The following is a 144179-nucleotide window of genomic DNA, read 5'->3' as shown; positions in this document are numbered from 1 at the left end:
GGTATGTGGTGATGGTGGTGTGAAAGAGTTGCCATAAACCATATGAACGAGGCAACAGCTGGAGATGTTGAAACAGCAGCTATGTTGTGCAATGACTCAGCTGGTTGTAGATGGGTAATGCTGACTGGGTGGAGGGGATACGGGCGAGTGTGATCCATTCAGAGTGTTTCTGTGCTGGCAAGCAGAACCTATTTGTTACGTCTATTGAATGCCTCCAAGAATGAGGCCCTGGTTTCTCTTATAGAAAGAGAGATGATAAATAATTGTTATAACTGCCTCCAAATGATTTTATTTTTTTCCCAGAGATTCTAATTAAGTTTTACATTAATTATAAGTGTGCAGCATCCTTTTACCAGCAGAAGGGCCTTCTGGGAATTTCCATTGAGCTGTGGTTTTGAAGGCCTGGTTTTAGTCTGTTTGCTGAGACCTGTACTCCTTGGGGCTACTATTCTGTTTGCCTCCTTGTTTAAATATTCTGAGAACTCCTTCTCCAGGATTTGAAATCCTTAAAAAGGTTTATATTTTCTAAGGCACATATTGTTTCCCAGGAAAGCTAGGGAGATATTCTCTTTTGGCATTAGGGCAATTCTCCACCAACTGAAATAAATCAGCAATACTGGCAGAAGAGGTTTTATTTATGTGTGGAAAATCTGCCATTATTACGAGAGCAGTGAGAGGCTGAGATTCATGAGCAAGAGAACAGTTTTCTCAAGGGTGGCTCTCCTTCTGTCTGACTCCTGAGTCAAAAACTGCCACAGAAATGCCATCTCAGAGTGTAGGGCTACTTGGTCAGAATGGACAGAGGGAACAAGGAAATAAGTTGAGGATGAAGCACAGCTGGTTCATGGCAGGAACATGGTGGCTGTGACTTGTGGAGGAAGAATTTTCAATTTGTTCTGAAATTACGGGTAAATTGGCAAGTACAAGCTGCTCGAGGCAGTTTTAGTTCTGCACGATGTTTGGTTTGCACAATGTTTTGAACAGTAGGGTTCTTCTTTTTGCCTGCGGTTCCTAGACATCATGATAACGTGATGAACATCTGAAAATGGCATGGGGATGAAGAGTGGGCCCAGAAAATAGCCCTTAGTGGAGAACTCCAGGCTCTTATTGTAGTTTTCCCTCAGAAGACATCATAGCTGTGCTGATGTGCCTGTTCTGCTGCTTTTTTTTCTTTTGCATCATCCTTTTGGAGTGTGTTACCAGGAAGGAGCATCATGAGGCCATGTTGCACTGCACACACATTTTTATTATGGTGTTATAAGATACACATATCTCTCTGCAGCTTAAGCAACGCTGTATTAGGTGAGAAAACTTCTGAAATATGTTGGTGATCAACAGGTGTGTGTGCACAGCAGTACTTTAAAGTTAGGTGTACAGTGCATGTGGGTGGAGATCGGTGGCCTGTTTTATGGAGACTGTTGGGTTATAAACTCTCAGATCTCCCTCTGGCCTTCTAAGTGAGGAATTTCTCCACTCTTCTGATTTGTGGTTGGGTAGGGGGTATATTTATATTTGTTGTTCTTGTCTGTGCATTTGTACATGCATCTATCTTGGGTATTTAAAGAATACAGACAATGAAGCTGATGTGGGGAGGCATTATTTGCCTTTCCAAGCAAGGAGCTGGATGAATAAAAGTCATTGCCTACCTTTGTTAAGTGGTAAGTAATGGCTGGAAATCTGACACGTTTATGTGACAGTTTAATTCATTAATCTTCAGCAGAAGTTTGGCTGCTGCTGACTAACAAGACTGCAGTGCAAAATATGCTTTAGGTATATTATTTCTGAAATAAACCAGCCACCTGAGGGTAATTTTCTTGTATGCAGTGTCTTTTTACATAATGGCATTTTAACCAGGATATGGGCAGTGAAACCAAAGATAGGAGTTAAAGAGAAATAATAGTAAGTGCTAGGTAAACCAGCACCTATGTATTCTTCCTCAAAGTGGTTTACTTGCTTTTCAGTATGTCTGAATAGCCTCCTGGTGGTTGTAGCTCTTCCCTTTGGCAAGTAGTCTAGTCCCAAGGAGTGAAGCAGTCCCCAGGCTTCCTGCCAACTTCTCTCACTGCCAAGAGTTGTGGGATAGACTATGAATGCTGTTGTTTTGGGATCCACAGGAAGGCTAAGAAATTCACTGTAGGTCCAGCAGTTTAACTCTATATTCTTATTTGGATGCATCTCCAGCATATTTAGCATTCAGTAACAAGTATAGGGTCAAGGGATCTTGCTGAAGTGCTCTGCGTGCTTTGCAGTTGACATTGTCATATTCTCAAGGTCAGTGATGGCACTGCCTGTGATAAAGGAGTTCTGTCTGTAAACTGTACTGTAGCGGTGAAGGCATTAGTAAGGGTCTTACTTGTAGTCCTCAGATACCTCCACTAGAGCATGGTGCATGCTCTATATACTCTCCTATACTGGAACACCTGCTTGTTTGGTAGCAGTGTAACACTGTAATTGAGAGTGTTGCCATAATTGAGTGGAAAGGATATTTTTACACAGAGATACAGCAGTGATACCTCTGCTCATTTAATAAATAAACTCACCACAGGTACATAGAAATACAGCAGTGATACCTCTGCTCATTTAAATAAATAAACTCACCACAGGTAATACTCACTGGGTTTCAGATTATTAATTCAACATCTCATCTCATCAGAAAAAAATGATCTCCCACAGCAGGGGTTTATATTAACAAATGAGTTTTGTGGCCATCTTCAAGACAAGCTTGTAAGTAAGTTGGTTTAGTTTGTGGTCATAATGGCTGGTTGATTTGGTAAGCATAGTGTATGCATCTACATTTTTGTCGGCTCTTTTGGCTTTGAGGTAAGCTGTTTTGAAAGTTCTTTGCAGATGTGGAGATGGCACAAGATAAATGAATATTTCAATTATATATCTGCCAAGTGGACAAGCTGTAAATAATACTTATTTCTGACTTAACATATCTGAAATCAACTCTAAACAAAACCAGACCAATCTAGATGTTTGAGAAACTGTTTTGATGAATAGCTCAAGATATAATCATAAAACCATCAGGCTTGATGTACTACTCTTTATTATATAAATCATTTAGTTGCTATAGTGAAAAGGTTATGGTTGATTGCTAGCTCTTGCAGATCATTGAATTAATGACCTGTGTCCAAGTCCACCTGACTGGGTGAGATCTAAGATTATAAAAATGCAGTTCAGTCATATATTCATTGCCACATGTATGAATTTGATGCATTAATGGGAGACTGAGCCCATAAAGTATAAGTCAGTGCTAATGTTGCCCAGGTGAGGACTTTGGACCTCATGGTGTTCTTTGCTGAGTTAAAACATGAACATCTAATTTCTAATTCTTTATTTTATTTTATTTTATTTTTGCTCAAATTGTTTTGATTAAACCATTTGTTTGAACTCTTGCATGGAAATAGTATGTCTGTATGTATAAATGAAACTTATGTCCTAATGCAGATCTCAAAATGATAATTTCTGTAATCCTGTGATTCTGCAAATCTGGGATATGTTGCCAAAGGAAATTCTTGCAGAGGAAGGCACTACTCAGTGCAAGACAGGGTCAAGGATAGATCTGGAGAGCAGGCTGAAATGTTATTCTTCATCTGAGATACAGGGATTTCTGGGGATAACCCTGTTGGGGGAAGAGTAACCTGCTAGTTTAAGCACACATGCACAGCTCCCAGAGAGGAGGGCAGCACTAATAGAAGATCTTGTTAGGGGAAAATCAGGGTAAGTCCTCTCCATACAGCACTGCTCCAAGTTATCATTGTCATATTAATGAACAAGTAGTCTGAATTTGGTTAGAGTCATTATTTTTATGGATTATTTTTTTTTCAAATTTTCCTCACTCTTGTTTGGATTGTATCCTTATTAGGTGGAGAGAGAAGTTAATGGGTAGAGAAAAAGCAGTTTAGATAAATCACAGTTTTGATGTGAAATCCAGTAATTTCTGAAGATTCCTGTGAAAGAACTGGGAGAACTGGGAGAGGGTTGAAATATGGCTGATAAATATTTTTAAAATTTTGTGGGCCTGCATTATTTTAACAGAAACGGTCTCTGTAATGCAGGATTAAAAAAAAAATAAGTGATTGTAATTACCCTGATTGACCTTAGGCTGGAAGAATCTTCCTAAATCTGATTCTCATTCATTAATACCAGGTCACCAAGCAGCATAAATATGATCTGAATCAAGTGTCAAATTAAGCAGAACACACAGTGTGGAAATTTATGCTGGATTTGTGCCAGCTGTAGGAGTACAGGCAATACCTAATCCAGCATAAAGTATGCTAGAAATGAGATACCCCTTCATTTTTTATTTTTATTTTTTCTTTTTGAACATGGTTGTGTAGACAAACTGACTTTGCAACAGCTCAGCACTTTGCTGATGGGTTTGATCCAGCACAGATGGCCTTAAAACCAAGTTTTCTGTTTTACAAAGGAGTGGCCTGACCAAGTCTTGCTAGTCATAGGAATTGAAGCTTGCGGGAAGAGCTGTACTCCCTTCAGTTTTGAAAGGGGTTTTCCACTTCCCTTGCCAGTTGTGCAAGTGTAGGAAGTCAGGGTTTTTTGCAAGCAAGGTGGCACCACCAGTCATCTTTAAACTGGGTTTCTTGCAGTTAGCTATGGTTGGTTCCATTTCCTGTGTAAGGGTGCTAGGAAGGGTGCATCCTGGCTTGTATCAGAAACAGTGTGACCAGCAGGGCTCAGGAGGTGATCGTCCCCCTGTACTCGGCTCTGGTGAGGCCGCACCTCGAGTACTGTGTTCAGTTTTGGGCCCCTCGCTACAAGAAGGACATCGAGGTGCTTGAGCGGGTCCAGAGAAGGGCGACGAAGCTGGTGAGGGGCCTGGAGAACAAGTCCTACGAGGAGCGGCTGAGGGAGCTGGGCTTGTTCAGCCTGGAGAAGAGGAGGCTCAGGGGCGACCTTATTGCTCTTTACAGATACCTTAAAGGAGGCTGTAATGAGGTGGGGGTTGGCCTGTTCTCCCACGTGCCTGGTGACAGGACGAGGGGGAATGGGCTTAAGTTGCACCAGGGGAGTTTTAGGTTAGATGTTAGGAAGAACTTCTTTACCGAAAGGGTTGTTAGGCACTGGAACAGGCTGCCCAGGGAAGTGGTGGAGTCACCATCCCTGGAAGTCTTTAAAAGACGTTTAGATGTAGAGCTTAGGGATATGGTTTAGTGGGGACTGTTAGTGTTAGGTTAGAGGTTGGACTCGATGATCTTGAGGTTTCTTCCAACCTAGAAATTCTGTGATTCTGTGATTCTGTGAAGGCATTGCCATGGCTTCTTTTGTGTATGGTGGTAGTACTAGCCTGTGATCTTGCCAGCAGGCACTTACAGGAACCATGTATGCAGTTCTTTTGTCGTGTCCCCGTCCTCCTCCCCCCCCCCCCCCCCCCCCAAGCATGTTTCTTACAGTGAGAGTATGTCTACATTTAATAAACAAAATCAAATGTCAGCCTTGCAAACTAGAAGTTGGAGATATTAGGGAGTACTGGAAAAGAACTAAATGATGTTACAAGTACTTGGCATCATCATATGCTCCTTGGTTCCTGTGTGAACATAAAACAGAAAGCCACTGATCTATGCTGCTGGCCTTATCCTCAAAAGCTGTAACCCTGGGGTGTAGATACTGGGTTTACTGTTGCTCCTCAAACAGAAAACAAGAGGCTGGGCCTGCCTCTTTCTTAGTTTAGAGACAAAAGTCCTCTCAAATTAATAATCTCTTGAAAATGTGTATTGTGCAACCTTACGAATCTGAACTGTGCTTATCATGCCCTGTTTTCTGAAGCCTTCAATGTCATTACCAAAAAATATTATTTTTGGTAATAATATTTACCAAATGGATCAACTGGAATAGATCAATAATTTTTAAAGTCAAAAGCACCCTGAAAACACACTGCTCTAATTCTACCATGAGATAAGTTTATAAAACAACAGCTTCAGACAGGCTTGAAACATTGAATTTGCTTTATGTTAGAGTAAAAATAAAAACGCTTTTTTCCCCTAAGTTTTTATCTGAGGGATAGCTTCTTCATCCTAGTTTCCGCGAGGTTAAAATTACTACTCGTCTATGCAGTGAAGACAAACTCTAAATCTAATGATAGAAGGGCATTTTGTGTTGCTTTTGTTTCTCACAAGCTTGTTGTTTTCCAAGTTTCAGGAATACACACATTGCTGAAGTTCAGCTTCCAAAATAGGCTCTTGTCTTACATTTGGAGAGATGAAGTTTGGCTGGGAGCAAGGAGAGAACTATATGCTGTTTCTATGGGAAGTATTTATAGCTGTTTATGAATGCAACTGCATTCCAATAGCTTAAAAAAGGCATGCTGAACAGGATATACAATGTATCTCCTTATTTGAACTAGCTTTGAAAAAACTACCACCATATTCCTTTTTTTAGACTGTTTTCCTGAGGAAACTTGGCTTAAAAGATCATGCTCTCTGTATATGTACACACATGTCTCTTTTAGCTCCCAACCTCTCAGTGCTTTGACCAGTTTTAACCAAATTTGACAGAACTTCTAAGGATAATTATTTCCTACACAGCTTACAAAATTGTGTGACACTTGAAAGTAAGTAGAGGAGATATCTTGTTGATGCCCATGCTGACATAAAAGCAGCAACATAAGTGGATTACTGGACAGTGGAGAATCAGCAGAGAAGAATGATGTTTTGAATGTCCCAAATGTGCAGGAAAAACTGTGCCTGGAGCATGAATGTTATTAGACATAAAGAGTCCAGTTGTGGAATCCCGATTGATAGGAAACCAACTAGTTTTCATAAGTTCAGCTTCTCAAGAAACTTCTGTACTGTTGACAGGTAGTGATAGAAATATGTCAACAGATCCCATAACCACCTATTCAGCATGTTAATGATTTTGTCTGCATAGCTCTGGAAAAAAATAATAATTGCATTTTAAAATACATTTTTATTTGTAGGGGGTTTTGTTTGTTTGTTTTTTGTTTTTTTTTTTTTTCTGGAGAAGTTCATTATGTTTGTCCTTAAAAAAGAGCTAAATAGATCCCTAGGAAAAAGTACATCATACATGACTTCCCAGAATAATCACACATTAGATAAAGTCTGTTATCAAACAAACAAACAAAAAGGCAGGAAACTTTTATTAAAAAAAAAAATACCATTTCAAAGTCTCATTTTTTTTTCCTCTGGAAAATAGTATAATGAAAAAAAAAAAAATCTGAATTGGCTATAATTTTCTCAGTACAATTCCATATAGAGCAGACAGATATTATATATATAGCAGACTTTCACTTCGGTAGTAAGTTTCAGTATGTACTTAGTATGTATTTGCTGTGGATTAATTCTTCCCTTCCCAGGGAAGGGAATAACTTCAGATAAAACTAAACATCACATCTACCCTGTAGATCCAAAGATCTAGGCTTTTAAATAAAAATCAGATACCGTGAGACCAAGGATTATATTGTGAGAACTGGATAGGCTGTATGGCAGACAACTCATTTTCTAGTTTCCTCCTGTGATTTGGCAAAGTCAACACAGAGACATAAGAATTTGGGATTATTCGCCCAGTCTGTTCTGTTCAGTACCACAACTGAAATTATACAGTTACTTTACTGCTAATTTGGGCAACATGGAATTTAATTGCTTCTCACTGACCAAGAAACCTGGAATTTTTTACCATGTTTTAAGACTTACTACAACATCAGTGAGGTTCTACCATAGTTTGTCCTTTTAAACTAGAAAGATAAAAACTTGGTACTGAAACACGAATCTGACAGTGCGGAAATCTGCCTCCAACTGAACTCCCCAGCCTTTCCTATTTCCATTTCCTTAGATTCCTTTAATATGAAAGTCTTTCCTTCTTTGCACACACAATGTCATCCCATTTTCATCTCACTGGGTGCTGACACTGCATTCCTGACTGTCTGCTGAGTTATTGTCTGGATTAATGTTCATTAATTATGTTGGTTCAATGAGGCCATGCTTGGTAAACAGCTTCTCGAGGACATTACACATTTTCCTGTAAGTGGTGTTTAGCATCCAGAAGATTAAAGTGTAAAACTGTGGGTATAATCCTAATCCAACAAAGACTGTCCTTTCATAGGGTATTTTAGGGCAGAGGGGCTAGATCAGGGGCAGGGGAGTAGAAGAAGAGAGGAAGAAACTATGAAATTGATTTTACATCAATAGCATGGGCTGCCCTATTGTGTTGAATGGCGAATGCCAACAAGCTCCCAGTATCTGTTATTGCTCATCTACTGATAAAGGAAAGCATACTAAGCCAACCTTTTCCTGCTACAATTCAGAACACTAAGATATGTTTCTTAATGCTATTCATCTTAATTTGCATAATCAGTTTTTCTGAAAATGATTCAGACATTAAGATGCATCTGAACAGGCCTCTTTCCTGCCTGCAAAGGTAAATCCCTCTGGTGAGCTAAGCATTATAAATTTAAATCCAGGATGTGGGCTTGGTTGATGTACGGTACTTAGCAAGACAGGTACAAATGATTAGGAAGAAAAACTTGCTCTAAGTCTCTCTGTGCTCCTATACCCAAAGGGTTTTGCTTTAAAGAAGATTACTAATGTTTTAAGATTATCTTAAGGTAATATGTAAGTAATTAAGGAACGATGAGCAGAGGAAAGTTTTTGGGCACAAACACAGCTCAACAATAATCTTTTCAAAGAATAAAGGGTCATGAGGATGATGAAAGTTCACACAAACTGAATTACTTCCTTCTCAAATAGAAGCTAATCCAGCAGCCAGCATTTGTCGGTGTGAATATGACATAAAAGTTAAGGTGACAGTAAAAGTAAACTTTGGAGCAACTGAAATCCATAGATTTAAATATCTACTAATAGTCTAAAGATTGTTAGAGGTACATTACCTATGCTGCTTTTTGAGAGGGATTTGTGACTATATCTTGCCTGGTTACATTGACTTTGTCCACTCAGCAACAGGGCTTTATTTTCTCTTTTGGTTTTAAAACTAGCTTAGTTAGCTCTGAGTTCAATTACACTTTAAAATTTTTTTCCAAATGCATCTATTTTTAAACACAGTAACTGCTGGGAGGCTGCAGCTCTCACTCTTTTACAAAAATTAATATCTTAGTCTGTTTGAACAAAAATGGTTTATTACTTGATCCTGTGCTAGCTAGCCACTTTCCGCAAACTTATAGTCATAACTCTGTAAAATTCATGGATGGTAAGCAAACATTTTGAGCTACTTTCAGGAATTCTGTATTGCCATTAGTTGTATTTGACTCTTCAAGTGTGGTAAAAGGATGATTATGTCTGGTGCAAACCCTTTGCTTATAGGTGGCCTGAGGAAATGTTACCATATGAAAAAGAATCTTCAAAACAGGCAACATTCTTTAATGCACATTGCTTCTGGGTAAGAATGTTTAGATAGTACTCTGCTTCCTCTGAAGAAGAAAGAGCTAATTCAACTATAAATCTTCACTTTATATAGTATATACTTGCAGTATTATGTGCATACAAAATTTATAAGTAAGCACCGTCACATTTGAGCTTTGTCCTATGGAACGTTGCATGTTTTACTGTGTAAGCTTTCTTTATGTTCTGATTTTAGGAAAAAATACTAATCTCTTTCACCTAAACTATGAAAGAGATGCTCAGCAGAATGCAGGCTAACCTGACTTAACAGCTTGGAGATTCATGTTTTAATTAGGCTTTAAGGAAATGAGATAAGGTAAGTAGGGTCCCAGGTAAAGTTTATGCTGGTCAGTAGGCCTTCTGAAAGAGAGGCAGCTTCTGGAGAATGAGAGTCTTCATAAAAAAAAAAACAAAAAACAAAAAACAAAAAAAACACCTGGCACTGGGGAAAACCCACCTTTGGTCAATTAGCCTGTATATGCAAGAGATGAATTTTTTTGATAGGCACCACTGTACATTTTTCCATAGGTGCTGAAAAAATCTTCACCATTTTTATACCACTGGGATTTTTAAAAGGAAATGCTGTTGCTCCGTAGTCTTATTCATTCATCACACTTCGTAGCAGACAGAGTGGAATATTACACGTTGTTGTATGTGGTTTCCTGGTTTCCCTAAATATTTTTGTTTACTTCATTTTAAAACCCCTTCTCCCATTTCTTTCATATTCCCATATCTCTTGGGAACTTGGTGAATGAAGTAGAGTGTCTAGAAAAATAACCTAAAAGTTTCACTTTTTTTTTTTTTTTAAACCTGGAAGTGAGTCATGCTTTAGATGGAGCTTTGCAGAGGAAAGTTACTGAAGAGGAACTTAATGTGTCCACTTAACAGACTGAAGTCTTTTTGCCTGTGGAACGCTGTCATGGTTATTACTCCTGATTGTTTTATGTTTCATAGATACTAGAAGGCCTGATAGAAATGGCCAATCTAAGATTTAAGTAAAGAAAAGGTATGGTTATTGTTCTTTTTAGGTGAACAGCTAAATCCCTCAGGGAACTCTGAGCTTAATTACTGTTTGTTTGTTTATTTATTGTTAAGTTCTTTTTATTAGTAACAAATGATTGAACTTTTTGTTAAAGATTTATTTTAGTTTATTTCTTTATATATTTCTATTTATTTTGGTTTGATCAATCAAATAAAAATATGCCATTATGAGAAGGCCAGTGACAGTTGGGAAATGGCAGCAGGAACCTAAGCTACAATTTTGCTGAAACTAATGTTCATAGTCTTTTTTTTCCCCCTTTCTTTTTAAAACTGCATTTGTGAGCTCATCATGACAGGAACTTGTTATCCATGTGTTAATCTTCAGAAGAAGTAATGTTTACATAGCTAGGATGTTTCGTGGTTTAGGCAAACAATGCTAGGGATCTTTTTGCTGCCACAATTTGGCATACAGCAACTCTTCACAGTTTTTTGTTTGAAGTGGCTAAAGCTATTTAGCTTTAGTGGGCAGATCCATTAACCCACACACAGTTCTGCTGAAGTAACAACTTCTGTAACTAAAAGTTTCCTTTGACAACATTCTTTTTTTTGTCCTATGCAAGTAAAACAAACCCATTTATAAATAATATGAATGTAACCAAGTAAAAATATTAAATATTCTGTACAGTAGTCCGCACACTTGATCATAAACTATAGAGAAAATTAATGAACACCAGTTGCTAATGATCCTGTTGTATAGTTGCATATATTATTCTGCTTGTAACTTGTTTCGCTGATATTCAGATCTCAGTTCAATTAGCCTATCAAGATAAGAGTCTATCTGGGTAATCTTGTCTTCTCAAAACATTGCAGAGGAAAGGCTTAAGTAATAGTGAGGGTGGAGGCGTGCATCCGTAGGGATTCTTTTGAAAATAAAAATTCATTACTTTTTGCCTTTGAATAGAACTTCCGTAATGAGCATTAATCTTCAGTAACAGTGTGAGTGCCTGCGCAGAGTAAGCATTGGAAGATAACTGAGTCCATGGCTGAAGCAGATGGAACCTTTTACAACATCAGCTGAGACAATGTGGGAGCTGAGGGTAGTGCTGCTTTCTCAGGCCCTGAAAGAAGGAAAGCACTCTTTTGCTTCTGCAGAAGAGAGAGCATTGTACTCCTTACCATGTCCCTCTCAGTCTCCACTCAAACCAGCAAAGGACTGTTCAGCAGTGCAGAAGCTTTGGTTTATTTAATACAGAAGGAGCTTTCTTTTTCTTCACTAATAATGTTTAGATGTTAGCTGGGAATGAGAAGTGCTTCACTTATTAAGACTATTTGGCAGTGACATAAAGGCATCCAGTGTTTAGCAGGTCCTCTGTATGTACACTGCTTGGAAAGAAAGCTGAGCTTCTTCGTGTGTAAACATCTGTCTCTTAGTCCCGTAACATATGGAGTACTGCAAAACATGCACTGTATTGTAAGTGTGCTCAAAATTTCATCCCTTAATATATCTCTTCCCCAAACTAAAATCTTTCCACTTTTTGAGAGTGGAATTGATTTTCTTTAACCCTAACACTTGAAGAGCACTTGTTGTGTGTGTTCGACAGGCCTGGCTCCTGTAATGTTTTGTTCTATTTTTTTCTGTTTGTGATGGTATCAAATATTGCTGATGGCACTGAGAACAATGAGGAATACATCTCACGTGGTTCCTAGCTTTAGTGCAGAGCTCAGTGGAGCAGACTATTTTTGGGAAGGTCCACTAAGCATTTAGTCTATTTATGCCGTGTTCTAAAATGACTTAACTTATGGTCTGAGCAGAAAAATAAAAAGCATGATGGGGGTTGTATATGTGTGTGTTTTGTTTTCACATGTAGCAAGGCAGAGCTATGTAGTAGCACTGTTGGCTTTTGTCAGTCTAGGCAATAGCATATTTGTACATCTATTACTCTCTGCATTATGCTGTGGGTACTTCACAATAACACAGAAGCAGGTATCAAATAGCCCAAATACGACTATCAAGGGGACTGAATTTCTGGAGACCTTTGTGCATCCTTGTTGAGTGCTTGTTGAAGGTTAAAAGTCATCATGGACATAAATTAGCCATGTCATCTCATGGGGAAGCTGCAGTTATTTGTTGTTGCTGAGTTGTGCATCCTCGCAATGTGCACTGTCTCTCACTTCCAGTTCAACTGATACTGGCAGTTCTCAATCGTCCTAAACATCAAGGACTTGTTTGAGCCTAGTCCCGTAATGGGATTACAAAATTGAGTATTGTGATTTTCTTCCCTGCATTTGCAGGAACGTATGTATTGGACCGGCCATGTGTGACTTACAAATGAATGAAAATAATTTATTTCTCATATATCTTCTAAGGTTGCATTTAATGTGAGTGGAATTGTAGGTCTAACCCAGGAGTAAGCATGATACGTTATCTTTTCCAATAGTATGACATGCAATTACTTGGAGGTTGCTTGTGCAAGTACCTGCATGAAGCACTGCTCTCTGCTTCCTGGCAAGGGCATGCACCTTTGGGGTGTGGTGCTCCACCCTGAAAGGTGCCTGATCTTGAGGATACATAGGTGGATTTTCATCACACCTGCAGGTTTGGCCATCTCAAAGGTCTTGGGTGTCCTTGTGTTTAATTTCTAGACCATTCTTGGCAATTGTGAGTTGTAAGATGTAGAATACTGTCAGCCTAGGTAACTAGACAGTGAAGTACTTGATCGGCTTAGACAGCAGCACAACAGTGGTTCTTGGAGCACAGCTTGATTGCGGGTGCTTAAAAAAGGATGTGGGTATCTTGGGTGCCTGAAGTCTGCTGTCCTTGTTTGGAGTTCTAGCTAAATCTTGTCTACTACTTTCCAGCTTCTTAAGCCATACTCAAGAATACTCTAAAGGTTTTTTTCTTCCTCCTTAGCATCCCTAGTGTAGCATTTTATTTTGGAAAAATTAGAGATTAAATGGCATTTCTTTGAATTTGATGGTTCTAAAATAGCAGATATTTCCTTGGAAGGAATGATGCTAGGATGTTTGACAGAAATTGGTAAATCTTATGACCTTTGATTAAAGCCTGCAGCTGCATGATAATGTAGACAGAGACAACTTTGAAGACAGATTCAGAAGCCAGGAATTTAGAAACCGTTTTCAACATTTCAGCCTACACAGATTACTAAATAAAGGATTTCAACAACTGAGGCAATGTTTTTGTTTGTAAAAGTGGGTGCTTAGTACAGTCAAATGATGAATTAAGGACAGACGGAATATATCAGAATATACTTTCCCACAAATCCATTGCTATTGAGCATTAATACATTTTCATCCCTTTGTAATTATTTTCTCTTTGCAGCTATTTCCAGATTGTTACCATCTGTAATTGTGACATTTTTACAAGAAAATTGATTTAGTCAATCCAGTTTTTGTGACTTTTATTATTGTTGTCATTGTTTCAAATCCAGAACCTTCTAACTTGGCTTGAACTCTTCAGACCTCTTTTATATTGTGCAACCAAGAACCAGCTTATTTCTTGTCAGAAACCTGTTTTTCTCTTGTTGTTGTTGTCTGTTTGCTCTTTTAACTTCAGGTAGGGTAGAGACTCCCTGACAGACAATGGTCAAGTGCTCTGTTGACATTTCAGAAAAGAGATGAGCAGTTTTGCAAATTAAAGAGATTGTGAACTACAGAGGCAGCCATTTAATAGCTGTTTTTGAAAGTTGTGCAGGGGACAATGGGAGAAATAGCTTTATTGTAAACATGCATTGTATGAACAAGACAGGTTTCGGGGCTGATTAAATTGAATTCTTTCAGGACAAAAGTAGTTTGAGAAACTGTGTCCTTTGAAAATCTAGTCATGTGGTGCCAGTTACCTCCTGTGAGATGCTGAAGTGTGTTGCTCCCATTGCGGTCAAGGGAATTGAAGTCCATTAGCACATTCAGGAGCTCTTGACTTATTAAATTATCATAGGTTTAATGAAACAATCAGAAAGTATGGGAAAGATTTTTGTGTGTTTTAAACAACTCAAAATGCATCATTTGAAATGGATCCGTCTTCAACCAACTTTTCTGGGCTGTGTTTTATTGAAAGGTAGATTAAAAACAATTTTTGTTTGTTTTGTTAAAAACAATAATTTTCAAAATAACTTTTGAAGATCCCAACTCACTGAAAACAGCAGGGGTTGCATTTTTGTTTAGCAAAGGCTAAGAAAAGAGTGTTTGCTTCTGGTGAAATAAAAATGTCAGTGATTTTGAAAATTGCTTCAAAGTGATGTGAACATTTTAAATAAAATAATGGGGAAAGGTTTCTTCTGAAAGATGAAAAAAGAATTAGTGACAATTCTCCAGTAATTCTGGTTCAGTGACAAAAATGTTGTGGGGACAATTTAAATGATAAATGTATTGCATGTGTGGGGAGAGAAAATGTACTCTGTGACACAGAGTTGAATTGTGTGATTGCTTGGCTTACTGATGTTTGTAGCATAATACCTTTAAAGAAATATGCTTGCATATCTGAGTTGCATGGATGTAGCTGCCGATTATCCGGTTGTTTTCCAAGTCTGTCTAAGCCACTATCCCTGATAACTCATGTACAAACTCTGGATTGTAGTAAACCACAGGCTTTTGTGAATTTCTAGATTTGCTGTGGACCTCATTGTCCTGTGTTAGGACATCTGGCATCTGGATCTTCAATAGATAGAAATGACATCAAAGTCCGATTCTCCAGCAAATGGAGATCTGCAGTGTGGCAGGGAGCTTGTTCTGTTCTGCCTCATGGCTGAGACTGATCCCTCTGCTGTATGCTTTGTCTTGGATTTCTGCACTGTGCTTCTGGCTGCGATAGCCAACAGTTCCTACTTCTTATGCCATCACCACAGTTAGACTTTTGCAGGCCAGGTCTTAGTGTGCATTCCAGCACTGTACACTCTGCATTGATTAATGAGTGTTTCTAGATGCTTGTGGATTTGCAATTTCCCTCCAGAGCTTTTCTGTACAAGCTGGTGCCTGTTGGAGGAGGTAATGGTCGATTGACCCTTATTCCAGCAGCAAGGTATGAGCACCAGAAGCTTTTCAGCCTCTAAAATCAGCAGTCAGACAGCTAAAGCAATGCAAGATGTTCTCTTACATAAAGATATGACATAGCAGATGTCATCTGCTATGATGACAGATAGGTGATGTATTTTATGTATTGCCTATTATGTACTATCCTTCTGCTAAGTAGGCTTCCTGGTGGAAGAACGTGTTATTTTTACTCTGCTACACTAACCGAAGTAGTGATTTTACTGGCAGATGAACATAAAATGCATATGTTTAAATCAGACCTTACATATGTAGTGGCTGCACATGTGAAAGTCAAATGTAAGAGCAAAGAATGAGGTGATTTACACACAAAAACTTTGCAATGTTTTCAGCAGCTTCAGTGATGAAACAATAGCTATATGTTAAAACTCTAAAAATGGGGAGCATTTCATCATGTCATGATGAAAAAGCAAATAGGAAAGAGGTCTAAGAGGTAATTTATTTGGAAATAGACTAAATACAACAGGATAGTTCAGCTGACACAAAGGGGCATATATATGTGGGAAAAAGAGTAGGGTTTGTGTAAAAGTGGAATTCGTTGTCTGGTTGAATTCAGAGGGAAGAAAGATCAGCCCCAATTAACTTTGGTACCAAAAATGGTTTGAATGATGAGTCTTCCTGTAAGTGATGAATGTAGAATAGCTTGCTAATGATTAATGCATATATAATATTAATAAATCATATTAATTGTTTTCTTCCTCTTTCCTCTTGCATTTTATTTCTCCCTGGGCATAAAAAGGGTTTGAAAACAAAAGGATATCGAAGAAGAGATGGCCATTCTTGGGTCCATATAATGCTAAGGAGTATTTAAACCAAAATCTCATATTCCATGTAAAACTACCAATCTAAATTAGATAGATGTTTGAGAATATTGCTGTTTTCCTGAAAGCTGGCTGTTTCCAAGTGCAGTTTTCTAATGCATGGTTTTCATATCTTCCTCTTGTTACATGACATTGCATTATTGAAAGCCTTTAATTGTTATGGGTGTGACTCATATATCCTGAGGGGATATGACATGGAGGTAAATACAGAAAACTGGACTTCAAAAAAAAATCTAAAAATGTGTAGAACATAAGCACATTTTCTTTTTTTTCTTTTTTTTTTTTTTTTTCCCTGAAACTGAGAAAGGATATAGGCTAACAGAAGAAGCTAGGCAAAAGGTAAAATAGGTACTTCTGAGCAGATAATGTAAAGCATAATGTACGTGATATGATTCCAGGCACTGAGTATTTTGAAGTCAGAGCAGAGTAGTAAGATTTGAAAAAAAGTTTGAAGATCTGTCTATCCATCTAAGCCCTAAGTCAGGGAAATGTTTTAACATGTCCTTGTCCTCTAACTTTCTAGGTTTCCATGTGAGCACACCCTTGATCTAAACCTTTTTCTGGGAAGTTCTGCACCTGCTGAGTCCAATTCTGAATACGTTTATATGAGAATGAACTTGTAAAGTCACAAAGGACACTTGAGAAAAAGGAGGTTGAAGTAATTGTAGTGCTAGCCTGCAGTGACCTAAGATTAGTTTTTCAATTTGTCCATAACTTCCTGAATGAGGTTTTTCCTTGTGTATAAGACTGGGTGAATTGCCCTGATGTGGTCCATCAAATATTTTTGGATGATTGTAGAGCACTAGACATTAACCTGCTATTTCTGTCCTTGAAAATGATTCCCCTTTATTAACCAAAATGAAAAAGCCTAGAAGAGTGTTTTGCTGATTAATTTTCCCTACATTTTCAGAATCCTTACAATTTTAGAAGTGAGAAGTGATGTTGATTTTAGTCAGAAAACATTCCATAGTATTGCAAAATATGAACACAGTCTTGCAAGCTGTTTCTCATGTGAAATTTCACAAGAAGTTAAGATACATTCTTATGAACTGTTAACCAGAACAGGATGTCACAGGATTGTCTACAGTCCCCTCCTAACATTCACCTGCTTGTTTTCTCTTCAGTACACCACTCTTTAGTGGCCCTCCCTTAACCGTCATTGAGTTGAAGATGCAAAAATTTGTAAAATTTTGTATTGATATTTTGTTGAAATTGAATTTTGAATTGAGATACTAAGAAAAACAGAGAGAAGCAGATTAGAAATGTCTAATTTGGAACATATTTCGACAATGTTTTTGACTCCTTTTATTAAGAAAATTGTGTGCAATATGAAGTCCAGACCATATTGTAGATTCTGAGTGTTTTGTCATCTCCTAGGCAGAGTCTCCAGCTACTCTGTTAATTCCAACTGGAAAAAATTAAGAAAACATTGTAAAGAGGTAGTCAATGAAAAAGCAGATAAAAATAAGCAAACAATAGCCATTTTCTAGGCCACATTAAGGAGATCATTAAGAACAGACCTAGGTTTGGAAGTTCAAATGGAAAAATTTCAAAGGGTTATCAGAATTCTGCTGAGAAACGTTTGAATCTTCTACCCTGTGTCCTTCAAGTCCTTATTTCTCAGTGGGAGTCCCCAGTTCAAAGACCAATGACACTTAATTTTGATTATTTTTTATCTTTTGAGTGAATTGCAATTGGAGGTGTCAAAAATACATCGTTAGAAGAGTAAAGCCCTGTTTTGTTCACAGTAATGAAGCATTATTGGAATTTTTTAATGCCTTGTTTTACCTAATACCATCTCCTGACATAATATGTACTGAAATGCTTACCAAAGGTAGTACTCAAGATGGTTGTTTCCATGTAACAAAGTGTCAGATGATGTCTGAGGTTAAGGATTGAGATTTATTTTTTTTTGTGGTCAGCAATGACAATTATGTTCTCAACAAATTGATGAGTTTATTGACACTGGTGAAAATGACTTCTCCATCATCCAGAATAAGGGGGAACATAGAATCTATGATTCTATCACACTTTTTTCCATGTTAGCTCTGAAGTAAACCTTCAAATTCTGAATTGTTTTAAAATATATTTGATTTATTATATCTATGTGCTTATTTTTTAGTGTTTTGGCTATTATCAAAATAGTTATTATTTTAAATTTGTTTCAGGAAAGAGCTCAGCACCCTGAAATTTTTGTTGCAAATAAATTATGCAGTAAATAACCTACTTTTTACTATTTCCAGATCAAGTCTATTTTCTGTGACTGTTGGTTTTAAGCATTAAGTGCATCTATTTTGGTCTATGGGTTGTTCATGATAGGTTCATTTTAGCTAGACAATGTTTGAGATATATGATTTTCCAGTTCACAAGTTGTTTTTTGTTTGTATGTTTTTTGTTTTGTTTCTTCATTGGGTGCCTGAAGAAAGGAATAATAGTTAAAATTTGTGAAATCACCAGGAGCTAAAAGTATTTTGCAAATGGCCTGGCTATTCTCTGCATAAAATGAATAATAAAAGTCAGTGAATAACAGCAGAGCTAAGTCATTTAATGACTGAATTTTGAATTACTTAGTTCACTGTTTGGCCAGCTCTCCTTCATTTACCCAGATAGCCCAGGATGCAGGTTTGTTCTCTTCCTTTCTTTGGCTATATGTTGGTCTGACCCTACGAATTCTAATTGCCATGCAGAGTTGTAAATGATGAAAGTTTGACAACTGCATACAAAGAGCATGCCTCTAATACAGCTAGGCTCCATACTGGGTACTGTGTTTATACTACTCTAGAGCAGTAATGATAGTTGAGACTGGCTCAAATCTCGTCCTAATATCACGATGATATTCCAGATCTCAGTTAAGTAGGATGGCTTGTGTGCAAATGTTAGTGTAAAAGAACACAAACAAATATCCCAAATGTTTTTGGTCTATTAGGTACTACTTCGTACTGAGTAGGGTGGTGATGTGGCACAAGGATGACCTGCTAGATTCTGTTTGACCCAACAATTAACACTTGAGATTTGGAAGAATTTGAAGTCTTATACTTTCTTGGCAATTACCCACAAGACTGAGATTTGAGAAAGCTTCTTGACAAGAAAAACGTAAGCAGTGGTTATATGAGAACTGCCTGTCATGAAAAATTTCTAAGATTTTGGCTCGTTGGTCAGAAAACAAACCCATTTCCTGTGAGTTTAGCAACTCTGTCATGAATTATCTCAGTTTGTTTAACACAGTTTTCAAAGGTGTGTTTTTTGTTAAGACTGTGTATGGTAAGTGCTACAATTTTCGTGACAGCTTGGATAACAAGTGATGAACACAGTGAATAAGCTCCACCAAATAGGGCCAGGAATTATATCTGTTCTAGTAATGTCAGTTCATCTTCATACTGCATTACTTGGCACTAAAACTTTGTCACATTTTATAGCTTATATTTTCTCTCTCTCTTCCCTCTCCAATCCCCACCCCGTTCCACCCTCCAAAAAAAGAAAAAGGGTCATGTTGTCTTCTGAAGCTTACATTTGTGTTAGTTTCTGTATTCCTCTTGGTACAATCCAAAGGAACAGCAGAACTCAGGTCTGGGACAGATGATCAAGTTACAGTGTTTCTCAAGTTTGTTCTTTGACAAAGCTTCATCATTTGGCTATTTGCAATGGATTTGCCTTTTTTTTTTTTTTTTTTTAATTTGTCATTTCTTGGCAAGTTATTTGTTTTCCAGTGAAAGCTGTTGCTTTTACTGTAAATGACCATTCAGAACTTTGAACACAGCAATAATAATGTGTCTGTTTGGCTAAAAGACGTGAGCTTAGGGATTATCTACCTCTTCTTGTACAAAGAGATCCGTTAATGAGCCAGCACATTACTCAGATGCTGGCAGCAGACAGCATGCATTTTACAATAAGATCTAACTTTAAAAATATCCATCAATTTGATAATATATCAGGTAACTGCACCTTATTGTAAATAAAAGCCCATTTTTCTAGGTTCTAAAGATTTAGTTTTTTAAACATAAATTGTTCTGAACTTTCAACAACCATTTTTTTTTTTCCTAAAAACAAAAGAAAATTCCTTCTACTATTTGTAGAAGGGAAAAACTCAGTTTTGTTCTAACTTCAGTGAACTAAGATATAACTGTTTTATCCTACAAATGGATGAAGTCTGGAGGTCTGGATATTAGCAGAATCGGGTATGGTTCACTACTAGCTTCACTACTTATTTTCTTGTGCATGTGTGTGTGTGTGTCTGGGGTGGGGAAATGTGACGTAAAACTGAAGTAACTTTCCACAGTCTTTCCCTTTTTTCTTTTTGTTTGTATGTTTGTATGAATAGTAAAACTTCACTGGAAAGTTTCACTTTTATCTGTGAGCTAATTTCACAGTCTAGTTTTCATATGCTCATGCTGAGCTGTTTTAAGGTCCCTGTCAGTGCAGGGAGCTGCTTAAATAAATACAACTATTTGTTTAGGCAAATCACAGCTCACTAGTGGCTTGTACAACTTAGTATATATTTCAGAAGTAGGCTCTTCATTTGATTCATATCCACTGTTGCACATGAAGATAACTCTTCTATGTGGCTGTCCCTGGTGATTGGGAAGGATGATGATAAAGAAGTCTGCAGGAATTGCAGTGGTTGTCTTTGGGAATTTGGGGAAAATTGTACCCATTTAAGTAAACTACCTTCATTTTTGCTGTTTTTAATAATGAGTATCATATTCCATGTACACTGCCTAGTTCAGTTCCAGTTATATCTAGAAAGCAGGATACAAGGAGCATTTTCCTTTTGCCAGAAATCACTTTAGGTATAGCTCTTCTTTACCTAACATGGAGGGATGCTCACCAAAGGGGATGGTTTTCAACCATCATTCATCTCTTTCAGTTCTGAGTGCACAGGGGTGTAGCTGTGCATGTGATGCACAGCTGAAAATGACTCAGGTAAATTTTCATTTTCAGATAAGGTACTGAATGTGATGGTACTCTCATGAAGGTGCTAAGTGAGATGGTAGTCCAGGCAAGGGTGAGAGAAGCAGTCCCAGAAATCAACTTCCTCGTAAGGGGGTGTCGAGAGGCAGGAGACCTTTTCTCCATTAACACCAGCGACAGGACCTGTGGGAACGGGGTTAAGCTGAGGCAGGGGAAGTTTAGGCTTGACATCAGGAGGAAGTTCTTCACAGAGAGAGTGGTTGCACACTGGAACAGGCTCCCCAGGGAAGTGGTCACTGCACCGAGCCTGACTGAATTTAAGAAGAGATTGGACTGTGCGCTTAGTCACATGGTCTGAACTTTTGGGTAGACCTGTGCGGTGTCAAGAGTTGGACTTGATGATCCTTAAGGGTCCCTTCCAACTCAGGATATTCTATGATTCTATGATTCTATGAAATCATGAAGCACTTTAGTTTTGTTGAAAGCACGTTGTGCAGCTTTACCTTCAGTTTTACCCCATTGCTCCTTTTAGGAAGATAAAGATAACAAGTACTTTCGTAACAGATAACAAAAGTTCCTCTTCCTCTGCCCCCGTGCTGTAGGTAGCATGACCATATAGCAGAGGTCCTGTCACCCCAGGAAGATTTGACATTTGTGTCAGCTGCTGGAGAGAGTGCAGACTTCCACAGACAATTCGAATGGCTCTTCTGGTTGGAGAACCTCCACACAGAGCCAAAAAAGTTGTCTTTTGTCTGAGCTGAAGTCCAATTCTCTTTGAATGGGACTGTTCTCTGACTGCTACAAGGTCATTACTGTTTTGGCATTTTTCCTGATGTTTTTATGATACTCATTTTAATGTACTGCATATTTTTCATTTTAGGACAGTGCTCAAAAATTTGCCCATAAATGCCACTTCAGCTGGGTGAATGCTGCTTTCTATTAGTGCATTGCTAAAGGCATTTCTGGTGTTTTCCCAGAACACTGCTTTGGTTCATTGATGTTGAAACCAGTTTCAGCACGGGCACAATGGGTTAACATTTTTCTGCTTGTTTGCGTAGTGATTGCAGCTCTGAGACCAACCTCTAGCAGGCAACAAAATACAAATATTTTACAGCAGCTGCACATAAAGACATGCACATATTTTGAGAGGAAAATTTTGGGGACAGAAGAAAGCAAGATGGGAGGAAGAAAAAACTATAGACAGTATCTGATTAAATACAGTGGCTTTGGGAACATTGAGAAATGTTATTTTTTTCCTTTACAAAACTTTTTTTCCCCTGTGCAGCTTCTTATTATGTGGGAAAGATCTCCTCATTTCAGAATGCACTGGTGAGGATTTGTGCACAACCCCTGTAGGACCCTGTAGGACTGACAGAGTACACAACCAGGCAGCCTTGAAAGGAGGGGGTGGTAGGACAGGGGGCAGCGCACAACCATGTTGTCCCATGAAGGGAGTAGCACTGAGCCATGGCATCTGTTTTTCCAAATGGAATTTAAGTTACCACAGCCTCCTCTTCGGTCCCTCTAATTTCATCTCCTTGCTGTGTTAGCTGTACAAGGGAAAGGAGACAATATTTTCCTCCTCTGACCCACCTCTGACAGAAGTTTATGTGGGTAGCACAGGTAATTTCCTTTCTTCGCTGTGGGAGCCTGTCAGTGAGATTAGGAACAGCAAGACTAGCCCCTGACTATTTTGATCTTTGCTGAGGTTGCTGAGGTTGAACCTGAGGGCTGCTGAGATTTTCTTTACAAGTTTCTGCATAAAAAACCTCACCGCAAAAATCCCTCTTTGTTTTTCAGATGAGCTTGAGTAGATATTTTAATTAAAAACTACCAGTGGCAGTAGGTAGCAGGGCATTGGAAACCCTTTCTCTGTGGCGGTTTCTCAGCACAAATACTTGTGTGTGGCTGCGGTCACATGTTTGATTGACTTGGTTCCCAAGCTGATGTTCACAGTGCTGTATTCATCTTGTTCAGATGACTGTGACATGCAGCCCAAATGCACTGATGCTGACAGTGAATGTGAGGAGAACCAGACAGCTGACAGCATCTCCGTTTTTCAGAGCTGATGTAGGATGATCTGTCACATGATGCTAGGCCACAGCCTGTCATTTATTTAGCTACAGCTGTAATGTGGGTGAAATGAGCAGAAATGAGAGAGAAGTGACAAGAGGCAAAAGAAAGAAAGAAAGAAAAGAAAGAAGAAGATGGAGGGGAGATACTATACCCACCTTCTCTCACAAAATTGCACAAGCATTGTTTATCTTAATGAATGCAATATTGATCACCTCACCTCTACTTGCTGTTTCTACAGTTTGGAACAACACTGGCAATTCAAGCTCATCCATGCTACTGTTGTTCAGGGTAATGTGTCTTCTCAGGGCTGCTTTAAGGCAGTGTCGGAGGTGCTTTGGGGCTGATCCTATCCCACATCTGTTATGGGTGTTGAGGATGCCTATCTCATAATGGCTAGGAGTGCATTAGCAATGTCTGCCAAAGTCTTGGGAGATTAAAAAGAAAAAAAAAAAAAACAAAGTACAACTTGGTCTTGAGGTAAATAGCCAAACTCTCAAGCTGGGTGTAGGAGGTGCAGAGGAAGAAGATTCCACTAAGTGTGTATTCAATGCTGCTAAGCTACAGCACCTAAACCAGAAAGAACCTTTTTCTGGCAGACTAGTAGATGATACAAACCACCTTTCCAGGTCAGCCAGGTTGGTCTCTATACAAGGATCAAACAATTCTTTGTATACTGTACTGTCTCTGGATTATTTCCTGTGAATCAATGCATCCTGTTCCTTGTTTGGCTGGCCTCCCCTGTAATTTGGGAGCCTTGGAACACTACATTGTTCAGAGCTGGGTAAGGGAAATGCAGCTAATCGTAAGAGCAGTATTCAGAAATGTGTCTTCTACTTGCCTTCTGCTTGTTTCCCCAGCTGTTCCCATATTGACCCCAATATCAGAGGCTGGATGCAGTGATGGAGGAGTAGAGGCATGAGCTGTACTATCACAGGTTTTGTGCTAGGAGTTGTGAGACTGAGTGATGTCTTGTGATCCCCAGTTGCCTCCCTAATTATTTTTTTTCTCTAGAACTTTTGAAATAAATTGTTAGAGGCCTAAATGTGCAGAAAACAATGATATGCACTGGCTGCCATGCTGGGGACTTAGAGAAGAAACAGAACAAGACTCTTGCCCGTTTCTCTCATTCTCTGTTCATCATCTCAAAGGGAATAGAAAGTCAATGTCTCTCAGCTCACTTCTCTGGTTGCAAGGGTCAACCTGCTTGTACAGGGATGTGTATGCAAGGGAAGTTGTTCTTAAAGTATCTGTAAAAATCTCACTTGATTGTAAATCAAGCTGCTGTAGGAGGAGATGAATCATTGCCTGGAGTAGATCTCTGTGGAGGACACAGGGAGTGTAAGATGGCCAGCTCAGATGCTTATCTGGGTCTACAGTTTAAATTTAGACATGCAGTTTGGAACAATATTTTTTTCAGAGTAGAGTTAAATTTCCCAAGCCACGTAGAATCACAAAATCATACAACCCCATGCAATGCTACAGGCCTGGGGCAGAGTGGCTTGAAAGCTGTGCAGAGGAACAGGATCTGGGGGTGTTGGTTGATGCTCACCTGAACATGAGCCAGCATTGTGTCCAGGTGGCCCAGAAGGCAAACAATGACATCCTGGCTTGTATCAGGAATAGTGTGGCCAGCAGGGCCAGGGAGGTGATCGTACCCCTGTACTGAGCTCTGGTGAGGCCGCACCTTGAGTACTGTGTTCAGTTTTGGGCCCCTCACTACATGAAGGACATGGAGGCCCTGGAACACAACCAGAGCAGGGCTACGAAGCTGGTGAAGGGCCTGGAGCACAAGACCTGTGAGGAGTGGCTGAGGGAGCTGGGATTGTTTCTTCTGGAGAAGAGAAGGCTCAGGGGAGACCTTATTGCTCTCTACAGCTACATGAAAGGAAAATGTGGGGAGCTGGAGGTTGGCCTCTTCTCACAGGTAACTAGTGATAGTACTAGAGGGAATGGCCTTAAGTTGCAGCAGGGGAGGTTCGGGCTGGAAAATAAGAGAATTTTTTTCTCAGAAAGAGTAGTCAGACATTGGAATGGGTTGTCCAGGAAGGTGCTGGAGACCCTGACCCTGGGGGAGTTCAAGGAAAGTTTGGATGTGATGCTTAGGGAAATGGTTTAGTGGGTGATAGTGGTGGTAGGGTGATGGTTGGACCAGATGATCCTGGAGGTCTTTTCCAACCTTAATGATTCTATGTTTCTAAATTGTGTTCCTGTGCTTAACCTGGGTTAAAAAGAAAACCCCGTGATGTCTGTGGTATTTCTGTGACTAACGTTACATTTTTCTTACTATCATATGCTTCTGTTGAGATGACTGGGGCACCATACTTGACAATGATGAATCATTTACAGTAGATTGACAGACATTTATCCTGTGGTACCATCTGCCATAAAGATCACATTTTGTTTTTTCAGTTTCCTTCCTTTGTTATTCTCTGACACAATATTTGAAGACATGGAAGCAGTGAGGAAGGGACAACAACCTCTGGTCCAAGGCTTCAGTGGTATGTTCAGATGTTCCTGGACAACAGTGTTAAAGGTTAAATGCTCTTGGCATTTGATGGGAAAAACTATAACAAAGGTGGAGTGAATGATGCAAACCTAGCATGAGCTTTAGCTGTTTAGGATGTTTCCCATGTGCATCCTTTGCTGGTCTCCTTGGTATAAGGGTCATGTTGTGGGCAAGGAGGAGGTGTGATTGGAGCAGAACTGGCAGATGGTCCCTTGAAGGTCGTTTCTTGTTGCTGTCTCCTGTAGTGATGCCATATGCTGTGCAGGGGGATGTTTCCTTCCTCTTCATGGAGTGTAAACTCATCAAAACAGTAAGTACAGCATACTATCAACTCTCAGCTTTTGAAGTTTCTGACTGGGTCTGTGGCTTTAAGACAGTTTTTTTTTAGTACATTGTCAAACAGTATATAGAATAAGTATGTTTGAAAGAGATTTAAAAAAAACTGTTCATGGTGGTAGATGGAAATTTTTTCTTTAGTGATTTAGCATTTGCTTCCTGAAATTCTGTTTCTGCATGTAAGATTTTTTTTTTTTTTCCCCTAAAATCTTTCTGATCTGTGAACATCCAGAGCATGGACAGTACCCTGTAAGAAACTGGGTTGAACTGAATGCCATCACTGCTTCTGGAATCATAGCTACTCCTCTTAGCTGTTGGTAATGGCAAATATTTCCAACAAAAAATACCTGAAGCACAAGTTAGATTACCCCAGCAACTGGAAGGTGAGCAGTGTATCAGACAGATGTTGTCTGTTTCCTGAGTGCAGTTAGTGTTTCTCAGCTGCTTGTGGATATTTTACTGTTACAGTCAACTCTTTCTAAAACTGAGTCCCAGTGTAAAAGCGCATGAAAAACATTGTTGCTCTTTATAATACATGAACATTTAGAAAGGTCTGCCTCCCCCCTCCCCCCCCTCCACACACACACATTTTTTTGGTAATTGATTGTGATTAATAACCTCAATAGTGAGAAGATTTTTATCCTTAAAGAGTAAATGGAGGCATAAATGATTTTAGGGAGGTCCAAATCCTGGTATATTTTTTCAGGCATATTTGTCATCAAAGCCTGAGTAAAGCAGTAGAGCAGAAAGTGACCATTCAAATGATTTGAGTTTTGGAAAAGGCTTTGACTGTTTTAGCATTATATCACCTTATGCCACTGTCATTGGTGTTTAATACCATTCACTCACTGGTGCTGGCTATGACCTGGTTGGCCCAGACAATGGCTATCACCCTGAGCTTGACAGGTCATTAGAGGGAGGAAAAGTTTTTGTAAGATTAGTCAATACATTTTCCCAGGACTAAGATAAAGATCCAAGAGTTTCTAGTAGACAGGCTGCCAAAGCTCAAAGTGATACAACTTTCCTTTGTTTTACTTGTCTCTTTTGCTCTTTAGGTTTCATTGACATATCTCTGTCAGCCTGTTTACAATTTGTTATTAAAGTTACTCTTCGAACACAATATTTCATGGGCTATGTAGCCAATTTGGAGATTAGGATTGCAAGGACTGCATCATGTTAATAAATTAGCTATAAAAAACGATGTTTTTATTTTTTAGATTACTATTTTTTAGATTACTAAATATATTACTATTTAAATTCTTTAATATTTACCTGTGAGTAAAAAATGAGTACTGGCAGTGTGTATAATTAGACAAGTTTTCTCAACATTATGTTTATAATGTGTTTTTGTTTGTTTATTTTTATTTGTTTGTTTCAAATTTGATCTGGTGATAAATATTGTCTAATTTTGCCGCATTGTTTTGCTACATTATTAATGGATACATAGTTAAATATCTAAGTTTTGGGCGGTGGGAGGGATATATTTAACAAAATACACAGGTTACATTACCTAATTGACCTTTTCTCCATCAGTTTTTTCTTGTTTGTATTCTAAAAAGCATATCAAATGCTCATGCAGCTTCCTTGGTCATTTCTGCTTCTGTTTGGAGCAGGCCAATACTTTTGCACCTTGATAAGATCAGATGTGAAAACAGCAAAGATTAATAGAAAACAGTGATCAAATTAAGTGTAGCTTTTTTTTTTTTTTTTTTTTTTTTTTTTTTTTTTTTTCCTTTTGGCCTTGAAAGATTATTATCAGGCAGATGCAAAGATGCAATGGGACAAAAACATATAAGGTGTGGAAATTCAGATATCCTAGTCTGATTTCTATTTATTCCATTTTCCCCCTGCAGAAAGGCAATTTGAAGTAATGATGTGCTGGCATTCCTGACCACTAAAGTACTATTTCAGTCACTAAATAGGTGAAGAATAGGCGGGTAGTAGTGCCAACATTCCTGAACATTGCCTGGTTACTGGCTATCCTGGGCTCCAAAACTGCTTCCACAGACAGAGGCTTTTCAAAGTTTGGACAGGAAGCTGTTCTGAAAGAGAAAGAAAGGGTGAATAGGACATTTTTGCAGGAAGAAAGATGAGATTGGGAAATTAATGCTGTCATCATAATGGTTAGATTGCAGGAAGCAAAGTTACTAGCTTATACCTGTAGTGGATTCAACACTGTCGTGCTGGGCTTGTATAACATGTCTTGAAAGATGTTTCATCTTAAACTAGCAACAAACAAACAAATAATCCAAAACCAACCAAACAAATGATAACAACAAAACAAACATACAAAACAAAACAACAAAAAGAAGAAAACAGCAACAACAACAACCTCACCACCACCAAAAAAAATCCCACGCTTTAAAATGCCCTTTTCACATTTCTCCTAATCCAAGTGAGCCTTACTCTTATCTTTTGTGAATGTGTACAGTGAATGGTTTGTATATTTAACTACTTACATTGGGGATGAGTTCAATTCAGTTTAATTACTATTTTGTATGGGCTGATGCAGAGCTCTAATACTTTGTTGTACTGATTTTCAAGTGATACTGGATATAGAAATGTCAGAGGAAGAATCAGCAAGATTGTGTCTAAATAACAACATAATTAATCTCCTATTATGTAGCACCTTCATCTCATCCTGCAGGATGCAAAAATAATTTAAAGAGCTGGTATAAGAGCAATGAAAAGGGGGGGGGGTGAAACATGCATGGTGACTGTAGGACAGAGTGTGGCAACTGTATAACATCATATGTCACTAGTGTACAGTAGTAAAAACTGATTTATCCAACAGAATCAGCAGAAAGATTTTTTTTTTCTTTCATGGCAGAATACCTAAATTGGTATTTGGCTCATATACTGGAGTAGATGTATAAATTCTGGACTGAACATTATTGTTTGATATCCTGATCCCGCTGATCAAACCTTTGATAACTCATCTAAAAAGTGAGTGAGGTCTTTGTCAGTACAGCATTTACTCCTGACATAGCTTGCTTTGTAGTGTTTCTGCTGAAGGAAAAGCAGTCCCCTTCCTATGAAGGAAATATGATACGGACTAGCCTTCCTCTCTTTAGGGAATAGGGAGGGTTATAGCCAATGGTTTAAGATATGTTGCTGAGCTTTTCTTAGGTTTTAGATTTTTTTTTTTTTTTTTTAACTTGTTGGAAGCAACTCCTGTGTTTAGCTTGGCTGGGAATGTAGTAAGTAGTGGAATAGGCATGGAATGATAGGTTGGCAGTGGAGAAAGGTGTTAGAAAGATGCAGAACACCCAGGTGCTAAACCCCATGTGGAAGACAGGTGCTGAGAGGTTGGGAGATGCAATTCATCTGCAGTAGAAACACTGCTTCCCTGAGTGTGCATGTTGGTGGCGTGCCTCAATGTGAAAAGGCAACTGATAGCATCTGCTCCCTGTCCCCATCTTCCAGAACAGCTACTTTCTTCATGAAACGAAGGTCTTTGTGTTAGTGGGAATGTATGACAATGTAATGTGACTTTTGGAAGGGTTACAGCAAGTTCTGAATGATGTATGAAATGAAAAATCCCTGCCTGGTTCAGAGAAAGCATGTACAGCACTGGATGATACACTGCCAACAGTTCTAACAAGGGGCTCCTTCACAGATTTTCCACCTCAATCAGCAGTGCAGTTGACATCCCCTGAGCAAAATCTCTCCTCTACTTTTTTTTTTCTCTGTACGAGCAAAGAAAAATTATCCAGTTTTATAGCTTACCCACTGCCTAAAATACTCGTTCAATAATCTTTCTCTGCTTCCAGTTGTGACAGTCACTATCGGCATGCATCTTCTCCCTGTAATTCATTCAGGCTCTTTTATTGTAAATTTATTCCCAACACACTGGGAGGGGGGAATAGGCAAATCTTGATCAGTGATCTACTCAGTGATGTGTATTATCTTCTGGTCAAGTCCAATGCAAAAAATAGTGAGGAGATAAACAATAAGGCCAGGTAAAGAGCGATCACCTAGTTTAATCTATCCATTGCGACAAACAAGTGTGTTTTAATACAGCCAGACCCAAACTGGTATATACTGGAACACAGTATGGTTTAAATTGTATTTTGGAAAGCAATGGCTTGCAGAAGGACTTAGGTGGCATCACAGATAATTCCTGTAACTTGAATTTTTGCTGCTGTGCTGTAGCAAAAAATAAGAGCTGACATGATCCATGAAAATAGAAATACTTAGCACTATTTGTAAGTTTCCCCTTGGATGGTGTGTCCTGTTCTGCACAAGCTGAACTATAAAATAGGTTACAGCATTTTATAAAGCAAGCATCAGGAGCTTAAGGAATTCAGAGTATTCAGTTAATTGAGGAGCAGGCTGAGAGGCCATCTGAGTAAGATGAGTAAGATACCTGGTAGCAGAGGCTTATCCACCTGGATGTCAGAAGCTGAAGTTCATCTAATTTGGTCTTGAAAGGAGAAGCTGTTTTCTGGCTGCAGGATCTATTCAACAACAGAGTTGACCCTCTAGGAAAGACACAGAGAGAACTGTGATCACTTCAAACCTTTAGTTGATCCTGGGCTGAATGGCTCTGGCCCTGTACAGCTATCCTTGCTCGTTCCCTTCCTTTAGGGCAGAGTATTGCACCGAAAAGCTTACAGCCAGCGACTCCCCATGAAGACAATTAGCAGACCTGAATGAATGTCATGGCTCAGAGTTTCCGTGAGTTGTCTGAAGAAGATCAGGGCAGATTTTTCATCTCCTTCCCTTGCACAAGGAAAAAAACGATTTCTGGATGTTCTTCTTTTTGTTGTTATTAGCTACTTTCCTCTGCAGAATCAGAGATTGGCTGCAGCAGGATATCTCTTCGTAGGTGGTATAGTGAGTGATTATATATTGCCTTAGTAGGCCTGGGAGGGAATTTTCCCTGGGTCAGGTTGGCAGGCTGTGTGGATCTTTCACCTCATATAGCATGAGGTGTGGTTCATCTGCTAGGATCATTTGTGTACATCTCACATGATTAATTCCTTGCCATTGCAGGGCTTCCTCTGGTCTTGCCAATTCTATGTCTGTGGCAGACAGTTTCCTAAGCACAGGAGTGCTTTGCCCTCACTAAAGTCTTTGGGCATCAGCTAGGATATCTCAGTTAAATTTAATGATCTGTGAATACACAGTAGGTGCATCTGGTATCCTTTTTGGCCATAATTTTTAGGGAATTATATATATGCATATGCTGTCTGATTGGTTAAGGCTGGGGAGATTATTTAGGAAAGGATGCTTCTCTGTTCTGAAAAAATGGCCTGACTCCTTCAAAGGGCTTATCTTGGCAGTCTGAGAAAAGCTTGGTCTCTACTGAGCAGAAGTCCAGCTTTCTTCAGTTTAATTGTAAGGACCAACCGATAAATAGCCATCAGATTCTATGTTTCCATATGTAAAAACATGCAGTTGTGCGGATTTATCTCAACTAGGAGTATGTGCTGTCTGGAAGGACATCCCCTTCAACTAACTTTTTGGCTCTGTACAGAAGCAACCAATGTGAAAGAAAAGATAACTCATTTAAAGTATTATTCTTGCAGCTAAAGTAACCATGTAGCAAATGAATTCCTGTCTTCTGTGTGTCAGTACTATAGGAGTATCATTTCTACAGTGACTTTTCAATGTCAGTGAAGTCAGCAAGTAATTCCCGAGTTTAAATCCTGTTTTACAAAAGCATGTAAGTTACCTCTTAAGCCTGTATACTTCAGCAAAACAACAAAGCCTGTCCTCATGATGCAGAACCTAACCTGCCGTATAGGCAGACAAGTATTTGTGAATGTTCGTGTATGTGATATTATGGTATAATTTGCATTGCAAGAAAACAGTGGTTTTGCTGGAGCTAGGATTTCACAATACAGGTATATGCAGGTGTGCAAAGACAATGTATACATGAAATGCTAAGCTGAAGTTCTGCTATTTATAGAATGTGTACCAGCAACATAGAAACAGACATCATATAAGCAGCACTGTCTTTCGATTCCCAATCAAAGAGAGACAGAGATTTGTATTTTTCATGAAATGGCCTTTGCAGGAATGCCGTAAGCAATCAAGAATCACTCTGTGCATATCAGGAAAAACCATGCCATTTGCACATGTTTGGCTTCATCCCATAAAGCAGAAAACAGCAGCAATTGTGTGATTTCATTCAAATGCTATCTGTTGTTCTACATCTTTCTTCTTTGCACCCCAAACTAAAAACTTTAAAAAAATAATAATTGAAAAACAGAATAAAGTATTTCTAAGCTGAGTTGTCCTTAAAAATTCGAATGAGTCATTTAGATAACATTCACAATACCAGCAGCTTCAGGGCACTTTAGAGAATACGTTTCAGCACAGAGACATTTGAAACAAAAATTGTAATGTTCTAAATGGAATTAGATGAGCGAAACCGTGTCATACAGAGATGAAATATAAATAAGTGCTTTAGGCCCACTCCATGAAAAATGTATGTGTTTTTTTAAAAGCATTTTTCTTCTGCGATGGTTTCATTTCTGTAGAAACCAGTGGTTGGTGTTTTGTGTTTTTTTTTTTTTTTCTTTTTTTTTTCCCCTCCTCTTAGTGCATTCTCCTAGAGTGTGCTTTTGCCACTCAATAAACCCTTCTTTCCACTAAATGTCTGTCTCTGTATTAAACCCCCAAGGAACTGTACAAGCCAAAGGCAGATGGAAACAATAGGCATTCCATGTTCAAACGTACAACCTACAGAAAGTTCATCTGTCAAAAGTCTGAGGAACATTTCCAAGGAGGCTGCTTCATAAACAACATCCACATGGGGCAAATCTGACTTGTGCTACTGCTTTTCATGCATATATTCCATAAGAATTTAATATACTGTTTACTCCTCGATTAATAGTTAAAGCAACATTTACAGAAACTTGTTCCAAATCCCAGTCCCAGTTCTTCTCTCCTTTCCCTCCTTAAATCTGTTCATCTTTTAGGCACCCTGACTACTTCCTTACTTTGTACAGAAATGTTATCCTCTCTATTAGACCAAAATACTCAGACCTTTATGAACTCTTTATTTTTGTACCTGCTGGAGTTCTCTCCTTCATTGGTAAGCATGCAAACTCTACCATTGTACCAGTCCTTGAGATATCAATCATTAATACCAATATAGTAGTGCTGAAAGTTAATCTAAGCATTTGACTCATGTCTGTAAGACAGAAGTCATGCTGGTTGGTACTGTCTGGCAGATAGCATACTTGGTTTTTAAAGTTCTGATTATTTATGGTCAATGTTTGCCTTCATTCCTTGGCTTTGTATTAATGAAATATTTTAAATGTGATTAAGATGCTGATTCTGTGATGTTGTGAAATCACCTTGGCTCCCATGGACTTCAACACCATCTCAGATCAGACCCCAGATTAGCAGCAAGGAAAACAGGGAAGACTTTGTCAGTACTTGGATGCTGCAGGAGTCATTCTGAGCTTGTTCTAGTGTAATCCAGGGCTGAGAACAGCAGAGCTGGAAAGCTATAAGCCACCTACTCATAGGTCATATATGTGTGTAGAACACATGTTCTTACATCAGGTCATGTGTGTGCATGTTCTATCCCCAAATCTTCTGAACATATGGACTCTCATAATAAGCAGCTGACTCAGAGTGCTCTCATCATACAAATGGAAGCAGCTAGCTTCTGGATTAGGCCAATCACAATTTACCTAGGCACACAAATCTCATATCTGCTACTTAAAATCCCAGGTAGAAATTTCTGGTGCGCGAAAAAGATGATTAAATAGTGTCATTAAAAAAATTACCTTCCATTTTGCATGCCTTAGTCACCCACAAAAGTAAGATTTGTGTTTGATCTGTGGTTATCAAAATTATAAGATGTTGGAGGGTGACTTGAAACCAGAGATGTATTACATACAAAATCTCCTAGCACTGAAAGTATAACCAATTCTTAGCCTCTGACTGGACTTCAAAACTGTCATTTGCAAATAATTGATGCAGAAGAGTGAAAAACCACCCCAGAGGAGTGAAAACTACAGAATGACATTTTGTCATGAGCATAAAGAATGTTATAATTTCCTGCCAGGTGGCATCAAATGTATCTGAATGAGCCATTTCCTGGGTGGCAGGGTGCTGTCCGAACTCCTTTCCTGAGCTTCATGGAGATGCAGGGATGTGGATGACAATGGGACCAGCTGCTTGTTGACAGCCTTGGGTAGGGTTCTCTAGTGGTTCAGGCTCTGAGGTCACCAATAAATTGTTGTCTGTTACAGCTATGGAAGCTGCTAACTTCTCAAGGTTTGACCAGCGTTAGGAGAGAAATTGCAGTCTCACCCTCTTCATGTAAGGTTGAGAAGGAGCACAGGCTGGATCTGATCTTAAAACAGATCCGGGCCGCCTCATGGCAGGTGCTAAGTGTGTTTATGGCTAACTAATGACAGCAGTTTTTCATCTCCCAGACTCGGGGCCAAAAAGCTCCATTAGTAAGATGCTGACACAGTCCGTGTGTTTCATTGCCCTCTGGCGGCTAGACCACTGGAGTATAAGGCTATTACTGTTCCCAGTTGCAGGACTATGTGCTGTTTGCATAAAATAAGCAGACACTAGAGGAAGCAGAAAATTGTGCAAATACCGGTCAGGGCCTTATTCTGTATGAACTGTTGTCTGCCATTGCTTTATTTTATTATGAAATTAGTAAAACAAATGGGCCAATGTCTGCTATCAGTTATTCCTGTGTAAATCCAGAGATTTCTGCTGGAGTCAAACTCATCACTCTGGATTTATCCTTGTGCAAAGAGAGGTGGAAAGTGGCTCAGAGTGAATGGAGAACCTTTAAATTGCCTGACCATTAATCTGTAGTAAAGAAACAAGTTTGTCTTTATAGCATGTGGGCAGTTTTCATGGAGCACATACAAGAAAAAATTCTCTGTGAAAATCCAAGAGCATTTGGTACAATATAGTCACTAATGCCAAAATGCCAGTGGGCTGAAATGAGATCCCTTTCCTATAACAGCCCCTTCTTATGAAAGCAACTTGCTTGCTGATATTGGGCACCTTACCTCCCAAGTACTGTAGCCTTAAATCACTGACAACCCTTCACGTGTTATATTGGATTTTAGCAGATGAGGTCAGCTTCTGCTTTAAGTTATTCTGGTACTAGTAGAGTAAATGTGGATTTACATCCATGGGCCTGCTGTCTGAGATGTGTAAGAATATGAATATTTTAGCATAAGTGACCTACTGTAAAGGATTCTGTTTCGTTCTTGCTAGAAATGGTTCCCAGGAGAAAGATACTGCAAAAGGGAGTTGACAGCCTTGGAATCCAGTCTTTTCATTTTTATTTATGCTAGTTTGTTTACTTCAGTAGGTGTCTACATATATGTTAATGATCATTTGCATGTCTGTGGTATTTTTATACGTGGGGAAGAAGTCAAATATATTTAACAGTTTACTACCAGGAATAGGTCTTTACAAGTCATGACAAAAGCACCGTAGGAAGCAAGCCACAGAAGCAATGCTTTTCCCATTTATGCTGTAACAGTTTTGACTTTGCAAGGTTATCTACTATCACAAAGAAGTCCAAATCAGGAGAGCCAATAGTGAATTTTCTTTGTGGATTGTTTGCATCCCAGCTACTTTGGCTTGCATTTGTCATGGAATATATTAAAATAGTCATATTCCACAGTCCACACAGCATGTCAGCTTTGAGACAAGTACTCTGAAATGTGCTCACAGATGATAAATTGCACACTATGTCAACTACATCTTTGTCATGAGATTCTATTTTCTATTTATAGTTGAAATGAAGCACTTGAGAAAAATTCTAAACCAAAGCAATTTCACAGAAATCTCATAAGTTTTTCCTTATGTGTATATCAGTGAAAAGACCCTCCTGTGCTATTTTTCTGCTCTGTGGGGGCTCCAACAATCAACTTCTGAGATCAAAGTAGGATGATCTCAAGATTTCGAAACTTATATGGGTCCATGTAATCTAGCTAGTGTGCCTTTGGAGTATGTTCCCTTTCAAACATTAAGGGGAAAGAACATTTAATCACAACACAGTGAAAATACATACAAAATTTGATACAGTTTTTGGGAATCAAAACCAATTATCTCCATAACAGATGAGATTATTTAGTTACTTCTTTGGCTTGTCGTACTAGTTTTGTTTGAAGCTGTCATTGATGTCAGTGATGTATTTTGCAGATCTGTGCATTATTTTTTTTTTTCCCTAAGAAGACTTCCCTTCCATTTATGCATCTTAAACACGTAATCTGCTGCAATGGAATTGTGGGCAGCAGAAACTGGAAAAGAATACATGTTTGGAGATAGCACTAGTTTGGCTTTGAAGCTAGAAATGCAGCTGTGTTTTTTCTCAGATTACAGCAGCCTACTTTAGGAAGAGCGTGTCTGGATAGCAGTGACGATACACTATGACTGGAGATCTCCTGGATAACACTGGCCTAAACACGACCGGATGTTCTGCAACGTGATGAATGATTACCTAAGATAAATACCCCTTCTAATGGCATCCTCCTGCCACCCTGGTTTTCCTGGGATGCACAAGGAGTGTTTCTTGCCTCAGAGAGAATCATCCAAGCAAGGACCTAAGATTAGTGAAGGGTGAAGTACACACCGGAGAGAAGCACTGCTGTAACCTTAGCTATCTATTGAGTGCCAAGATCTAGCATAGGAATGTATATGCAGGGCATTAACAGCAAAAGAAACCATTGTAATATCAATATACTGCTGAGCTAAAAGGTTGAGATGGTTAGTAAAACTAGTTGCACTAGCAAGGCCATTGATCATATTTAGCAGCTGTTTTACAAATAGTGATTTATTAACTTGTGCCCAGTCTTGTAAGATATCTGCATCTACTGCCTTTTATTTATTTGTTTGTTTGTTTATTTTTGCCTGTAGATTTTTGCCATTGACATTACTGAGGTTTTGCATAATAGATAGGGAAAAAGGAATATTTTAAGAAAATTGTTTTATGGAAGAAGGGGCCTTTAAAAGCTACATATAAGAAAAAATCTGATGTTCTTTCAGTTATCAGGCCACCAAAAAGCACATGAAATCCACTCTCCTTGTTTGGAGACAGCACCATAGAAACGGTTTGCTTTTTTTCCCTCCTCTCTTCCATCTCTCCTTAGTCATCATCTCCAGCTCTTCCCTTTTGTTCCCATTCAATGAGCTTGTTCGGTGCACCTACCAAATTTTGGATGACCTTAGAAAGCAAACCTCCCTGTGCTGCAAGTTTGGTCTGCTCATAGAGCCAGCTTTCTGACAGTATTGTGCTTAATCAGACAACTTCCTCCTCTGTAACTTGTCTGTCCTGTTGAACCAAATCTTTCACTCACAGCAACAATGCTGTTTTGCTTAACTGGTGTGATGGCAGAGATTAGTGAAGATATCTGTCTGGATGCTGATGTGAGATGCACTTTGGTCAAGTATCTTTAACTTTTACTGCACTACTTTGTTGTTTGCTTATTTGTTTAAAATGCTCTTCTGTTAGATTTGCAGTGATGAAAAATAAATTAGCTGGCATCCAGCTCTGAAATCATGATGTTGGTGGGGGAGGGCTGCCCACTTGAAAACAAGCAAGAAGTCTTATAAATATTTGGACTGATTAATTCACCAGCTTTTCTTTACAGAATTCTTTTGTGGTATAAAGCCATTCATTGACCAAGAGAGTACATTGTCCATTTAGTTACTGTTTTGTATCTCATGTCAAACAAAAGCCACCGCCTCCTACAACAGTAACAGCTGAGTATTTTCACTGCTTATGCAGTCTCCTCTTCTAGCTGCTGGATCATCAAAAATTCTAATCAACTGTGATCTAACACAAAGTATTATGTGGCATTCATCATCTGTTTTAGCCTTTAATGCACCATGCAGGTTTTAATCAAAGGTATGCAACCATTAGCAAAAAAGAATGACAAGAATTATGATGGTGTCCTAAACAGAGCTCTTAAGCCGACATCACAGGCAGCAGATAAGTTCACCTCCCCCTGCCGAGTACAAATACAGGCAAATAAGTTGGGCCTTGTCTGAAATAATTGGAGGAGTGCACCACTGAGGTTTCAGGGCCATGACTTCCATTGTTTCGTTTTAGTACTAAGTGCTAAGGCTTATTTGCTTGGCTTTCCTGAATATTGAAAACAAATGTTGGCACAGTTGTCTTGGTTTGTGGGGGCTGCTGGATCATCTTCTTGGTTGGGTGGGTGCCCATATCTTCCATAGTCAGAGGGAGCCAAGGCAAGGAGTGGCAAAATTAAGCCCAGCACCTTCCTTATGGCAGACAGGTCTTTTGGTCTCTCATCTCTTCCTAAGTGAACTCTGTTAGTTGTCCCTTGTGTTTTTCTTCAGGACAGGACTAAGCTAGTTTGTTGCTGGCTTGTGGGTAAAAGAGAACAGAATAATTAGTTGGGACCTTCAAAGATCACCTTGCCCAACTACCTGACCACTTCAGGGCTAACCAAAAGTTAAAGGGTGTTATTAAGGGCATTGTCCAAATTAGTATTGTCAGCTGTTAGGTCCCTGTGCTCTGATTGCATGTAGGCAGCAAGCTTATCCTGTGTCTCCTGTGTTTGGCCTCTGCTCCAGCACCTCTTGCTTCTCTGCCTACTTCATCAGAGACATCCATCCCCAATGGGATGGAAGCAGTCACCTCCTGCCTTTCTCTGATTCACTGCTCATAGAGCACCAGGGTTTGCATTTGACTGTATATTACGCATTCAATACCAGGTCAAGAAGTTCCTCCGTCTGCCTCTCCACTGATCTCAGTCCAGTAAATCAAAGAAAAGTAGTGAAAACCTTATAGGTACTGGTTTACAACATGCCAGGTTTGGGCTGAGATTTGTTCTTTGCATACAGTCCTGGGTTTTCCCTTTCCTTATATCCTGGCAGGTTGCAGCTGGTGACTGCCAGTCTGCAGATACTGTGGCCTTTGTTTCTTGCTTTAGGTGGCTGAGCATGTTATCAAGCTCCGGATCAGTTTGGCATGGGAAGGAGACACTGTTCTGTGCTGCAGAATCGCTTCATTTCTGCCTAGTTGAGGGAAGGGTGAAGGTCATCTTTACAGAGAGGGGAGCAGACTGTGAATAAAGTAGTGTAGTATTTCTCCTGCCATGTGAACTCATGAGTGTGACTTGCTGGGGGGAGGGGGCACAGACAGACTGGTGTGAGAGTGAAGGACCTCAAGCTCGCTTGTGTGTCCTTGGGGAAAGCTACCCTTCATTGGGGTAGAGTGCTAGTGATCCCTAAGACATCTGAAGTTCTTCCTTCTCCTTTGCTCAGTTCTTGTGTTGGCAGAGTTGTTTCAGCTCCCAGCTTAAAAATAGGTGTTTGAGACTTGTTCTAGCTTGCAGCATTTCCTTGAAGCCATGATAGCAGCAGGGAATTAAGCCATGTATTGCTCTTTGGCTGTGCCTCACACAGCTGCTACAGGCAGGGTGGGGAGCTGACAGTCACCCAGGGAGCCTGTTGTGAGCGGGAAGTCACCATTTAAATGAGTGATCTAGAGGCCTTTGGGCTTGTGAAGCCATGCAAATGGTTGTGTGGGTGGATTTCCTCCTCAGGCTTGCTCACACAGTTTATGAACTTGGTGAAATATGTTTGTTGATTTGGAGGTATTCAGCAGAATTTCCCCACACCATGGTAAATGTAGGGGACAGTGTTGTGGGCTCAATTCCCTCTTATAAATCATTACCATGAGTGGGAGCTGGCCCTGGAAAGACATTAGAATTGGTCTTTTTCATGTGTTGTCTGGGGGCTGTGACCTGATTTTCCTCAGGAGCTTTGTTCAGTGAATAACCTCAAGTGGGGGCTGGTGTTCAATAGGACTGCATGTGTACTTGCCTACATCCAGCTCCTGTGTTCAGCCCTCTGCCGGACCGAAGTCCCAGGCATGCCTGGGCTTTCTCACTGCACTCGTTGCTCTCGCAGAAGAAATCCTATATAAATTGCTCTCTTTTATTTTGATGTGGCCTTTAACGTGCAACATGTGGCTCTTTTAATGACCATTTCTGTCAAAAGGTTAATTTGGCTGGGGGTGGGGAGAATAGATGCTTTAAATCTACCTGTGCTTCCTGTGTCTGGCCTGTGCCCAGCTGTGCATGGAAGTCAGAGAGTTTCCACAACACCTATGGCTCAAACAGTGGGATTATATTTTCAATTTTCTATTTAAAAAGGCTAAAAAAAAATAAACAAGTTTCTGTTGTTTTAACCCAGGTAGGTCATTCGCTTTACTCCATTTGTAGGTATTGGTTCATCATTGTGGTGTATTGTTTTGGGTTCCAGAGGTGGGTAATCAGCAATACAGTATTGCAGAGATTTAGTTCCAGGTCACAGACAAGTAATGAAAAAACAGCAGTCACTGAGGATTTGATTTACACACTGCAATGACTGTGTGATAGCCCCTTTTGTGAGAAGGAAAGTCTCCCTCTGGAGACCACATTCTAACCAGTAGCAAACATTCAAGCTCCCTGGTGCTTCAGATGTCAATTATACCAAAGCCTCTTATTGTATAATGCAGGTCTGTTATAATAATAATGTCTGGAACAGCAATAATAATGTGAATGAATTTCCAAACAGTGGAGATGGGAGGGGGAGACTGATCAATACCACACTAATGATGGCCTTGTCTTTCACTGAAATAATTGTGATAGGGTTTATAGCACTTCCTTCCTACTCCATGCTGTGCAGCAGTGTTGGTTTACTACCTGCTGTTATTGCTTTTGTATAAAAAGGTGTTAAAAAGAAACGTCTGTCAAGTTTTAAGGCTGCAAGTCTTTTTTAATGCAGTGGGGTTGTTCTAGTCAAGATGGTCTGAGGATATGAGAGATGCAAGGTTTACAAGGAGAAATGAAATATTTTATTAGACAAGCTGATACAGTTGGGGGGTGGGGGGGGGAAGAAGCCTTTGGGCTCAGAAATCAGTAGTAGGGTCCCCCATTTTTATAGGGAATTACTCATTCTTTATCACAAAGATGCCATTTAAAGGCCAGATTTTCCAAGTGATCTCATCCTGCTTGTTTGGATGTAGAAAGGTTACTGCTTTGAGAGAGTGTGAGCACTTGAACACATAAGAGTTCAAAGGAAAAGCTCTCTTGCACGCTAACTGTGTTTTCCATTTATGTGACCCTGTTCCTTGTCTGATAGTCACGTGGGGTTTTCTCTGTTATTCCACCAAATGTATTTCTCTGTTATTCCACCAAATGCACACTGAGACCCATTGGAAGAAATATCCATTGAATCTTCTGATTCAAAAGAGATGATTTCTTTGTTTAAGAGAGTCATGTTTTTGCCTCAATATTTGTATTCACTCAATGGGAAGCTATATCCTCACAATGTGTTTCTGAATTTTGGTGGAGAAAGTAGGAAGGTAACAACATATTGGAAGTTATTTGTTTGTTATATAATAAGTCCTAACATCTTCTGCAGTGTCTCAGAGTTACTTTATTTCTCAATATGCTGGAATGATGGATTCCATACATTTTGTTTTGTGAAGTGAGAGAAATTGAAAGAAATCATAGCCCGAGTCTAATGATAAAAATCCCCTCTGTTGAAGCTCTTCATTACAGCACTTTTCAGAACAGAAAAGACGAACTGCTTTTGCAGTGGCACAGGTCCAATCTCAAAGTAGAATCAATTGCTTTGCCAATGCTGAACACAAAGGATGTTCATTGTTTGCAAACTGAATTTTTCTTAGTGCGTGCAAAACTGATGATCAGATTTTTTTATTTTTTTTTCTTCAGAGAAACCCCTGCAGTGAAAAAACTGCAGCTGATTCTGTAGTTCCCATCCTGGTTTGCAGGAAGGCTTCTTGCTTCACAGTATGATTTCTTCATAATAGCTGCATGACAACAGCATGCCAATGTTTTGAAAAAGCAACAGCCAATGTTATAATGCAGTTGCTTATGTTAGTGAATCTCTGTTGGTTTTTTTATTTTTCCTTGAGAAAATAAATTTGCCTTTGTGATTTTACTCTCCTGAGGTTCACCTTGCTATAAATAACAAACCTGTATCTACATCTCTCTCTTTATGTATATAAGGTTTGGCAGGTGTCAAGGGACCTTCCTGGGCTGTCCCTTCCTGTCACAAGTACTGTATTGTATCATGCTTGGCGTCAACCAATGAAGTTCTATATGAAAAATAATAAAAGGCTTCCCACCTCCCCCCTTTCATTTTTTTTTCCCCATGCAAAACATGCCTCAGAAACACTTCAGATGTGACCTTTTTTTCTATTATCTAAACATACTTCTGGCTGATTCCTGCGCCAACACTGTCTTTACATTCTTCTTTCCTTCCCTCTTATTCTTCCTCCTTGGTATATTTGTTGAGAGTAATCACATCCCTTTGCATGTCTTTTGATGCTAAGCCAGAATCCAACAACACAAATTCATTACGGGGTGGCAAAATCTCACCCAGGTATTAGTGGGAGATATATTCCACGTATCCCCTGGGAGATGCTCCCCAGGTATCCCTTGGGAGATATAAGACAGGGAATCTACCTGGACTCATCCTGACTGTGACTGCAGTATTTTGTGCCTTCAGGGCTGGTTTCATAGAGGAAGCTGATGATGCTGATGTTGTAAAGTATTTATTTATTGACTGTATCAACTGCAGAGGATTCCCTGATGCAGAAAGCTCCTCTGTGCCAGAGCTTGGGCTGTACATGTTCCATGGGAAACATTCCCGCTTGCTGACAAGAAAGTGAAAGTAATCTAGATGCTTCATTAACAGTATGTATCAAAGCTGAATCAATTGGTTATTTGGGTCTCACTGTATGTCTCTTTATGCAACATCTCCCAGTTGGCTGCAGTTTCCTCAAAAGTCTTTGCAGCTTAATGACATGTTGTAAATTACTGTGGTTTGTGGAGGTGTTCAATATTGGAAATTCAAGTTGTGCTGCCTGTTTGTTATTGGTCACATGTGGCACAGTTTTTCTTCCCTTACTGAGCTTAGTACATCAGGATTTTCTATTGAATCCTCAAGTTACTTCAAGAAAGTTATTTGAAAACTTTCTGCCAAGTATGCAGGGTTAAAGATTCACTTACCCTTGTGCTTTAGCACTGATTTAACATAACCACAGAGACAGTGGTAGAAAGCTTAAGAAGGCTGTGTATATAGTAGCCCTGATTTGTTTTTGAGTCCTGCAGAAACATGTTTGCAGTATTCCTGAGCAATCATGTCAGTGTATTAGCATAAAATCTCACTAATTTGTCATTTGCTGATATGCATCTCAAAATGACACAGGTCTCATCTGAGAATCTTTGCTAAACATTTAACAAACTGCTGTGGTGAAATTTTTTTCCTATATGCTGCGTATTTTCCAATATATAGTACAATAGGATGAATGTTCATTTGTCCTCTTGGTAAGATGCTATATGGCACCAGTTATGATTTTTTCTCAGATAAAAGAAATGGCATGCATTTTGTGAAGCATTCTATTTTACTTCTATTTGTAGGTTTTTGTTTTTTTTTCCTGCTTGTTCACTAATTGGCAGCACTGAGTAATTTGTAATCTGCCTTCCCACTGAACCAGTGAGTGTTCTCTGTGTGTATGCATGTGTTTATTAAGTCTTAGGATTTGTCTATGTTGTAACTAAAATGAAAAGAAACAACTACATTTTAATTCATAATATTTTGATTGAGGTCTGTTTGTAGACCCTAGTTTTGATGTAATTTAAGCCGATAAAAGAATTGTCATTAAGTTACACTGAAATGGCTCTGAAATCTATGTCTTATGCTAACTACTGCTGAAATGCTAAGGGTGTGATTTACAACTGATTTAATTGGATTGGTTCCATTTACCATCTAAACAAGCCCTTAAATGTTGGAGTGTTTACCACCTGTTGTGACTCTTACCTTGCAAAGATCTTTGTTCACAGGCAGGAGGGCATGCACTGTAATAAGAGAGGAAAAAGGAGTGCTATAAATGTGCATCTCAGTCTGTGCATGCTGTTAAGCTTGCCTCTGGAAAAATGTGAAGTTTTTTTCTAAAACTTACAATAAATTTCTTTAGTATATTGATGATGATGATTTTTGCCAAACTTCTGACAAGTGCTGAATTTTCTGCTCATCAGTTGGGATAGTTAATGTGGGAAAAGTTTTCTTCATTGTAGTTACTCTAGTATATCATGCTAGCTCCTCTTATGCTGCTGTTGTGTAAGTCTAGGTCTTATAAAAGTTTTTGAACAGAAAAATATGAACGTCTTTAAAATTTAATTGTGATGTTTTTTTTTTTGGAGCTGAGGCTTTAAAACAGTCAGTAGGAAATATACGTTTAAGACAGAATGGTTTACACTGGAGAAACCCTGCAAGATATTTTGATGTTACCTGGATGAACTGTTGACACAACATGGTCACCCTACTCCCCTCATAGTCTTCTCTGAAAATGTAAAGGGCCAAGCCTTCCTTCAGTGATTTTCTGAAATGGTTCTGTGTTAACTTCTTCACCGAGGAAGGGATGGTAATAAGAGTTTGGAATGTTTTGACAGGACCCTTGTTGAAGATCAAGGACTGCTAGGAGGAGATGGAATCTAATTAAAAACATCCTTGCCAACAGGCTGGCTAACTTGGTGAGGAGAGCTAAAAGCTAGGAACAACACAGAAGGTAGATAACGACCTAATAGTCAAGTGAAGAAGTGGTGGTCTGGGCTGGTAAGCAAAGGGTACAAGATGATGTGCATGAGACAGCCCTGTTGAAACCAATAAAACAGTGTTAAAGGAAGCCCACCCCAAGTGTATGCACACAAATAAGAAAGTGTCTGCAGTATGGCATAATGGGAAAACCACTGGCACCTTTATATCAAACAAAAAAAATTGTACAACTCTGTGCCTCTCTGAAGTGTCTCTACAGTAATGCACAAAGCCAGGAGAATGAACAGAAAGAATTACAGGTCTGCATCCATTTACAGGTTAATGATCTCTTTGGAACCATAAAGGTGGGATAACTCACACAAGTGCTATGGCTGGATTAAAGGCTTTTTAGGAAGGATAGTCCAGGACAGCAAGGAGGGAGAGTTGTTGTTTCCTTATATGTGCGAGAACAGCAAGAATGCATGGAGCTATGCCTAGGACAAAGGATCTCCTGACTTAAATATATAAAGGAAGAATATAAGAAGTGGAAGCAGGTACGTGTGACCCAGGGGGAATGTAGACATACTGGCCAAGCATGCAAGGATGGGTTTGGGAAAGCTAAATCCCGCCCATTGTTGAATCTGGTAAGGCATGTGAGGGACAAAAAGAAGAGCTTGTATGTGTACATCAGCTGCAAAAGGAAGACTAAGGAAAATATTTTCCTTTTCTAAGGGAAGGCCCTGTGTAGCCACCTTTTCTGCTTTGTTTAATTTAACTAATTTTCACATAGTTCAGCTGAAATTTTAGCATCCTGAAGTAGATTATGATTTTTAAGTATTTGATTATTACAGAATATTATAAGCATGTATCTTAACCTCTGCAGGGTCCTAAATATATTTTGCAATGACTTGTTTGTCAGGGAGAGTCCAAAACAAGAGATACAGACAAAAAACATGAACCTAAGTCTAAAATAAGATAGGATTCACTTGTTTAACCTTGTTGTTATAAATTTTACATTCACAATTCTGCATTAATAATATGAGGGGGGAGGGGGAAAGAGAAAGAGAGAGGGAAAAAAAAGTATGTTTTGACTTTTGAGGGAAGTTGGGTTTGACTTCAATTTTCTTTGACCACCAGCTTGTGTTTTCCACTATATCAATGTTTATTTACTAAAACTAAAGATAAAAAATTATTCTGGGTTTAAACTGGGATAGCTCAGGCCATCAAAAGGCCAACAGATTGGGGAAATACATTCAAAGAAACGACCACCCAAAAGCAGGAAGTCACCCTCCTATCACAGAATCACAGAGTTGTAGAGGTTGGAAGGGACCTCAAGAGATCATTGGGTTCAAACCCCCTGCCAAAGCAGGTTCCCTAGAGCAGGTTGCCCAGGTAGGCATCCAGACGGGCTTTGAATATCTCCAGAGAAGGAGACCCAGCAACCACCCTGGGCAGCCTGTCCCAGTGCTCCGTCACCCTCACTGTGAAGAAGTTCTTTTGCATGTTGGTGTGGAACTTCCTGTGCTCCATTTTGTGGCCATTGACCCTTGTCCTATCCCCACAGACCACTGAAAAGAGGTTGGCCAAATCCCACTATCTCCAACACTTAAGATATTTGTAAACATTGATAAGATCCTCACTCAGTCTTCTCTTTCCCTTCAAGGGATGTTTACCCCTACTTATACCAGCAATTTCCTTCCTCTTTGACCCTAGGTAACCCATTACTTTGACGCTTCTTGTCCTTTTCAGTGTTCCACAATGCCCTGTCTCTATTCCATGGCTTAACTTAAATATTACCAGTCCATTGGGCTCACTGTTTCCTGCTAGCCCAGCAATCACAATTAGAATGTCCCACATCAGTCTGATTCAGGCAGAAAGCCCTACTGGGACATGAGCTCAGTGGCAAAAAAATAATCTAAAAAAAAATAATAATAATAAAATAAAATCTAAGTTTCAATAGGATTTTCTCTGTGCGTTGTTGGTTTCTTGAGATACTGAGAAATTGAATGCCTTTAGGCACCAAATTCTGGCATCTTATTTATTCAGTTTTCCACTATGTTTTTTTTTCTTGTCAATTTTCCCCACTGTTTAGACCCAAATTCCTGTGATAGCTAAGATGCTATAATCTAGAAACCACTTTTTCATGATTTCTCAGAGTTTATCAGAATTAAAGATCTCTCTGCTTACAGATTGTGGGGATCATTAGTTTTCAGCTCTTAGCCACCTCCTCATTTCACCCAGCTTAATTATGTAAAAATAGAACACATTATTTGGGTGGAGGTCTATGTTCACAGAATCACAGAATCACAGAATTTCTAGGTTAGAAGAGACCTCAAGATCATCGAGTCCAACCTCTGAGCTAACACTAACAATCTCCACTAAACCCACCAAACAAACAATGTTGCTCCTATGCTGCCATCAATGAACATTTTGAGTTGCTTCATACATTGGCTTTCATAGCATTCTTCTTTAATGGCTTCAGCATCTCTGTTGTCAACCTTTAGTGAATTCAAAATGCTGGATTAAATTAGTAAATGAGTCTCTAAGACCCATGTGTTTGTTGACTTTCATGTGCTCCCTCTCATTAAGGCTATTTATTGTCTTCCTTTGCTACTCAGAAATGTTCTAATTCATCTCTAAGGTGAAGAGTAACCTAGAATGTATCTACCCACCTTGTACACATTCTCTGTTCTCCCAGTCCAGCTCTTCTCTCCTTTTCCATTTTTTTTCTAACCCAGGGTGTATATATATACATAATGTGTGAGTGTATATATATATAATATATATATTATGTATATGTGTGTATATACACATATATATGTATGTATACATTATGTATATATACATATGTATATATTTTCATTTACAATTTATTTACATTTCTGTTTTATTGTTCTATATTGTCAATATCTGACAGCCTCTTCAAAATGGTTCTTTTTTCCCCAGAAGTGACCTTAAGCATTTCAAAAAATCAGGCACAGATTTTAGGATGCCAAATGGAGTTTTTAGCTGGATTCCCAATTTGTGCCTTCAAGTAAGCATGAAATTCTCTGCCTAGGTGGGTACCTGTCTTATACATGGAGCTTGCCAAAGCATTCATAGTATTATTCAGCATTCTCATTTTCTCGCTGGTCAACAACCTTAAGCAACAAACAAATTCAACTTATAAATACATCATTAATTCAACTGAAAGACAGCAGGCCCCAATCCTCTTCATTCTCAGCACATTTACATTTTGTATTGTATACAAATTAATTACTTCCCTAAACTTTTGGGGAGGAAGACCACATTACATTTTTGATGTAGTAGTGTGTGTGTGTGCTGCTGGCTTGCAGTATTGTCTAGGGTGCTCAAAGCAGTGTGCTCCTTCTATAAGAGAACACGTTCATATTTGCATGTTTTTAGAAGTTTTAGTATTAAATCGGATATTATGCCTGACAGTATTGTCTCTATTTGTAGAGACAACATGAATCCATCAAACACCAGAGTTCCTGGACTGTTCTCATTGCTGCTGGCTTCCTGCTACAGCAAAAGCCCTGTCACAACAGACTCCCTTTACCATGAGTTCTCTATAGCCATATAGAAATGAACATATAAATTTTGTGAAGATTTTACTGTCATAGCTCAAGCTCTAGATTTGAGCCAAAAAAACACCTCTGCCTATCAAGGTAATAATCTCCTAACCTAACCAGGAAGAGTTTTTTTTTTCTTTTTTTTTTTTTTCGTTTTTTTTTTTCTTTTTTCTCCCCTATTTCTAGAAACTAAAGGTGACGTATTTCATGTAGGGTGGCTAGGACCTCAACTTCTAAAAGTTATATCGTGGGGGCCACACCCTCTGACTGAATTCAAGTTAAATCTGTATCTCTTCCTGGATTAGGTTTTGATACAATAAATCATGTAGTTGGAAGTCACAGACAGTCATCTCATCTCAGAGCCTCAGGTGTAGTGCATAGGTATTAGGATACTGGAGGTAGGCACTATGATAAAAGAAATCTTAGTGCTAAAGCTCACTGAAATAAAGGATCTTTTGTTGTTGTTGTTGTAGTAGTAGGCTTCTGATAGCAATTATATTTTGGACACCTACCACGTTATGGCAGATTAATCCACTATTTTTCTTTTTGTTGGGAGGAGCAGTGAACAGAATTGAAATCAAATACTGCAACTCTCAATACTACTGATGACCCTGGAGACAGAAAACCACAATTATGGTATGGCATAGGTAGTTAAGTAAACTTGTTCTTTCCCCAGGCATCTTACTCAAATCCCTCTCGGCTTTTAGTTCTCCTCTACAGGAAGCTTGTAAACACTTCATCAGAGATTGTGCTGCAGAGAATCTCTTGCAAATTAAGTCTGATTTGTCTAAGCTAAATTCTGCTTCCAATATTCTTTTAGATACAGGACAATTAATTGCAGTAATGATAAAATCAAGGGAAGTTACATACAGAATGGGAATACGATACAAACGGGAATAATGAATGGGAATAAGATACGAGTATTACTGCAAATATTGGGGGAAATAATTGCTTGGAATATGTAGTCAAAGCTCTCTTGGACTAGAATCTATCTTGAGCAACATACTAAACTTTCCTAAATCTGTTTTAAATCCACACATTTTGAAATTGCAAGAGGATTTGAATGTTCATGCTATCTTTGTAATTTACTTGATTGTAACTGACACTCCTCAGAAACAAAACAAAACAAAACATGTTATATCCCTCCAAAAACTTCTCCCTTTCACAGAACACTTGTAATTCTATTGTTGTTGAAGCTAATCATTTTTTACAAAATCAACTTACATGAATGAGGCATGTGAATGGAAAACTGCCTTACTGGGAACTAATATATAGAAAATGTTTTTAAAGACATATTATTTGTCTTCTGCCTTTTTTCCTCTGTTAAAATAAATAGAAAAAGATACTTATATAAAATTTATTTCAAAAGCTGAATAGAAATAAGATAACAAAAATAACCATGGCATGGTTCTATTTGTTTGTCTCATAGCATAATTACTTGAATTTTAGTAAACATTTGCCCAGTGCTGAAAGTATCTTAAATACACAGAACAAACACAAATCTAATAAATATACAGGAAAAATTGCATTATCCAAGGTATAACTATAGTTTGTGATTTTAATACCATGTTAAAAGGAACAGGTGAAAAACTGCCTCTTCAGATGTCTGTATGGCTGGCAGTGATTTTCCTGTTGATATCTCCTGCAAAAGCTGTTGCTGCACTGACATGTCACAGAGGAACAAGGGTACATGAGGTCCTGCACATAAGATGCAAAGAGAAGGTTTTTTTTTCTTTTTTTTTCTCCTTTTTTTTTTTTTTTTTTTTTTTTCTGCAAGCTATATTCTACCAAGTCTTCCGCTATGGTTGTTGATTTGGGTTGATGGTGTTGAAAACCTCAGAAAAATCTTTCCTACGGCTCCACTTTTTTCACTTTTTTCCTTTTTTCCTTCTACCTTCAAATCCAACCAAATCACTCATGTCACTATCTGGAGAGAGGACTTATGGTTAAACAATGTCTCAGGCTGGAATTTGGCATATTAGACTCCCATCCAATTGCATATGGACTAAAACGAAGAACTGCCTTAATACAAGGTGGTCTTTGGGCTTCCAAAGGTCTACAAAACAAACCCAAACTGATTGTTGAATCTACTGAAATTTTGGGTGATAAGGCTCTAGATTTTCTTAATGTTGCTCTTACGGGAGGTAGTTGTGGCCAGGTAAAGAAATACTACTCCTTCAGTAGTACTTTTACTTTTAAATAATTACTCTTTAGTAATTTTTATTACTTTTAGTAATTTTTTAAATTACTTTAAAATAATTTGCTTCTCTATGGAAGCTGACAATCACTTAATCGTGCACTTTTGTTTGTATGTTTGTTTGTTTTTTACTTGGGCAAAAGAACGAAACCGTATTAATATATTCCTGATGATTTTGATGGGAGATCTAAATGTATAAAGAACACAAGATCCTGCCTACTAGCACCCAAAAAGATAAGATTTCACATTCATTACTCCAGGGAATCAGGGAAATAAAAATCACTAAGAGCATGCTCCTGAAGTTAGGAAGAAATAAAAGAAAAGCTGTGGGTAAACTGAGAGCCATGTGTTGGAACAGGCCTTCCCATCTTCTCATACAGGGAAGCATTCTGTTTCTCCATACACTGTAACAGGAGAGCCGAGTAGTGCTTCCTAGCTTTCCTCATCAGATTGCCGTGTTGGTGGCTTTCAATCTGATTGTTAATTATTCTTTTTTATTGCATGTTTTTATATTAGACACTTAGCTCTTCTTTGTAATTAGATGTAGCGATTATAGTATCTTTTTATATTACACTGGAGTGTTCCTTTAATGCAGACATCAAATGAAACAAAACACATAAAGCACAAAAAAAGGGATCACAACAATAATGCTTGGGTCCGAAGGAGTGAAGAAGTGGGAAAAAGTGAGTTGCAGTTATTGCTTTTGGCTCCAGCAACCCTGTTCATTTTTTTTTTTTTAATTCTTCTCCAAATTATGTTTATTCATTTATTACAATTCACTGAATGAATTAAATATAAAACCAATCCAGATTTTTAAAGACAGACATTCTGTGTTGTATTTAAATACAACTTTTTTCTTGTTGTTCAGTTGCTGGGAAACATTTTTCTTTTTAGCGTAAATGTTTCCTTGAGGAAAGGGTTATGTGGGGTGAGAAGAGAATACTCAGAGTGGAAGAAGATGAAGTAGAGTATCTAACAACACAGAGCAGATCCATGCTGTTCTTTCATGGCAGCCTTCACACAGTGAACAGCAGTCTAACAGCTTCACTTTATCTAAGGAACAACACGTATTCCACAAGTACCATTGCACATGGCTGCATCTAGGAGTTTGAGAACAGAATTACCTTCTCCCTGATAAAAATCATTAGCTGAGGAATTATTCTGAAAAAAGGCCATCTTCGGGGGTGGTTGGTTAGGGGGTAGGGTTAGTGTACCATATACTATAGGATTTCATTCCAAGAAATACTGAAGTTTGAATGAGATCTCTTATTTTACATTATTTAAACAAAACAAAACAAAACAAAAATAAACAAAACTGATTTGATTCCCTCAGTTGCTTATACAAGTGCAAATCAGGAGTAAATTTTGGAGTGCCTCCAGAGGAAGGTCAGCAAAAGAAATAAATTCTCTACTTTGTTGGAGACCTGGTTGGAGGAGTACAACCATCCTTTGTAAGAGCTGTGTTTGAAAATGCACAAAAGATAAGATACAGCAGCTGTGTTAAAATGAGACATTTTGATCTCAGGCATACACCCTGCAATTCTACTTCTTAATTCCTTGCTAGTCACACTGCTGGAATCTTATTCATCCATTGAGTAAAATATATGTTTGTCTTGAAATTATGTAAATAAGGTAAGTGTTTAAGATTTAAATCTGGAATAATAATGTTAACACCATTGTCCCTTCAATAAACATCAAGGTTAGTTTTGCTATATATGTTCTATGCCACAGAAAAACACAAGCTGACGTAGAGATGATGTGGTATTCTTCTTGTATTTGAAACAACATTTAGAGAGAGTAACTACTACTGCCATTACGTGTGTTTGAAAGTAAGCCCCGTTTCATCAATGGGAATGTGTCAGAATTTTGTAATAAAGCATGCTGTGCAATATATTTAAACACAGTCCAAATTAATTAAAGTGTAGTGGACATGAAAGATACATGCTCAATGTGACATTTCAAATAGGGAGAAAATATGATAATGAGCTATTTCCATGTGTTGCCATCCTTCTGGTTAAATAATACTTCTGTTTTCAATGAAGCCACTGAGCAATAACATTCATTTTTGGAGTTCCACAGTGGTTAAAGCTGATTGTATACAGGCTGTAATCATTATTCTAATTCTGCCCAGGAAACCCTCTCTCCCCACCATGGAGAAATTTGGAATAAAATGTCTCGTTCCAGGAAAAAGAATTTCCAAATAATCCTGGGCACCAGATCAAAATATGAGCTCCAAATCCCTTCCTTTTTCTTAATAAGAATCAGCACTTTGAAAAATGCTGCTTTGCAAGGAAATAATTGCATTAGTCAGCCTCTTGGCACTGGTGTGGACTGGAGCCTTCTCTTAAAATGAGGCCCAACCTCACCCTGTAGTGCATCCAAATCCCCCAAAGATGCAAATAGCCCCAAGACCCTTCTTTAACAAGGCTGTTTTTTCACTGCTTGAATTCCCATAGCTCTGCTGCTGCAAACAGCTATTTTCTCACAGGCAGAAACATATAGCATGGGACAACAGGAGAGAGAGGCATCTGGAGAGATAGCCTGTCCACACTGATGCTTGAGGTAACCTCAGGTAAGCCATTACTTAGGTGTTGAAGAGTAGAGGCCAAAAAAGAAGTGAGAAATAAGGGATGCATATTTTCATCCTGTCCTTTGCTTACACAGGATGTGATCATCAGATATCACATTCAGCTCTGCCTTTGATGCCTTTGGCAAACCATACAGTCAATGATTACATATTTGTCATTTGCTAGGTATGTTCTTCAGGTTTTAGTGCTTAGGATCATGATGGCATTAATGCTCAGGACATACACCCTATCCTGACAAGTGCTAGGAAAATGTCTCTTCAACATTCTGTATGACTGCTTTGATTGCTCCAGACTGGAGAGATCCTCAATTTACTCCAGGGAGTAAAGCCACATGCCTTTCACTTGAGTGATTTTTAGAACCAAGACAAAATTTTCATTTTTATTAAGCACCCAATTTTCTAATTTTCAACAGTGAAATGGTTGTACATCACTGGCAAAGGATGAAAGGCAAGCAGGGCCCATTATTGGAAATCAAAATGTAATGCTGGAGTGTTGGTTCACAGGAACAGAAACAAGCCTTGCCTAGCACCAAGATCTTAAACCATCCAAGGTTTAAGCTGCATGACACCACTGACTTCAGTGCTGAAGTAATTTTCCTGTTTGTGCCTTATGTTGTCCTTATGTTGATCTAGCTCATCCTTTTGAGATCTCCATCCCATCACCAACATAACTATTTCTTTCACAGATGCCCTTCAATTAGATAAGAAATAATGAATACCTGTTTTAAGTAACATAGTAGAGCCCATACTGGAAACTATTAAGATTAGTGTGGAACAATATGGGCCACATCTCTTTTGTTAACAGATTACTAAGAAAGGGATCTACTTCCTAAAGTTTAGGCTGCTGGAAGAGTAATTTATTTTTCCTGATAGCTTTATGCACAATTTTGTACACTGGCACTACTGAATCTGTTGAATATATAGGAACTGAGTACTAGTGAGGTTAATGAACAGGGCAGGTAGCGAGGTACCCAACCCATCTCTGCAGATGCTCTTTGTTAGCAGTATGCTTCAGGTGCTCAGGGTTACTTACTCCATGCACCAATATCCTACCAGTTTAGTTGTTCCTCTTCAGTTAAATAACCAGTAGCAAGTGCTCTTGTGTTAACTGCCATTAACCTAACAGGAAAACACTATGCAGATGTAGCTTTCTGTCATGAATTTGAATACAACCAAGTAAAGAATGCATCATTAACCTGTTCATGTTAAAACTAAGCACAGGAATGTGCATGTGTCAGTAGGAAAAGCATATAAAACTAACTGTGCCAATCAGAGCTTGCCAGAATCCTCAGCACCTGGTAAAGTGACGGATGGAGCCAGACTCCATCCATGTGTGATAGGTACAGCTTTACCCCTGTGTTGCAGAAAGCACTGGGGCACAGGAGAGAGAAGATGTTCGAAAGCACCAATGTAGATTAGTTGCAACCCTTTTATAGGCTTTTATGTGACTGTGGGAATGAGAAATGTAGTGGATAGTTTGCCTTGTTGACTTGGTGAGGTTCTACAGAAATGCAAAGGCAACATAGGAATACAGACTGTGTACTCTTTGCTGTAAGCAGGTCATGCTGGTGTTTCTTCATTCAGGTTTTGCCCTTCTGTCTCTGGAGTATTTAAGCATTGAGGTCTCAGTGTACCATGAGGTGTCTGAATGAAGAGAATCTTCCTCTCCCTAGGAGATGGTAGTCTGAAAGATATAAAGTTCAGAGCTAGAAGATATTTTGTGTGTGCGTGTTCGGGAGGAAACGATGGGAGAATAAACCAATAACAAAGCCACTGTCTTCAAACACTGGAGAAACAGTTAAGTTGGGAAGAATTTACATGTAGAAGCGAACAGTGACACTACACCTGTTGTGTGGGGGATGTTTATAGCTTAGTACTGATCAGATTTTTTTTTTTTTTACTGAAATGTTTTTTTCCTAGGGGAGATCTTGCTCTAATCTTAACTGAGATTTGGTTTTGTGCAAAAGAGACCATCATTCTAATACTCACAGTGTGCAAAGTGTGAGAAGGGCATGTGTCTATCTATGTACCTGTCCATCCCAGGCTCTTCCTGCTTCCCAGTACCTGGTGCATAAATCTGAGATTTAAGTGTTACAGTCTTGCCCTTTGCCAGCTTCAGACCAGACATTGGTAATTCAGTCCAGCATCTCCTAGGTTAGTGACCTAGTGAATGGGAGATTCACTCTCTTAGCCTGAACAAGGAGAGTTGTTCCTCTGGCTTTGCTAGTCCAGAAATCTCTGTTCTTCACTAAATGGAGAATATGAAAAAATTGCAAAGCTGATAAATCTGTTTTGGGGTATAAGGAAAACCAGACTTGTTTGTGATCAATGCAGTTATCACTGGCAGAGGGATGGTGGGAGTTGATTGTCTGAACAGCAAGGAGAGCAGATAGTGGGCTGGAAGGCAAAAACAAGAAACCCGTTTGATACAGTGAAGGAGGAAGAGCTGTCAGAACGATGCATGGAGGGACTAGTGTGCAAGAGTAAAAAGAAATAGTTGGGCAGCAACACCATCAGTAGATTGGTGGGAAGCATGTAAGTGGCAACTTTACAGATCAATAACTTGCACAAATTAGAGAAACTCATCCAAGATAGGTTTAAACAGAAATGGCCAAGCTCTTTTGCCTCATGCTCCCAGACTGTAAGAACGGTACTGGACTGAGTGTGCCCTGTGAGAGCCCAGGGGGTAGTCACTGATTAAAACCTGCACATAACAGAGAAAAGGACTAAGGCTGGGTTTGGAAAAGGGAGAGCTGAGGAAGGGTGCTAGAGCATTTGGCGCACAGGGTAGGTTATAGAGACCATTGCAAATGCATAAAAGGAGAGAGGTTGCAACAAAGTAAATCTAGTCTGGAAGGGAATGGAAAGGAATTAGCACATGACCCCTGGTAAATAAGGGAGTGGGAGGACATGATATCCAGTGATCAGGCAGCAAGGAGACAGAAGGAGGGGGATTGCCTTTCTAATTACGGGTATCTGTAACTTTCCTGAGATATAATGGGCAAAGGATGACTAACAAATGGCTGAGTCACGGAAACCGTGTGACTGAAAGTCTAAATTCAGCTGCCGAGGAGCCTGAATACTCACATGAACCTTGGAAATTTTCCTCTAATGCTGATCTGGTGCAGGTGATCCTAATCCGCCTATAGCCAAAAATATTCCAACTGCTGTTTGGAAACATGTAGCTCAGTAAATAGGTCAATATTCATGCTGGCAGGCCAGTTCATTACCCAATTCACCCATTCCTAGTAGCAAAGGACACTTTTGGACAACTAAACAATTGTTTGTCCATTTTCTACCCATAGGGGCATTTGCATGGAAATTTAATCAAATGCTCTTTGAGCCTTCATTTTAACAATTTGGGGAATGATTTTGCTTAGAACAGGAATAATGGTTTGCCAGTCTTTTTAACTCTATTACTACCACTCACCATCTACTACTTGCAGAGCTTTCAAATACTTGATGCTTCAGGAAATAAGGGGAACATGTGCACTCCCTTTCAAGCTGCCGACTACTGAAAGCCTTTGTTTCATGCATCATTAATGCTGACCTAAAGTGGTACTGCAACCAAAAGAAGTGACCCCTGCCTTCCTCTCCCCTTCTTCTGTGATGTGGTTTGGGGAACTGATGTAGGTGAAAGTTCTCTTTTCCTTGACACCAGCTGATTAACCAGGTACCATCACTGCTGTCAGGTATTTCAGGCAGTATCTTTATGGAAAGGATATAAAGGTAAAATCTCCCCTGCTCCCCAAGAGTGGGGTAGTAAGTTTTCCTGATAGCAATTACTGAAGAACTGCAGGCTGATAGAAACTGGGATTAATGTTCCTCCCCAGATGAGCTGCAGTTTCCTGTGTGTTCACTGGAAACATTTGGACAGCAGTGGGCTTTTGTGGATAGTGTGGATTAATGGAGTTTGCCTTTTTCTGACTTGGTGATCTGTATCTTATGTGAGGCTGGTGAGTCGACCCACTTCTCCCTTGCCTTTTTATCATGGGGAAATGGCAATAAAGCAGACAAGCTGGCTACTGAGGACAAATCTAGAATAGACAGGTTTTTAGCCTCAGGCCTCAGACATTAGTCACATGCAAATCAGTGACAAATCAGTGCCTAGGAAATCACCAACTGAAAACATTTGTTAAAAGTACACAACAAATCCTTCTCTGTATAAAGAAACAGATCTAACGTCCCTGTCCAGCATCACTTTTCAGAGCAGTAACTGGACTTTTTTTTTGCCAAGTTTCATGGAAGTTCGACATTGGGAGAAGGAAAGCAAGGTGTTACCTGACTCCTAATTCCTCCTCATTGGTCTCCCATCCCTTCTTTTTTTGCCAGAGGGTCTCAGCAGCTGATGCTTTTATGAAACAGCTCAGAGAAGGTGGCCTCGTTTTAGTTTCTTTGTGGAAAGTTTCACTGTCACAATTCCCTGGATGGTACACAGTACTCTGAGCTTCTTTCTGCCTGCACAATAGCTAGTTTTAAACATTTGTGTTTAATCAAGAGTGAAGTAAATGTCAGAGATTCAATGTTCTAGATCAGCAGTTTCCAACACTGATACATCTTAATCAAGCAATTAGGTGCCTTTTTTTTTTTTTTTTTAATGTTATTGTTTGGTGTTTTCCGCATTGGAGAAGGGAACAGATTTGCTGCTTTGCTCTGATGACTGCTAGCAGCAGTGTTTGTTGTTAACAGAGACATTTACACCTAACCACCAGTTGGCAGGTGTTAACACTTTGTTACTTGCTATTCCCACATGCTGAGGATTGTGGGAAAGCTGTCAAGCTCTCTTGTCTTGTGTAACGCTTCTGTTTTACAATAACAACAACAACAAGAAGCCCCGAACAAGTGCAGAAGCTCTGCAGGAATGCAGTGCTAGCAAGGGAAACAACAGGATGGATTCTGATGCCTCCTGGCTTCGAGCAGAGGTAGTATGGGCTTTGTGGAAAGTTTGAGACATTTCCTTATCTTGTTTGGAAGTGGGCAGATAGATGTTGACTTATTTATTTGGTTATATGGTCTGATCTCTAGAAGAAACTCAGTGTCCCGTGTTTGCCCCAACAGTTCTAGTCTGCTTCTGATGTTTTTGCATTCATTTGTATTCAGGAAAAATTTGTGTTTATAAATACAACGTATAGTGAGAGAATAGCGTGAAAAGAGGATAGCAATGTTTTGCTTTATACCACTCTGGCAAGTGGGAAAGAAGAATTTCTATCAGTGCAGCCATTCTGCAGAGTGCAGGTGTGTTCAGAACCAAAAAGACCTGCTATGAACTATAGCAGATACATACCTAAAATACTTCTTTGTCTCTTTTACTTTCTGTCATCCATATACTTGCATATTCTGAGCCTTTGCAACCACAAGGTCATGGTTTGATAGTCAGGTGATCCAAGCAATTGAGTTATTACTGATGAAGTGAGGTTTGATTGATTTTTTCATTTACATGAAGACAGAAAATTAAAGGAGGAGTGGGAGGTACAAGGCAGCTGCAGCTGCGTACAAAGGGATCAGTATCTATGAAACTCTACTGAGCAATTGGGCCAAAAAGTTACCATGACTTACATCAGTTTATATGGCTGATTTTAATAGGGCTTCACTGGCTAATTGTACCCCTTCAGATTAAGTCATTATTTCCCTAATCTGCAGAATTATGCCCTCAGTGAGGAGGACTGCCTCAGAAGAAAGGGACATAGAAAAGGAGTAGTAGGGACTGTGCATGTGGGCTATGGTTGGGCTGCCTTTCGAGCATAGTTCCAAGTTTGGATTTTGTCTCCAATTCAATTCATATCTATACAAACACTAGCTCTGGATCAGCTATACAAAGTGGTGGGAAAAACTCACACAATGAATAAAATGGATTTAGGACAGGGTATTTCTTGAGATACACCCATGTTGGCTTGAATTCAATAATGCCTATCCTGTCAACCTGAAGCAATGTGCCCTGACAGATGGATTGGCCAAGGTTTTTCCTGAAAAGGCTCCTACTGTATGACATGAGGGGGATTTGGAGGTAGCTGAGCAGCATGTTGCTAGCAATATGGATGTATAGTCATGCTGTAGTGGCCTGCCCCAGGTCTGTGTTATGCAAGCTAGTGTTGACATAGCCTTGAAGTCTCTGAAGTTAAGTTGCTTTTCATTCTGGAAGACATGCTGGAGATTAGCCAAAAGTTAGGGTCTTAATGAAGAAATCACTGGAAGAAATCCCCTAGGCTGTTTTGCAGAATGCCAGGGTGGAATCTGAATGGTCTATTCAGACTTCACAGGTCTGTGAACAACTGCAGAAAGCAGTTTATTTTATGGAGTTAGCCTTATTTTCTTGACATGAAAATCATCCCTGTACCTGTGCATCACTTTAAAAAGCCTACATGTTTGCAGAGCCACCTCCTGCAAGCTGGTTCTGAAATATCTGCCTGCTAAACTTGGGTATGTGGGGGAGGTACTGGCTTGCATACATCTGCATGATGTACTTCAGACTTCTCTTAAGAAATTATTTGCCCTTGTTTGGCCACAGGAACCAAGTCAGAGAAGTCAGTAATATTGACAAAATCAATACGTGGAACAAATATTTGCAAACATGTTGTGTGTAGACATGATCCTGAATTTTTTCTTGTGTATATTCAGTGATTGTTGTTCTTTTGAAAACCGTCGTTACAAAAATCATGTAGCTTGGGGAAGCCCAAGTGAAAGTGAGAAGAGAGAAAACTGGTCATTTCATGAACGGGACTCAGAAAGTGGGTTTGACTTCTGCCACGCACCCTCCATTGACTTAATTTGTTTGAGCACTGCTAGTTTTTTGTAAGTAGCAGCATGATTTCTAGGTCTTGAAAAACATGCATTTTTTGAGGTGCTCAGGTGAAAAAATAAGTGATTTAATGTTAGCAGGCAATAAAAATGTCCCTCCATAAGACTGAAAGTCCTTCCTTCCATCTGAAGGTCAGGAATGGCTGTGAACACAGACTCATCCACTGCAGCAATAAGTAAAGTAGGTTATTCCGTGTCCATAATGGCTTATGCCATTTCACTTTGCAGTGCAACAGATTTGGAAAAATCATAGAATCATTAACGTTGGAAAAGATCTACAAGATCATCTGGTCCAACCATCACCCTACTACCAGTGCCACCCACTAAACTATGTCTCTGATCACCATGTCCAACCTTTCCTTGAACACCCCCAAGGACAGTGACTCCACCACCTCCCTGGGCAACGTGTTCCAATGCCTGACTGCTCTTTCTGAGAAGAAATGTCTCTTAATTTCCAACCTGAACCTCCCCTGGCACAATGTGAGACCATTCCCTCTAGTCCTATCACTGGTTATCTGTGAGAAGAGGGTGACCCCCAGCTTCCCACAATCTCCTGTCAGGTATTTGTAGAGAGCAGTAAGGTCTCCCCTGAGCCTCGTCTTCTCCAGACTAAACAACCCCAGTTCCCTCAGCCACATCTCACAGGACTTGTGTTCCAGGCCCTTCAGCAGCTTTGTAGCCCTTCTCTAAATGCTAGCAGTCCTCTGTTTCTTCCTTTGTTGAAGGACAAGATCTCTCTGAACTGTGGCAACAGCTTTGGTGTGATCATATCTTATCCACAGCTGTTGTTTTCTACCTGTACTGTAGAGGAGCCTGGAGGTCTACAGTGAGACCTTGGATATCACTGCTTTGGATGTAGGCATAAACAGGTCGGTTCCTCCTTAAGGGCCTGTCTATATGGAATGCTGATCCTGCAGACACAAGACCTATCAATTAAGCTACTTGCTTATATGAGTATCTGAAGGACTAGAGCTCAGCTTTGTGAGTTTTAGTGCCATCAGTACCCTAGTTTAAGTAGAGTCCTCAGTATTTTGCAAGGGGATTCATGTTTAATTTGGATTATTTGATCTCCATAAATGAAACAAGGAAGGAAAGATTTCCTGAATTCCTGCCATGATTTCTGTTCCTTTTCTTTTTCTCTTCTTTATAAGCTTCACTTTTTTTTCTCTCTCTCTCTCTCTCTTTTTTTTTTTTTTTTTCCCATCCCACCCAGGCTCAAACAGTGCCGGGAAATTCTGTACTTGCCCAGCTGTACTATATGAGAAAAGCCAAGTTGTTTTTTTTTTTTTTTCCATGCATCAAAACATAATAGCTCAAAATGACTTATTAACTTGCCGAGTTTCCCAGAGAGAAGACGTATCAGATACTTTACTTATATGCCCTTTGTACTTAGCTAGAAGGCCAAATAGAGGTTAGGACGAGTGGATACACATGACTTCTTTATCCAGGTCCTCAAGGATTTCCTATTAGTTAAGTCAGAGATTCTCTCTCTCTCTCTGTCTTTATCTTTCCTTCCTTCCTTCCTTCCTTCCTTCCTCCTTTCCTTCCTTCCTTCCTTCCTCCTTTCCTCCCTCCCTTCTCCCTTTCCTTCTTTCCTCCCTCCCTTTCTCCTTTCCTTCTTTCCTCCCTTCTTTCCTTCTTCCCTTCTTTCTTCCTTTCTTTTTTCTTTTTTTTTTTCTTCAAGAAAAAATAATTAACATAGGTAAAGTAAAAGAGGCTAATTTATTTTGATTGAAGTCCACCCCTTCACTCAAACAGTGAATCCTGTGGACTGAAATGCCATCATTTGTTCCTTACATGGCTGTCTTGCCTGAAAAAAATACAGTGATCACCTTAAATAGCTCACATCAAAATGGTTCATTATTTGGAAATATGTATTATGGAATGGTTTTAGATTAGATCAACTTGTGTATTAGCAAAGGGATACACTAAACATTTCCTTGTATGTATATATCCACTACTTCTGTGTTGATGATGAAATTGGGCTAATACATATTGCACAGATCAGTGTGACTTTTTTCTTGCTGCTAATAAATGAAGTCCTAAAACACTAGAGTTCTGTCAGTTAGTACTGTCTTGCTGTGCTAGCAATAGAAAAAATGTTTGTTTGGACTGGCAAGGAACACATATTTAATTTACTGCACTTTTTGCTGGGTTCATTATATGTTCTGGGCCGTGACAAATGATTACACAGTATTATCCTTCAGTGTTCCCTTACATGAACATTCGCACCCAAATCAGAAGTGTGGTGAAACCTCTATCAGCAAAACCACTGTGACTTAGAACTAAATGTTATCTGTGGCTAGAGTTCCCAAAATGTCCCAGGTATTTTCATGCAACAAGAAATGTTGCACCAAAATAGAACCCTGCATGAGAAAGCCTCCAGGCTGCAATAATATTTCCTCAGCCGTGCTCACTGTTAGGTCCTTCCTGGCAGAGCTGGACTACATCCACAGGTCATGTTGACTTTGTCTAGATGGATGGGGTTTCAGCAGCTGTCCTCTGCTGCTTTCAGGAAGTCAGGTTGGGAGCTACTAGGTGAAACAGCCCTGTAAGATCAGGAAATTTGTGCCTGAAAGAATAGTACCCAGCAATAAGCATCATGTTCATATCCATGTCTGTGTATCCCAGAGTACTCCATAGGAAGAAACCTGAAACCTGAAATTTGTGTCATCAAAGCTCCCTTCCTCTCCTGACCCTTAGGGAGCACCAGCTTGATGGGGTAAGATAGCTCCTGTGTTATTGCCCAAGTGATCATGAGGGTCCCCTGTTGTGATAAGATCCATGTCCACCCTTGCTAACTCTGGTGGCACAAAAGCTGTCCTCCCTAAAGCAGTTTTCAACACTGTAGGTTTCAGGAAATCATCAGAGAAGAAGCAATAGGAAAGGGGTCTGGATATTTCCCAAATAAGCAAATGAGCAATACCTGCTTAACATACAATAATGACTAAGAATGCTCTCACTTTTACTTGGGTTTGTTTTCATCTTGCCTGCAATTCACTGCCAGACTGGTGGAGCTTGGAGCTGATGAGAGGCTTTTCATGGAAAATATTTTCAAGTAGGTAGTCTGACCTCTAGGATTCAGGGAGTCAACAAATGGTCTTATCTCATCAAAAGTTCACAACAAATGTTTTAAGGACAATATGTGAAGCTGTGATGCTGTTCCTTCAGTTTGATTTGGTGCCAATTAATTATCTGGATTTTGAATAGTTTGGTCCTGGGTGGCAAATGGCAACTAATTGGCAACTAATACAGACAGCAGAAAGTGAATAGCAACTTTGATTTTTTTATTATTATTTTTTATTTTAAACTTGGGAACTTAAAATTCCAATCTTGCTGCATTAGACTAGGTCATGAAAAATGATCCAGCTGTTCTTTGCATTCAGCATTTTGATGGGTTTTCTTCCTTTGTTTTTTAGAGACCAGTTGTGAAACTACTTAACTGTTAGGTAAAAGCATCTTACTTGTATTCTTGCTCCAGTTATTTGGATTTTCCTTGCTATCCTATTTAAACTGGACTCCTTCCACCTCATTCTGTTAAATATCAAGATCACCAGGAGGCAAACCAGTTGGCCTTCTTTGGAAACTGGATATCTAGTGGTTCTGGTGAACTATTAGCACTTTAGACTCCCTATTCTCTTTCACTGAGTGTTCTGGATACAGCTGAACACAGAGAAATTTTGTTTGAAAGTAGCAGAACAAATCAACATTTCTGTGGTTTGTTTTCTTTTTTTGTTTGTTTTGTTTTGTTTTTTAAACAAGAGCTTTATTTGCTATGATGTGCGGTGAACTTTTGTCAGCTTTCTCCATTTGTTTGAAGAGGCAGTCCTCTTAATATTCCTGAGGGAGAACTGATGGAAGACTTGTTTTTGTTTTTCCCTTTTTAAAAGTAAAATTTGTGTTATATTTTTTCCTAGTAATTTTTAGGCATGAGCTCTCTCTGAAATGTAGATGATCTTCATCATGGTGTTTTAATAAAGACCTGTAGTCCATGTGCAGCAGTGAGTTGCCTGTCCTCACTTCACATTCAGTGTGTGGAAGAACAGGAATGCTGAGTTTGGGAACACTGAATCCACAACATTCATCCCTAGAGCAATGGGACCCTTGCCCAATTTGGGATGCTGATAATATCTAAGTGATCATTTCAGAGCCCTGCTTGTGACCTTCTGCTTATATTGTGGTTTCTGGATGCCCAATCAGGAAAACAGTACATGGTACATCCATCAACTTGTGCCTGAGCAGCTCCAGGGTCTGATCTGGATGTTGGGTAAACTCATGCTTACATGCAACATGGTATTGTCTTAAGGAAGCATGGACCTTCAATGCTCAGATTCTTCTGGTTTAATGGAGATGAAAATAACATGTGTGTTTCCAGTCTTTTCTACAGGACTTGTAATTTCAAAACTGTTCCTTTTGCTGTTGTTTTCAGTGAAGCTGTTTGAGGATTTCCAGTGTTACTAATATTTTTAATCTAAGCATTTTTAACTTAAAAAGTAGTCAGCTCTCATAAAGCTAGAGCCAGGTGTCTGATGAAGGTCATGACAAAGTGACAAGTGCTTTGTTAACTAGCCTGTTATCAGTGATTGCACCAGGTACATAGAAATGTACCTGGCCATATGACAGCACAGTAGCTGTTTTGATCTTCATTTTCTCCCTTTAATTGTGTGTCCTTTCTTGTGTCTCTCCCTGCCTATAGCCTTGTTAACTCCTGAGAGAGGAATGGACTGGCCAGGAAATCAAAAGACTGGGTACATTATATGAACAAAACCCATACAACAGTTTATAGTAATTCAAAGAATATGGAAGCATTTGCACTTCTGATATCACCTGCTTTGTGTGCTAAATACTGTTGGGAATAAAAATTTATAGGGTTCAGGAAAAGGAAGCCTTTCTTTGGGAAAAAAAAAAAAAAGGAAAAAAGAAATGGGCAATACGACTTGGGTTGTGAGCAAAGCAGAAACATTTGTCAGGAACTGAGTGAATGAGGTGGATCTAATTACTGTGTAACAAAACAAAGGAAGATGGTTTTAGCAGCCTTTTAAATTTCAAACACTTAGTGCTACAGCAGTGCTACAGATTTGACAGCTGTAGAAAAACATGGAAAATGTCAGTCCAGTCCTTTTTCTGGGGCTTGCCAGGATTGCAGAAGTACTCAATACAGAAATTCATCAAATACTATTACCTCCATATATGTGTTAATAATATTCTTAATCTTTATTACATTTTCTCTTGGGCCTATATGCTGCATGAATATTTCTTGGCATGCCTACAGATCTCTAATTGTTTGTGTATTTGGCTTGCCTCAGGCCAACTTTAAATGAACGTGTATGGGAATCTTTGCTGTGTATGAGGTTATTTAAGTACCATTACTATACCTTGGCAGTATTGTTGATCATGTGTCATCCCATTCAAAAACAAAACAAAGCAAAATCAAATTAAATAAATGAATAAATAAATAGATAAAATGTAGAAGGAGAATCCTTATGAGTTTTTGATCAAAGTGGTATACTGGAGAATACAGTCAGTGATGTTCCAAGGTGTTAGGGCTACTTCTGGACATGTCCAACTTCTGTTGGTAGAAGTAATTGTTCATACTTTCTCAGGATACCTTAGAGAGGATAAGCCTGTGCTTGCCACTCATCTAGAAATGCCTGAGGTAGCTCTAAGCTACCTTGTCTGATTGCACAGAGTTCAGTGCAGGCAGAAGTCTTGCCTCTGACAACAGATAAGTACAAAGGGGACATTTCCTCCTCGCAGGTAAGCATGCTTCTTAGTCTGAACCAGAACTGAGCTATCATTTTTTTTTGTTGTTTGTTTGTTTTTTTATTTTTGTCTCCCTCAGCAGCCCTTCCTTTGGATCCCAGCATTAGGCATGGTACATGAAGCCCTCTGTTTTCTGTGCGTTGGAGTGATCTAGGTGCCTCTGGGGATAAGCAGCCAGTGACCTGAATACATCACCAGCAGTGGAGACTGAGAGTTTCTGAGTAAATGCCAATGAATGGGGAGGCAGAGGTAGGGGAGAGATCAGGAAGTTGGTCCCACAAGATAACAAAAGAAGCTATGAAATATGGTGCTATAAAAATTCTTCTGTGGGGTCTTCAAACCACTGGCAGGTCTCTGTTGTGGTTTATGACATTTCTGGCACCTCTGGGGAGAATGACAGCCCTGTCATCCAGTGTTCAGGGTTATTTATTGTGTGTCATTGACTTTGAGCCAGCTGCTCCAGACAGGTACTCTCACACCCTTTCCCTGTTCCTACACTGTTGCTAAGCTTTGCTGTCTCTGTTTGGTGTTATCGGCCATTCTGGGGGAAAAAAAAAAAAGAGGGCGAGGAAAATGCAGTGGTGTATTCGCTTGAATACTGTAGGGGCTCAATTGCTCAGGGAACTTTTGTGTCTAACAATGGTCTTGACAGTGTTGGGGTTGAGGCTGTGGCAAAAAAAGTACTGGTCTGCATGGATTTGTCCCACAAACCATATGTTGCCCTTAGACCACCAGCCAAACCCCCGACTCTCTTCCTATTGTACATTCTCTCTGGTGGTCCAATTTGGACAGACTTCCAAGCTTTTCAAAGGGGTTTAAGTGTCATGACGTGAATTGCCTGGTCTCAGTCATGCTGTAGGGTTTTTGGAGTTCAGTCCTTCTGTAAATAGGACAGAGTGTCCAGCCCTAAAGGGATGAGCAGACTTCCCTAAAGGCAGGGAGGCAAACTAGAAGAGTGGCTGCTCACAACCAAGCCTGAATGAAGTAAAGTTTTTCTTTGGTTCATTCAGGTTCAAAAATCAGCCTTGCATGTGGAGAAAGAGTAGAGGCCTCTGTTGGCTGCCTTACAGGAGACTTGCACCTTCCTTTTCCTAACTTCCGCAGAAGGGAGTTGTGATTTCTCTTCCCTTTTACATATCCTTGCCTGATTACAGACCTACCCTGTCTCTAGAGCTATCACAAGGAACATAAGGAACATGTCATGTCTCTCTGCCCTGACCCCAGCATCTTCATCCGCCCTCCCTGTGTTCCCTCACTTTCTGTTTTCCTCATGTCTCTCTCCATTTCACCTCCTGTTAGGCAAAATCTCCCCCATAGAGCTGTGCTGGAACAGAGGCTGCATGTGGGCTGAGAGAGTAAAAAGGATTTAGACACTTCTGAGCATGGTGCATCTTCTTGACAAATAGCCTGGTTGTTCTGGGTGAGGTAAGAGGAGCAGATCTGATCCTCAGCCATCACCACCAAAGCCTGTGCTGCTGCTACACCCCAGGCAGCACTGAGTTCCCGTAAGAGAAGCAGGTCGATGGGAAGTTTTCTGCGGCTGAGCTCCAACACGCTCCCCGAGAGTCGCTGGGAGTGTCGGCAGATTTCTAACCCAAGCCAAGAGAAGGGCCTCAGCGCATCGTCTGTCTGGCTGACAGCACCTCCGAACTATGCGTAGGATTAGCCCTTGTCACACGCACAGCCTTCCTGTAAACTTGGGATGTCAGCACCATCCACTCCCTCCAAACCCTGCAGAGGATGGAGCTGCGGAGGTGCTGGAGGAGGTGCAGGAGGCTGGTACAGCGTGCTGGGTAACGCAGTGGCTGCCGGTGGTGAAAGAGAAGGAGAGGAGTTGTGACAGAGGCTTTTAGATTTCATGACTTTCTTCCCTTACTGTGCATCCTGCCTGCAGAGAGCACTTAGCAGATTCATGGACCTGGACTGCCGTGTTAGTTGGAAAAAAAAAAAAAAAAAGGAAAAGTGAGGGAGAGTGAGAGAAAACCAAGGGAATCCATTAAAAATTGCCTCTGCTACCTCATTAATCTTTTGCAGCAAATAATACATGCAAAACTTGGGCTAGCAAAGTCTCCAAAGAATAACATTTTTTTTGGTGAGGTTTTAACAAATTAAAGAAATAAATTAAGTCACCAGCACAGCAGGAAAGTGCTTGAGGCCTCTAGGATTTGTATGTTTTACCATTGTTCTAAAAATAAACCAGGGAAAAAAAAAGTTAAAAGTCTTTCAGTTGAAAAATAATATTTGCTTTAAGTGGCCGCACTTGGGTTTTGCTCCCTCATGCTGCTACACCACCTTCCCCTGCCCTGCAGCTGGGTTTTGGAAACAGAGGGTGGAAAATGGCCGGCGCAGAAGCAGCAAAGCCTGGCGGTGAAGGGAGAGGCACGCTGGGTGTTAGCGGGAAGGCTGCAAGCGAAAATTAGAGCCCCTGTGCCTCACCCCGCTGCGACTGCTGAGACAACGCATGTGTTAGAGATTAGCAGTTGGCTTTCTGGCCTCACTAGGCCCAAACCAGTGGAAAAACGTCTGGCAACTTTGGCAGGTTTCGAGAACAGGGTGCCTCATGCCCGAAATAAACAGCCAAGCTCCGTCCCTTCTTTTCTCTATGCTATAGACCGATTGTTTTTCTAATGGGTGGAACAAGGCTTCCTGGGTTGCCAGGAGTCACAGTAACAAGAGCTGCCTTCTGACTTCCCTCTTCCATACCCCCTTTTGTAATTTGCCTAGAGAGAACAGTTATCTAGTTTCTCTTCTCCCCCAGCACTGACCGCTTCCCCTCTCACCCCAGCTGCTGCCTCAGTTCTTGCTCACACTGCCTCCCCTCCCCAGGCTACCTCCACTTCCCATTCATTGCCTGCCTCATTTCTTGCAGCTCCACCCAGGCCTTGCCTTGGGGAAGAATGAATACACTCACCCTCCTTCTGGCCTGTCCCAGAAACTGGAGAAACTGTTTTTTGTCAAAGTCAACCGAAATGCGGGATCTGCAGGCAAACAGTGTTTTGGAGGAGGTTTTTTAAAGGTATAAATGATGGGTAGGTGTCTATCTTCCCACTGAAGATTATCACTCAAATTTAGGCGTCATGAATTCCTCCTACTCCAGCCATTGTTCACGCTAAAGCTGAATATGTGCACGTTAAAAGAGAAATTATTTAAAGGATGCATTCAGAGTCACAAAGGCAAGGCTACTGTTTTCCAGCAGGTAACCTGCAATTTGCCTGTACCTTCTCCCCACTCACCTTAATTCTGCACTAGTGGGAATTATATATATGCATGAGCAATATAAGGAAAAGTTTACTCCAACTTTCTGCATAGCTTCTTGCTGCTAAAGCTCTGTCACTTGTTCCTCCAGCCTCAGTTCCCTTCCCTGTGGAAGCCTCTCTATGAACTTGGCAACTGATTTTGTGTAATCGTTGGGGTAACTGCATGTGCACAGCATGCATACACACACACACACACATTCATACAAACACGTGCATGATACTTTCAGGTCAGGGAATGCCAGAATGGTTACCCACAGTATCTCAGTTAGTCCCCTTGTGACTTTCTTTCTCTCCTGTAGCCTTTAATTACATGCACTTCTACTATTTTTCCCCTCTCATCCCTGCCTTATTTCATGTACAGAATGGGCTGTGATCAATTACTGAGCAGCAACTTAATGTTTAGTTTTCTCCTTTCTGCTCAGTGTGTGGCCCCTAGCCATATTTACTGCACAATATTCAAGCCCTTCTCTGTTGACAAAATGGTTGATTTCCTTATGGGCTTCTCTGCATCCTCATCATTTTTGTATCTGTGGCTCTGCAAGTGATTTATGGTGGAGCTTGTTCTGGTGCTTGTCCCCAGCCTCCTGAGGGTGCCCACTTATTGGTTTCATTCTTGGGGTGGTTTTAGAGTGGAAAAATATGCCAGGAAAAGCTGTATAATTTGCTCTGAAGGGAGGTAGCTACTTTATTTGTTTGCAGCTTGTGCATGTTTTATTTTGTTATAAAAACCATGGGTGAGAAGCAAGGAAGGGTATTTTATTCTGCCTGCTTCAGTTTTGAAGAGAGGGGGAAAATGTCCCTTCTTTAAGGGCTATAAGGGAGGGCAGAAGATCTTTTTTCAGGGTGTAGTATAGGGCATCCTGTTCTCCCCCAATGCCCCTACCCAAACATAGATCAGAGCTCATGGGAAACCCCTGAGCATGGCAGTTGATTGTGACATCCCTGCATGGCCTTCACAGAGGGTCTCCTGGGAGCTAGCAGGAATGGGTCAGGGCTGGGAGCTGAGCAGAAAGCACTGAAAGCTCTGGGACTGAAAGAATTGGGAGCTCCCTAATGTGTGAACACCCAGCAGATGTGGAAGGTGCAGCTGGGGAAGGGGTGGAGGAACTGTTTTTCTTCATCTGTTCGAAGACATGTGTTTTCTCTTTTTTGAGTAGCCCAGCTTCACATCTGTGCAGATTCACACCCCTTTGGCATGTTTTTGCTGATCACAATAAAGAAAAGGTGTGGGAAGACCGCCTCAAAGCACTAGTCAACTTGAGACCAAGTTGCACCCAAAATCCAACTGGCTTGGCAGCAGCTGGATTTTTCTGGTTATGCTTGCATGTGTTTTACACTGTTAAATCCCACTGGCAGTCCCTCCTCTGGGGCTCTGTTAAAAGCTTCTGGGTCTTGTTGACTGCTGTGCTACCTCCTGAGTAATTTGCGAAGATGGGCTCCTTTGTGGTGCCTTCATTCTCCTCTGTGGGGAGAGGGAATGCATTTGTTCTCTATATGACTGCACCTATAGGGAAGGCCTTAGACATTGTGTGGTGTTTGCCTGGGCTGAGGATGACAAGGAATAACCCCACCCTTTCCCTGCCATTCACTAGCCAACAAGGTGTTTGAAGACATTGATGGTTCAATAGGATTAAGACTAGATCAGTAGTTGGCCTAAGCCTCCAGCAGGCTGAGGGGAAGCTCTCTAAGACCATGGATTGTTACAAGTGCTGGGCTCATGTGTGAGGAGGGGTGAACCTAGTGGGGAGGCTGCTGTATGTTCACTGAAGGAGGAGGAGAAATGCTTTTCCATCTATTTGATGTTTTATTGAGGTTCTCCTTTACATAACCTTAGGAGGACTTTGCTTTGAGTTTTAAAGGCCAGCAGGGGTATCTGAACAAAGAGGTTGCTGGAGGTACATGGCTTGAGTTTTCCAGAGCAAGTCGCTAGACTAAGAGGTTCTCTCAAGTATTGCATTTGCTGTAAGTGTGTGGGTCATTCTTTAACAGCCATCGTTTAAAACACAGGGAAACATACATACATGAATGATGTCTCGATTCTACTACTGTGGGAAAAAAATAATAATCCTTAGTCATTGCCCCAGTTGCTGTAGTGTGAGGCCCCAGCTTGGCAGTAACCATGGTTCAGGCTCCTCTGAACTGCCAGCTTTCTAAACAAACTGTGTGTTATCAAAACGGAAGAATCTGTTTCCCACTGGGACTTCATGTGACTTGTATTGAGCCCTGGGAGTTTCCAAGATACCAAATTTTGAAATTGTCATGGATAAAAATGGTCACGGTTAAAACAGGAAAGGCATCCTAGAGCACAGAGATTTTGAGTCAGTGGTCTGTATCTGCATCATGGGAGCAAAGGGGAGATCTGCAACCAGTTTCAACGTCTGTACAGCCATGTTTATCAAGGCAGGGGCAGTGGTGCTGGTAGCCTCCCCTTAAGGACTTCCTATGTGAGCAAAGAGCAGTTGTGTTGCTGCATGGTGCCTTCACCACTCTGTCAGCTCCAGCCTTGACCTTGAAACATCTGTAAGATGTAAGGCTTCTGGACTTACAGGGAGAAAGGGGAAGAGATGGAATGCAAGAAATGTACTCAATATGCTTGTAAGGCACTGTCACGCTAGTAAACAAGTGTTTTCTTTTGCTTCCTGAACAGCGCGTACTAACGCTAAGAGGCAAAAAGTATGGGGCAATAAGACAAGTTCTCTTTAATTGACTATCAGTTGACCTACAGGGAAACAGACTAAATTGAAGCAGAGGAATGCTTTCTGAGCAGCAGAGCAGCAATTTTAGAAATATATTTCTTATTATTAATAATTAATTAATTTTAAGAGGGCATCTTGGAAGTTCTGGCGCAGTTCTGAACCAGGGCTTATATGCTGTAATGGGCAGGCATGGGGTTAAAAGGGGTTGACTCAGGTAGAGGATGTTCCAAATCTAGCCCTGGATTTGAGACAGATATCTGTGATAAGATCCATCTTTAATGTAAAGCTGAAAAGAGAGTTTGAAGATGAAACAGGTTGAAATAAAGAAAGTATGGCCATTTACATGGCCTATGTAAACCTCACTCTCACACTGTAGTTACTTAACTATTTTTATTTTCTTTGCTTCCCAGAGGCAAAAGTTAAAACTCCATGTCAAAAAGGCCCAGCATTTAACAAAACAAATAAACAAAAAAACCAGCCTGAATTCCTGAATGGCCAACGTCACAGAATTTGGTTTAAAATTGTAGAGTTGTGTAAGAATTGATATTATGGACAGAAAGGGGCTAACTAAACCTCAGGCAAGGGGCTTAAGGCTTTGGCTAAGTTTGGATCTTTATCCACACTTGATCATCATTTTGATCGAGGCTCCTCTCTGCTTGATGTCTTTCCAAGATTTCCCTGTATTCGTTTTATCCTTGACAGGCTAGTGAACATCTACCAGCACTTCTATCAGAAGTTTTGGAAAGGGGAGAGTTGAACATAATCTTCAGATAAATGCATACCAGGACCACAGAAAAATGGTTTCATGAACAGAAAAGTCAGGCCTGTAGCTCTGAAAAGCTCTTGATAGACTCCTCTCTAGAGAACAGTAACGATGTTATCGCAGAGCTGTGATTCTGTAGCATGGTGTGAAAACTCTCCCCATGGCTGTGGTATGGAAACTCTGAGGTTTATATCTGCAGCTCAGCTACCCAGCTGCATTTTGTGGCTTGGGCCAGGAATGCCCTCTAAGGTGTTATGCTGCAAGGGCTTAGCAGTATGAGTCCTCCCCAAATTTGTCAAAGAGAAGAAACAAACTGCATATTCTACCCCTGATGCAGTAGAAATATACAAATAAATGTATACATCTCTGCTGGGCCACATTCACATACACGTGTTGGTCTCTCATTGCCAGATCCTGCTATGAACTTCAGCTCTGTGTGCTGTTAGAAATGGCAGAAAGAGATAGATATCTTTATCTCTGCACATGCACATACATATTTTTGACCAGTAGCATATGGTGATGTTTGCTTAATCCATGGGAAACTCACATACCCATACATGATGTGACATGTATTTTCTCCACAAAATTCAAACCATACTTTTATACTGGGCTATATTTGTTACTGAATCCTCAAGTCCATTTCTGCTACATAGCTGGATAGGTATGTTTGGTATTCTTTTAATTTTTTCTGTTTTTTTTCTCCATAAAAAAAAAAAAAAGGAGAGAGAGAGAAAAAAACATAAATAATTCAGAACACGTGTTTTATATCAACTGTTTCCCTGTTACTATTTTATCTCTATAAACAGGGCAGAGGCAAACCCTATCCAAACAAGGAAGGGGAGGAAGATGCATTGCAAAATTGTGGATAGGTCACGTGATTCAAAAATACATGCATAGATATATTTTTGTCTGGAAGGCCCTGCTCAGAAGTATGATGCACTTTAGTGCTTTGCGCAGTGAGTTGGTGAGTGCACATACAGTAAGTTGAATGCATTCTGGCTGCATCTGACTTTTTGCCTGTATGCACTTTGCTGTTTGTCTAGGACTTTGAATGCTCAGGCTTCCAGATGTTCAGAAATCCCCTGCTAATATGCTGTAATAAGAGACTCCATTGGAGGGTGCTAAACTTGTTGATATTCCCTAGGAATTCAGTCCTTTATAAAATACAAAATTTGTGACACTTTTTGTAAAGAGTAAGTCCAAGCTCCCTAAGTCATACGGAAGTTCTCTGCTGAACTAAAAAAGGAGTTGGGCTACACCCACGAAAAATCCTTTCTCCTGTGAAGATGTGGCAGTTTCATTTGCCTGTTTGTCTTATAGGTTCAACTGATCAGCTGCTGTAATTTTAGCACACATTACTTGCTACCTATGGTCTGTGCCAAAGACCAAATCTCTGTATGGTGGTGTTCCTTCACACTCTACTTGTTATGGTTAAACATTGCTATGAGCCTGTACTCCGTCCTTTTTCATCTGCTTGATTTTTTTTCAGTATCATGAGGAGGTATATTATTGTGTATATCTTCTGACACACTAGAATTAGACCTATCCCTATTTCACTATGGTGATAATAAATGTCACCATTACTTGTCTACACTCAAATTCTGATATGCACTGCAAAGCTAATGATGGCATAACATACTAGGTAATATCCTACACTGATGTCTCCAAGAACATAACAGGTCAAGTTAATCGTTCAAAAGACCCATTCCTGAGTCCTTAAAAACAGCAACAACAAACAGAACAAAACAAAAACAAAACTCCACAACAATATGAAGTATGTGCCACATCATTGCCACAAATATCCTGTCCCAGTACCTCATTTCTTTTCATCCCTCAAAGTGATGTTATGAGGGTAAGTTCACCGATGTTTCAGGGGTGTTCAGATACTGTACTGACAGGGGCTGCATAGGTGAGCAGAGAGAGACAGCAGATGTACATTTATTAATCTGGTAAAGGATGGATATTTAACGTAGCAGTGCTCCCAAACAAATGTCAAAGACTGTGTTATCAGCATGTCTCTTATCTCTGGAATTTTGTTTTGTACTGTGCTACTTTGCTTCTTGGTTTATGATTTGTTTTGCAGCTTCCCAGAAAAAAAGAGAACATTAAAAACACGAACAGCAAAAGCCTGGTAAAAGTTGTAACCAGCTCTGACTGTCCATGGTATGACAGCCAACAAATATCACCTGCTGATGATTTACAGATTCCTGGGAGATGTGGTGTTGAGTCTCAAAGAACTGGAATGAGAACAACTCACTCAACGTGCTTCTCAGGAAACAATGTAATGTATCCACCCGTTTCATGCTCTCCTAATTTAGGACATGTGTAGTGTGTAATGATGAATAGGCCAACTGGTTATGTTGCTGTAAATCTCATCCTCCACCTTACTAAGCACCCTTGATTGACCCCATCTTTTGTGAAAGCTCAGCCCAGGGTTTTCATTTCACCTCTTGGGAAGGAGAAATCACACTAACTGTTTGCAAACATGCTTCTGCAGAGAGAAAAAATGCAATGTTTTGTTGTTTTTATTTCATTGGGCAGCCTTTTAAAGTGCTGTGACCCACTTTTGCCTCCCTTTAAACTGTGACCAGTATTTATTTATCCCTTTTTAAACACAGTAATTTAATTAAGAAACTAATCAGCAGTGTTGAAATGATCTTTGAACTACACCTTTATCACTGAAAGAAATTTATGAATGCATAATACAAGAAAGATTCTATTACCTAAAAAGCTTTCTACTAAAATGATTTGGCATCTGAAAAGCAAGGCTTGAAATTCTGCACTAAATTTACAATATGGAGATGTGAAAATTATTTATAGACTCTGAAAGATGTTCCAACTGAATCTGACAAGATTGTCTGGATTGTTTATTAAGAATAAAACTGTTTCAAGTTCAAAGGATTTTGGAAGTGAGTTGAGTTTTAAGGAGTCCAAGGGACAGACTGTAAAGGTAGGTACCTTTGTAACAGGTAGAGATCTAACGGCATCTTGCAGTTATGTTCCAATTTTACAGATATTTATCTTTGTTTGTGAATGTAATAATAGAGCTCTTCTTAGGGCTCTCTTTTGTTAAGAGCACTACAATTCTTTCCTGTACTGCTTCCTTACTTTCTCAGTATTTGCGGAAATTCATCTTTCATTGCTTAGTCTTCTAGCAAGTTGACTTGAAATATGCCAACAGGTTCAAAAGGCTTTGTTATGGAGTGGGGCGATAGATAGAGACAGGATGACATCAAGTGCTTTCTTCAGAAAAGTAAAATAAAAGGGGCATAGTGTCTGTCCCGGGAAGCATACTGTATTTCTAAAGGATGGGTAAAAGACAATAATATGGACTGAGAGGAGCAAAGTTTATTAAGGACTCATGTCTAAAAGACTGGGGAATTCTTTTAGCAAATTGATAAGGCTCCTGAGTTAAGTTTGTCACTACATTCCTGGGGTGCATTGACATGAGCTTGCTCAGAGGTATGAGGCAGGAATTAATATCTTCACACACTTTCCATTGCCTTATTTTCTTTGTTATGTATTATACACTCCACATGGGCTGTGCAGAGAAAAGAAAAATAATGATGAGAATAAAGATGAGAGAAGAGGATTGCCATTTTTTTTCCATAAAGAGCAGATTGCTAGAGTGTGGCATTTTTCCCACACATCTTGAATAGTTTTGAGTTTGGGCTTTTTGAAGAGTTTTTAATTAATTTATTGTTTAAGTATCTGTAATGAGAAGAAGAGCCCCTGCCACACTGATTCTAATGAGGATTGTATGTGCTCTATGTCTTTCTCATTGTGGCCTGTATCATTTAAATATCTCAACCAACATGTGCTGTGGCAGATTTCACTTATAACTGCTTAAATTAAAGCTTGTCAGTTTAGGAGTTAGGAACCATGCAAATATTTGAGAGAAATTTGACATTCGCTGCTGAAATCATTGCACTAAATATCTGGCACCAATGAGATTATTCGAGAAGGGTTAGAAATTCTTGCTATGTTGCACAGGCTGGACATTCTGGACTTAAAGGAAAAAAAATGTATTTCAACTTCTGTGCTCGTAATTAGGGTCTCCACCAGAATTTCAGCTTGTTTTTCTTTTGTATTTTCTTTGAGCAGTATGTGACTGTTCAAGTTCCTCAAAGTTGCTGCTAGGAGAACAAACAGTACCAGTATCTCAGGAGTAGCTGGAGTAATAGCACGGTTTAGCTGTAAAAGGAATGGCATTTCCTTATGTTCTCATCCTGCAGAAATGCAAGGGGAGATGGTGCTGAGCTGGAAGAGTGTGATGGAACTTTGGATATTTGAACAGGAGATGAAGCCTAATTTCCCACGTGTATGTACTTTTCTTCTTGTAGCTCACTATAGCAGAACATCATACCGTGTGTAGTATGTACAGCAGTATACAGAGGCAAACACTTTTATGCTAGAAACTACTTGCTGCACTGAAGACAAAATTGGGTATTGATACAGAGATATTACACATCTGATTTTAATCTCCATTGGCCATTACAAAAGGGACCAGAACCCAAATATTTCAATACCAAGACAGAGTCTGCTACTAAATATGGACTTGCTTTCTTTTCTCATGTAGCCAATGAATAGGGAATAGACAAGAAAAATCAATGCTGGTAGGATCATAGGATAGTTCATGTTGGAAGTCACCTTAGGAGGTCTCTAGTCCAATGTTTTACTCCAATCAGTCTCAGCGGTGAGATGAGTTTCAGGGCTTTATCTGAATGGGACTTGAAAACCTCCAAACTTCCAAGGAAGACCTACACAACCTCTAGGTTCCAGTACTTGACTCCTCATATCATTCCTTAAATAAGGAATATAAATGTTCCTTTAAATGAGGAATATAAATGTTCCTTATAGCCAATCTGAACTTCTCTTCTGTTGTCTCTTTTCTTCTCACCATCCACCACTATGCAGAGCTTGGCTCTCTATTCTTGGTGACCTCCCCATTCAAAAACAGGGTGCTCTGTTGACTCCTGAGTTCTGGTAACTCAAATTCAGAGAGAAGGCCCAGCTGGTGTTTTGATGTCTAACGTGACATAAAAGCAAGTAAGAGGTGTTAAACATAGAGTCTCTTCTTCCAAAGTCTTGTATACTGGCCTACTCCCTGAAGCCATGGCCTGCTCCTTCAGCTGCATCTCTCTTTCTAAAGCTTTTTTTTTTTTTTTTTTTTTAACTTCAGACCAATGGCTTCCCTACTGTTCAAATATTCTAACAGTTGTGCGAAGGGAACATTTTTCTGATCTGCATCATTTTTTCTTGTTTGCAATTAATCACAGGATCACAGGAAAAAACATTTTTAAGGTCAGACTCCTAGCCATAATCATCTATAGTTAAAATTTTGCTGTTTTAGGCTGTATTCTTTTAATATATCTTACCTATTGTCAAACTTCATGTAAGTGGTGCTACAAGACCTGAGCACAGTCTGCACAGCATAGTCTCACCAGAGCCATTGGAGAAGAGTCATGAACTCTGGGTACTGTCCATGCTACCTGTGCACTCTCAGTTGTGTTAGCTTCAGTTATTGTCACTTGCAACTGATTTATAGCCCCTTGTCATGTTCAGGTCACTAGTTTTAGAGTAATAGTAACCTGCCCCTCCTCTTACTAAACTCAGTATATGTGAAGGTTAACTCTGTTGAGCAGAGTTAATTTGAGTGAAGCTGCAGAGGAAGAGTTGGGTAGAACAATGATGGGGACGCTGGAGTTGACAGAGCTGACCCAGGTTTTGTATCACTTGATCACTTGAGCTTTCTTAACAGGGAATTTTGGTTGGTGTTCAAACTCAGGACAGCTCCAAGTGGATCCAACAGAAACTATATGGAGGAGTGGGTTCACAGAATCACAGAAATATTTAGGCTAGAAAAGACCTCCAAGATCATCGGGTTCATCTGTTAACCTAGGACTTCCATTTCTACCACTTCCCTGGGCAGCTTGTTCCAACACTTTACAACCCTTTCAGCAAATAAATATTTGCTAATATTCAACCTAAACCTCCCCTGCCACAACTTGAGGCCATTTCCTCTTGTTCTATCACTTGTTGCTTGGGAGAAGAAACCAACCCCCACCTCGCTACAACCTCCTTTGAGGCAGCTGTCGAGAGCGATAAGGTCTCCCCTGAGCCTCCTTTTCTCTAGCTAAATAACCACAGCTCCCTCAGCCACTCCTCATAAGACTTGTTCTCTACAATCTTCACCAGCTTTGTTGCCCTTCATTGGACATGTTTCAGCACCTTCGTGTCCTTCTTGTAGTGAGGGGCCCAAAACTGAACAAAATATACACAGGAACACTAGGTTTCTTCACCTTGAAACATTGTGCAACTCATTTCAACATCTGACTACACTCTTTCATGCTGTAGATTCAAATCCACCATCTCCCTTTCCTATTTCCTACAGCTCACCCTATTTTAGGCCTGGAATCCTTGCTGTCAACCTCCTATAGCACTGGAGTGCTAAGTGTTTCAGGCAGACAGGTAAATCTTTACATTTAGGTTAAGAAAACTGAAATAAGAGAGATGAAAGGACATGATACTGCCCACTGTGCTTTGAAGAACTGCTATTTACTGTTTGCTAGGCCCCTGATAATAGAAAACCATTGGAGGGGCTCAGGAAATTCATACACTCAGCGTTCCTCTGCATTTTGTTCTCAATGTCTGTATGCTATTAATTTGTGTCCTCTGGAGTTGGACACGCTTTCTTCAGCTTTGATGCACATTAATTCTTATGCATAACGTGGCTTAAAGAAAAGACAAATTGTTGGGTAGTATGGAAACCTGAGGCATATTGCCCTTTCAAGTAGTGATTCTACATACAGAAGGAGGAGGAAAACATTGCTGTTAGGGCTTCTGTGACCTGTTCGAGGGTAAATAATTATTTTGAAAACCATATTTGATTTGGAATGAAAAGTCAGTTCAGAGTCCTGATGGTTGTACAGCAATCCACCGGGTTAGTCTGGGAAGCTTGTGAGTCACAAACCAAATTCATCCCTGAACAAAACTGCCTTGATAAAGATTTTGTTTTGGAAAATAGAGAGCAAAGCAAAGCCATGTTAATTGCTGTAGGTGGATAAAAACATCCTCCAGGCTTGTGACATTTTAAAGAAACAAAATCTTGTACATCAGATGGATCGCGCATGATGCTCTATTTATTCACATGAACAATGTCTTTTTGAGGGATTTGTATGTAAGTTCCATTAGAGTTTCCAGCACATGAAAAACTGCTTAAAATGGACTCGTCTAAGGTTTTATGGCATGCTGTGTAAGCCAGCAACTTGAGGTTGGAAAATCAAGAGAGGAACCTGGGGAAGCAGAGGTCACCTGGAAATTTTTATTATCTTGGATCCCCCCTTCCTGGTCTTCTGTTTCCCAATTGCAAAATGAGGATAATGCCAAGATGTGATGGACAGTGTCTGCTTTATTCATCCTCAACTGATATGTTAGATTTCTGTTTCTTCGACAAGAAGAAGCTCCATAAGGACCAGAAGAGGCTGTGCTTGCTGTGGTATAAACGTTGCCTGAATTGAATATAAGCAGGGTTGAAGGCAAAGACTTGACCAGTGAGGATGTAAGGAACTGGGAAAAAAATTAATTTGTGTTATCAATTTTATGGTGATTATGCTTGATCTAGTCAGTCCAGTTTACAATGCTTTGGGAAGTGAAGATTTCTAATTTATATTTTAGTAAAATCCAGTTGTTTGGTGTTCAAGCCCCTTTATCCTCTCTTTTAAGGGGCTACGGATAAAGGAGGTTTACCTGTCATATACGGGTCTCATGGCACAGTGGTGCTCTTTATTTGAAATATAATTTGGGGCTCTTGGAGTGAAAAAGAATGAATTCATGATTACTTAACTGCTGAATCCTTAGTTGGGCCAAGAAGTCCATTTCATGCATTCACGTGGAATTTCTCCGTGCTGGTGAGAGCCTTGATGAATTCTGCAAAGATTATAAGTTAGTCCTTGGAAGTATGCTATTCTTCTCTGCTGATACCTCATACAAGCTGAAGTGGAAACATCCCCAGCCAATGAAACACTTATAATTATCTTTCTTTAATCCTTTCTTGCTCTAGTATGTTCCTTTATTATATACTTTCTGATGTTGAAGTGAAAGGTTTTTGGAAAAAAGGCCACCTCTGCTTTTGTATCTCTAGAGTGAGCAGATCCATGCTCAATGCTGCTAAGGAACAATTCCCAGGAGCTCCAGGTCCCGGCAAGGCATATAATTATGTAAACATAAACAGAGAGGTAACTTCCCAGGCTTTACCCAAAAGAAACACACAAAGCAAAATATGTGATATATGCCTTTCTGTTTTTTTGTTTGTTTGTTTGCTTGTTTTGTTTTGGTTTTGATCCCTTTTCTGCAGATAGCACACATCATATTTAACATAAACAATCCCAGTTTATTAGCTCTATTAATTTATATGCCTTATAAATGGAAATGTCACGTCTTGCCCGTTGTTACAAAAGTCACTGTACTAAGTTCCCAAAATATAGTGGGAGCCTACTCAGACATCAAGATCCCAGTAACTTGAATATGTTGACAAAGGGAATTCTGGAGGCATCTTATCACCCAAAGCCGGCTATTAATTATGAGTAATAATATTCAGTTTTATTAATTACAGCTATAGAATTAGGTTGGAAGCTCTCCATATTTTAATGTTTTAGGCAATGTTCCATGGCACTGTGACCAACATTTAGAGAAGTGGCCTGTACCTCAGAGCAAATAATTTTTATGAAATGGAAGTGCAGGGTAGAACTGAATAAGCTAGTTGCAATGGAAATACAGTCTTTCGAAACACTGGAAAAGTTAGACACTTGCAATAGCATGTGGTCTAATTTCCTGAACCTGTGAGAAAGGACATGAGTTATTATATAGCTTACTCCTGAACATGTGCTTGCTTCCTCATGTATGTAGAAGGCAAGGGTGGAATATGAGTCAGGTTCAGCATGTCTCATCCCCTCTCTTACAGGTTCAAAGCCAAAGCAGACACTGGGAATGACAAGCAGCATGCCAAGAAGTGGGCAGGAGCAACTTAGAATATGCTAGATGGTTTTAATCTAGACTGGACAAAAGCAAAAGTCACTTTTGCTAATAGATAACTTTCTAATTGGTCGGTAGCTTTTATTTCATTAAAATATTCTTGCTGGAAGCTTTGGAGGTTATATTTTTTATACTACGAACCAAAATGATTGATTTTGTGTAAGAACCATATTCATCCACTGCTCCTCTGACACGGCAGTCTTTCTTCAATTTTCCTGCATTCTTTTCACAATATTACCAAACAATTGACATTTACCTAAGCTTGAAGTAGGGGTGGGCACAAGTAGTGTTCAGTGTTTTTTATTATTATTATTTTAATGTTTTTTAAGAAGGAAACATATCCCTAGGTTTAAAACTGGGGAGGAATCTTGGCTCATTTAAAGCAGCATCGAGGTGGGATACTGCAAACAAGGTTTGTTTGCCACCTAGAAAATGTAGTGTATTCACAATTCATATTCAATTTCCTGCCTTTACATGAAAGGATTCTGGATTTCAGAGACTGATGGTGGGGTGACATTGAATACAAGATTGTGTGGCACTTTATAGAACTTTTCTTTTATTAGCAGCTCTATAATCACATTAAGTTAGACTGAAAATTTGAACTAATTCTTTCCCTTGAGGCCCAGGCTGTAATAATGGTAAAAATCTGTGAAATAGGATAAATACAATTCAATAATTATATTGATAAATAAAATGAAAATCAACTAATTGTGTCATTCACTCAGTTGCCTGCCTCTGTTGTTGCTGCCTTTCTGCATCAGCGACTGCTAAACTTTTTCTGTCACACTTCAATAAATTTAATTGTGCAGAATAAATGAGCTAATTTTTGAAGTCACAGGCTCTGTTTGCAAGATAAGGTTGGTGATTTATTGACCTCCTCTAACTCTGTAAGAGTGTCACCCTCCTTTTTACTTTGACAACCATAGGAGGGGTTTTTGTCCCCCTTCACCTACAGCCTTGCTAAATACTATTTTGTATATTTACCTTCCAAGCTCATTTTCTAGAAGTCACATGATACACCACAATAGACCAAAGATCCCTGTTTAAGTTGGTGGCTACACAGACTATTCCAAGTGATTAGTGGAGCTGTGGATTTTTCATCTTTCTTTCTAGTGCTATTTTTTTCTGATGATTCAGAGATTTCATTTTCTGAGTTTTCAAATAGGTAGTTTCTAAGGGGAAGTACAAGAAAGGGGCATAGATTAACATAGATTAATTTCCTTTTTTTTCAAAAGGTCTGGTCTAATGTCATTCATGAATCATGAGTGCAAGGATGCACAGTTATTTCAGTGCTCATTCACAATGATTGTTTGACCACGAACACAGGTCAATATTAGGCATTAGACATGTCTTATTAAAGTATGGCTCGCTTTTTTGACTTTTATTTCTGTGTCTTGGATTTTGTTTTTAGGTGCTGGCCATCTCATCTGTTGTGTACTGCTGCAATTGTGGCAGCAATGAGTTCACTACACTGACATAAAGTTGTAGGAGTTAGTAGTCTGCACCCCTTCTCCAACTCTTGTATTTACTTTGATTGTGAGTTGGTTTTTGTTAGTTTTTTTTTTTGGTTTGTTTTGTGTTTGTTTGTTTGTTTGTTTGTTTTGTTTTGTTTTGTTTTGTTTTGTTTTAGCAAAACATTTGTATGACAGCCACAACAACCTTTTTCCATAAATCTGGATCTTTTGCTCCATACTTTAAATTATAGCCACGAAACAACCTGTATGCATACAAAAAGGGTTGATTAGGTATTGTGGTACAACACTATCTCTGTTATAGCAGACAAATCAGTTGTCATGCTATAGCAATATGATCCCTGAATAAAAAATCTTGGTATCCTCTTGAGTAAAAAAAAACTCTTCACAGAAAAGTGAAATCAGTGTCAACACATTGATTATTGGGGGAAAAAAAAAAAAAAGTTCTCAAAGTTATGCCTCTCTGGCTCTGGCAAATAAATACTGTAAATGAGAAGGGCAGGGCAGGAACACCTTCTTTCTTTTATTAAATGATTACCTGTTGAGGTTCATAGGGCCATGCAAACCAATTTTCCATCTCTGGGTATGCTATGTCTGTTGTTCAGAGTGTGATTAAACCTACTCTTCTCTGACTATGATGCTAGTAACATAGCAAATCAAATATATATGAAAACTATCTAGACTTCGGCAAGTTTGGCCTCCTAGAAGCACACAGCAGAAGACTTTTTATGGAGCCAGGAATTCAGTTGGGTACCTAGAACACAAACTGTAAAAAGCCTTTTTCTCATGTTTTATTTGTTATATGTTTCTGCTGTAATTTTCTTCTAAAGAAGACTTATAACCTCTTAAATATTTCCTGTCAGGTGTTGGCTAGGTGAAATGCATCCCAGGGAATTGCAGCTGGAGGAATCACAACATCCCACATACAGAGCAGTCCAAATTTCTGCCAAACTCTTCACTGCATCTTTAACTCAAACCACTTGTACTCTTCGTGATTGATGCTTATAAAAAAAGGCAGACCTAACCCAGGAAAGTCTTCTGCAACCTGGCTCTGACTTCCTTCAAACAAAAACTTATGTACAGTCATACAGTTTAACAGCCTGCCCTGAGAGTTCCACATGGACCTAACACAGCATTTGATGAGGTGGTAATTGTTACTCCTCCCCATTTTCACTGTGTAGTTGGTGTTTGTGCCTTGTTTGCTGTGGGTCATTTAATTTAGACTGTCTTAGGAACCTGTGAACCTTCACCTGAGCAATTACATTGATGTGTGTGTGTGGGGGGAGATGAAATTAAATTAGACCTGAACCAAACTTACTCTTTGGGGAAGAAACCTTTGCCAACTTTAACAGGATAAAATTCCACCAGAATGTAATGCTTTATTGGGCTGTAGTGAAGTGTTGTATTGGGCTGTAGTGAATCTTTGGAGAAAGATTTCCATTTCATACAATACTTTCAAAACATGGATTGACCTTATGTTTTGTGGGCCATTATCCTTTTTCTCCTTGTCAAGCAAGTTCTAATTGCTCTGCAGATTCCTTGCACAAAGAACTAGAAGATAAATTTCATATTGAGAAGCTGGACCTTGTGAGAGGTACACAAGATTTCTGAGAATGCTAAGTCTGATTCAGACCAGCATTTTGTTAATGAGGACTTCCCCTGAAGGACTGTATATTTCCTCTGAAAGAGGAAGTCAGAAAACCCTTACAGTAAAAGTAAAGCTAATTTTCCAATTCAAATTTTTTCTGATGTGACCTTCACCAGATCTTCCCAGGGAAGTGGTCACTGCACCGAGCCTGACTGAATTTAAGAAGAGATTGGACTGTGCACTTAGTCACATGGTCTGAACTTGGGTAGACCTGTGCGGTGTCAAGAGTTGGACTTGATGATCCTTAAGGGTCCCTTCCAACTCAGGATATTCTATGATTCTATGATTCTATGATTAAATTTTAAATAGAGGAGTAGAGCATACTTTCTAATTAATCCAGATTGTACACATTCACCATGCTATGTAAATTATAATGCAGTTCTGCTTTTATTTATCTTTTGTTGCTGGTGGTGGTGCTCTGGTTATGTGGGTATGACTGAAAGTTGGTCTGATCTGGAAGTGACTTGGCAAAATGCCACCTGCCTGTCATTTCAAGTCTGATTTACAAAAAAACTGAAGGGTACAAGCTCTGGTGAAATATGCAGTTGGTAGATGGAGCCAACATTGGTCAAATTAGGGCTCTTTGTGAACGAAACCTATATTCTCCATTGCCAAATGTAAAGCTAAGCTGCCCAGGTGAGGAGATAAATCAGGACAAAGTGCAGAGATGGGTCCGCACAAAATCTGGTCGAATTTAGGTATCTTCCCCAAATACCAGGCTTTTGGTTCATTCTGCTGAAGAAGTAGAAGTCAGTCCCATTACTGGGGCTGTGCATAGCTAAGGGTTGAGATTTGAGATCTTCTATGTTCTTGTGTTCTTTGATATTTGAAAGCTAAGGTGGCAATAATAAAACCATGAAGCCCAAGTGAAAACAAATGGAAAACCACATCTGGAGAGAGGAGCCATTCTCTGTCCATGTTTCACTTGGGTTCTTGTATTGCCAGACATCTTCCAGTCCCCAGGACAGACCTGATATGATTAGATCAGAGCATCTCCCAGTTCACAAAATGTGCTTACTGCAAGGCAGTTGTTTCCTTTTTTGTTGTTGTGGGTGGTGATTTTTTTATTTTTTTTAGTGTTGTAGTTACTTGGAATATTTTATATAACATCAGCCACTGTGCAGATTTGTGTATTGTACTGTAATTACTTAAATAAGGGATTTTGTATGCTACAGCCAGTGATTCATGAACTGCAGGGTATCTGCAAAAACAGGCTTTCATTGGGATTATGGGATGTAAAATGCCTGAAGGTTTTTGCCTTTGATAGCAGACCTGCCGTTGCATCCGCACAGGGTTTGTCTAATAAATTGTATTAGTGCTTTCCAGCATCCTGATAACTTCCCTCCCCCAACTCCTTGTTATTCTGAAGTGTTTTGAAAGGAAACTGGTTCTCTGAATTATTGCTGTGGCAGTCACTAAAACGTATGTTCTGCATGCTTGGTGTTGACCATGCAGTATAACAGAGAAGAAAGTCGAAAAAGCTTCTTCAGGAAGGACTTAATTCTGTTATATATGCAGTGACATAATTTTGATCTAGAAATAAGGAAGTTGTGGAGGGTGGAGGGAAAAGACTACAAATGGATGTTCTCAGTGTCTTCAAGGCAATATAGTCACTTAACTTTTTTCAGCTTAGGGTTATGTAGTTAATCCCCTACCTCCTTTTGGAAATAGTCTCAGCCACTGAAAATAAAATAAAAGTTGAGCTATTGTTGGATTTAAAGAATTGTTTAACTTGGCATGTCAAATAATTTTAAGCCTGTAAGGAGGAAGAGCTAAAGACAGGATATTTATACCTGTGTATCCAATGTGTAAGTCTAAAGCTTCTTCCTTCTGACATCCAGCAGGAACTAGAAAAGGGGAATCATCAATATCTTGCTATTTTTTATTTTTATTTTTATTTTTTTTCCCTGATAAAACAACAACAACAACAAACAACCCTAATTCATTCAGGGTATAGCAAGTTTCTGCCCTCAGTGACTTTTCTGTCAGCCCATTTAGAAATGTCTGCAAGCTTTGCCATGAAGATAGCAACAAAGTTGTTTTGTAGTTGCTTGTGAGTTTTAATTACAACAGGTACAGTATTTCAGACATGCTGACACTTGTTGGTATGTCGGGATCCACATGGCTGCATTTTATTTCTACAGATTGGGAAAAATCCTTTTCTTATTCATATTTTTCTCAGATCTAGAGCTGTGCAGATAAAAGCAAAAGCAACAACAAAAAACTACTGCTACCAGCTCCCTTCCCTCTGAAGTCATCACAATTCAGGTTAGGAAGATCAGTAAGTAAAAAGTACAAGTCAAGGTACGTAAAATTACAGTGCGTGTTTGGTGCCCATCAGATCCTTCACTGACTTTCGTTCCCATGCATGCAGCGTTATGTCAGCCATTATCAGCAAGAAAATCCAAAGTCTCCCAGTCTCCACCCTTGTTCACTTTTGGCTGCACCTGTTTTGCCTAGTGTGCAGTGAGTTGTTTTCTGCTTTAAAAACTTGAGGGCAGCAAGCAGGGTGCAGCTGTGTATATGGTGTTACCGAATACCACGGACAAAGCTGTATGTTTCCAGCTGAAATTCTCTGTTCAGCGAAGCACTTTTCGGGTTAGGTGCTTTGTAAAGGTTTGGTTTGGGTTTAAAAGCCCTGCTTGCTTCCATTCTTGCTGTTCTCAGCTCTCTTTTACAGCACTTGGCCATGCAAAGTGGCATGCCGAAATTGGGCACTGGGGGGGAGCAGAACTCACTGCCACTGTTTTCTGTATGTTCCTCCCTGTGGAGGCCAGGCTAGGCCTCAACCTGAGGAAGAAGCAGAATAGAAACTTATTGGAGAAGCGAGTCCCACCCTCAGGTACATGAATCTGCCAAGCTCTTTTATTCTAGTTCTCCCAGGTTTAATCACGTTTCTGTCTGTGGGGAGATACTAAAGTGGGCATGTTCTTCCCTTGCTCTGCCTAAGCCCACAACAATATCTCCTAGTTCTCAACCTAAATTTGTAGCATTCAAAAGAGCCTTTCCCTGTTTCCTCTTTTTTGTTATTTTTTTTTCTTTAAGTCAGTTCACATTGATTAATCATTTTATAAATGTTTAGGGCTGGGATTGTGAAACCTTTGCTGGCAAGAATTTTTCCCCTGGAGTCAAGGAGACTACTCATTAGCATGACTACTTGCCAGCGTGAGGGAGGGATTCACAATCTGGACATTTGTAGTTTTAAAACTATGTCTCTATCTAGCTGATTTGGGCAGAAGAGGGCTGGTTATGGAAATCAGACTAACAGGCTATCACACTCTTGTCGTACTTCAGAATGTATCTATGGTAAATTAATGTATTTTTACTTAACACACTCGTTTAAACAGTACATCAGGTGTCTGACTGGTGTCTTTCTCCTTATGTACAACATTACATGAGACCTTTTCAGCATAAACCAAACCAAACGCTATTTTCTTAACACCTCCCCTCCCCCCCCCCCCAAACTCCCACTTAGCTTACACACAGTATTATAATGTATATGGGCCAGTTTTGACAAGAAAGCTGGTATGGACCACTTACACAAACATCAGAAGCAGCTAGTGTTTGCAGGACACCTGTTTTTGAGTCCAGTGGGTGGAGAGGATAGAAGGTGAGGAGCTGTATAAGTCTGTGTCTGCAGGACATGGAGGTGGCATGGCTACACCTCTTGTTCCTGCTTGCAAGTAACAGAACTCTGAGGAAAGAAGTCTGGCTTCCTGACAGAAAGCCCTGTGCTTTATATCACTCCAGTTCCCTACTGTGAGTCGGTCACTCCCTCCCTTTTTTTCCTAAGGACAAGGGAAACAATTCTGCCTGTGCTCTGCATGGCTAACAGCAGCAGTGACCTTCAGGCTCGCCACTTTAAACTGCTATGGGATCATCCCAGTGAAAAATCAAAACAACGCTATCTTTCCCTTACCCCCACACTCCTCCGCCCCACTGCACGGCATTTATTCTCCTGCATGCAGCCTTGCTATCCAGCCTGGGTGCTGGGCTGCTGGAGCACAGGAGTTCCCTCCTCTGTCTGTGTCTCTCTCCACCTAGCACAAAGCTGACAGGGGGATTTTTCACCTCCTTACTTTCCTTTTTCCTCTTTGATTAACTTTGGACCAGATGGCCAGTCCCCAATCTCTCAGCATGCATTTGACTGACAGGAGCCTTTGATAAACCTCATAAGAATGAAGTCATCTTCAGGTCACCTCCTCTGCCTGGCCTTTAGCATCCCGCACATACCACCATTATCTGCTGAATAGGAGACAAAGGAAATTAGCTCCAATTCCCTATCATCCCCATTATTTCCACACTGATTTAAACAATGAGGCAATGAGATGCCCTTCACTTTCCTTCGAAAGGTACAAATGTCAGCTGTTAAGAAATGCAAACAAGAGGGTTCCCATGTTAATGGATGGGTTTCTTTGTAAAGCCATGAAGTGGTAAAGTGGATTTATTCACCGCCTGCCTGGAAAATGCTTAACACACTTTTAAACAAATTCTTTAACCACTTTTATTTTATACAACTGCATAGTGCCAGAGAAGCCTCATTGTTTTGGTCTGGAGATATATAATGAAGTGATATAGGCCACTCATTTTCTTTTCTTTTCTTTTCTTTTCTTTTCTTTTCTTTTCTTTTCTTTTCTTTTCTTTTCTTTTCTTTTCTTTTCTTTTCTTTTCTTTTCTTTTCTTTTCTTTTCTTTTCTTCTCTTTTCTTCTCTTCTCTTCTCTTCTCTTCTCTTCTCTTCTCTTCTCTTCTCTTCTCTTCTCTTCTCTTCTCTTCTCTTCTCTTCTCTTCTCTTCTCTTCTCTTCTCTTCTCTTCTCTTCTCTTCTCTTCTCTTCTCTTCTCTTCTCTTCTCTTCTCTTCCTTTTCTCTTCCTTTTCTCTTCTCCCTTCCCTTCCCTTCCCTTCCCTTCCCTTCCCTTCCCTTCCCTTCCCTTCCCTTCCCTTCCCTTCCCTTCCCTTCCCTTCCCTTCCCTTCCCTTCCCTTCCCTTCCCTTCCCTTCCCTTCCCTTCCCTTCCCTTCCCTTCCCTTCCCTTCCCTTCCCTTCCCTTCCCTTCCCTTCCCTTCCCTTCCCTTCCCTTCCCTTCCCTTCCCTTCCCTTCCCTTCCTTTCCTTCTTTCCTTTCCTTTCTATACGTAGTTGTCGGAGCTTCATTTGAGATAGTCCTGAACTGAAGTCTGAGATACAAAAAGGTTTAGCTGCATATGAATCCAAATACCGAGATGTAGGAACCTATCTCCAAGCTCAAGTGAGAAAACAAATTTGGATACCGTGGACAGAGGAAATGAGCATGAATCAGATCAGAATCTCTCCAGAGATTTGTAAGTTGTTACCTCACATTCACTTGGCTATTGACTTTTTACCTTTTATTTGAGAAAAGAAACAACAAGATGCCATAAGAAGTGTTGCCCCAGGGGTATGTAAGGCCAGGCATGCTAGAAAATATCTTTAAAAATATTTATTTTGATAAGATTTCTTTCCCAAGATTGCAGTCTTCCACTTGAGTTGGTTTGACTGGCAGTTAATTCTGTTCTTTTGGCAACTGAAAGTATCTGAATGTTTGGGCGCATGCATGAAACCATTCTCCAGATCACTGGCACACCCACGTACATTACAGGAGATTAAAACAGCAAAGATTTCCAAATTAACTCTTAGGAAAACTGGTCCATAAAGCGTGCTTTGCATTAAAATATAAGTTGCTTTTCCTTGATTACTAGTGTCTTCCTTCTAAAGTAGTCAGAATCTTGCCTCCAAAACAGTGCTCACGACAAAGTCACCTCCTGATATACAGTTGAAAAGCATTGCACAAGAATATATCTTTTTATTCCATAGAGCAAGCAATAGGCTGGGAGCTAGGAACTGTGAGCTGTATTCTAGTTGCTTGCTATGAAGCATGGGAGAAGTGACAAAGTGTCAGGTCAAGAGACTGATGAGCAATTCTGTCCACCTGTTATGCCACGTTGCTAGACCTTGGCTTCCTGTGTAGTCAGTGGAAAAAAAGTCATCTTGGTACCCAACTCAGGCAAGTAGAGAGGTCAGTCATGCCTACTTGATGTGTTGTGACTGCTGCTCAGGAAGGTAGGAGTCTGAATCACTCCTTCCTTTTTGACCTTAGATGCCATTGTGGATGTGATTTCTAAGTTGAGCTCTTATATTGGGCAGTCTGAACATGGCACTGCAGCTCTCAGTCTCTGAAGGCCTTTCTGTTGCTTTAGAGTCACATGTAGTGTTTGCCACAGACCTCTAACCTCTAATAAGCCTGACCTCTTTCTTTATAATTTTATCATACATACATACATACATACATTTCAGCAGTGTCAGAGAGAATTCTGGTGATGATCTAGGCCAATTTATGCCTCTGGCCACAGCCTGGCTAGACTCCTCCATGAACTCTGTGACTGGATAGTGGTGGCAGAACTGGAGTGTAAGAGGACACCTAAGTTTTAGACAAAGACATACTCTGTGAATTCAGATATACTACTGTTGCTGGAGGAGGACATTAATACATGTAAAGACTTTCTTCTTTTGCTGTGGGGAGGGAAGCCTTTTTGTGCATGGCTTCCCTTACTAGTACAAGAAGATCCAATTGTGGTCCTGCAGTAAAGGATTCCCATTCAGAGCTGAGCATATAAACTCAGCAGACGTGCACTAGCTGAAAGAGTGCTTAAGCAAGGTAAATTAAACCTAATTAATGAAAGTATTCATTCTTCAACCATTCCTGAAAAAAAAATAAAAAAAATAAACAAAAATAAATGTTTTGTTTCTTTTTTTCTTTACAGTTGAAAAGCTTCTAGTGTGGCCTGCACCATGAAAGGACTCCGACAGCTTTGCAATTATACCTTGTTCCTCCTCATTCTTCTGTATTCCATCTTGGAGCGGTGAATCTTCAATCATCACAATTTTGTTGGGGCTGACAAAAAAAAGGACAGTCTTCTGACAGCTCTGGAGAGCCTGTAATTCATGTTACTTCTTGAAGTATTTCACTAGCTAGCACCAAAGGTCAGATGCTTGCTTTCCTTTACTAAGCCTCTCCTTTTCAAGGCTGGTGTTTCTGTCTTGATAATGACCAACTTTGTCACCAAGCTGCCTTTTTTCTAACCTGACATCAAACTCACCATCTGACTGAAGATGATTCCTAGGCTTATCTGCTTAGAACATGGCCTAGTCTTGGGTGCAACAGGAATAGAGGGCTTCTCCCTGCAGTCAGAAGTCTCAGTTGTATTTTTAAGTCATCTGAAAGCACCTTTGCACTGGTAAGGGTGGGAAGCTCAACACATTTCCTTGCATCCTGCGTGTTTTCTGATTGACACCTAGAGCTAGAGGAGGAATTGAGCTTCTGGCAGTGGTTATGAGTCTGGCAATCACAAAGCTTCTCTTACAAACTAAGCTGTGTCAGGGTGCACATCAAGGACCAAAAATATTCCTATGAAGACCTTGCTTTCCTTAGATAGAGAAGACTGAGTTATATGGAGTTACTGTGCGACAGGGATTGAGAGCTGTCGCACTACCAAGTGTGGTGGTTGGTTTGTTTGATTGTTTATTTATTTATTTATTTACTTTAAGCAGAGTTCTCTCCCAGAATTTCTTTTTCACATACAGCCTGTCACTGCTTGAGGTGTTTGGCTTTCTGTCTGTGTAGATAAATAGACACACCAAAATACTGTCACCAAGACGGTTTGACTTAGGTCACTTTACAGTAGATACTCAAGTCCCTCTGAAGAAGCAAGAGCATTGCAAAAACTGTAATCCCAAGGTTTTTATTTTGATTTATTTATTTTTTTTAAGCAGAAGTATCAGCTATCTGCAATTCAAAGTGAGGGTTTGAGGGTGGGGGGCTTATGCTTCCCATTTTGCTTTTAAGAAGGTCACAGCAAAAGCATGTGATTGAATATTTTGCATGGAACTGCCTATGACAAAGACAAAGAGAAGGGGTTTGTCATAGTGCTATGAAAAGAAAGTGAGAGAAAGCGAGAAAAAGATCTGTGTTAGATTTTTGAGGTATATTTGAAAGAATGAAATAATAAAAAAAAGCTTTCAAATCCTCAGGGACTTTCCAATTTATCAAGAAAGACACATTCTTCCTAATGAAAGGTTACTGACCTTCATGAATGTGACAGTTCAATTACAGCCCATTCATATGCAGAGCAGCCGTTGATAAAGGATTTAGGAAATGTGACTAGCATAGCAAAAAAAAAAAAAAAAGGGCGGGGGGAACGTCTACAAAATTATTTTTTATTGTGGTGCAAGAAATATAAATAAGATTCAGTCAGGTAGTAGAACCTTTTCTTCTCTGGCCGAGCAACCCATTAGATTTGCTTCAGTGAATGCATTGACTTTTTTCCTCTTCTTTTTCTACTAATATTTCTGTCTTTTTAATCCTCTGAACTACTAAACCTAACAAATCATAAAGCCCTTGGGGTGCTGAGATGCAAGGTTTCAAACATTTTTTCCTTCTGACTGGCAGAGAAAGCTGGAATGTGTCCTAATGTTATTTTAAGTGCTTGACTAGTATTTAAACTCTTAAATGGATGGAAAGTTAAAGCAGCAGCAAATGCACGCGCACATAGATGTACCCCCCTTCCTTTTCCTTCCACCTTCTCCTCCCCCCTGCTTCCCCCCACACACTGAGCTTGGCCTCTCCAAGGCTGTTAATAGCCAAAGCAGATATTGGCTAGACTCTCTGGAGCCAGCCTTCAGCCAATGGAGGGTGACACCTGTGAGCTGATGTTTGTTGAACTCCTCCAGGTGTAGGAAAGATGCTTAAATTGACATAAGGCAGGAGCTGTAAAAACAGGCAAGTATGTCACTCATACATAGAGCTCCCTGGAAGATCCCAAGGCGAAGCCATTGCGAAACAGCTAGACAGAAGAATGTCTCAATTGCTTTGAAATAATTCCAGATTATCTGTTTATCTATCTGCATGCACACACACACTCAGGGATCTAGGCCTATGTGCACTGTGTGCACATGAGGTGTTCCTACAAAATAACATGAGGCTTATGTCCCTGCATACACACGTACAAACCCATCCTGTGTTTCAAGGTGATGGCAGGCTGACAATTGTAGAATTAGATGAGGACAATCCTTTGCTTAGTGTAAGCTCTCACAGGTGGCCTCAGGTGGAGTGGCAGTGGAGGAAGTTTAGTGCTGACCTGTATTCATGTTAGGTCATGATTGTATGGAAGGCATTGTCTTCCACAGAGCAGCAAACCCTACTCTTGATTTGAGGCAAGTCCTCAAATCCAAGTGCAATCAAATGGGTGTAAAGAAGTGCTAAAACTGTTTGTGGAAGGCAGAGCCAAAAGACATTTCCTTGGCCTCTGCTCACTATCTGTGAAATGGCATGCAAGTTTCTGAGAAATGAGAAGCTTGGTGCTACCTCCACCCAGACACAGAGCAGAAATTTTCCACACTGTGTTCAGGCACAGTAGAAGTGCAGGGACTGAGACTGTGATCCTTGTTCTCAGTAGTAAGGCAACTGTGGGAAGAAGATGCCAGTGCATCATATTTTCTGCTTCTGTTATGGCTGATTATGATTTCTGGGAAGTAAGAACCATTTTCGGTACTTCAAGTCAGTGCATTAGATACTTATCTTCCCTGTCTGGTTACCATCTCTGAGTGAATTTCAAGACCTGTCCCTAGTGGATATTTTGAGTACCCTACTGAAAATTGTATAAGTTCTCAGGAAGGGCTTGAGGGGCCTGTTCTTGAGTTCATGGGGCTTTCCATCAATAGTCATCCACTGGTACTCACTGCTTTGCAGATTTTCAACCTCTGTTGCCTCACTAAGGTTTAGGTGATCATTGTGGAGGAAATAACACTTCCTTGTCCTTAGTCTAATTTTAGATTGAGTGCTGGTATGAAATTAGCTTTGACAGCATACTGTCTCACAGTGAGGTATCCAGATAAAGTAATCAATCGGTCTTTATTGGTTCTTTCAGGTGGTGTTAAACTGCATAATTGTAAGGTATTGAATTATGGAAATCATGGTAGAAATTACTGGGATCCCTTTGGAATGGTCACATTCTCACTTCTTTTTTAAGCAAAAGTTCATCCGTTCAAAGAGCTTTTTAAGGCAGCTTCCTTTATTCTCCCTTTTGTTTAGCACATACCTGAGACATTCAGGAGGGTGTTAGGAAGCACCAGGAGAAATGAATACAATGCATTCCAAAAAGATCTGTTTAAAAAAATTATATATATATGTAGATGTAGATGCAAACCAAGTGCAAATGTAGCAGGAAACCCAGTGTCTGTTTTGGACACCCTGATGTTTTTTATATGCTACTTGCTTCTCCTGGCATTATGCAGCCCAGACTGCTCTAGAAGCTGTGGGCTTCTAGACAAACAAATGACCATCTTCCCTCTCATAGCCTTCCGCTGCCTCATAGTTCTACAAGATTAGAATCAAGGTCCTTTGACCACTGAAGAGGAGCTTCCTAGTAACATGCTTGCCACTTGTTTTTAATCGTGAGAGGGAAAACAAGATAAAGGGATTGAAAATACTGCCATTTTAAAGACCAGAAAACCTGTTTGGAGTCTTTCTGTGTAGTTGGATTCTTTGTAGGTAGGGTCCCAATCTAGCAAAGCATTTAAAACACTGAGACATTACATTTTCTGAACTGAGGACTGAATCAATTATATTTAAAATTGAGAGAGTACAAGAACTAATCCAAGTACATTGTATAAAATTCCGTATGTCATCCCTCAAATATGTTTTCTGCAACCTGCTGTAGTATATTTGGACTATGATGTGATACAAAGAGTTTACCGGAATTCATCTGGGATAACCTTTCCACAATGTTTTGTCTTTGCCTCTTGTAGATAACGCATGCCATCTAGACTTTTTTTTTTAACTTCATAAGATCCACAAAACAAAACTGTAAAAATTTGGCTCAGAAAATCTTTACTGTCTTTCAGAATTAAGCTTACTTTTCACCACTAGTAAAATATATTTATTTTACTTCCATTGGACTGTGGACAATTTGATCAACTCTAATTTTTAGACAGCTTAATTTTCATTAAGATTTTAATATTCAAATTCAATTAAAAGCCATCTTTACTGAATGCAAAATAATAAAAATAATGCTCGTTACCAGCATCACAAGAACATTTCTGATCTCATTTGCCCTGGTTAAAAATGCTGTCTTTGTTTTCTGCTTACATTTAATTGGCAGAGTTCCTTTAAAGTTTACTCTTGGCCCTGAGACTTGAGAGTGCAGTCAGGCATGTGACTGAGAGCAGTCCTAATAGGCAGGCTGCATAACCTCACCAGCTAAAGCTCACAGGCTATGAAGGGGGTTGTTCACCAGGGGAAAAACACAGTCCACTGCCGCTCAAGCTAGCATGAACTTTATATACTACATGCCTTGCTGATTGATTAAAAATGTAGTCATCCTTAAAGGCAAATCACCTAAGGGCTTACAATAAGTTACAAATATAAAGATGGTTTTATGGAGTGTACTTTTACGTAACAGACTCTTTCAGGATGAGGACTTTGTTTGCAAAGTCAGTGCAAGTTGGTTGGTGACTCCTGTTAGCTTGCTGGTTAAGGCAGGTTCTCATGAATCAGTTCATGTGGAAACCAAACTGCACCTGAGCAAACATAGGAAGGTGGAGAACGAATTGCTTTCAGTTTGCAGCCACAAAAGTTAGAGTGACTTATGCATGTTCCAGTAGGGAAAACTTTCTCTCATGGCAGATTATTTGATAAGATATGGCAGAAATTAATTTTATTGGGGCTAGTAAATGTTAGTTATTGTATGGCTGCCCCCCTTCTAGCTAGATTTAAAGATTTATCTGGAGTAATAAAATGAATTTGACCCTCTGTCTCTGTTACTCTGATGCCCTCAGTGAACTGGTATGAGATGGCACACAGGAAAGTATGACACATTTGCATATATATTCTCTAGATACCCAAAAGAATAAGTAAAACAAGGTATCTGACAGTCCATGTGCTTTTTATGGTAGGCTTAACAGTATGTAGCCACAGCTTCAGCTCAGCCTTAAGAGCATCGGGAACAGAAGAGCGGGTGACTGTGCAGGTGACAGCACATTGTGTCAAGGCCAACAAAATGGCCTCTGAAAGAGTATTCATTCCATTCCATTGATAGGCAGTTACTGCATCAAACTCTTGACAGATTTTTTCTTGCATATAGTAAGAACAAATATATATATATATATATATATATATATATAATTCATTTTCTAAGCAGATGTGTTGCTCTACCAGTGTGTACTAGTAACCCCCTTTTCATTTAGGCAGCTTTCAATGTGGGCATAAATTCTTTCATGTGCAGCTAATTAAAACTGTGCTGAAGAAGATAAAGGCACAGCAAGTGCATGTATTATCTGTCTGGCATGGTGTATACTCAACATGTTAGGGTAGAGACCACTCTGTCTATTGTCTTACAACATATCAATACTACGAACTGGATCCAGACAGGCAATGTTGGCTCATATCCAGAATATGTTACAACTGTATGTGTATATATCAAGCCTGAAGTATTTAAACAGACCCCAACTCCGGTGTATCAAAGTGTCTAGAAAACACATTTCTTCAAAAGAGCCTTTTCTACTTTGGAATAAGCAAGAAAAATAGTAACAGGCAAGATATATTACAAAATCTGGGCCCCCATCCAGGAAAAGCACAAGTTTCCAAGATCCTCACATTTTTACATTATGGCCTATATTGAGGTCAAACCTTTTTAAGGTGCAGATTTTTCTGCTGGGTACTTGAGAAGGAAACAATGTGGGTTCATTTCCATTTTGATTCTTTATGATGCATAAAGGAATCCTGTGAAATTTGATTTTTAAAAGGTTGTGGCTTCTTTTTTCCTTCTCAGTTCTATTCCTGACTTGTCACCTGATTTTCTGTGTTTTTTGGGGCTGTTAGTGCTGAGGATTGTGGATCCCTCCTTGAAGAGGAAAGATGCTGAAGCTTTAACAGACTTTCTCCAACAAGCTTGAAACTTCTGAATCTTTGTTCATTTAAAACAGGTTTTGCTTTCATTGTATCTCTTAACTTTACTGGTTTTCCACAGAGTCTCACTATGGCAATGAGATAATGAAAGCATGAATTGATACTGTCCAGAAAGAAAAAGACACTGGGGAAAAAAAATCCATTAGAAAATTTATCAATAATAATAATGACAACGACAACAATAAAAATAAAGCTGGAAAACATCCTGTCTATTCGTATGCCCTTAAAGATTTTTTTCTAGGATAGAGAAAAATCCCCTCAGTGGGTTCAGCAGTTAATTTCTTCTGGCCACAGAGAGGGAGGGTGTAGCTTTGGCACAGCTTGGGATTGAAGGCTGCTTCCCAGTTCCCCTCTTGGGTTCTCCTGAGGGCTGTGCTTGGTGACTCCAGATCAGGACTGTGTTCAGCCTGCCAGTGCTGTCCTACTGGTTTGTGCCAGGTGAGAGTTATTGCATATATATTACATACTGCTGTCTGCCCTTGGCCTCACGCTGTAGACACTGATGAAAATACTTTCCACTCATCCCCTTGTCTGCCACAGTTAATCCTGTGCAGCCATTCTTTTTAATACTGCATGTGGATACATGCAAAATTCATTACTAAGATGCCTTGTTCAGGTTTATCTTACTTTCTATTTCCTTTGATTATAAGGAGCCCCAGGGATTTCATCTTGTGGCATATACTGACCATTCAGTGGAGCTATTACGAAAAGAGGTAAAATAGGGTGATGTATCATTTCTTGCTAGCCAGTCAGATACATAGTTTAACAATGATGCTATGACTTTTTTCCTTACTTGATTCATGTTTTTTGTGAATCGCTGACAGAGTCAGTATCAATCTTCCAAAAGATGGGAACACTTTCCAGTGGCTGCTTTATTATACACGGATGGTATGCACATCCGTTGCACAGGCTTTGCCTGGACAGAGCAAAGTTGAACATTTGCACGTACTGACAGTCTGACAGATGGAGAGCACATTAGATCTACCATGTATGTGCTGTGCAGATGCCCCTAAGTCTGTCCTGAGTTCATCCAACCTGCTGTCTATGTGGGTTGGCTGTTGGCTCAGTGCAGCTGTGTTGGCCAGATTTGTCATGACAAGTGCTGAGCTGTGCTCCTTGGTTTGCTCAGGGTGGTTGGACATCTGCAGCTTAGTGAGAACCATGTCACTGCTCCTGCTTGGACCTGTCTGTAGGGCAGCCAGCAAGACCAGGCAAACATCCCAATGCTTCTTTTCACTCAGATTTCCGGACAGATAAAAGAGGACGTGTTTGGTGAAACTGGCATCTAGAGTGACTGCAGTAATCTATCAGTTCGTGGCCTCCTGTAACCTCTTCAGGGAGTACTGTCCTATGCAGTTCTGGAGTGCCACTAACCTTTGCTCTCTGCATCTCCTCTCCTGCAAGTAAGGCCAACAGAATGGGTAAAGCTAAAAGAAAATGATGCTGTCTGATAAGCCACAGTGACTGGAATAGCCCTTCAACTTTGCTAGAGACATCATAATATACCACGAAAGCTTAAGTACTACACAGTCATTAGGTTTGGGCCCTAGGCATTTTCTGGGGTGAATTTTTTGCATTTCCACAGGAGGGGTTTGCAGAACCTTTTCATTTCCATGTTTTCTGTCCTGATCTTGAGTTAAGTGGTAGCCATTAATCTCAATGTTTCATATTAAGAAATCTGGGAAGTCTATGCCTTCCACTACTGCCTCATAGAAAAGCTTGCTTCACATACAATGAAAGATAAGGGGTTTATTTTTTTGCTAGAGATTGTGTGGGTAAGAAGGCATCCAATCTGTCAAACTCTTCATGACTAATAAATATTAACTGCTTCAATTCTTCTAATTATTATTATTTATATTTTTTTTTAATGTGTGGCCAACTACTTAAATATTTAACCATCTGCCAAAAACACACTTGGAGGTTTATTCTACAACATACAGACAATATTGTAGACAATGGAAACTTTTAATATAATCTCTAGATGAATATAACATTGATTTTTTTTCCTCAAGTCAATAAAGATAAAATGTAGTGTGTTAAATGTTGTCAGGGTCTCCGCATAATGACACCCCCAGTCTCCTCTAATCACTCCTCTGTTCCAACATGTTGGAGGATCATATTGTCACAGAAGGGTTGAAAAACTCCCTGTGTTAAGATACTGAACAGTTAGTTAACCCATGTTGGACACAACGGAGCTAGCCACAGGATATGCCCATGCCTCTTCTATGTGATGCAATAGCTGAACACAGTAGGATGCATACAGACCAAGAATAATGATACTCATTTTCAATTCAAGCTTAGCAAAGCAGATGTATACCAGCTGGGCTTCCACCTCATGGTCTTCTCACTTTCACTTTCTTTTGCATTCTTTGCTTCTCTTGATCTAGCAATGTCTGTAAGACTGATGCCTTGGGGGGAAAAAAGGGAGAGAGAGAGACTTTGAAATGCCAGGCAGCAAGCAGGAACAATCCAGACAGCAGGTGATATTTCAAAGCTTCAGGTCAAGATGAATCATCAAGCCCTGAGGCCCTATATTACTTCAGATCCCCAGAAGCCGCCTAAATTCCAGAAGCTAACTGACCTCTTTAAAGGTGGTAATGAATAATCAATACTATATTTGATCCCTTGCATGAAGGTATTACAACAAATGGCACTATGGCTTTTGAAAGGAAGAATAACATTTTGATCTTACATGGTAAAATTGTCATGCTCAAGACTACCTCCTGGCTCATATGCTTAATTATGTAATGATATCCAGCTGTACTACAAAGGTGTCTTGCAGAAAGCCAGGCTCCACTAAGAATAAAGGGTCTGATAGGAAATGTTTAGACTCTGAGATACTCTGACACAAAATTATGTTTCTGAAGAGAATCCCTGATTGTGTGTTTTTATGGTGTTCTGCTCAGGACCAGGCAACCAAAACAAGACCACGCTCAATAAAAAAAGGTTTATAATTTTAACTGGGAAGACAGAGCAGACTTTGGGTCTAGTTTCACCAACAGATGAAGAAAATGTCATTCAGTGAGATCTAAAAGGCTATAGAAGAGATAAATTATTCCTCTCTTTACCCATTGTTCTTCCCCTCCCATCAGTTGTACTTTCCCTGCAATGCAACATTAGAACTGTCTTATGAGATAGAAGTGTGAGGGACATCAGCTCGAGCTGTCTCCTCACTGGTCAGGTAAATAGAAATGTGTTTTGGATATGGATTAAGCTGTGTTGTGTGTTACAGATGTCTGAGTACACATGGACTTATGAAGCTGCATTTTCTATCCAAGCAAGGCAAGGAGCCCTGCTGAATTCAAGTAGTCCTGGAGAGGTGACTTCCTCCGTTTGAGTTGTTGGAATAGTATTTATTTATGTATTTGTGAAAGGCTTTTCTTTTTTTTTTTTTTTTTAATATAAATTAGGATCCTGGGATGCCTGCCACATTGGCTAATGTTTCTGTCTGAATTACATGTGGGACTTGTACATCTTTCTTTTCTTCTGGGATGGTATATGTACGTCTTTATTGGTTTATATAGTAGTTGTCTCTTGTTCATAATGAAGTGCTGAAAGAAACAGTATATACAGCCTTGGGTTTGGAGCATGAGATTATAACACTGTCACTAACAGTGCACCAAGGACATACTACAACACAAAACCTCTAGCATTAATCCTGAAATGGACTTCACACCATCCATGCCAGTGGTAACAAAGTCCATTAGTGGAGCCTTGCTTTTGGTTATATGTTGTATTAATGACTGAAAGCTCTTAATTCAGTGAACAGACAGATTAGATTCACTTCCCATATTTTCTGGCTGTTGAGGATGAAAGCTCAAATGATGCTTTACACGTAGGAACTTCACAGGTTCTCCAGATGAAGAGTCTTCTTCTTTTCATCTTGAATGTGACTGATGATACTGTGCTCTGTTTACAAGGTACAACATTTATTTGCAGGTGACTTTCTTAATTTTATATTCATTCTGTTTAGCATTGAATAGGTGAAATAGAAAATGTGTTGTTATTATTGTTGTAGAGATTTCTGAATTTAAATCAAGAGAGAAGAATCTTTGGAGATGACCTGAGCCCTACCACTAAGTTTCAGGGGTGGGAGGGTTGGCAGCATCCCACAATCTGCTGGAGGCCTGTTAAATCCATTTTCAAGAATGCTCTCCTCCCCTAGTCCTATGTCTCACTTGAGTGAAATTTGTATCCACATTGGTATTAGAAGCAATTGTATATGGAGAGAGGTATTTCACAATACTACAGCTCAGCAGGAAGTTCTGATCTTGAACCAACAAGGCTCCTTGGATTTGGTGGGGATGTGTACAATGACTTAAGTAAATTGCCAGTGTTTAAGCACTGTTAGCTTGAACCTATTTGTACTTTTCAGCTCCTGTTCCAAGACAAAGGCTCAGTAGCTACTACCACTCCTCACTGATTGTGCTATAATCTAACTTTTTCTTTAGCCTGGCTCTTTTCAATCACTTGATTCCAAAGTTACTCCTTCCCTCTATACAAACTAGTCAGATCATTTTCTGTGAGTATTCCAATTTAATGAGATTTTTCCAAAAGCCTGTCTTGTTGAGGCACAGGTGTGCAAGAAGAAAACATCACAATCCTAGAAACAGAATTATGGAGGAAGAAAATTTGAAAGATATTCGATATCTAAGATGTAGTACTTCATAACCAAGTGTTAGTTCTCTCCTCTTTATGAATTATGATAATTCTTCCTTACTTTTTAGTAAATTCTGCTGTTCACAGTTGGGGTGTGTGTATATATGCATGCGTGTGTGTGTGTATATGCAAGTGAGAGCATAGATGTATATATAGAGATATATGCCACAGTTTGCTTCAAGGTGAATTTATGACAATTATTCATAGCTGAAGCAACAAAAAGAGGGAAATTAATATATAAAGGAACAGAGTTCCTAATGGTTCTATAAGGTAACAATAAAGGAGTTTGTATTGTCTTTCTATTTCATAGGAAATTCCATGACTGTGCATATAATAAGCCCGTGAAAGGTGGGACACCAGAGTGGTGGAATGCATTGACAATGAATGCAATCTTCTTTCAACTGCTGATGGATTTTCTGTAGATTGTATCAGTAGGAACAGCAGAAATGAGATGCAATGTATTCCTTCCCTAGAAGAGAGCTGTGACTGGAATCTTTGACTCTTTTTTCACTTGTTTAGCTAGCCTGGTGATGCTATCAACTTCAGGAGAGCTTTTGTTTAGGGTTGATTTTATTTTTTTCTTTCTCTGTATTTTACCTTCATCTCCCTACCCAAACCTCCGTATTTCTTTTCATGTTTTCACTGAATGTAAACAAATACTCTGACAACCAGGAGCAAACCTATAAGTAAACAGAAGCACAACACCACTTAATTTAAATGTTAAACACAAACTGTTCTAACCCTAACTCAGTCATGCTCTCTGGGGTTGTTAAATTAGTGGCAGTTTGCTACCATTTTCCCACAGGTGGCTACCACAGTGACAGCAGTCTGGTACAAAAACATCCAGAAAGGTTTAAATTACTTGAAATGCAGGTAGCAGTCAAGTTATAGCAACACGGTACTCAGCACAAACTAGTTAACCCTACCTTTTCATGTAGGTTTACTGAAGTCTGTGCTGACGCGATGACTGTAAGTTCCCAGAGAGTTTTTAAGTCTAGCCAGGGGTATGCAGTAGCCTGCACTACCTACCAGCCACCATGTGACTGCAATTTAGATATACACTTCATGTCAGTAGTCTTGTACTGAAAGGGCCTTGCTCTTCTTCCATCTCCCAGGGAAGATCAATGAAAAGGAGGTGAGGTCACAAAATGGAAGCATCTTGGGCTCTGACCAGGAAGGATGTATACTGCAGTCCAGTTCAAACAAGCTTCCTTGTAGAGAACATTTAAAATCTCTATAAATCCAGATTCAAGGACTCAGTTATGTTCACGGCCCTCATCTACTGTCTGTAATGATTTCCATTAACCAAGTGGGCAGATGGAAGATTTTGGAGAGCAAGAATCTACAAGCAAATAGTACTTTTCAATGGATGATAACTTTGATTTCAATATTCATATCCTAAATCATTATTCAATGTAACATTTGCAGGCTCTGACCCAGGTGGCTCTGCCTGGTTTGAAGGACTCTTTCCTGTGAGATAACCTTTTTCTTCTCTGTGATTAACTGTCAAAAACATATTAGTCTTTACACCCATGTTTGTCTTGCTTAGTCATCTCTCCAAAATTTTATTTGGACTTAAAAAAAAACAACCAACCAACCAACCAACCAAAAAAACAAACAAACCACTACTGAAGACAAGGTTTGTTAGTAAATAAAAATGTATGTTATAAGGAAAGTCTTGAAAGAGTTAAAAAAAAAAATATAAATAAGAATCCATTTCAAGCCTTTACATTTTGAAAACATTGATGAAATTAGTTTTTCACTGTTTTACCACCACTACTTTCAAGCTTCCTTCCCACGCTGCTGTGCGAGTTACTTGCAGAATACTCGGGGATACAAATCTTCACCAAGCTTGACTCTCAGTTTCTCTGACAAATGCTCATGCTGTGAAAGAAGAGACATTCAGCTGCCCTGGATTGAGCAGGCTGTCAGACTTCCCCAGAGAAGTTACCATGGAAAGAAGCTTCTTCGAAACCTTGTTTAAAGTGAGGGCTGTTAATCAAGGCCTTGGTGCTCTCATTAGAGAGGGAGGGAACCATTTAAAGTCAGGAAGCTGCAGTATATGAAAGTCATGAAATTGAAATGAATGCATCTTTTGCCAGCTGGTTTCACACCCCCAGTTGGCAATCCACAAAGGTTTAGAGGGGGAATTAAATCCATTTTTCAGCAGAAATAACTATTTTTGTGATTATCATATAGATTCCATGAGCTACACTTTGGTCCTATCAAGACAGGCAGGCAGCTGCATGAGAGGTGGAAAGAGAGAAAATGATTGAGATGAAATCACCACCAACAACTATTGCAGGCAGGAAGGCAGTTTTGGATCCCAGCCACAATACTTCTGCAACCTGGTTTGAATGGGCCTGACGGGATGCCATAATGGAACCTACACTGAACAAGGTACGTGGAAAGCTGTCTGACATGGGCTCTATTTCAAAGAAAAAATACAGTTTCCATCCAGGCTTTAATTGCTTTTATTTTACTTGTTTTGCTCTTGGGGCTAAGATTGCTTTCAATAAAATGAGATTTAAAAAGTAGAGTAAAATAACACTCTAAAACAGAGTCAAATGAGAAGAGCTTGGAGAAGAAAGGGTTTGTCCTAATGTCAGTCTTTAAACCAGCTGAAAGGCCTGAACAAAATGGATGACTGAAGTTTATTATCGCTGTTTGGGGTACAGTTCTGCTCTTACACATTTTTCTGAAAAGCCACTAGCCTTCAAAGTCCAATACGTTTTACTAGAGCAGAAGTGGAGCGGCATCTGATTTTGGTTGTTTTTTTTTTTTTTTTTTGTCTGACCGTTACCTCACTGCAGAACTGATGACACAGCTCCCACCTTTATCAGCTCTGGACACAATCTTAGTTTCCAAGTACAAATGCTACAACTGAGTTTCAGTTGCAGAAAAAAATCTGTTTTATGTATCAAAGGTCAGGATCAAGTCCTTAGCTGTGAATTGCAGGAGTATAAATACTTTCTGGCAATCAAACTTTCGTTGTCTGGTGTATCTTCAGAGTCAACAATTGTGGCGCCTGCTGTTTCTGATGGCAATTTCCCCATCCCCTTTTGGATTACTGGAAATTCATCCCTGTGCAAAGAGCACTTGTATCTCTTGAAGTCCCAATTTGTGTCCCGTTGTGATTATTTAAGAAGTGTCTGGGAGCCTTGTAGGAACTGAGCCCTGGGATAAACTAGAGATTAGTTTCTATTTACTGCAAAGTACCAGAAAGCGTGCTAGCCAAACATCCCTGGCAGAAAGGCAGAGAACATCAAACTGTAGCACTCCAGCGCCCTTGCCACTGGTGTGACTTGAGTGCTCATAGCAGCTCTTGCTGCGCACACAGGTAGAAGGTCAGTGTATTTCTGTATTAAAATAGAGAAAAGGGAGGTTGAGAAGAAGAGAATAAAAATGTGTGGCCTTTCTGAGCTCTCATAAAAACAGCAACAATTTAGATAAGATAAAATAAGAACTATCCATTATCTCTAGGCATTACTGTAATGATTACTAAATATTAGAGAGAAAAAAAATATTTTCTATCTAGAAGATGGCATATCAGTTCTTGAGGGCTTACTAGCAAGACACCCTTGTACTGTTCCATTCCCTCAGAGAACCCACCTTTTAATATTTCTTCTGTTGTGAAATAGAATAAATATGGGCAGATCATTGTTTTAGAGACTGGTACTTTGTAGCTTTGTGTAGAAGACTCCACTGATTTATCCAGCAAAAGAGAAGGGAAATATCCACAGTCTCCATGTTGCTGGTTTGCCAGTTATTGAATACTGCAGATCAGTAGTACACAACCTTTTCAGAACCCATGTGTCATTCTGACAACTTTCCAGGACCAAGGGGGGCAGACTTAATCTGCATGCATATTAACATAAATTTACATAGGAATTGAATCAGAGATGAATGTGCACAGTTGTTATTATTGTGTATTTACAATAAACTGCACTGTAAGTGTTGACAGCGCTTCACAAAACAGAGAGGAAGACAAAACATTCTTTGAGAGTTGAAGAGTAAGTGAAGCACCATTTTCCTGAAAATGGTTCTTCATGTCTTCCCAAAAAATTGATATGGCCACGGGCATAGAGGAATGCAGCTTTGAGGCTGTTAGGTGGCTACTGTATTTGTATGAATAGCAGATTAAATCTGATCTTCCACAGAGAGAAACTTGCTGTAGTCTGCAGTTTGGAGGAACCCTGACTTTTTCAGGGATACAGATAAGGATTTGGGAATTTGTGTGCCCTCATCCAAACTTGTATCTCAACTCCCACTTTTTTACTGAATTACGCAAGTTCCACTTCTCTGTATAACAAGAGGAAAAGTTTCACTTATCTTACATTTCTGCCTACTTGCTATTTAACATGGAAGCAGACATTTCTAAGCTTGTGATGAAAGAAGAGTTGCAACAGTGCTGTGTATTTGAAGACAAGACAAGGAAAATTTGCTGTCTCCTGGTATGGGAAAGTCAGTGGTGCACAGTAGGGTTACAAGTAAAACCCTTTCATGCTATTTCACTGCTAAAGAAAGGATCCCCTCTGAAAAGACCTTTAAATAGATGTGCTTTTGATGTGATGCAGAAGAAAAAAAAATATTCTAATGTTGATTTTTTTTCTTTTTTGAAAATTAATCAGCAGTGGGCACTGACATTTAATAAACTGGCCTGTAGCATCCCTGGGCATAGGACACCCTGGGAAAAACTCCAAACTGCCAACACAATTGCTGGATAAGCCAGCCTAAGGGGCCTGGAGGGCACTGCCAGAAGAAATATCCCCTTTAACTTTCAGCCATGGTGAAGCTGTGCATTCATTACCAAAGAAGTGGAAGAACACCGTGATGTGCTCTGACTACATTGTTTAATATACTTGTTTAGATCTTGGAATTAACTCTTATTTGACCATTATTTTTGATGTCTTTTCTCTTGAGACAGTGAAAAATAATAAGGAAAAGGATGTATGTGTTCAGCACATCTCTTTCTGTACTTTGTTTTTGGGAATTGTGTAGTTCAAGACAGGGTGGAAAATGAATGAAACCTTAAAACAATACACCTGTTAGTTCAAATAAATCATATTAGACCCTGGGTTGAATGTGTCAGCTTGGGAAACATCTTATTTAGAACTATGTGGATGCTAGCAAAACTTTGAGGGTCAGATTGTGGTACAGGTGTAAATCAGAGTAAGCCCTGCAACCTTTGCTGTAAATACACCATAGTAGGGGCAGGGTGTTCAGAATGTCTTCTGACAGATATCTGACCTCCTTTAGGACCTTAAGAATGAGAGGAAAGTGGCAGTGAGTTGGCTCTCAGAGTCCCAGGTGGTTTCCCATTGCAGCTTAACTGGTCCCCCTTCATCAGTTACTGCTTGTATATGTGAGCTCTTATTCTTTGGCAAGTATGATGTAATGCAATTTATCCTCATCTTTTTTTCAATCCAGGTTATCCTTGTGAGCCTAGGTCTAAAGAAGAAAGAGAAACAATGACCTTTTTGGATACTTTTTCAGAGGGCCTGGTCTCAGGGTATAACTGCATCTATGAGAATAGGAGATTGATATGGTAGCACATGCCTCTTTGTCAAATTTTTCTTGGCTGTTTGGTTCAAAACCTTGTCTTTCATGCTGTGTGAGTCACTTTTCTATTGGCAGTCTAAAACAGGCGAATGAAGCAATCCTACTGCAAATCTTGGGACAATTATTGGCCATCCTAAAACATATACGTGCCTTTTGTCTGAACAAAAAAAAAATCATAAATAATGTTATCCCTGTGAATCAGAGTAACCCAACTCAGGGCTTTTGCTTACAAATCATCTCATAAATTATTCAGCCAGTTCCAATTTTTAGGTGACTTGCTGAACGGAATCTAGGTCATAAATTGACATATCCTAAATTGGGCCAGTGACAGGATGGATTACATAAGGACTTTCACTGCAGAGCCCCAGGTCCTAGCCCCTGCTGCAATAAATAATTAAGTATTTTATGGAGCATGGGATAAATCCAAGAGACTGGGGAAGCTTTGATTTAAAATACACTATAGCCTAGTGGTTAGAAGCAATTCCTGGGAGACTCAGGCTCTGTTCTGTGGTCTAAATCAGGCAAAAGAGGGAGTTGAGGCCAGTTCCAGCCTCACAAGGGACAAGTCTGGCTGGCAATAGGTGGGAAGGTGGTCATGTTCCCTCCAGGTGCTTTTTGTGAGGCATCCACCTGGGAGGCATGTTGTTAGAACCTGAAAGCCAAGCCGAGGAATGTTTAATTCTTGAAAGTGTAGATCAAGCCTCAAGCTCCTTACAGACAGTGTAATGCTTGTCTCCAGCAGCTGAAACATAAGGTACTTTTGTTATGTAACGTTAAGCATCTGTAAATTTAGTTGACCAAATGGGAGATGTCTTGTAGATCCAAATTTGAGTTCAGGTGCCTAACATGGCAGCCCATTACTTTAGGCTATTTATGAGTTGGGTATCATGTGCTTTTATGTTTACTATAATATTTTCAATTCTTTCCCCACACTGCTATTTTGAGCTAACCTCAGTACCCACAGAGGGCTCCATGACCCATCCACTGACTGCTGAGTTTGCTATGAGACTAACTGTAACTCTGAGCCTGGTTTTCCCTCCCATCTGGCAGCAAAAATGAACTGCTGCTGACTGAATGACCACTGATTCTCTTGGAAGCGGAGCTATGCTAACAGCAACAGCCAACTCTGTCACCATTTGTGAGGATTTGTAGCTTGGGCTCTGAGACATCTGGCTGAGATATTTACGCAGTCCCGTATTGCACTCACTGAGGCTCTGCTTTCACATCTGGAGTCTAGACTGAGTGACTCTATGGGCTGGCCTTCAAGCCTCCAAGCATCTCATGTCCCTCTTGTTCTCGCACTTTGTCTTTTTATTGCTTTATTGGTTTATTTATTTGCTGTAGGTGCTCCTATCATATCTCCTCAGACATTCCTGTAATGGCCACTTGAGAGCTTCAGTGAGGAACAGCAGCAACTGAAAGAAACCGGGCAAAGGCAGACAGGATGTACAGGGAAAAAGGGCTGTGTTGAGGCAAGGCTTTGATTGCGTGGTTGTGGTAATGGGGAATGCCTGGTGCTTGATTATGCTGTTTCTTCTGAGTTGTACAGCTGTGACTGTGGGAAATGACAGTGCTCAGCTGCGCACAGCTTGCATTCAACACATGTGACAGGGAGCAGGGGTTTCTGTAAGCTGCTAGAGTTGGCCATGTGGTTGAGCCAGGCAGGGAAATGTGGTTGAGCCAGGCAGGGATATGAGTCGCCCACTACCCTGAGTCAGATCCATCAGTAGGACGCAGGTACAACCTGGGTCTTCACAGAGCTGTTCAACTTCAACCTGGTTAGAGTTGTCCTCTGGATGGAGACCATTCATTGTCCCCAGGGATAAGGCAGGGGCCCAAGGCCTGAAGCATGGCATGGTGGTTAGAAGTTATAGCCAAAATGTAGAGATCTGAGGTACCTGAGACACTGGTATAGGGCTGGTAAATGCAGCACAGGTCCCATGGGAGAGACCTAGAGCATCTAAAAGAGACATTTAGGTTTAGGAAAATAATCCCTTCATATGTTCTGCCTTTGTGCTTAATAGTGTATAAGGAATCACAGAATTGTCTAGGTTGGAAGAGACCTCAAGATCATCGAGTCCAACCTCTGACCTAACACTAACAAGTCCTCCACTAAACCATATCGCTACAGGCTGCAGCCCCATGCTGGTGCTGTACTTCTGCAACAGGTGAAATCCTTCTTGATCTGAGTACTGGCCCCAACGATATCAGCTGTTGCTGCTTCCTGCACTGGGAGCAAATCTTCCTGTCTATTGCTGTCCTTATTCTCAACCTGTCCTAATTTCTTTCCTTGGGCCTTTAGTCTATTAGCTCCCCTCGGTCATCTGTCTGTCCCATATTCTCCTTGTAACAGTTTTCCTTTGCAAAAAGGGAAAGGAATGGACCATTTCCTGGTCGCCTAACAGACCTGTTTGCCGCTGCTGGAGAAATACTGCTAGGGTATGAAAGGCTAAGTATTGTTGACAACAGAGGTGTTATGATCTGGAAACACAGTGGAGAAACTGAATGGTCTAATAGGGAAAATGTATGTAGTGCTTGAAAAGACGGGTACTGTGAATGTACCTGTTTGTGTAGGTAGGTCTGTATATATTTGGATATAGATAAGCCAGAATCTACATTACGAGAATGTCACAAACTCTAGAAATTCAAGCACTGAAATACGGTTCAATTCATCCTTTAAAGAAGGGTAAAAAGGGATTTCAGATATTCTCCGTGCACTTAAAGTAGCCAGCAACAGCATGATGGCAGTTCTAAGTAAAGGGCCTTAATCAGAGTATATAAAAAGACTGGAGTGATGTTTGAACAGCACGTCCAGCTCCCAAGCATTGTCTCTTTCCTGCTATCAATGACACCCATTGTGCAATAACAACATTTGCACAGAGATACGTCCTGTTTTGCGCACGGAGAATATATTGAAGCAACCATAGGGCTGCACTAGCCTTGACTAGAAAAGTCCCCAAGGGCCCGTCTGCCAGCTGCTGACTGATGTAGAGCTGCTGCTACTGATAATAGGGTACATGTGCTGGCTTTGAGCTGAACTAGGCAATCTGGGGCACAGTCAGATGTGCTCAACAAGGATCAAGTTCAAACCTGTTTAAGAAGTTAGTTCCCGTCAGTGGTGATTTAAGCTAAGTAGTTTTGCTGTGGATTGGAAAGGACAAGGAATGCTCACACAGTCAGCTATTTCATCTTGGCTGTCACAGTGGTGATTTCAACACAGCCAGAGGAGTCGGAAAGAAAACAAAGAGCTGAGATCTGTAACTTCCTAAATCATAAAGACACAAGCTGCTAAAGGTGTATTTCCATTAGATGTTTGCCTGCTTGTATGTACCAGAATTATGCTACCTACTTTGCTCTTTGCAAGTAATTGAAATCAAGAGATGCCTAAACATCTTTGAAGATGTAGGTCATTGTTCAAGACTGGAGGTGGCTGCCATTGGTTGAATGCTGCTGATCCTTTCAGGACTTCAACCACAACAGGAAGAATGTAAGTGTGTGTGAGGCTAGAAAACACAGGTTTTTGCTGTAGAGATTGAAGTAGCACTGCTGGAGATCGGGCATAATTTTCCCCACTTTATGCTGTCACAGGAGAGGAAATTAAGAAATGATCATTGCAAGATTTAAGAATCATAAATACACTAATAATTAGGCAACAGAACATTGTACATGATATCTGCATTAATGTCACCCAAATTCATCACTAACCATGCTCCTTCTAGGGATATCCCACATGTGGTAAGCAAGATATACTTTTGCGCGAATAGTGTTTCACACCATCCCATATCAGTGAGGTCGGCTATGCTGGCTTCCAGGCTTGGGAGCCAGAGTTGGCCTTGTATCAGAACAGTCATACTGTGAAGCTACTGAGCACAGCTCCTCCGTATTTCCCCAAATTATTCAGTTCCTTTATCAGAAAAGCACATCTTATTCAGCAGGAAATGAAGCAAAAGGTCTTCTTAGTGATTATTGCCTCCTGGAAATATTACTGCCATATACTTGTGGAGTTCTGGAGTTCAGCTGTAACTATTCAGCTTTTTCCTGAGAGGATTCCTAGTGAGGGCACCTTCAGGCAGATCTAGAAAAGTATCTCTGTGTTCAAGCCCTAGGTAGGCTCTGAGCTGTGAGTGAATTCCAATGATGAGATTCGTGTTGATAGTGAGAACACGAGTTTAGATCTTAAAAAAAAAAAAAAAATGCACTGTAAATAACTACTACTCTGGCTTGGATAAACTATGGTGAAACAAAGGTGACTGGAATAAATTGTTACGTCCACTAAGTGATCATTATCTTATAATGAAATATAAGGTGAAAATACACACATACACACAGAAAAATATAAAAAAAAAATAAAAAAATGACTTAAATCTTGTTACTCTGGCAAGGATCCCACTGACCACAATAGTATTTTACCTTTGCAAGGATTAAGAGAACAGCAGGATCTGAACAGCTGGTTGCTTAGTTGGGTTGTTGGTGTTTCTAAACCTATAATAAGGCAGTGCTGAATGCAAATATCTTATAATCTGAATACAGAGATCTTATACCATCACTCAAGACCTCTTGAAGGCAATGCATACAACATACAAATAGAAGCTGTAATCTATAATGCCACAAATCCTTTAGGAGGATTATCTCTGTTATCTCATCTGGCATCAGAGAATTACATGTAATATAGACACATAAATGGCTTAGTCACAGAAAGATCCTTTAGAAAAGGGTAGTAGAGAGGAAATTTTGTTTGCTTCTGAACTGGACAGAAGAAGAAAAGCTCTTCAAATGACAAATGGATCGGAGCTGAAGTCCTCTTTGGGTTCGCAGCAAATCTTTTTCACTTGGAAGAATTAGCCAAGGGAGCTGGACCCCCACTATCTTGATTTTCATGTAGTCATTTACAGCCATGCAAAGGGTGGGTGTCACACATGCTTGTGCCTCCATTTCCCTTTTACTAGGTTCAGTCAATCTGCATCAGTGCAAGGGGCTATGGAAAGTGGAAGACAATCGATGATTAAACCCTGTAGCTCCCTACCAGCCCAACAGAAGCCCTAGATTTGAATAACTTGAGCTCAGGATAGGATTGGTTGACTTGAGGCTCAGTCTCATAGCTAAACTGATGATTTACTAATTGCATAGCCTGCCTAGATTCATCTTGCATAGATGAATCTCTTACTACCTTCACTTATTTCTCCTTATAGAACCCTGCCAGTTTCTTAAGAAAATGAAAAACTGATGCAGCATGATAAAATTTCCCCATTGGCTATGGCTTTTCTTATGTCTCCTACCTACCTTGTATCTTTTTCCATCCAGATGAACAGGATTTTAACCTACTTTTGTGTGCTTGCTCCAGTCACCTTATTTCCTTCTCACCTGTGTATCACCCTGTTTTTCCTCTCAAAATCTCGCTCTGTCTCTCCTTTACTAATAAAAGCAGAGTTATTTTGTCCCTTCTTAAAAACACTTATTTATCAGAATCCCTTCCCTCAGCAGTTACCAACCAATTACCAACTCTTTCATTCCTTTCATCTCTAATTGCATCTCAGACAGCACTGAATGTGTTGTTTATTGCCCATAAGCCAGTGTCAGAGGTGCTGTCCCAGATCCTCCCCAGTCCAGCCTCTACACTTCTCATTCATCTCAAACCACCCTCTCCAAGTTCTTTAATGATGGTAGGACAAAAGGAAAAGAAGGGAAAGGACATGTTGGCATACCTTGTAATTTTAAATACCTATTTTATGTTCTGATGTTTTGGGAACTGATTAAAAACCCACTAAATTAAAATTAACTCTAAATTAACTCTTTCCATTGATGTAATGATCTTTAGACAAGGACTAGCAAATTTATAATTTGTGAGAGTCAGGGTTCAAAAAGGAATTTCAGTATTTTTGTTCAAAGATGGGTCATTTCCGGTAGCTTTCACAGTGTCCTTTCCACTCTACTGACCTCTGCCTTATCATATACAATCTCCTTTATATTCACTTTTACAGGATAAGTAGTTGGATGTGCATAGAAGAATGTTCCATTTTCTGAGAGCATTTCTTGGATTCCCTGAAGAGATTAGTACAAAATTTTAATTAGGGGCATTGGCAGAGTTCCCACATGCTGGTGTATTAGGCTGTGGTTTTCATTTTCATTCCCCATTTTGGTTCCTATACAATGCATAGGATTTCAGTGGAACCATGAGACTTATGGCTGGTTTACGATGCACGCCTTGTCCCTTCAGTTTTTGTCCCTGCTATTGATACAGATGAGTCATGATTAGCAGCTGTCTCGTCTTTTTCTTCCAAAGACTGGGGCAGTTGCCCAACATTTTGAGGACAATTGTCCAAAAGATGTCAGAGTCTGAAGTGACCAGTACAATTTCCACTAAAACTCTGGAAGGCGTACAGGATGCAAGTGTCATTAATTAAGTTTTAAGAACCTACAGTGCTGTGGGAACCTGGCAGAAAATACACAAGCTGAATTTTGTTTGCAACTTCCTTCTATTTAGGAATTCATTAAAGGGCTGGAGCATTTGCAGGGATTTCAGGACCCAGTGCTAGAATGGCTAATTGCTGGCTTGGTCTTTTGTATACAGTGTAGCACATAAAAGGACTGTGATCAAAGAATGCAGGTGCTGCTGAGGGCAATGAGAATGCAAGTATGGTGATTGCTTGCCGGATACAATATATAACGTTTCATTTAGCTGTGCTTTGCTTTGGTCCGTGATTGGATTTTGCAGGAATTGGTGAATGATTTTGACTGAAGTGATTTAATAAATATATTGTTTAAGTAGAGTGAGAAGTTTATACCTCTTCTTTCATCTTCCTGTTTTTTCCCCTTTTAGCACCCAAGGGAAACATAACCACCACTATAGATCTAACTTTGATGAAGGCATTAGTAAGTTTAAGTTGCTTTCACCTTCCTCAGTGTGTTAGAGGTGGCTGTCACAGTTTTAGCTGGATCTGTGGTCATGTATTACAGTAGAGCCAAGTTACACAGTACAGTTTAGCTTACGTACCTTCACAGTGAGAACTTAAGAAATCACAAATAATTTTATGGCTCAATTTATCATACATACCTAGATTTTCTTCAGTTGCATTCTCATCTTGCCAGTCTTTTCTTATATCATTCTCATTGAATGGTAAAGAGAAATCTATAATGAAGCTTTCTCCTTTTTTAACAACCATCCGATTTGACGACTCTCCCCAAACAAAACAAAACAAAAAAACAAACACAAACCATATGAAACAAGTAAAGCTGTGGCCCCTGTTTTGGAGAACATGCATGAGTAATTAAATAATATGCCCTTCTGTCACCATTTTTGCAAGGAGAGGGATTAAAATCTGTGTTCACAGGCTGAGAGCAGGTGTCTGTGATGAGATCCCATGCTGTGACATGCATGCAGCACATTCTTACATGAAAAGCCCTGGCTGATGAAATGACCACAGGAAGACAACATGGAACCCTCCCGGCAGGATCAGAAGAAGCTTAATTAAGCTCTGTGGTCAATTTTGAAGTGAGTGTGTGCCTACTTTAGAAGAGCATTAAGAAAACTGAAAGCATGGCTATATTTTAATTATGTTCTGGTTTTTCTGACATTCCTTAAGTAAACTGTATTGCCTCTTGCGTGGTCAAATGATACAGTGACTCAGAAGTGAACACACACATCTTTACGTAGATGGGATTTAGTAATTGATCCAATGTGGTTTTAGAGTTTGTTAGTTGTGGACTTTTTATTTTTTTTCTTTCTGGCAGAAGGCAACACTGAACCCACAGTTTCTGCATTTATACTAGACACTGTTGTTTCAGTTGTAATTATATTACTGAAATCATGGACTACAAGTTCCCTGTAATCTTGTTAGAACCTTCATTAGAAAAGGTTAAAAAAAAAAAAAAAAAAAAAAAAGTAAAAAAGTGAAAAATAAAAAAGGCAAGACTCAGAGAAAAGATGAATCTTTATGTTAAGATGGTAAATAATAATGATAAAAATGACGGTAGTACTGGTGGCAGCAATCATTTGCTTTGTATTACTGTGTTTTTCCACTACAGGACTTAATATTCTTTCCTGATTTCCCTGAAGCAGCATGAGAAATTCTTTACATGTGCATGACTATGGCTATTGCAGTGGTGGTGAAGCAGAGATTTGACAAGTGAAGTGTTCTAACAGCGCAGGAAGTCAGTGATGAAACTGCAAAGGCAAGACTAAAGTACTCATGTCTATCTTAATGCAGAATATGTGGTGAAAAACTGTAGCCTGGCTGTATGTGGATTGATGGAGTGACAAAGAAAAGCTTAAGGCTTCATAAACACCTTTGCTTTTCTCAACGTAAGAATATGTTCTCTCTTCCCTGTCTTTTTTTTTTTTTTTTTTTTTTTTTTTAAACAGAGTAGTCTAGGTCCTTGTCAAACATGAAAGAAGGCTCTGTCTGTGAAATTCATTAACGGAATTAGACATAAAATAATGAGAGGATGAGAAGAAGGCAGCCAGGAATGGGGGGGCAATGGGGGGAAGCATGGACAAGGATAGCTAGAGACAGTTTTCTGCAAGGGTAGCTGATTGAAACAATGGTATGGTACCTTGACTAATGCAGAGCTAATTAAAACTGTATAGGACAAAGCACTATCAAACATACTATAGGGAACAATCTTTCTATGGTAAATCCATCCCCGATGAAATTCCATTGACTTCAATAGGTTTTCTTCTGGGATGAATTTGGCCTGATAACCTAATAAGTCTTTTCTGCCTCTAATTTCTAAGGTCCTTTTGTCAGAAGCATAGCAAGAAACTTCAGTCTGGCTTTCAAAAGTGCTGAACACCCAAAACTCCTACAAAGGTCTCCATGAATCACAGGTACTCAATACCACCACAAATTAAAACTGAATGAACTGTTTCATGTTTGCTGTGAGTTTGTTCTCTGTACAGTCACATCTGCACAAAGACCCTAAGTTAACCCCCTAAGCCTTTTGAGGCAAAAACTTCCTATGCATAGGTACAACACCTCACACAGTGCAACACAGAGTTTAGCAACGGCCTTCAGCCATTAATGAAATAAAATTAATTAGTATCAACAACAGTAAATCATAATTTCACAGGATTTGTATTTGCGGGGCAATGGGTAATGTGTATTTGGGCTGGCTATGTACAGATGGACCTATTTTTGTTACCCAGTTTTCAACTAACTGTCCATGGTCTAATTTTTCAAATAAATTACTTTCAGTGTGTTCATGGTATCTGTGATCTTAGAAAAACTGTCTTTTTGTAAGTCTGTAAAAGCCATGTTGGGAGACAGTCAAAAGTAAAAACAACTGCATCTTATGTCTGCAGCACAGAACAAGTGACTCTTCCCTTCACTCTTCAAGCACCACAAATTCATGTGCTTCTGGTAAAACCTCTATTTGTACATTAAGTTTACACTGCATGTTGCAGTAAGCATCTGTGAGGTGACCAGGACTGTCATGTAAAATACGGGTCAGACTTGTTTTGAAAGGTCCAGATCAAGCACAGAACATTCTCTTTGGAATCACAGAATATCCTGAGTTGGAAGGGACCCACAAGGATCACTGAGTCCAAATCCTGGCTCCACACAGGACCAGCCAGGTGTCTGAGAGCATTGTCCAAAGTCTTCTTCAACTCCAGGAGGCTCAGTGCTGTGACTACTTCCCTGGGGAACCTGTCCCAGTGCCCAACCACCCTCTGGGTGCAGACCCTTTCCCTGACCCCCAGCCTGACCCTCCCCTGTCCCAGCTCCATGCCATTCCCTCAGGTCCTGTCGCTGTCCCCAGAGAGCAGAGCTCAGCGCCTGCCCCTCCGCTCCCCTCGTGAGGGAGCTGCAAGCCACCATGAGGCCTCCCCTCAGCCTGCTCTGCTCGGGGCTGAGCAAACCAAGGGACCTCAGCCAGTCCTCATATATCTTGTTCTCTAGACCCCTCACCATCTTTGTAGTCCTCCTTTGGACACTCTTTAAAAGTTTTCCCTTTTATTGCTGTGCTATTGTAGTCTGCTCATCTTTTGCTTCCACTCCATGGAAGACATACATTGTATAGACAGAATTTTAATAGCATGCCTGTCTCTGGTCTCTCTCAATTTCTAGTTTTGGTGTTTTTTTATTGTTTTTTGTTTGTTTGTTTGTTTTGTTTGTTTGTTTGTTTTGTTTGTTTGTTTTGTGGTTTTGTTTGTTTTTTGTTTTTTTTGTTGTTGTTTGTTTGTTTTGTTTCTAAGAAAAACAAAACCAAAAAAAAGTCCCCAAAACAGAAAACCCCACTGTTGAACAACAAGTTGTGCTCCAATTTTATTCTGAGGGCTGTTTCCAATAGGAGGATTACTAGTTTAAATCTGTTACTTAAAAAAATAGATCTGTTTGATTACTCGGTGCTTGGTTTTCAAAAGGACAGCTCCTGGGGATCTTAAAAAATATCTGTAATGCAACAGAAAAGGAATATAATAGACTAGTTTGGGGAAAAAAAAAAAAAAAAAGTATGACGAGGGGAAAACATAACATACAATACATTTGGTGTGAACTTTTCCCAGAAGATTGCTTGAGCCTCATAGTTCACTTACAAGCAGAGTACAGTGATGCTGGGCAGCCTGCCAGTGCTTGTTATTGTAGTACTGTGTGAGCCAGTTCCCTAGTGAAGAAAGAAAAAAAGAGAGAGAGAGATTTCTTTGCCTTTCATAGGTGTCCCACACTTTCCTCTCTGCTCTCTCTGAACACCGTCCTGTTCTTCTCTACATCAAGGTGCTTTGGTGTGTGCTACACTGTGCAGATGTCACACTAATAGTTTCACATGTGGTGCTTTCACAGTTCAGGAGGACTGACACAGAGCTGTATCACCTTGCTGCACTGGAGGTTTCAGATAACAGCTCTCACCTGGTAGTCTAGCGGTAAGGCACCCTCTAATACACATAGTGAGGATGAGCAACACCTTGTCCTCACAACCAAAGTATCTCGGAAGGGAAACATTCCTAGGAGCAAGTGCCAGGCTAAGTTGCATGTCTACACTGAATTTTGCAGTCAGATGTGAGCCAGGATAGTTTCAGCTTAGTACCATGCTACAGATACCACGAGGTTTCCAGCGGCTTAGAGTACTGGCAGAGCTTCTTCATGTCAGCCTGAAAAACAGTGTACAGGCATGGGAGAGTTAAAGGCTGACAGTCTGGCCACAAATGTATAGCAAGACTGAGTATGGATGAAAGAGGCTTCCTACTTTCTTGTATCTATATTCTACCTGGAAATACATCCAATAACCTGTCAAAATCAGCAAACATGGCATGGGGTTGTTTTTATTCCCCTCCCCTCCACATCCACACACCTCCTCTTCATGCCGGTATGCTGTCTTGCACTCTCTGGGAAGTACTTGCACAGCCTCCATCAGAAGCATGCTGGGCTCCCAAATGTGATAAGAAGCTGATAAAAATGATCTGGGCCTGGGTTAAAACAGCCTTAGTGGAAGAATGTTTAGCTAAATAGATACCATCTGTCCCTCAAAGTGAGCATGTCCTTGTTCTGCCCTGGCCTGACCAGTATGAGCTGTTGCTTTTGTGGTGCGGTCCATGTGTGGACTGGCTGTTGTTCCCAGGACCTGGGGCAATTGTTTATGCAATGTGGACTTTATGAGAAACAGTTTCAGTTGCAGGCTTTCTTTTTTTTTTTTTTTTCCTTTTTTTTTTTTTTTTTTAAAGGATTAAAGATTGGTAATGAAAACAACATTTCAGCTTAATACAGAAAAGTGCTGAAGCTGGAGCTCAGCTGAACAGGCTTGTTCGCCTGTACAGCACATTTCTTTAGGGAAGCCAAAGAGGAAAGGAATCCTGAAGAGCTAAAAGTAGTTTACAAATTACCAAGAGAGTTTTCATGTCAATAATGCATGGTGCAAATATTTTCTAAGGGACACAGGCAGTTAGCACACAGCACTGATTTTACAGTTTTTAAATGCATTTTCTTTACCTCCTCACAGATGTAGATAGTGGAACAGAGCTTGGAGAGCTCTGCTACTACAGACCATTCATGCAGATACATGGAAAAGGGGTTAAAGACAAGAATCAGAGGTGCAGACTTGCTCTGAGAATGCCTTAACAAACTTTCAGACTAACAGTACTAAAACAAGTGCGGTCTGCCTAGAGCAGGGTCCTGCACTGCATTAGAAGCCCAAGAGCAGAGGAACTGCCACACTTCCCCAGGGAGGGTCAGGTGAGGACACCTGCAGTGGGACAGTTACGCTGTTTAGCTAACCTGAGCATATTCATGTTACCTAGTCAAAGTGAAGCTGAATATCTGAAGGCCTGTACCTTCAGTCTCTGATCTATGTTATAGGTATATCTGTCTCTAATGCTGTCTCTGGTGCTGCCTCCTGACTGGAACTTGAAGTTGTGTTGTAGGTGGCTTGTTTTCTGGTTGCTGAGCCCTGGACCTGTATCAGTACTTGCCATGTCTGGGGCTATTGACCTTATTACCAGCTCCCGGCTCTGTCCACTGTGGTTGGGCCCTATGAGATGGTGCCTTGCTGGTGAGAGTGCTGCCGTTGTGGGGCTACCCTCAGCCCTTAGCTTACCTTCCCTCAGGGAGCAACCCTGCCCTTGATGCTTCCTCAACAGTGTCAAAACCTCCGCAGTCATAGGATAGTGTCATGAGAACTGTAGTGAGCAGTCACATAGTCTGAAGGGGTGTTATCCTATTGTCCATAGGCTAGTTGGCAATGGAAGAGACTGTAGGTCTTGAAGTAGGCAGCAAGAGTGTCTTCTCCACCATCTATTGTAGCAGCCATAATGTACAACACCTGTTTCTTGGCAGGGCAAAGGCTTCTCACCATCTTGTTATTGTTCATGCTGATTGTCAGGAGACAATCACAAGGAAGATGAGGGTCAACTCTTTGCCTGTGGAATGAAATAGAGGTTCCTGGTATTTCCTGTGCAGTTACTGTTGCCTGTGATTTAGCTGAGGGAGTGGGAAGGTACAGTGGCTTCAGTGCTCTGAAACTCTGGACCAGCAGCAAATAACCAAACGTGGCCTTGAGTACATCTGCAGGAGTGATGCTTACACATTTGTGTACGGCGGTGATTATAGTTAAAATTTCACATGGCACCACACTATCACAGTTACTGTGGGAGTCAGCAGAAGTATTTCTCAGAGCAAAAGAAAAAAAAGTTAAAGAGGATAACATTTAGCAAAGAGGTCCAAGGGAGCTAGTTCATGTTCATCTCCAGTGAGGTTTGGGCTTTAATTGCCTGAAGACACAGGGGAGGAGGGCAGCTAGTGTAAAAAAATGAGATCTCAGGAAAAGGACAGGTTTTCTTTCGTTCCCTGCCTTAACATCTGTAGAGGCAAGGAGGTCCCTTGGACTCCCAAGAAGAGATGGCACTGCAGGGAATTCTGAAGGCTTTTAGTGCTTTACTTGAAGACCTGCAACTTTTGTGTGTTTTGAAAGTGAGGTCAATTCATAAATCTGTGTTCCTTTTTCTCCTAATTACTTTTGCTTCGAAAGTGAATCCATCACCCTGGAGATGTGTGCTTTTGAATAGGTTATTCAGGCCTGAGTGGTCTCAGCAGTGCTTATAAGGCTGGAGCAGTAGCAGTGCAGAGGTCTGCATACAGGGAAGAGAGGCAGAAAAGGGGATATTCACAAGCAAGTGCATCCTGTGGTCCCACAGTTCAAAAAACTTCCATGGATGTACCCATACCTAGGAGGCTTGGAAACATGTGACATCCTCATTTGGGTCAATTATGACAGACAAGAGAAGCCCAACAATATGTGTAAAAGCTGTGGAAGTTATAAGGTTGTACTACAGAGGCATGTGTTTGGGGAATATCTTCCAGGAAGCAAAGGATATTTTTGTATTTCTGAATCAGACATGTTTCTGGTATATGGAACACAACAAGAAAGTTCAGAAGTCAAACTGTTGGGATTTCTTGTTTGTTTTGATTTTTCCCTCCCACCTCAATGACAGAAGACAGCATATGCAAATAGTTTACAAATAACTTAAAGGAAAATTACCACTGATTTTTGCACAAAGGACTGCAATGTTAGAAGAGCGGATCTCTGAAAGGTGTTTCTGGGTGGCTGCAGAGTAGTACTAAAAGGTTGTGCTTTATAAAGAGCATGTATAGCAGTGATGTTATTCAGAACACTACTTGCTATAGGACTTGCTATGATATTTTGTGATTAAATCTCAGAAGCACAGGTCTTGGGGTAGCGAGTAGAAGCTGAAGCCCATGAGGCAGTTGACTGTTCATATAGGAAACTATCAAAATTTTCATACTTACAGTGACAGTCAGATAAGAGGCAAAATTCTATTTTGTTTGAAATTTTCAAAATCAGACCCTAGTAAGCACACTAGGACGCTTGATTCTTCTTCTCGTAATAGGGTGAAATGAAACTTCTTTTTGATGGCTGTTTCAGCTCAGCCTTTATGAGTTAGAAGGGCTGATCCTTGGACCTGGTCTATTTTCATTGCATGTGTTACACAGATTTCCTTAAAAAGGAATCTTGTGCCTTAGCCAGGAAGATAAATAATGAGAAAACATCTGCTATTTAAGCTCTGGACTGACCTATAAATCTTCATGACGAATGCAATCCCAGAAGCAGAAATCATCTACAGATTGCAAAATTCTCTCACTCTCTCTTTTTGGTTTCCTTTTATTCTTTGTTGTTGTTGTTCCTCTAATCCCTTTAATTCCTGGTAATTTGGAAGCCCAAATATATTTTTTCTTCTAACTGTTTCATTATAACTGATAGAAGCTGCTGAGAGGAGGGCATGGCAACCATAATAACACAAGAGTGATGGAACAGACAGACCCTATAAGGAGCTGACAGGCAGACAATAATGACAAAGTAGAGGTTGGATAACTAATAGTTTGGATGATTTACTCTTGAGGAGCTCTGGAGGGTGGGATGCTTCTTTGCCTGTTTATTTCAACCTCACATGCTGAAGAAAGGGTTTGCTTAGCCACTTTAATCCTTTGCTGCATTTTCTCCTACCAGGGAATGGGAATCTGCTTCTTTCTTCAGTGATTCTTTGTGGCCTGCCTCCCAAAGACAAGATTGTTCATAAGAATAAGAGGTTTCTTTCTTCTTTTGCCTCTAGACCTGCAACAGAAAGGGTCCAGCAAACTTTTAAAACATCTGCACCCATGAAGACTGAAGAGCTAAGGAGCTAAAATGCAAATTTCTGTGGAGAATCTGAGGTTCAGAATTCAAAGAAGGATTTTGGCATGGGGTATGGCATGCCTACAGCATGAGCAAAGACAAGGAAACACTCATCTTGAATTTGCTTGAGGTGCTTAATAGAACTGGAGGGCCTCTCACACAGCAAGTCATTCTATTATCTGTTTATTGCAAGGTCAGGCTAATTTCATTCTGCATTTCACATTGCTTTAATCTGAATATTGAAAGAGTTGATGTTGAGGTAAAAGTCTTAGGAGATTGTGAGCATCATATGAACATTTCTCCTGATAAATCATAGAACTTGCAAATGCACAATGTTGGAGTACGTCTTCTTCTGAAGCTGTTAAGTGATCTTTGCATCCTATGAGTCAGTGTCTTTGGTCTGTAATTTCACAGACAGGTCAGTGGGTGAGAATTCTGTGGAAACCAATTCACCTACCTGTCCCAGGCTGGGGCAGGAGGGACACATAAGTTGAGTTGGAAATTCAGCTCTCTTCTCGGATTGGTACTCCCTGGGCAGAAATTACCCCATTCTGAATTGCTTTAGAGAGACACAGCTGTAGTTCCAGAGTGGCTGGGCTGGCACTTTTCAGGCACACAAGCAGACTGAAAATAAGATAGCATTTGTTGGTTGAGACGGGAATTGAGGGAGCGAGAGCTAAAATTAAACACATGGTGATACTCTGTTTTGTTCTTTCTTGTGCCCTGAATACCATCTGCTTGAAAATCAGGTGAATCCAAGTGTTATTCTGAAAGGCTCTCCTTATTAGATTGAGATTTTCATAAAGTGGAGCAAAGTATTTCGTCTAAAAGAGGAAATAAATAGGAGTCTAATAAGTGAATGCAGAAGAGACTGCAAACTGATCAGTGATCAGAAGAGGGTGAATGGGTTTGACTGACATCTGGAGAAAAGCAGTGCTGTGCTCTTTCAATTACAGGTTTAAGACTGCCACAATTGACAGATTAAAGGTGTTCACCCTAATCCAAAATTATACTTTCTCCAGTCAAATTGACCATTGTGTCAACTTCAATTTGTTCAGATACGTTACCCACAGTCACTGATTGGACTGATTCACGTGCACACTCTTTGACAAGGTCCCTGTTTCGTGTTCACTCCTTACTCTTGCTATTTCCCTTGTCAGACAGATACTCTAGAGGCATTTCCATTATCTCCCATGTAGCTGTACCTCAGAAATGTAGTGGACTGGAAAGAAAAATCCTCGGGCCAATTATTCTGACATAAACTCTATTTATCAAAAAGCACAAGAATATGAAGTGTAAGTTAAAATAGCTCAAAAATAGGATGCATACATGCACATATACATACACCCTAGGCGTACACCTAAGTAATGCTGTGCTCAGAGCCATTACTGTGACTGAGAATGGATGAACACTTTTAAATAAGAAACAACTCTAACCTTGCCTCGAAGTTCAGACTGAAACAGTCTCTCTGAGAATGGAAGTGCTTAAATTTAAAGCAAAACTAACAAATTGTTTGCACAGTTCTGCCCTGTAGCATTTCTGTTAGAAGCAAAAGCACCAAATTGCTTGGAGAACAGTTACCCTGTAATCTTTCTGAGTCTTTGAAAAAGGAACTGAAGTAAAAAATATTTGCACAATTCTGAGAACCATGCTGGTGCTGATTCACCAACACCTCCTTGGGTGAGGAGGTGAAGAAGAAGAGACAAGTTGCATTTACTTTTCCTTCACAAACTGAAAGAAGTGGAGGTAGTTGTCTCATAAGTATAAAAACATTAAGTGGCATTCAGGTTTGTGCTTTTCATTTTTAGCCAAATGCATCACATGGGCTCTCCCTTGAGAGCCAGATTGAAAGCATTGGCATCCCACTGAAGAATGTTTCCACGGGGAGATTTTGGAGTCTGGAGAGACCTTGGTGGTATATCCTAACCTTCCTCAAGGTGTGGGCAATCCTGCAGGGAATGTGTTAATCTCTAACACATTAGAGAGGGGATGGCAGGGTGCAGCCATGTAGGCTGTGAAGGTGTGAAGGTGTGGCAGTTCCACTGGAGCAGTCAAACTCAAGGCAGTACAAGAGGGATGAATCTGATCTCATCTCCCTTGAGCTTCATATCTATCTATCTATCTATCTATCTATCTATCTATCTATCTATCAATCTATCTATCTATCTATCCATATATATATTAAAAAAAAAAAATCACTTGTTAACTCTACATGCCATCTGTACATGGTGGTGTGGTGACTGGTGCTCAAGCCCCAGTATCATCCTTGTTGAAATTTCAATTGAATGTTACTTCAAACTGATGCGGGTGCATGTGTAATTAATTTCATTGTCTTCTCAGACTTTTTTGCATCTCTGCTTATGTTTTGTTTTTGTTGTATTTCCCTTCCCCCCCCCCCCCCCTTGTCTTTTCACTCTTTGAAGTTATCCATTAGAATAAAAATGAAATATTTTGATCAGGTTACAGATATATAAAAACGTCCAGTATTATCTATCTTTGTAATCCATCTGTCACAGTTTCTCACACAGCCATTAGTGAAGTTTCCAGGCACTCCAACATATAACATTTAAAAGAGATACTACAGCCAGAACAAACATTACTTACCTATACACCAAAAACGGTTTGGGGCTGACTTTTCATCCACTAATGCTGAAGGATTTTTTTTCCTCTGCTTGCAGTAACAGTTTTGAGTGGGGTGCAGGCACAGGTTCTGTGTAACTAGCAGGACCATGGCATGCTACAGAGGCTTATGAAGCAGGACATTAAGGACTGAGTAGGATGCCTCTTGTCAGTACTAGAAAATCCTTTGCTTTACATTCTGGAGAAGCTCAAAGTTAAAATACTTCTATTTTGTACAATATTTGCAGAGTGTTTATAATTCTGTCAACATTTTACCCAAAATTTTATATATCCCTTGAAAGACACAAACTGAAGCTGATGGATTTTGGTTTGTGTTTAAGTTTTGACTTACAGAGAACAGGGAAAGAATGCACTCTTTTTGTTATGGCTTGTAAGCAACTCTAACACATTGGGTAATTTGTGTAGATGTTTGAACTTTGGCTTGTGTGTTACCCCCAACCACAACTATGCCTTTGGGTTTTCTGAGTAAAGTTAGTATGAAAGATAAGCAAAAGGAAGCATAAGAGCAGAGCAGTACTTAGCACTGTCTATTTGGCTAACATCAGTTTCCTCTGTGAGGTCTAAAGCACATGCCTCATACACACCCTTTAGTAAATACTGAAGGTACAGCAGCAGAATTTGTTTTTACTTACTGACTTTCCAGTTTTCCATAGTTGTGGCTCATGTTCCATGAAGGTAGGGTGGGAACCATTCCTTCTGTCTGCAGCTCTGAGTATGCTTGCAAACTTTGTGCAGAAGCAGGCTGGGCAGACACTTTTCGTTAAGATATATGTGATGCAGTCTGCAAATAAAAGTCTTGGAGTAGCTACCTTTTATGTTTGTTGACTGTAAAATGAAAAGGTACCACTGGGACTGTTTATGTGACTCAGGGTTCAGTTTTCATGGAGATGAGCTGTAGCTGTCACTCCCACTTTAATCTGGAATTGAACGATTTTTTTGTAAGCTGCTATGCCATGCGAGGCAGGAAGGCACAAACAAAGAGGGACCACAGAGGTGAGCTTGTTGAGTCAGTACCACTTAGTAACAGTTTGTAGTGGAGAAGTAGAGGCATCAGAGATTCAGCAGGGAAAGAAAGCAGAAAACCATCATTGACTTGACAAGATCTGAAAACCCTAAGAGAAGAGGCAGAGAGGAGGAAGGCAGTGCATCAGCAGGGCTGGGGATCAGCCTGTTCTAAGGAGAAACAGAGGTTGACAGGTTTCTCCTTGATTGACAGCACCTTGGCCGGCAGAGACTCACAAGGTGACTGCCCTGCGGATACTGAGCATATGAATGCTTAGCCTATTAATGTTAGTCCTGGCCCACTGCTGCTTGTGTTAGCAGTAAATAAGACTACTTTTATGTATCTACAATCCTGCTTTTGGGCCTCTATGCCCAATAAAAGATGGCCAGACCTTAAGGGTTATATTTAGTATGATCTCCTGTATTGTGCAGACTGCAGTACTGGCCTCAATTAATTCCTCCTTGAAAGAGAACATATATGTTTGGGAAAAAAAAAAATCTGTCTTGTTTGAAAAGTTTTCCAATGATATATACTCTGTTAGCCCTTGGGAAATAATTCAACTGGTTAATTATCCTGAATGTTAAAAATCTGTATGTCAGTTTTACTCCGAGTTTGTTTTTAAATTCCAACCACAGAATGATATTATGTATTTTCTGAACTGAAAAGCCCACTCATCATGAGGCGTATGCTGCCTGTTTTGATGGTGCATGTGTCTTTTACCATCTCCTTGATGATCATGATCTACCTGACCCTCTCACCTTCAGGTCTGTGCCCTAATCATGTGTCCTGGGACGGTCATTCCCCTAAATGGATCTTTTCTGAATGCTCTCCGGAGCTCTGATATGCAGGAATAGACACAGTACTACAGGTATCACATTGCTAACAAATACATAGGAGACCTAGTGATGGCAGGAGAAACAGTATTTCTTGTTAATACAACTGAGCATTGCAATGGCTGGAGCACCACCATGAGAGTTTATGCCACCAGGAAGCCACCTACTTTGTCATTTACAACACTTTTGAGCACTGGCTGTTCGAATAACCTGTGCTCCTCTTCAGTGTGAAGAATCCTCTGTTGGTATATACAGGTCTGTATCCACAGGCGTGTCATTTGCTTGTGCCTAATTTCGCAAGTGCTCCAGACTGGTGATTTGTGATTTTATCACTCCCATTGACTCTTTTTGCCAGGGTGGACTTAGTCTGTAATGCAGTTATGTTTCCATCTGTGACATTGATAAAAGTGTTTGATAGCAGAGAGGCAAGAAATAATTTGATGGGGAGCTCACTCAAGTCTCACCTCTTTGACTGATGTCACTCTGCTCTAATTCTTCCTCAACTGACTCTTGTAGCAAGCTGTACTCTGCTTACCCGGTGTTCATAGGGACCTGGACACCTGTGCCAGCAAACATGGAGCCATGACAGTGTCCAGATAGGATCGCCCAGGCAATGCAATGCACCAGGTTATAAGCCAAGTGAAGTCCTGCCCACCTATCTACTACTAGACCAAGATGCTTTTACTGGATCTGCTGCTTCTCATCTCTTTGATGCTGCTGCTCCAACCCTTATATCAAAACAGAACCAAGAACTGATTCTTGAAGACTGGCACTTGTAATTCGTCACCCAAGGGACCCCAGCTGTTCTTATGTTTGCTGGTGCCAACTGACTCAACTCAAGGTTGCCTACTTGTGTGCATGGGGCAAATGGCAACTTAAAGTTTAACATCTCCTGACTTCCCACTGCCTCTTCTTGCAACATCTATGTTGTTACAACATGTGATATAAAACCAGAACAATATATAAATGTGAAAATGACTCCTTTAAATGAACAAGGAATATGGCAGACAATGAAGAAAAGTGCAGAGGATTAAATGTGTATCATAGAGGGAATATATTGTATTAACTAAATGCAAACATATTTTCTTGGGTTTTGTGTTTTGGAATGAGAATGAATGGGACAGATCAGCAGAACAGGGATACCCCTGGTGAAACTTCACTTAAGTCAGTAGAGTTACACCAGGGATACATTTGGCTGATTCTTTTGCTAACGGCTGTATGAAAACTTTAATATAGAGTTTCTGCATGTGTGAAGTGTATGCCAAGACAAATGCAACATGCTAAATGGAACCTTCTGATTTATTTAAATTAAAAATGCATTACAAAAAAACTGTGGATAATTGGAGTGGAATGGATCCAGACTAGAATCGTCTGTCTCATGTCTCCAGAGTGTCTGAGGGAGGAGCAGTGAGGAATATCTTACTTGTAAACCTAAGCAATGAAGAATATGCAGATAGCAGATAATTTCTTGAAACTGCTAAGATCCAGCAAGGGACTCAGAGCTCTTTAAAAGACAAAGGTTGTAATCAGATGTAAAATAGCAGTTTTGGCTGCAGCTGATATGGACTAATAGATTACTAAATTCAGCCTGTTCTCAGCTGTTCATCAGTTAACTTTCTCATTGTCATTTGCCTCCATCTTCCCTTCCAGTTCAGTTCTGTCAGTATTGCTGTCACTCCCCAAGCGGCCAAAATGTTCTAGGTATAAAAATAAACCTATCAAAAATGTTGAACCTGAACAAGCTTGTTTTGCCTTTGCTATGTTGGAATTTAAGCCCGGAGATGTGACAGAGATTGGCTATCTACCAGTCATGACAAACACCTAGGGTTGGGCTAGGAAAAGCAATTATCTTAGTGTGGATAATCAGCAACCTGAACAGAATCTCTGAGCGCTGTCTGACTTCGGTATCTGAACAACATAGACCTTCTTCCGATAACACCAATTGCCCACTAACTGTGGTGTAACCCAAAGCCCTCCAGCGGACACCTTTCCCTTTGTGCTGACCTGCACAACTATTTTAGCTGTGTAACTGTTGAGCTGCTCAGAGATGTAACTCACATTGAAGGTCTGGAGGGTTTCTCAAGCTCTGGGTTTCCCCTGGCATGCCCAACCTAACAGACACTCCCAGAGCATACCTAACTTGCACTTGACGTGTTTATGTACCCAGTAACTTCAGACATGAAAGACCCAATTCTGAAGGGACGCTAGAAGGAAAACTAATGCTTCTATGTGCACTGTTAGAAGTGGTACAAAGAAGTTTCATTGACACCTGAAGAAGCTGTTCTACTTAGCATAAAATAATTACGGAAATGCCTCTAGGACGAAGTCAGAGTAATCATGAAAGACAATGCCCATGTTAACAGTGCATCAGATACATGGAGTGTCAACAGCCCTCTTGAAGGAGCGCGATGGAATAAAAGTCCTCAGCAAAGTTCTCAGCCTAGATGGGTCACTACCAAGAAAAACAGGTCAACTTTGTGTCCATATACATACTCAGAGCCAGTGGCAGACTGTTTTAATTTCAAGGGGCCGTCTGTGATAAGAAACAACCACCAAGAGGAGGGAGAGGAACTGGAGAGAAGCTAAAGCACCTCAGAAAATTCTGTCAGGTCCCTGATGCAGGTTGTCTCATATGTTGAGAAGTGTGATGTTGCAGCATATATTTCAGTGGAGGAGTTATGCGAGTGTTGCAGTTTTCCTATGTATGGTGGAAGTAACTATTAAAAGAGCAAGATGGAGTGACAGTTCTTGCATAAATGTATCGGGGTGGAAAAATATTGAAGTACTGCCCATAAAAAGAATTAAAGGTGAGATTTTCAAAACTACTTCCAGAAACTTGACACTCGGTTCTCTTTCATTTCTAATTGGAAAAGAGTATCTGAATTGGACACCTTTGAAAATGTCCCCTTTTTTCAAAGGGCCTTAAATTCATTTTAATTTGTTTGAACTCTTCAAATGCTCAAGCACTATAGAAAATGTTACCATGAATCAACAAAAATGTGCTAATCTATTACTTCAGAAAGTTTAACATTAGTATCTCAACATTAAGTTAATTCATCAAGGTTTAGTATATGGCTTTAAAAAGAAGTTGTCTCCTATTAGACTGGGTAGAATAAAGTATAAGAAGAATAGTAGATAACCTTAGTACTATCAAATCTGAGCAGTGTAAATAGCGTAACTTTGAGATCCTAAAGTTTGAATACTGAAATGTGAAATCAAAATGTTCTTTCACAGCTCCATCCAGTGACCACAGAAGTCAGACTGAAAATTTCTAATGAATCCAACAGGCTTTTAATATTGCTTTTTCCACCCTGTTTAATGTCTGACCTCTTACAGCTCTCTTCCTGTAACAAAACTCCTAGGGAATCTCATTCTGGGCAGTACCTGACTTCTGCCTAAATTCTAAGAAATAGCAAGGTCATTTGGTAGCGCTGTTGAACTCAAAGTAAAGCCTAAAGACTAGGGAATATGTACCTTCTGCAAATGTATACAAGTCTAGACAATAAGCTTTTATAGAGTATAGTGTTCATTGTTTTTTCTCTAATTCTAAGCAACTGTGGTGACAGTTCCACTTACTGTTTGTGAGATACAAGAATTATGCACATCTTAAAACACTACATGCATGTCATGCAGACTCAGGCCTGTAATAATGTCCAATGTCAGGAGTCCATCCTGCAGCCAGTCTCATCCACTGGAAAGGACTACATCGCACTCCAGCAGTTAATGTGCTAGACCGGGCCCTTTGAGCTGTGTACTTGATTTCATTCCTGGCTTGCAAACTACATTTCATGAATTACTACAACTCCGCCAGCCTGGATTTCCTTCTGTTTAAAGGAAGAGGATGATAATTTCTTCACAAAACTTTTTGGTAGGTGGTTGCTTTGTTTTATTAAGACCAGCTTGCTTATTATTGCCCAGACAGCAAGAAAAAAAAATCAGAGAAACAAGATTTTTTTTAGACAGTGTCATTAATTTGTTTATGGCATGTCTTGCATTGGGAGTATAACAAACTGAAAACCACAGCTCTCTTTGAACCTCACTTTCTTCCTGCACACTGTTTTTCAATTTCACAGCACACCACTGATTCCGGGGGGGTGGGGTGGGGGGAGAGGGGGAGAAGAGAAGTGATGACTTCGGCAGTGGCACCATTTTCATTTGCTAAAATAGCATCTTGGCAAATCTGGTTTCTCAAATTTCTCATGTTTTGTTAATTACTGACAGCTTTGTTTTTAACTGAACGTGAAACAATGTGGAGAAATGGGCAGGCATGGCCCCTGACTCACCAGTGCCCGGCTGAGCTCGGCAGGTGGGAGCAAGCTGTCTCCAAGAAGGGGCCCGAGCAGCAGTCACTGCCCCAGTTCATCTGACACATGGCTGAGCAGATAGATGCAAGTGAAGAGGTGCTGGGACCCAGCTATGGGGTGCCCAAAAGGGCCTCTTCCCAATCTGGGCTTGCTGGGCCAGCATAAGCATGGAAATCTTGCCAAAAAAAAGGGACGTGAAGCGGGGTGGTCAGCCCTTGGGGGTTTCCTGGTGAGGTACCCTTTTCCCTAGCCATTGTTTGTGATGGGCAAAGATGCCCATAACACTTGGGGGAACTGTTGACCTCAGTTCTAGTCCCGTGAGAAGAAACGGGAAGGTCTAGTAGCTCTAGAACACCAGTGACTGGAAGCACCCATTGCATTTACATGGAAATACATCTTTGGGGGTGGGTGGAGCCAGGCCACTCTGACCATGTTTATTTCATATGAGGGACCACATCTCATGCAAAGCAGCCAAGTGTAAGCCAGATTTCTGATGTGAGTGTGGGAAGTGGAGCCAGAGTAGATGCACTCCTTGCAGTTGGCATTCTCTGGCCACCTGGAAGTTCATGTGGAGCAGTATCTCTGCATACTTTGATACCCACACACTTTGAGTGATGTTCAGCCTACTGGGGTCTATCAACACAGGACATGTACAAAGCAGGGGCAAGCATGAGAGCTGCTTTTTGGGGTGGTGTCTCCTGTACAGAAACATGGCACCTTTGTAAGAGCAGGTATCTGTTCTGCAGCTCTTGCCTTCACTGATCCTTTTCTAGTGAACATGATGAGTCTCCATTACCAGAACATGGGGAAATTCAAAGACATAGGAAAGTGGAAAATTCAAAGCTAATGAAAAAAAGATGATTTTATATGCATGTATTCAGGTAACTAAGATATTCACTGCTCCAGGAGATGTCAGGAGCCCAGAACATAGTAGATACTTTTTTAAGGACTTGATACTTGGCCAGATAACAAAAAGTTCCAGCCAGGTTAATAAATCTGACAAAAAAAAAAAAAAAAACCTCTTCAATTTTGGGTTTTAGACCTATTTTTAGTGAAAGGGTACTAGGATTAAAATATTTCTGGGAACCAGGGTTCCTAAGAGTGCTTGTGTGGTGACAAGATACTGGGCTAGCGAGACTGTTGGCCATGTAAAGCGATTCCTTTTGTAAATGTGCTCCTAATAATCCCGTGGCAACTTAGTTTTGACCTGTGTTTATTGCACTGGGTAAATGTCACGTCCACTTTTTGTCTCTTTATTACCATTAGCTCACCAGGCTCTTTGTGTGTATTTGTATATTCATAACACATAGACATAATTACACGTAAGTCCTTTGGTGTCACTTTTCCCAGAGCAGTGTAACACTTCGCATATGAAATGAATTTTTATAGAAATAAAGCTACAGTGATTTTTTTCTTCCCAACCATTTTTTCCTTTTTACTAATACATAAGAGAAATGGAAATAGCAAGTCAGAATATATCTGTAATCACATGGCATGAAAAGAAATGCAATTTCAGAAAAAAAGCTGTGCTTTGTATCTGAGTGCAGGATAAAGCCTGAAAACTTGGGCTGCACAGCACACATCACAGACCCAGCGTTTATGGCTGATAAACTGTTTTGAGAATCAGCAGCACCTCAACCCCAATTTGTCAAAGCTATTTTGCAACTGTCCTCTCAGTGAAGTTAACTGGAGCTAAGGACATGCTCTGGGAAATCAAGCCTGTACCATGAAAGCAGGGTGCTGGGAATACAGGCTTCTAACTTTGGCTCTTCCGCTAACTCATTGCTTGACCTTGAGCACATCAGAAGAAGGACAGGAGTCCAAGAGTGATTTTGGGCTGCTTTTCCATCATCTGGCTGTCCTTTTTTAACTAGCACTTGTCTGTCTTGTTATCCATCAGGATCTCATTTCCGCAGCCTAAAACAAAGGGCAAAGAAGAAGAAAAAAAAAAAAAAAAAGGATCCTGAGTTACAAATTCCAAGCCACAGTCCAAGAAAACCTTGCTGAAAGGTTTCTCCTTTCTTACACAGTGAAGAGGAGGCAGCATGACTCTCTGAACTAAGATCTTGCTGGATAAAGCCCTAAATAACATTTCTATTTCCAGCATCCACCCTCCACACCACACCCGCTGCCTCCTGCCCCCCTGCCCTTTTGTAGGACTGAGAGGCAGCCTTCCTGCCCCACAGGTGGAGAAGCCTCCTTGGTCAGACCACATGGTGTGCCTCCAGGTCCAGCCTCTGTGCCCATTGCTGCTCCCAGGCACCGCGTGCGCAGGTGCTCACCATTGCTTCCTGTGGCGGGTCAATGCCTTGGCCTCTACACAATGAAATTGTATTTGAAGAAGGAAAGGATAAAAAAAAAAAAAGAAAAAAAAAAAAAGAAAGAAAAGAACCAAAATGATGGCTGGGATTAAAGCAAAGAAAAAAAAAATACAGGAGTGAAAAGTACAAAGGGGGTTAAAAAAGGAAAGAGGAAGAGAGACATGAATAGCATTGAATATTTGAATTTCTTTTGTCTGAGTGATTTTTTTTAAGTCTCTTGGAAATGTGTTTTTTTTTATTTTTTTTTTTAATACAAGTGTTGTGTATACATTTTTCCAATTAGAAGAATCTTCTTTATATATTTAGCACTATTTAGAGAAGAATGGGAAGATAAGGCTGCTGAGGAATGCTTCAGGCTAAAGCTAGGTTCTCCAAACTGGCTTTTGTTGCGCCAATGTGAATCACTTAATAATTCATATTTCAGAATACATTAATGCAAATGGTAATTTTAGCTTGCTATTGAATTTTTAAATATGCAATACAAGCAATTTATGTTTCTGTTCATTTTCCCAGGTAAAACTGTTTAGACATTTTTAACATACGCTTGGTTTCACTCATCATATATCATCCCGTTGTTTTAATTTGGGGTAATTAAAAATTAGGAGCATTGCGAATAATACATAGAGCACTGTGTTCATGGAAAAATAACATGGAACTGATATTCAGCCTTGCACGTTGAATGGGACAGATTTTTCAGTGATGCCACAGTAACAAATACTGGTATGCTGTGCTTATGAAGATAATCTATATCTAAATAGTAATTACTGTGATTAATCTGTATCTATCTCTTTCTTTAACTCATTCAGGTTTGTTTTTTGTTTGTTTTGTTTTGTTTTTTCTTGAAAGTTTCTTAGATTTACAAAGAATATCTGGTGTCAGAGGGACAAACAACATGCAGTTTGTCTCCTGCTGGGCTATTTAGATAATTAGAAGACTGCAAATCAGAGGTTATTGAGGATTTGCTTTCTTTATTTGCTTCTGGAAAATTAAGGTCAAGTCTTGTGCTACTTCTCAGAAACATGATAGACAGACAAGTTGCTAGACCCAGAGAACCCAAGCCATGGTCTTTGTCCAAGGAAGAATAAGAAGCTCTGTGGCTCCCAAATTGCCCCTCAGCCCCCCAGGATCCATAAGGGCAGAAGAAAGGGCAGGAACCAGTCCTACCTGGCCAAATGGCAATGGTCCAGGATCATGTCACTTGGTAGGGAAGTATTTAAAGAAATGAGTGGCAACAGGGGACACTATCTTGCAGTGTCTTGCTCTCCAAACAATATGTCTTGCTCTCCCAACAATAGTGCATGCACCATCTGGGATTGTTGATAAGAATTTAAATGTCTGTACAGAGGGCCACGGGGTAAAGAGGACATTCTGAAGCCTATCTATCCCTTTACTCTTCCTCCACCCCCTCATCTTTCTGATAGTGACTGGTTCTGGTGTGCTTGTGGGGATGATAGCTTGGCCCTTGTGGTGTTCAAAGGGTCACATAACTTCTCTTCCCCTCAGCCAGGAATGGACAAGACCTGACTTCTATACCCCCTTCTTCCACTCCTGGAAGAGTCACTCCCCCCACCCTTCCTAGTGTTCTCTCCAGGGCAACACAAATTAAAAAATGTTGTTTTCCGTCTCTTTTCAGGAATGAAAACCCATCCTTTACCACTGATAATGTCAGAATGCTTTCCACAAACACCTACTAGCCCCTGGCTTCCACTTGGCCATGACTGCTCAACTGTGATAAAGTGGTAGCATTTTCCAGATACGAGATCTACAGACAGATATGACCCACCTAACTGCTGGACTTATCCCTGAGCTCCCATATGCAAATCTCATCCTGTACTTAATCAAATATCATCCATCTGGGGTTGGGGGGGGTGTGGGGGGAAGGGAGTTGGGGTGGAGAAAAAAATGAAGGCACTATTAGAAAGGAAATGGTAATGAGAAGAAAAGAGATATCAAGCAACCAAAATAATTTGTTACAAATTAATATTACAACCTGGGGATATAAATATGTCTGGTTATTGGAACACACATTCTCCCCCTTAAACCATTGCTAGAAGCATAAAACTTCCCACGACATGCTGTATTGGTCAATGTATCTCCGTAAGAAGGTGCTTTGTATCTCAGAGGTAGCATAAGAGCCATTAGATGTGGGTGTTGCTATGGTAACTGCTCTTTTTTTTTAATTGAATAGCATAGTAAGTAGTCTTGTAAAACCCACCAACCCGTAACTTGCTGGTGCCCTGAGGCAGCATTAATGCAAGCACCTTTTCTTTGTCTTATTTCCTTCCTAGATAGATGCAGGTACCCGAGCATAAGCTACATCCTTGCAAGGATAATAACTGTGCCAGGAGAATATGTCCAGCTGCCTCTTAAGAAAAGGATGATAAACAGAAGGTCAGGTAAGATATACCAGACTTATTCCAGGCCACTTTAGGTACCACAGTGTCAGGTAGACAGAAGATTCCCCTTCTTTTGCAGCTGAGAGGGCTATCCAAAATCGTTTGCTACTGTTCCTTCATTTCTTTCACTAACAAAAACTGCCCCTCCTGTGCCACCTGTCCCAAGCAATGGCGCTGTGTTGGAGCTAATTAACGGACCATCAAAATGAATCCTTCTAGCACACCAGCCAGGTTGGATGAGCTGACTATTGGTTGATTGATGTAGGATTTATTGATTTTCTCGTAACTTGTGTTAAGTGTGACCCCCCTCTAAATCTCCAAGATTTTCTGCTTATATAGTCCTGATCTTTTCAGAAGAGCAGGGGGCTCTTTGACTGCAGAGCAGGATCTTGGAACTTGCCCCTTCTTGCTGGTCTTCACATTTTAAGTCAGTAGCAGAGTATTTTTATAAGCACAAGATTCCTGGTCTTCCTCTGAGTAGGGTGTTATCTCCCTGGTTGAAATACGATTTGTACAATGTGGTCAAAAACATGAATTTTTGAGCTTCAGCACCCAAACTTCCCATGCCACTGCTGGTGAGCCTACCCTGTCACTGCTTTGCTATGGGATGCTTTGTACTGGTTGTATCTCCATTTTCAGCTCCCACCTCCCTGTGATGAATGAGAGGTAAGCTAGCTTTGATGCTGAAAGAATAACTAACCTTAAGGATTCATTAGCTTGGGAATTTCATTTATGTGTTATCTCACATGGCATAATCCATAATTGAGATCTTGGGAATCCCCATGCAGGTGCTGCAATATGAGGGTGGCATTGACACAGATTTTGGAGATACACGTGGGATTTTTTTTTACCTTAAAGGTTTCCTGGTCATTTAAAAGTTCTGCTTCAAATTTTGCAGTTTTAGTTTTGACGGGCCTCAAAGTGATCAGAGCCAGAACTGTGGATCTCCTGCCTAAATCTCCCAAGATGTTCACAAAACACTTTACACATGCCGGCAGGCTTGAGCTGCCCACAATGCTGCCTTCTGAAGTGCTGGTGAGGGAGTAGGCACCCTTCCACCCCCTCAGCCCAGGCAGTGTCCCAGGCCCTGCTGGGCACCCTTCAGCTCTCCCAGCATGGTTGTGGTTCCACAGTGGGAAAAAACAGTCAGTATGTATTAGGGTAAATGTTACTCCCAGGCTCCCAACGAGGTATTTTGTTCATTTTGATGTCAAACAAAAAGAGGGTAGAGAGAAATGATGTCAAATAGAAATCTCAGCTTCAGACAGCTGCTAACTTTGGGTACAGTAGAGATAGGAGCTGAGCAGTATGGCCAGAGTCCATGGTGTATTAATTAACCAAAATTGTGCAAAGTCACCCTGGTTCAGAGAACTGAATTGAACTCTGGGTGGCACATGAGCCTGGTGTTGCTCTGCCATTTGGGAAGTTAATTTCCTCCTGGGAGGAAGTTACGGTCTTTTAATCAAAGGCAGATCATTTTCTTTTGAAAAGTGACTCATTTTACCAGGGTGGCAAAGGCTTCTAACTTGTTTTGATATTTTTTGTCCTATATACAAAATGTCCTTTAACGGAAAAGATAGATTTTAAAAGTAGATTAAAAAAAAAAAATAAAAAAAAAAAAATGAGGAAATGCTTGATTTGCAGTTGCAGAGCCTGGATTTGTTCAAGTACAAGCATGGCAAGTCTGAGTGATCTTCACATTCAGATCACAACTTCGCTGCAAAGGAAAGGTCGCTTTTGCTTGTGTTCTGGGTCAGCTTTTTCTCTTTCGTCCCCTTGGTAAGATCTCTCCTTTTGTGTTATTATGGATGTACCTTGGGTTTGAACTTTTCCTTTTTAGTTTCTTTTGTGTGTGCGTGTGTGTCTGTGTGGAGAGAACTGATATTTCATCTTTTAAAAGATTTACAAGAAAAAGAAATAATATATGCACCACTGTGGAAAAGCATGTCTCTGTTCATACCTTTGCATTTTACAGGAAAATATGTCATTCCTTTCAGATCCATGAATTAAGATGCACTATTTTTTGCTGAAGGCTATTTTAAATTAGGCTAATAAATTGCTGCTCTCTGCCTTGCGTGATAATGCATTACATTATCTACTGATGTACACGTATTGTTTGACTCTAATGGTGTGGAAATTAAATGTTAGACATGGGCCAGATGTTCCTATAGATGAATATGAAGTATGACTCTGTCGTAGCCAAGTCTCAATGGGACAGAAGGTAGACTATGAGGTTTTCTGAACAACAGCAACAAAATCCTTAAGTGGGTCACTCGCATCCTCACCCAGGACCCAGCCCTAACACTGAGCTGTTGAAGAGAATTATCACCTTCAGCATTCTTACTACTCTTCAGGAAGAACCAGTGCCTTTTTAATTTGTAAAGCCACAAAGACTGGCTCACAGAGATGGCAAATGTTTGCCCTCCCTGCCAGGCTGGCAGAAACAGCTCGGGGTGCATCACTGGGACTCTGCCTTAGCCGCAAAGGTTTTGAAGCCCTCTGCCCTCCCCCTCTCCCTGTGTATTTTCATGCAGTGGCTGAGGGGGCAAACAGATGTACATTGCAGTGAATATTAATGAAGGTCCCCCACTGGCATCTCCTCTCTAGAAAAGGGGGGTGGGAGGGGGTTGGAGGCAGGCTTACAATCTCCCTTACAGAGCTAAATTACCCAGTGACTCATAATCTAAGTACTGGCCGAATGCTGCTGAACACGGTTATTCAGGATATTTGATAATGATGGACAGGGGTATTTTCAAAATTGGCAATAAAGCTGCTTTGCTTTGGGAATCTTCGGACTCGCTATAGCTCACTAGCAACTAAAATAATAATAAAAAAGTCATAACCATGAGCTTAACTAAAAATTTCTATTTGTGTGTGTGTGCATGTATGTTCATATTATGTTTGAGATGGAAAGAAAGGACAATTTTTACATCATCAGAAGAGGTCTGTGAGCAAACCAGGACTTTTAGAAGCTTGAGTGTGCTGAGTATGTGTGTTTTTGTGTGCTCAAGTTCACCAAAGACCAGGCATATAACGTGTTATATCATTCCCCCTACTGAATGTGGCAATCACCGCCAAGAAAATCACATCCCAGTAGAGAGCTTTGGGCTAGTCACATCAGAGTCTTCCACCAGCTCTTTGAGAGAGGTGTGGGGTGGTGGAGGGAGGCTGAGCACCTGGTATGTCCTAAGATAGCACAGAGAGAGGCTTGGAGGCACTGCTGCCCACATGACAACTGTGGAAATCACCAAAAGGACCATGGTGTCAGCCAGAGTCCCTGCTGGGGGTGATGAACCGGCACTGACCCCAGCTGCAAGTCAGCATCAGGTCTTCAGTGTATGATTTTTAGAAAGCCAGGCTCATTCTCCATCTAGCTTCAGTGTTTCTCAGGCTCTTCAGTGGCAGGCACTATCAGAGATGCTGGAGAATGTTTTCATCACAGCTAACAGAGGGCTATCCAGATTGCTCGTAACTGTTTTTAGCACAGTAAACATGTAAACTGAGTGCCTGGGGAAAAAAAAAAAAAAAAAAAAAAAAAAAGCAAGCTTGTCCTTGCAGTAGCTGATCATTTTTAATTAAATCTCAATCTATCAATCTGGTTATTTTGTGAGGGAGAGAGAACCAGCCCTGAAAGATTTGGGATGTGGGCACTCTGAGATAGCTGCTAGATCCATGCCCCCACACAGCAGCTTAACACAACCCTGCTGTTGGCATGAGGACACAGGGACAGGACAGTTCCACTTGCCTGGCCTCCATCACAGGTCTCATGAGCTGAGACAGTCCATTGGAGAGGGTTTTGTCAGGAGATTTGCCCTTTCCCATGGAACTGGGCCCAAATACTTTAAAATGTGAATGTAGCGAGAAAGAATGGAGGGTTCCTTTGAAAAAATGTGATATTTACTATCTTCTCATCTATTCTCTCCCTGAGCCAGTATTAGCCATATTGTTCATGAATGGAGAACAAAAAAGGTGTCATGACAGTTGCCAGTTTTGATACCAGTTTTGGGTCTGCGCGGAGGCGGGAGGGGGAGAGAATGGCATGCGTTCATCTGCATTCCAGGAACAAAGAACGTCAAACCTGGAATTGTTCCCTATTTGACAATAATGCTTAGATAGATTTTTATTGGCAGAGCCTCTTTAGTTCACAGTATAGTCCCCTGCATCTAAGCTCTGGTAAATCACCTGTAACCTTCCCCTTTTAGAACCACAGAACCACAGAATCATTCAGGTTGGACTCAGCCACTTCCCTGGGCAGCCTATTCCAATACCTCACAACTCTTTTAGTAAAGAAATTTCTCCTAATATCCAACCTAAACCTCCTCTGGTGCAACTTCGGGCTGTTTCCCCTTGTCTTATCACTTGGTGTTTGGAAGAACAGACTGATTCCCACCTTGCTACCAGCTCCTTTAAGATAATTGTAGAGTACAATAAGGTCTCCCCTGAGCTTTCCTTTCTCCAAGCTAAACAGCCCCAGCTCCCCCAGCCACTCCTCATAAGAGCACTTGCTCTGCTTCTCCAGCACTTGCTCAATAGTGAATATTGTATTTCACATTTAAATGAAGCTCGTCACCCAATAGGCACAGGGACTAAAAATGTGCAAAAAAAAAGTGAGAGAAAGAAAACCATACAAACCTGAAACTGTACAAATCTTTCTTTTTATCTATCACATGTATATAGATGTGTTGATTTAGATAGCAAAGGCTATATAAATCAGCATATTCGTAAACATATGCTCACATGTATTCTCACACATGTATTCACAAAAACAAACAAACAAACAAAAAATAGGGACAACTTGAAGCAGACAGTCATCCTCCTCACCATGGAGGGTGTTAGGAAAGATGTTCCCACTTTTTCAGTTTTACAGTCCCTGGCGCTTGGTGATTACCTGGTGGTGATCTCAAAGCTGCTACAAAAGATGAGTGAATTAAGCCTCCAATATCCTGTTTTATTAAGAGCTGTGCTGTTACAAGAGGGAAGCAAGGCATGTAGTCATGTATCCAGGTACACAGTGGGTTGGTTGCTGTGCTGAAAAGCACAAACAGGATGACTTCATGTGCAGCCTTGTTCCCTTAAACAAACAGCCAGGGTTTGTCATCTAGCTTTTGGTCAGAAGAAGGGTAGTGACAGCCCTATGTGGACCATCTATAAGAGTGTCTGAAGTAGTTTTGACTGCCTATTGAAGTATCTAAGTTCAAGAGAGCAAGTCTCTTATCCATCCCATAACACCTCCCTTGGTTATAACATGGCATTTGCCATATGTATTAATTAGCAGTTTTCCTGTAACTCACATTTCAAAGGGCTGTAGATCTTCAGTGGGAGGAAACCACAGCAAGCCAATAGAAGCTGTTCAGATAATATGTCTGAAGAAATTTGCACTAGCAGGAATTTTGACAACAGTACATTCTATTTACTGCAATGGAAAAAATACATTTGATTCTTAATTCAGTGGAAAGTACTAAATTAAAAATCCTTAAAATATCTGGATACAGGGGAATTTAGGGCTTGATTCTACACTTATCAACTGAATGGGCATATTGCTCTTGTGCATCGTGGGAGCAAGACTAGCCCCTGGCTAACGGAACTTCAAGTTAGATATAAAGCAGTTCGTAGTGATAGGAATAAAAGCAACAACAACAAAACCCAAGCCAATCCTTTTCCTTCTCATATAAAGATGGGTTGTTATTCTGAAAACCTTCACTTTTACAGGTCTTCATACTCAGCTTTCCCTGAGGGAGATGGATGATTTTTTTTCCTATATATTCGCCTCCAAATTCTGCATCCTTGCTGGCGACATAAATTAAAGTGATATGATCACTGTCCTGTGTTATAGTGACTCCTTGCAGCACAATGGGACTCCCACAGAAGCCAAGCAGTAATAGCATGTGAATGTCAGGCATTTTCTTTCCCTTCACCAGAAGAAGGTGCCTGAAGATCCTGCACAGAAGGATCCCTTGTTTTTCTGACAGGTCTGAGATGGGTAGGGCTGTGATGACAGGGCTTGCTTTGTGAGTGGCAAGTTGTCCACTTCATAGGATTTTCTCCTTTGTATCTGTGCTTTCCTGGTCTCTGCAAAGACTTCCAAGGAAACTCTTTAATGAGGGCTTGTCCTTCCCATGATGTGGACCTGTGGCCAAGGAAAACCGTGCCAAGATTTCCAAATTCACACAGGTCACCACCACAACATCTGATTGGAACAACTCCTACCATACAAAGCTGAGCCCATCTGAACCAGTGAACTCTCTGACCGCTCACTGCTCACGTAAGCCAGCCACCCCTCTTATTACTAACAGCTTTAGCTGGAACAGTTACCCAATTAAATATGCCTTGACCAGTCCCATCCATGCAGGAAGCCAAGACCAAGTAGATTTTATAAGAAAAGTCATTGTTAATCCAAATGCAAACCCTGCCCTGTCTTCTTTTGCTCTTCAGTTCCCACTGCAGATTCACTTCCTGGTGAGTCATGACATATGCACAGCACATATGTATGAAATAAGATGTATCTTCTGCCCTTCCCCTGCTACAGCTGCTTCCTCACCCCCACACCTCATCCTTGTTTCTCAGAACTTACTCACCAAAAACTTTCTAATAAAAATCATCATAAAAAAAAAAAGGAAAGAAATAAAGAACCTCCCCATGTCCACTGGTGCTGCTATAATAGTATGAGCATTTCTTGTGGATTTAACCTACAGCTTCAGCCCAGGACTGTGAGCCTGAGCTCTGACTAGTGGTATGAGCAACTTTGCTGCCACAACGAGCTAATCACAACAAACCAACTTGAAGTGTCAGTGCAAGATGGACAAATGCTAAATAGCAAAACAGATAGGAAGTAATAAGTCCTTATTTTACACTGTGAGCCGACCAAGAATTATTTGCTAATGATGAAATCACCAGCAAACACATTCCTGCAGATAGCTTGAATATGGCCTCATTTCAGATCTGCTAAGTGAAATACTGAACAGTGGTTTCATCTTTGCAAATACCTTTTTGGTAAAAAAAAAAAAAAAAAAAGTTGAGGTTAAACTTTTCAAGAGTACTAAAAAGTGCTTCACGTTGTATTCCTGGCCCCAGATAAGTGACTTTGACAAAATGCTCCTAAGCATCCTTCTCTCAGACCACAGAGAGGGCAGCCATGGGTACACAAAGAAGGAATAGTTGCATCTGAAGGAGAAAGCTCAGTGAGCTGGTGTAAGAAATGCTACCAGAGCTTGTTTGTTATGTAAAGCGTGAGGGCTTACTTCTGTCCAAGGAAGTAAACAGAGTTTGTCTGCAAGCTTGTCCTCCTACAGTGCTAAAATACTTCCTTTCTGGACTCTTTCTTCTCTCTATTTTTCATTAAATGCCTTGCCTCTGCTGTCTTGCTGCTGTCTGCTGCTCCCTTCTCCAATGGTTCTCTTTTATTCCAGCTTCTCTTTCCAATTTTTTCATCACTCATTTGTTTTTCTCTTGGACATTTTGTGCAACATGCCATCATGTACCATCATGTTTTATCCTCTCTCAACTCTGAGGACTCCAGATAGTACTCGTAACGTTCCTTGGCAATTGTCCTGGAGCAGTATTTCCATACTAGCACTTCCTTCATCCTTTGCCCCCAGCCAGTTATGGGCATTTGTTTTCATTTGCACAAGGCACAGACACATTCTTTTTTAAAGATCTTATCCCACAGCTATGTAAAGTTCTTAGCGCCATTTGCATCATCTAAAATGTTGCATTCTTCATGGACAAAATGAAAGCCTGCTGGCAGTTTTACAGTGGCTGATAAAATGGCAAACACAAGAACCCTAAAATATAAAATGAATCTGACAAGGCATCTGTCTGCGTGATAATCCTTGTCTTCAGTCTACCGGTGATCTAAGCATAAAGAAATTAGTAGATTTTTGTTATCTAATAGAACCTATTTCAAAGAGAGATGTATAGAAACATATGCCCCCTGGGCAGTATACTGTATATCAGCAGCAAATTGTCACTCCAGCAGTGGGACTCTGCCGTGGAAAT

General features: G+C 40.2%; 2 long non-coding RNA genes across 3 annotated transcripts; one reads left to right on the top strand and one right to left on the bottom strand.

Annotated features, from left to right (window-relative positions):
* Nucleotides 1-27351: 27351 nt before the first annotated feature.
* Nucleotides 27352-43945, bottom strand: LOC119716201 (uncharacterized). The gene is made up of 3 exons (XR_005263990.2): nt 43881-43945; nt 30433-30547; nt 27352-28105 (listed from the first exon to the last, which is right to left on the bottom strand). It is a non-coding gene; the product is annotated as an uncharacterized lncRNA (long non-coding RNA).
* Nucleotides 43946-74312: 30367 nt separating this feature from the next.
* Nucleotides 74313-130079, top strand: LOC119716116 (uncharacterized). Of its 2 annotated transcripts, XR_005263834.2 has the most exons (7): nt 74313-74505; nt 91153-91372; nt 104211-104411; nt 114902-115062; nt 115596-115872; nt 116305-116397; nt 127712-130079. It is a non-coding gene; the product is annotated as an uncharacterized lncRNA (long non-coding RNA). The 2 variants fall into 2 exon arrangements; XR_011806876.1 differs by lacking the exon at nt 114902-115062.
* Nucleotides 130080-144179: the final 14100 nt, after the last annotated feature.

The sequence above is a fragment of the Anas platyrhynchos genome, chromosome 2 (assembly GCF_047663525.1).
Source record: "Anas platyrhynchos isolate ZD024472 breed Pekin duck chromosome 2, IASCAAS_PekinDuck_T2T, whole genome shotgun sequence".
NCBI classification, from domain to species: Eukaryota; Metazoa; Chordata; class Aves; order Anseriformes; family Anatidae; genus Anas; species Anas platyrhynchos.
This window is presented reverse-complemented; position numbering and strand designations above follow the sequence as displayed.